General features: G+C 44.1%; 35 protein-coding genes across 35 annotated transcripts; 17 read left to right on the top strand and 18 right to left on the bottom strand.

Annotated features, from left to right (window-relative positions):
- Positions 1 to 2576: 2576 nt before the first annotated feature.
- On the bottom strand, positions 2577 to 4799 carry K441DRAFT_597726 (uncharacterized protein; the record flags this gene model as incomplete). The annotated part of the gene is made up of 1 exon (XM_067645079.1): positions 2577 to 4799. One exon carries the CDS (start codon positions 4797 to 4799, stop codon positions 2577 to 2579), a length of 2223 nt encoding a protein of 740 aa, XP_067496284.1.
- A 31810-nt stretch (positions 4800 to 36609) lies between these two features.
- On the top strand, positions 36610 to 37840 carry K441DRAFT_709701 (uncharacterized protein; the record flags this gene model as incomplete). Its single annotated transcript, XM_067653867.1, has 6 exons — positions 36610 to 36683; positions 36738 to 36916; positions 37030 to 37107; positions 37246 to 37332; positions 37376 to 37490; positions 37528 to 37840. The coding sequence occupies 6 exons, from the start codon at positions 36610 to 36612 to the stop codon at positions 37748 to 37750; spliced, it is 756 nt and encodes a 251-aa protein (XP_067496285.1). The 3' UTR covers positions 37751 to 37840.
- A 1521-nt stretch (positions 37841 to 39361) lies between these two features.
- Positions 39362 to 41226, top strand: K441DRAFT_701693 (non-specific lipid-transfer protein). Its single transcript, XM_067653359.1, has 2 exons — positions 39362 to 40062; positions 40148 to 41226. The coding sequence occupies exons 1-2, from the start codon at positions 39566 to 39568 to the stop codon at positions 41028 to 41030; spliced, it is 1380 nt and encodes a 459-aa protein (XP_067496286.1). The 5' UTR covers positions 39362 to 39565; the 3' UTR covers positions 41031 to 41226.
- A 145-nt stretch (positions 41227 to 41371) lies between these two features.
- K441DRAFT_649659 (ABC1-domain-containing protein) lies at positions 41372 to 43307 on the top strand (the record flags this gene model as incomplete). Its single annotated transcript, XM_067646952.1, has 3 exons — positions 41372 to 41746; positions 41802 to 42979; positions 43063 to 43307. Coding segments are annotated over exons 1-3 (1713 nt in total), but the record flags the coding sequence as incomplete, so codon positions are not given.
- A 1016-nt stretch (positions 43308 to 44323) lies between these two features.
- Positions 44324 to 47262, top strand: K441DRAFT_597745 (HECT-domain-containing protein; the record flags this gene model as incomplete). Its single annotated transcript, XM_067645080.1, has 10 exons — positions 44324 to 44360; positions 44422 to 44460; positions 44514 to 44619; positions 44679 to 44812; positions 44866 to 46060; positions 46108 to 46404; positions 46457 to 46594; positions 46649 to 46874; positions 46929 to 47098; positions 47163 to 47262. 10 exons carry the CDS (start codon positions 44324 to 44326, stop codon positions 47260 to 47262), a joined length of 2442 nt encoding a protein of 813 aa, XP_067496288.1.
- Positions 47263 to 48091: 829 nt separating this feature from the next.
- Positions 48092 to 49308, top strand: K441DRAFT_701696 (uncharacterized protein; the record flags this gene model as incomplete). The annotated part of the gene is made up of 4 exons (XM_067653360.1): positions 48092 to 48694; positions 48745 to 48843; positions 48926 to 49006; positions 49068 to 49308. Exons 1-4 carry the CDS (start codon positions 48573 to 48575, stop codon positions 49306 to 49308), a joined length of 543 nt encoding a protein of 180 aa, XP_067496289.1. The 5' UTR covers positions 48092 to 48572.
- Positions 49309 to 50592: 1284 nt separating this feature from the next.
- On the bottom strand, positions 50593 to 52522 carry K441DRAFT_683089 (uncharacterized protein; the record flags this gene model as incomplete). Its single annotated transcript, XM_067651654.1, has 4 exons — positions 50593 to 50775; positions 50831 to 51764; positions 51820 to 52096; positions 52144 to 52522. 4 exons carry the CDS (start codon positions 52520 to 52522, stop codon positions 50593 to 50595), a joined length of 1773 nt encoding a protein of 590 aa, XP_067496290.1.
- A 5135-nt stretch (positions 52523 to 57657) lies between these two features.
- On the top strand, positions 57658 to 61071 carry K441DRAFT_701698 (MFS general substrate transporter). The gene is made up of 3 exons (XM_067653361.1): positions 57658 to 58176; positions 58244 to 58375; positions 58425 to 61071. The coding sequence occupies exons 1-3, from the start codon at positions 58012 to 58014 to the stop codon at positions 60630 to 60632; spliced, it is 2505 nt and encodes an 834-aa protein (XP_067496291.1). The 5' UTR covers positions 57658 to 58011; the 3' UTR covers positions 60633 to 61071.
- Positions 61072 to 61492: 421 nt separating this feature from the next.
- K441DRAFT_649664 (glutaredoxin) lies at positions 61493 to 62358 on the top strand (the record flags this gene model as incomplete). The annotated part of the gene is made up of 3 exons (XM_067646953.1): positions 61493 to 61519; positions 61575 to 61848; positions 61997 to 62358. The coding sequence occupies 3 exons, from the start codon at positions 61493 to 61495 to the stop codon at positions 62158 to 62160; spliced, it is 465 nt and encodes a 154-aa protein (XP_067496292.1). The 3' UTR covers positions 62161 to 62358.
- Positions 62359 to 63451: 1093 nt separating this feature from the next.
- Positions 63452 to 64083, top strand: K441DRAFT_32169 (uncharacterized protein). The gene has a single exon (XM_067641168.1). The coding sequence runs from the start codon at positions 63625 to 63627 to the stop codon at positions 64021 to 64023; it is 399 nt and encodes a 132-aa protein (XP_067496293.1). The 5' UTR covers positions 63452 to 63624; the 3' UTR covers positions 64024 to 64083.
- Positions 64084 to 64898: 815 nt separating this feature from the next.
- On the top strand, positions 64899 to 65097 carry K441DRAFT_671857 (uncharacterized protein). The gene has a single exon (XM_067650476.1). It carries the CDS (start codon positions 64904 to 64906, stop codon positions 65066 to 65068), a length of 165 nt encoding a protein of 54 aa, XP_067496294.1. The 5' UTR covers positions 64899 to 64903; the 3' UTR covers positions 65069 to 65097.
- Positions 65073 to 67055, bottom strand: K441DRAFT_624153 (cytochrome c peroxidase). Its single transcript, XM_067646069.1, has 3 exons — positions 66224 to 67055; positions 66043 to 66164; positions 65073 to 65962 (listed from the first exon to the last, which is right to left on the bottom strand). The coding sequence occupies exons 1-3, from the start codon at positions 66628 to 66630 to the stop codon at positions 65367 to 65369; spliced, it is 1125 nt and encodes a 374-aa protein (XP_067496295.1). The 5' UTR covers positions 66631 to 67055; the 3' UTR covers positions 65073 to 65366.
- Positions 67056 to 70518: 3463 nt separating this feature from the next.
- On the bottom strand, positions 70519 to 71834 carry K441DRAFT_597601 (uncharacterized protein; the record flags this gene model as incomplete). Its single annotated transcript, XM_067645072.1, has 2 exons — positions 70519 to 71091; positions 71157 to 71834. 2 exons carry the CDS (start codon positions 71832 to 71834, stop codon positions 70519 to 70521), a joined length of 1251 nt encoding a protein of 416 aa, XP_067496296.1.
- Positions 71835 to 72445: 611 nt separating this feature from the next.
- On the top strand, positions 72446 to 74761 carry K441DRAFT_671861 (MFS general substrate transporter). The gene is made up of 6 exons (XM_067650477.1): positions 72446 to 72783; positions 72837 to 73035; positions 73105 to 73265; positions 73320 to 73400; positions 73454 to 73495; positions 73555 to 74761. The coding sequence occupies exons 1-6, from the start codon at positions 72765 to 72767 to the stop codon at positions 74559 to 74561; spliced, it is 1509 nt and encodes a 502-aa protein (XP_067496297.1). The 5' UTR covers positions 72446 to 72764; the 3' UTR covers positions 74562 to 74761.
- A 330-nt stretch (positions 74762 to 75091) lies between these two features.
- On the bottom strand, positions 75092 to 75853 carry K441DRAFT_484798 (uncharacterized protein; the record flags this gene model as incomplete). The annotated part of the gene is made up of 1 exon (XM_067641919.1): positions 75092 to 75853. A coding segment is annotated over one exon (762 nt), but the record flags the coding sequence as incomplete, so codon positions are not given.
- A 362-nt stretch (positions 75854 to 76215) lies between these two features.
- On the top strand, positions 76216 to 76772 carry K441DRAFT_709711 (ribosomal protein S12/S23; the record flags this gene model as incomplete). The annotated part of the gene is made up of 2 exons (XM_067653868.1): positions 76216 to 76474; positions 76594 to 76772. 2 exons carry the CDS (start codon positions 76216 to 76218, stop codon positions 76770 to 76772), a joined length of 438 nt encoding a protein of 145 aa, XP_067496299.1.
- A 402-nt stretch (positions 76773 to 77174) lies between these two features.
- On the bottom strand, positions 77175 to 79121 carry K441DRAFT_691512 (uncharacterized protein; the record flags this gene model as incomplete). The annotated part of the gene is made up of 3 exons (XM_067652488.1): positions 77175 to 78059; positions 78108 to 78947; positions 78996 to 79121. The coding sequence occupies 3 exons, from the start codon at positions 79119 to 79121 to the stop codon at positions 77175 to 77177; spliced, it is 1851 nt and encodes a 616-aa protein (XP_067496300.1).
- Positions 79122 to 79245: 124 nt separating this feature from the next.
- On the top strand, positions 79246 to 80938 carry K441DRAFT_671863 (uncharacterized protein). The gene is made up of 2 exons (XM_067650478.1): positions 79246 to 79869; positions 79963 to 80938. Exons 1-2 carry the CDS (start codon positions 79453 to 79455, stop codon positions 80584 to 80586), a joined length of 1041 nt encoding a protein of 346 aa, XP_067496301.1. The 5' UTR covers positions 79246 to 79452; the 3' UTR covers positions 80587 to 80938.
- K441DRAFT_32377 (oligosaccharide biosynthesis protein Alg14 like protein) lies at positions 80699 to 81860 on the bottom strand. The gene has a single exon (XM_067641186.1). The coding sequence runs from the start codon at positions 81669 to 81671 to the stop codon at positions 80811 to 80813; it is 861 nt and encodes a 286-aa protein (XP_067496302.1). The 5' UTR covers positions 81672 to 81860; the 3' UTR covers positions 80699 to 80810.
- A 599-nt stretch (positions 81861 to 82459) lies between these two features.
- Positions 82460 to 85760, bottom strand: K441DRAFT_624172 (uncharacterized protein; the record flags this gene model as incomplete). The annotated part of the gene is made up of 7 exons (XM_067646070.1): positions 85572 to 85760; positions 85228 to 85513; positions 84941 to 85157; positions 84647 to 84886; positions 84381 to 84596; positions 82901 to 84321; positions 82460 to 82843 (listed from the first exon to the last, which is right to left on the bottom strand). Exons 1-7 carry the CDS (start codon positions 85601 to 85603, stop codon positions 82460 to 82462), a joined length of 2796 nt encoding a protein of 931 aa, XP_067496303.1. The 5' UTR covers positions 85604 to 85760.
- Positions 85761 to 85841: 81 nt separating this feature from the next.
- Positions 85842 to 87999, bottom strand: K441DRAFT_671865 (uncharacterized protein). The gene is made up of 3 exons (XM_067650479.1): positions 86632 to 87999; positions 86350 to 86578; positions 85842 to 86292 (listed from the first exon to the last, which is right to left on the bottom strand). Exons 1-3 carry the CDS (start codon positions 87847 to 87849, stop codon positions 86147 to 86149), a joined length of 1593 nt encoding a protein of 530 aa, XP_067496304.1. The 5' UTR covers positions 87850 to 87999; the 3' UTR covers positions 85842 to 86146.
- Positions 88000 to 88491: 492 nt separating this feature from the next.
- K441DRAFT_683101 (nagb/rpia/CoA transferase-like protein) lies at positions 88492 to 90054 on the top strand (the record flags this gene model as incomplete). Its single annotated transcript, XM_067651655.1, has 3 exons — positions 88492 to 88589; positions 88646 to 89923; positions 89982 to 90054. The coding sequence occupies 3 exons, from the start codon at positions 88492 to 88494 to the stop codon at positions 90052 to 90054; spliced, it is 1449 nt and encodes a 482-aa protein (XP_067496305.1).
- Positions 90055 to 90396: 342 nt separating this feature from the next.
- On the bottom strand, positions 90397 to 93108 carry K441DRAFT_671867 (polysaccharide deacetylase family protein-like protein). Its single transcript, XM_067650480.1, has 6 exons — positions 92821 to 93108; positions 92617 to 92763; positions 92153 to 92556; positions 91908 to 92068; positions 91334 to 91856; positions 90397 to 91243 (listed from the first exon to the last, which is right to left on the bottom strand). Exons 2-6 carry the CDS (start codon positions 92702 to 92704, stop codon positions 90599 to 90601), a joined length of 1821 nt encoding a protein of 606 aa, XP_067496306.1. The 5' UTR covers positions 92705 to 92763; positions 92821 to 93108; the 3' UTR covers positions 90397 to 90598.
- Positions 93109 to 95023: 1915 nt separating this feature from the next.
- Positions 95024 to 95738, bottom strand: K441DRAFT_32507 (uncharacterized protein). The gene has a single exon (XM_067641195.1). It carries the CDS (start codon positions 95547 to 95549, stop codon positions 95067 to 95069), a length of 483 nt encoding a protein of 160 aa, XP_067496307.1. The 5' UTR covers positions 95550 to 95738; the 3' UTR covers positions 95024 to 95066.
- A 692-nt stretch (positions 95739 to 96430) lies between these two features.
- On the top strand, positions 96431 to 96736 carry K441DRAFT_597695 (uncharacterized protein; the record flags this gene model as incomplete). The annotated part of the gene is made up of 1 exon (XM_067645077.1): positions 96431 to 96736. A coding segment is annotated over one exon (306 nt), but the record flags the coding sequence as incomplete, so codon positions are not given.
- A 567-nt stretch (positions 96737 to 97303) lies between these two features.
- Positions 97304 to 97835, top strand: K441DRAFT_709719 (uncharacterized protein; the record flags this gene model as incomplete). The annotated part of the gene is made up of 3 exons (XM_067653869.1): positions 97304 to 97396; positions 97643 to 97687; positions 97749 to 97835. The coding sequence occupies 3 exons, from the start codon at positions 97304 to 97306 to the stop codon at positions 97833 to 97835; spliced, it is 225 nt and encodes a 74-aa protein (XP_067496309.1).
- A 1199-nt stretch (positions 97836 to 99034) lies between these two features.
- On the top strand, positions 99035 to 100494 carry K441DRAFT_32517 (uncharacterized protein). The gene is made up of 2 exons (XM_067641196.1): positions 99035 to 99206; positions 99297 to 100494. Exons 1-2 carry the CDS (start codon positions 99179 to 99181, stop codon positions 100409 to 100411), a joined length of 1143 nt encoding a protein of 380 aa, XP_067496310.1. The 5' UTR covers positions 99035 to 99178; the 3' UTR covers positions 100412 to 100494.
- A 1551-nt stretch (positions 100495 to 102045) lies between these two features.
- On the bottom strand, positions 102046 to 102604 carry K441DRAFT_649705 (uncharacterized protein; the record flags this gene model as incomplete). Its single annotated transcript, XM_067646954.1, has 2 exons — positions 102540 to 102604; positions 102046 to 102484 (listed from the first exon to the last, which is right to left on the bottom strand). Coding segments are annotated over exons 1-2 (495 nt in total), but the record flags the coding sequence as incomplete, so codon positions are not given.
- A 1480-nt stretch (positions 102605 to 104084) lies between these two features.
- On the bottom strand, positions 104085 to 104563 carry K441DRAFT_701713 (uncharacterized protein; the record flags this gene model as incomplete). Its single annotated transcript, XM_067653362.1, has 2 exons — positions 104085 to 104463; positions 104523 to 104563. 2 exons carry the CDS (start codon positions 104561 to 104563, stop codon positions 104085 to 104087), a joined length of 420 nt encoding a protein of 139 aa, XP_067496312.1.
- A 210-nt stretch (positions 104564 to 104773) lies between these two features.
- K441DRAFT_709721 (uncharacterized protein) lies at positions 104774 to 105866 on the bottom strand. The gene is made up of 2 exons (XM_067653870.1): positions 105754 to 105866; positions 104774 to 105694 (listed from the first exon to the last, which is right to left on the bottom strand). Exons 1-2 carry the CDS (start codon positions 105858 to 105860, stop codon positions 105013 to 105015), a joined length of 789 nt encoding a protein of 262 aa, XP_067496313.1. The 5' UTR covers positions 105861 to 105866; the 3' UTR covers positions 104774 to 105012.
- Positions 105867 to 106703: 837 nt separating this feature from the next.
- Positions 106704 to 107724, bottom strand: K441DRAFT_32584 (uncharacterized protein). The gene is made up of 2 exons (XM_067641200.1): positions 107381 to 107724; positions 106704 to 107320 (listed from the first exon to the last, which is right to left on the bottom strand). The coding sequence occupies exons 1-2, from the start codon at positions 107422 to 107424 to the stop codon at positions 106747 to 106749; spliced, it is 618 nt and encodes a 205-aa protein (XP_067496314.1). The 5' UTR covers positions 107425 to 107724; the 3' UTR covers positions 106704 to 106746.
- Positions 107725 to 108024: 300 nt separating this feature from the next.
- On the bottom strand, positions 108025 to 108467 carry K441DRAFT_597759 (vacuolar transporter chaperone 1; the record flags this gene model as incomplete). Its single annotated transcript, XM_067645082.1, has 2 exons — positions 108025 to 108377; positions 108434 to 108467. The coding sequence occupies 2 exons, from the start codon at positions 108465 to 108467 to the stop codon at positions 108025 to 108027; spliced, it is 387 nt and encodes a 128-aa protein (XP_067496315.1).
- A 343-nt stretch (positions 108468 to 108810) lies between these two features.
- On the top strand, positions 108811 to 110406 carry K441DRAFT_701716 (uncharacterized protein; the record flags this gene model as incomplete). Its single annotated transcript, XM_067653363.1, has 5 exons — positions 108811 to 108873; positions 108926 to 108964; positions 109022 to 109096; positions 109198 to 109451; positions 109806 to 110406. The coding sequence occupies exons 1-5, from the start codon at positions 108865 to 108867 to the stop codon at positions 110404 to 110406; spliced, it is 978 nt and encodes a 325-aa protein (XP_067496316.1). The 5' UTR covers positions 108811 to 108864.
- Positions 110407 to 111071: 665 nt separating this feature from the next.
- K441DRAFT_701717 (uncharacterized protein) lies at positions 111072 to 112067 on the bottom strand (the record flags this gene model as incomplete). The annotated part of the gene is made up of 3 exons (XM_067653364.1): positions 111897 to 112067; positions 111260 to 111808; positions 111072 to 111128 (listed from the first exon to the last, which is right to left on the bottom strand). Exons 1-3 carry the CDS (start codon positions 112026 to 112028, stop codon positions 111072 to 111074), a joined length of 738 nt encoding a protein of 245 aa, XP_067496317.1. The 5' UTR covers positions 112029 to 112067.
- Positions 112068 to 112761: 694 nt separating this feature from the next.
- On the bottom strand, positions 112762 to 114023 carry K441DRAFT_624198 (uncharacterized protein; the record flags this gene model as incomplete). Its single annotated transcript, XM_067646071.1, has 2 exons — positions 112762 to 113387; positions 113771 to 114023. The coding sequence occupies 2 exons, from the start codon at positions 114021 to 114023 to the stop codon at positions 112762 to 112764; spliced, it is 879 nt and encodes a 292-aa protein (XP_067496318.1).
- Positions 114024 to 135762: the final 21739 nt, after the last annotated feature.

Consider the following 135762-nt stretch of genomic DNA (forward strand, 5'->3'; position numbering starts at 1 on the left):
ATGTAAATATTTGTATATAGAGAGGTGCTGCCAAAAATCCAAAATGAAACACCATAAAGTCTATACAAATTTCCTAATTGGGACGGCTAGCTGACAGCTTGACAGCCAGCGTACGTTATCCAACAGTCAGCGGACAGCGAGCGATCCAATTGACGCAGTCAGTCAGCTATTTTGCTCAAGCTCGCAGCTAGGCTGACTGTTGGATACACTGATTGTGTAGATTAATGCCGCACGGAAGGTTTAGTGAGCCATAGTCGTCCAATTGTCAACGTAGAGAGGCTTGAATTTAGGCAACGGCTAAGGCTTTGGGGAGGTATTCTCGCTGTTTTATTCTCGAAAACGTTATACCGAGTCCTCTGAAAAAGATCTGCATCAATTCTAGTACGATTACGAGGCATGGTAGTAGTATAATCAATAATATATTATATATAGAGCACGCGTGGTTATGGTTCTGGTGTTCGCGCACGGGTCACTCACCAACGGACCCGCAGGTGCTAAGGGATAAACATCTCACTTGTACTAAGGACTAGAGGGTTTTCAGGATTGTGATGTCGAGTAGACGCTTACGCCTAGCAATAAGAGATTTTCTCTTCAGAGCCATTGTTTTAGTGTAGAGTTTGTCTTGGCCTTAGTATGACCTTAACTAGCCTCCTTCATCAAGCTATCATCCCAGAACCCACTTCTCATCACCACCATCACACGCCACCATCCTCACGCCCTCCCTCCACTTCTACGATACTGCCTTGACTATTCGAACCTAATTGAGGTCTCCTAACCAATCCTTACATAAGCAACCAGCTACCCGAGCCATGACGTTCTGACCTTGCATCAGCATCAACAATCAGCAACAGGATCAGCCTTACGATCTACACTTGAACAAGCATTAACCACAAGCCACATAGCGTCCAAGTCTCGCAGCTTAATCTTGTGATTTCGGTGCTGGTGCTTTCGGCTGCGGCTGAGCCGCAATACTTACGGATACGAACGTGCCGCATGAGGGGATATGCCGATATCGCCTTATCACTGCAGCTCGAAGCATGCAGGCACGAAAGCGGTAAGCTTTTTCGTATAGTTACCCTTTTGGCGGAGGATATACTCACCCCCTATTCCCAATTATAGATTTCTTCCTCCATCACAAGTCTCGTTGGATCATCCCCTATAACCAAAATCGCCACTGTAAGTAATAAGCACTATTGGCATGCACCTTACAGCTCGGCTTTTACGGGAGTGTTCCCTAGTTGTTGCCGGCTAGATTTCCTGCCCTTTCTGGTCATGCGCTCGTGAAAGGCTTCAAGCAGTGTCGCAAAAGTCATGTCGGATAATAATAGATCATTGAGTGCGTAAAATCTTCCTTAAGAAGATTATACGAGCCATCCCGCATATGAAGTCAAGTACTTCAGCAGCTTACAAAACGCATATTGTGGCGTCTATTAGACTAACCGCGCCTCGGCTACTGTAAGCGATTAGCCTGAATGTCACAATTCGGCTCAAAGTAAAGAGTCTATTGTATACACTGGGTTTCATAATCTATTTGCTCGACTACATAGTATCGTACAGTCTTTCGTGCTCCACTGCTACTTGAACAAGGGAAAGACCAGTATTCGTGGTACAGTTGGATACTAAAAAGGCATGCATAAGAAAACTGAGGGCCAAGACAAAGTAGCGTACGTTGAGTTATTACACAGCATAGGAAGAAAGGGCCAAGAATAGGTGGTGTATACAATTTCTAAGAAAGAAAAGTCCAAAACATGAATTTTCAATTTCCTATGATTTCATCATAGCTCTTTTCAATAACAAAATCCCGAGTGTTATACATAGCACAGAAATACACATTTGGTATAAGCAAAATCCAATTCCCAATTCCCAAAAGGAAAAAGCCATGACCAGCCTTGATACATAAACCATGCTCTTGAATACGTGACATTAATAAAAGCTTCAGGTATTTAAATATAGACATCAAGAGAATAAAGAAAATGGCCGAGCATTATCCGCTCGCGCGGTCTATCTAATTTCGTCCTCATTCAAGTTGTCGTTCCTTTTCATGCGGTCATTCCAAATCTCTTCGTGATTATGGTTTCATCTCATCTCATCCCCACGACACTACTCGAACGCTCGGAAAGTGAAACAAATGCAAGATCTGATAAAAATAGAAAAGAAACTCTTTGACACTAGGAAAAGGAAGTAGACCAAATCTGGAAACACCAAGCATCGACTCCTGAAGGACAGTAAAGCATCACGAACGCCGGATCCAGAATCCGTCCGACCAGCGAACGCAATGCAGGTGCGGAACGCCACACGCAGAACGATTCGGGCGAACAAGGCAAACCAAGGAATGACAAGACGACTAGTAGGGGACGAGGGAAAAGGCGTTGAACACCTGGCTAATATGCACCCGGTCGGTGTTCCCGGCCGACTTGCGGCGCGGCATGCGGCGAGAATCGCTTTGCGACGACTAGTCCGCACCCGGAAGACTTGGCAGAAGGATCATGATCCTGAACATCGCAACAGCGCTTGCCGGCAGCGCACGACCGATCTCGAACGAATTACTCAGGTACCAGGTACCGGCCTCATCGCACTCAATCGTGATTACCTCCGCGCTTGCGATGCTTACCGGGGAAATCTACCTCCGGGTGGACGACTCGCATATGCCTCGTCAGCGCATCGTTGCGGCTGAATGTCTTCTCCTCTACGCAAAGCGCGCAGCGGACTTTCTGCTTGCGTGCGTTATGGATTGTATCTTCGTGTCGGGTGAGGTCGTAAGGCCGGGAGAAGACGGTGTTGCAGGGCTTGCCGGTGGTGGGGTTAATGCGCTCACATTTGTGCGGACCCGCTTGCGAGCTCCGCTCCAAGAGCGCCGCTGATGTCATGCCGCTGCCCACACTCGCAGGGTTTACAGCATTAGGATTCTGGCGATGGCCTTCCCGCTTATGCTTCTGGAGTTTCTGCGGGGTCTCGAAGCGCAATGTGCAGCCATGGTAAGTGCAGGTGTAAGTGCCAGTGTCGGCGGTTGAAGACGCCGGCTTCTGTGGATGGTCGCTGGATGCGCTACCAATATCGGGCCCGCCAGCCTCGCTTGCGCTCGATTCCATCGATGTGAGATGCGCCGGGAATTCCGGAGTTTGCTCGGGCGCCGACGGCAGGTTACTCGCTGAACGATATTGTTGAGAAACGTACGGAAGACCGTGCATATTTCCACCGATGGCCGGCGGGACGAAAGTGAAGTTACTTTGCGATGAAGGTCCAGAGGTAGTGGAGAAATTTGGTGAAAATCGTGCTGTCGCCCAACTATCTCTCCGATAACCTTGTTCCGATGAGTTGTCGTAGTGAGATTGGGCAGTGGCGTTTCTATATTGGTCGCCGCCAGTGTATTGGTGCTCGTACTCGCTTGCACCACCATCCGGGAACAGAGGTACTTTCGAGTCCTCATCAGGTTCGTGGTAGTCGAGCAATGCATCCTTTGGTGAGATGGTTTTTGGCTGCGTGTCCTCAGCCTGTGGCAAATGATGCTTGAGCGCGAATGCATCCGATTCCGCCTTCTGCGCTTCACGTGCATGAGCAGCAGTGCCAACTCTCATGTGAGGAGAGTTGAAACTATTGTTCGAAGCAGCGTAAGGCGAGCCTTGACGGAAAGGCGATACACCTCCAGACACCGAGCTTGCTGGCGACTGTGATCGTGCATTGTGTGCGGCTTGTAACCTTTCAGTGACGACGTTGCGGTAAGGAGACAGCAGCGATGACTTGGCATTCGATTGTGGTGCCGAATGCGGGATCTGGGCGGCCATCGTTGGATTGTACAGCTCGTCCAAAGCCATGTCAAACTTTGGAAGGTTATGTCTTAGATCTGAATCGTCATCGAAAAGTAAGTAATCATCGAACCAGGACTCGACTTTGTCAGGAATCGTCTCACCAGTTGAAGGGACCTTAAACTTGTCCTCGAAATCATCTCCATGAGCCGTGAGAGGAGTCGCCGGAGAGTCCTGTCCATAACTTGACACCGAATGCCTTGCTGAATGACCGAAACTTGGAAGTTCGTCCTCAGGCGCATGTTGATCTAAGAGCGCTTGCTTCATGGACAGATGAGCCGCCATATTGGGGTCCATGTTGGAGTGTGCGTTGTAGTTGTTGAAATTCGTGTTCAAGAAGGTATCTTGAGTTGGGGTGTGCGAAGGGGTAGGAAGGTGATTCGAGAAGACTCTCGACGCTTCGTCAGCAGTATATGATGAGTCAATGTTGGATGTTGACGACGCCGAAGGCGAATTCTCGGAATTGGCGACGTATGGGTAGCTAGTCGTGTGACCTGCAGTGTGGTATTGCGACCCGTTGGACCCTATCGACGACGACGAGGTTGCGCGCTGATGCGTATGGCTTGTCCGATGTACAGGCGTGTGCAACGACTGGGTTGTGTCCATCTGCTCATTGTTCTCATAGGAATTCCAGTTCTGGAGGCCGTTGCTGTTGGATGTGGCTAGCATTGGCGACTGCGAATAGCCCGAGGGCAATTGAGGGATGGGAGTCGATTGCTGTATCCTGATCGCAGGGCTCTGGAACTCGAAAGTGCCCGTCATGTACTGATCTGGGTCGGTTTGATCGTTGTCGATGGTAGATTGCGTCGCGAACTGGACAGACTCGAGGTAAGAGCGGAGAAATTTCTCGTTGAACTCAGCTTGCGACGGCGAGAAAGAGGTCTGCGATAGAGCGTCGAAAAGGGAGGATTGAGATGGTGGTGGAGAGGGAAGGGTCGATGGGTAAGAGTGCTGAAGATGTTGAAGATGTTGACGTCTGGGATTTAGGGCTAGCATTGTGGAGATAGAAGATAGAATCAGGGACGGGTGGCAAAAGACTTATATGAGAAGGTAGCGAATGACTCGGGTAGGTGTGACCGATACGTAAGGGCAAAAAAAATCAGGATGGGGTGATGATGTGAACAAGCGCTGCTAGTAGGCCCAGTGGAATGCCGTGGAATCCGACCGTAGCCGTTTGTCGGGGTTACGAGTGGAACGGATGAAAGGCGAGGCCGGCCCGACGATGATTAAGAATTGCTTCAACGAGTGGTAGTCGGGGCGGTTGGGAGTGCAAGATGCGGACAAAGAAAATGTCAAATGCTTATAAGGACAAGGTGGTTGCGTCATAACGAGGGTGGGCGCGCGGGCGTCGGAGGACAGCACTGGCGCCGATCCTTTTTTTCCAGAAAATCATGCTGCATGCCGCTAGCGACGCAGGGCGCTGGCCCAGACGTGCATTGGGGCGGTGCACGCGGGAGCTCGCCAACCCCATCATGACCCGTCTACGCACCATCTCGTCGGTTGCCAGTCTCCAAGAGATGGCTCTACCCTATCATCGGAATGATCTACCACTACAGAAATAACCAGCAATTGCTTGCCAGCAGCAAAATATGCATAAATAAGCCTCTAGCACTTTAGCATCCCCAGGTACACGCAACCGACGCCTGCGCCCCCTATCTTCGGCGCTCGCACGGCAATCGCGATGTCGAATGTTCATGGCCACTTGGACTCGCGTTCGCTATACCGTGATTTGATCCTCAGTCTCGTTATCGATTAGCTGCTTTGGTGGCGCGTGATGTGATGCTGCTGAAAAGGAGCTCGACTCTGTCTATTCAGCTCGCGAGGTATTTTGACGCGCAACAATGCAAATGATAGGGGCACATAGGCACGTGTAGTCACTAGTGGGAATGAATGTAGCTGAAAATGGGGGCTATTCGAATTAACCATCATGAGAGCACTGTAAACTTTCAGGAAACCCCAAGGTTTTTACAGAGCTGGATTACGACAACAAGCCTTCTGGCTGCTCAAATCCACCAATGTGTCGATGGAGATCTCCTCTTCCTCCAACGAGATTCATATCAACCTCACCGACAGTTCGAGTGTTACCAACGGCTTGGGCAAATATCCAATCGAACGTCGCTACAGACACCACTCGGCTTTCCGTGTCGTCGAGTCCAGCCCAAAATGCTACGAACCTAAACACTACGACTCGCGGAGTGCCCGTAGAGTAAGTGACCCGCAGGCTAGCATCGTGAGAAATGGACGGGAAGGTAATGGCAGCTGTGCACTCTCCATCTGCAAGCCACAGATCACACAGCAGTCAGAAAACGTGGTTGTGTGGGGAGTCAGCCGTCAATTAAGCTCCTTGAGCCGGCAATAGTGGCCGTATCCAGATTATTGGATTGTGGATGGTGTGCAGCGCCGAGATAGGCAAGGCCATCCAGAACGATCTGCTCCGTCTTCGGGAACTGGCTTGCGGGAAAGGCAAGCAGAACACTAAACACTGAGGCAGTGCACCAGCGATCGCTTGCATCGTTTTTGATAGGGCTGGCACTGGATTTCCATTCCGAATCTAGATCGGCCTGTCTATGCCCAAGCGCGGCAATCCCGGCCTGGCGCCAAGCAACGCCCTGCATCGAGACCTCGTGGCAAAAATTCTGCAAAAAGTCTGCAGGCCGCCCAGTGTTCTGGCCTCTGGCGTCGTAGTGGGGACAAGCCACAGATGAGGGTCCTTAGTGATGTCAGCCACAGATTACTTGGCCGTTCAATTACTTAGCCACTGCCAACTCATCTCCGGAAGGGAATTATTTCGATCGCAAATACTACAATACTAATCGCACGGCGCCGGACGATGGTGCTTCGTGGTTTCGTTTCATTGTTCGCTGGACAAAGCAAAGCAAACGATCTCCCGATGACGTTGAGGATCTGGAAACTGCCCACTGACGCAAGCAGCCGATTTCAATAAATTCTATTTTTGCTACGTGGTTATTCTGCCACAATTATTCCCTGTTTTTTCGTTCGCTGTTATTCCCAAACCTGTGGAGGTGGCGACCCCCTGCGCTATTGCGGGTCATGATCAACACGGTCGGGTTGGGGAGGGGGTGGGGAGCGGCCTCTGCTTGATCTCTGAACGGGCGCTATTTCTCCGGCGCCTTCTTTGGCGAAACGTAGCGCGGCTGTTATTGTAGAAATGGCATTATTTCCATGGACTAGTATCTTAATTCATCCATATGACCCTGACGACAGTGATTTTTCCAACTGCCGATCAGGGTGTCACGGCAAGCTATCGATAGCTGGTTTCAAACTCGCATAAGTCCGACAAAATAGGGGGTGGCAAGGATATCTCAAGCTCCAACTACCGTAAATCCCAATGCTATTTGTCCGTGTTACTATTTTTGTTTCGCTTTTGCAGTTCTATGCGTTCGTGAATTTTGTTGAATTGCTGATGCCAATTATTGCCGAGCAGTAATTTGATTCCTGGATGATCTGACAGTAAGAGTCGGCCGAGCAGCGAAATGCCAAGTTGCTACACTGCGAGACCGGGAATAATTTTGGCCTCCGCATGTAATCAACCCGCGAGCTACCTTGACGGCTACGACGGTTTAATGTTACTCATCATCCCAAGCATTTTAGAGTGGTATCAAAACGCGAAACAATCCCAGTATTAGATAATTTCTCTTTCCGGTAACGTGGTCTGCGGGCAAGTGGACCATGCGGGCAAGTGGACCATGCGGGCAAGTGGGCCACATCAAAACTCACCAAAAATTAGAGAATTCACACCTTAATATCTCAACAGCAACCTAATAATAAATTCTCAAAATGTAGATTTGGACTTTTATATATACTCTGCAGCTTCTATTAAAGTTACATAGTAAATAGTTAAGTAGCTTTTAAGATATTAAAATTTGGGGGCCGAAACGACGCCAAATTACTATATCTTAAAAACCACATAACTATTTACTATGCAACTTTAATACAAGCTGTAGAGTATATATAAAAGTCTAAACCCAAATTTTTAGAATTTATTATTACGTGGTTGTTGAGATATTAAGATATAAATTCTTGTAAGTTTTGGTAGGTTTTGCTGAGATAATATTTCTGCTGAATAACCCAATTTCTAATCAACTATTTATCGTCACATTACTCTTCAGTTCCTTCGAAAAAGTCAATGTCCACGGAGCTACGGCATTTAAAAATCCGAAATCCTAACTAGGTAATTATTTGGTGATACTGAGATCAGTGAGATATATTAAAGATATTTGACATCTTATGTACATTTTCAAGTACAAATCTGTCGATCCAGGTCGGGTTTTGAAACGGGTTTCCTTACCACCGTCTTACTACTGTCTCGGTCAGCGACTCGGTCGACGACTCGGTCACCGACGTAGTCTACTGCCCCTTCTTCCTTATGTATATATAGAGGCTATAGAGCCACATTCAATAGACAGTTCTCATTCTTTTCTTACAATCGGTGCACGGACTACCGATCGACAAAATTAAATATCATGTCGCTGTAAATATTTCCGAACTCGGCCTGCGTAAAACATGCAGCTTGTTGTTTGGTGATGAATAGTGCTTTGAGAGTCAATTGAGGCCATTCACATAGTAATATTTGGGCTGAAGAGGTTCACCAATAATCAAGGCCCAGGAATGAAGCGAGACAGCTTCTCTCTGTCAAACATACAAAATTGTTCCTGTGCCTCGCCGATGGAGCGACGAGCCGTCTCCGTGTCTTTGGGTGTGGTAGTAGCAGTATCAACGGCCGCCTCGTTAAGCCACGGTCGAAGTATTAAAGCGCCTTCAAAAGCCGGATAGCGCGAATATACCGGCTGTCATACGAATAACGTATAAAGTTAAAGGGCAGTCTTCCTCGATTCACCGATGGATCGGTCCCTAGACGACCACGAATGACGAAGGGGTTGACACTTATTCCGTCGTAACCTCCGTCGAGACGTCCGTTGAAGCCTCCGCCTTTCCCTAATAGCGTCGCAAATTTGTCGAAAATTCTCGAAAATTTGATGTGCATAGTAAGCACGCTTGAAATGTTCTAGGATATACCCGAATCGTTAGAGGTGTTGTTGAACGGACGATTAGGAATGAGAACTCTGTTTTATTAAAGAGGGCTCTAGAAGCTCTCTTATATACATTAGGTAGGTCCCAAATACAATAACGATGACGTCGTTATGTAGTAGGTCATAGTTAAGAGAAATAGGTAATGAGATATTTAATAAGACATACAAGCTTAAGATACAAGACAACTGAGATATAGTTCGTATAGACGATCTAGGTCGTCAGACAGTATTACAATAGTAGTAAGGAACTTTAATTTAGGTTAATATACCCCCCTAGCTGCATAGAGCCTTTTAGGCTGCTATAGAAATACTAAAAAGTTATAATAGCAATTTGATGTTAAGTTAAAGGAAATCCTCCATATATTTACCTTACCTAAATATTATTTAAATTAAATTAAATTAGATCCTTAATATTAACGAGGTTTAATTGCTAAATAAACGTCTTATACTTTTAATAAGGCAGAGCCTTTATTAGGCCGTCTGCTGTTATATCCGTAGTAGGCACCTATTTAATATTAATACTTCCTTTACAAACTTCCTAGTGGAGCTAGTAGTGATAGATATTAACGTATTAAAGCTTAGTATTAAGCTTTGTGTTGCTTTTAGTAAGTAGTTAAATTATTTACAGGTTATTACAATATATTATTTACTTCTTATTAGGTTAAATCTAATTTCTTTAAAGAATCGCTGCCACTAAATTAACTTGGTAGCTGTATGCGATAGGGCTAAGAGCTCTACTTCTGTACTTAATTTTGTTACTAACTTCTACTTTATAGATTGCTAGTTAATTAGCCCTCTAAATAAGGTAAATAGATAACCTTTTATGCTCTTTCTACTTACTAGGTTGTCGCTAAATAATATATTACTAGCCCTTATAAAGATCTGGTTTATTATATTCTCCTTTAAGTACTTAATTATAAGAGTCTTAGTTTAATTAAGGTAGGTAATTACCCTTATAGCAGCTACGTTGTGAATTAGTAACGGATTTTATAAGAATTCTAATAGCTTACTTACTATTCTTGCTATATCTAAATAAGTAATATTAGCTATATAGAGTATAGATCCGACTTTCCTCTAATAGGCGTAGGTATCCTACTTAGAGGCTTACTCTAGATTAGGCTTAAGTTTCTTAATACCTATTAGTGTATATATCTTGCGATAATCTTTAACTTTAAAGCTTATTATAATTTTGTTAATATAGGAATCCTAACTAAGCTAGAGCTTCCTATTCTTTCTATTATAGATAATTTAAATTCCTAAGAACTAGGTAAGGTTACCTAGGTCCTTTATCTTGTACTTTCTTATAAGGTGCTCCTTAAAGGTTTAAAGCTTAAGTAGATCTTTCTTCCTAAATATAGCTGTAATATCATCGACGTAGAAGAAGACTATTAGCTAATCGTTGTGATATAGGTAAGGCTCCTCCGCCACTAGCTTTAAGCCTTCCTTTTTTAGTATTATTATTAAGTTACCGTGCTATAGTAGAGGTAATCGCCTCAATCTATAGAGGGCTCTTTAGAGAAGTAGGTACTTGCCCTTAATTAGAAATCTATCTAGATACTTAACGTATATAACCTTGTTAATTACGCTATTTGCGAATATATTAATAGCGTCGCCTTACTAGCAGTCTAGGTTAAATATTGCGATAATAGCTATTAAGGCTCTAAACGATCTTATTGCTAAAGTTGCGGTATAGGTGTTCTTATAAACTAACTCTTATAGATTACCTTATATGTAAAGACAAGCTTTAAATCTCATTAGATATCCGTTAATATTAGTCTTATATATAAATACCTAAATAATAGGTACAGTTTTAATGTGGATTGTCTTATTAACAACTTAAAACATTCCTTAATTTTAAAGGTCTGTATACTCCTTCTAAGTAGTAGCCGCGAACTCTTCCTTATATTAATATCTTTAAAGCTTCTTCCAATTCCTAGGCGGCGGTGGGAGCTAATTACAGTGTAGCTTTTTGTAAAATGTGAGCCCTATATTAAAGGCTAATCTTTAAGCTAGAAGGCTCTAGTCGGTAACGTTAGTAAGAAAGCCTACGTAAATCTTTAATCGTCCTTTAAGTCTCTTTCCTTTAACTATATTTTGCTCTTCTATATCGCTATTAATCTTCTTCTTTAGCTTAGCTTTATTAGTTAGAACTATAATTGTTAGTTATATAAGGGGATATTACGTAGCTACGGTTTGTAGATAGTATAATAATTGTTCTGTATATCCTCTAAAAAGGGGTAAGGAAGGGCGAGAAGCTTAAGGCTCCTCGCTACGCTAGTGCCGTAGCGATACGTAACGGCAACTTACCATATATAACGGCAATATGCCTTATATAGTGACTACTTGCCTTTATTCCTAATACTGGCAACTCTTCTTTTATAGTTACTATCTATATATATATACCGCTTAACTAGCGGAATAAATATCACTCTTTTTTACTTACTACTGCCATTGTAATATAAGTCTCGCTATTCTAAAATTTGCCTCTTAGCATATGGTGCTTCCTTACTTAGGAGTCGCAGGTAGGTATCTTGTTTAAAGGGCCGCCAAGGCGCTAGTAGTAAGCAAGCTAATCGCGATTTTCTATCCTGGGGATGGGAAATCCTAATTAGCTAGGTTAAGTCAGGGTCTGTAGAATCTAACTAACTAGATAACTTTAACCGCCGGTCGAAGTTCCTGGATATCTTAAGACCTTATATAACTAAGAAATTTCTAAAGACTCCCTTTTAACCTAACCTTTAACTTATATATATAGAGTATTTATATTAATAAACGTCTCTAGTGCCTTATTTAGGTTCGCCTTTATTATCGCATCTGCTGGGTTATCTTAGCTATTAATCTATTAAATCTTAAAGAGTTCTTAACGCTTATAGGATTGCTAAAGTGCCATAATATTAATTATAAGGCACTTCTCCTTTATAGTACCAAGCTTAATTAAATACTCGTAGAGGGAATATAAGTTAGTGTATACGATTATAGGGATAACGGGAAGTTTAAGTTAATCTATAATTATCTTTAGGGTAGTTCTAATTGCGATTGCTATATTAACTCCGCTAACTATTCTATATATCTCTAATGCTAAAATGCTTTAAGTAACGCGCTTATTTTTAGTTAAGCTCTAATAGATAAGATTGCTATAGATTATAAAGTCATTCTCTCTAGTAAATTTATTCGCGATAATAATCTTATATCCTAGCTAGGAGCTAAAATCTTTATTATTTATAAACGATTTATTAATAAATATAAAGAGCTTGGCGGTAGGAAGGTTAATAGGTACGTAGAGTAGTCCCTAATTAAGATGGTTTATTTACTAAAAAAGACGCTTATTTAGGGTAAGAATATTATCCTTAGTTAGTTCCTAGTGTTAAGCTATAATAAAGAGATCGAATAAAGCCTTAGGTTAACAGATAGAAGTAATATAAGCTCTATAAGTACGTTACTCCACGTATCCTTACTTTAGAGAATTAACGTTAATAACGTTAATCTTCTTACCTTAACCCTTTTGGCGTAAAGTAATGGAATCCTTATTTAGGGAGAGGATGTATCTATTAAAGAGTAATAGTATTATTAAGTTAAGCTTTTCCTTTAGCTTTGCTATAAGATTTGCCTTTACTAGCTTATCCTCTTTAAGAGCTAAGAATTGGTCGTCTCCTAAGATAATTATATTATTAGTTTATATACCGATAATTCTAAATAGGGTTCCTGTGGTTATAATAAGGAAGTAGGGATCGAATATAGAAGTAGTTATTAAAAGCTTCTCTTTATGGTGTTTACTATAGGTAGCCCACCAGTAAGTTCCTGCCTTAGTGATTCTATATAATGGCTTAAGCATAACTATAATCGTATTTTTAGGATACTGGTGGCGAATTTGCTTTAGAAGGTATACCAATATTAAGCGCTAAAGGTGCGTCTCTAATTGGGTATAGGCTTAAGTAATATCTTATAAATAAACCGCTATTCTATTCTTTATTAAGGAGGGAGCTAATATAATAATGACTTGCTAACTAGCTCGTTAAATTATAGAAGATTGTGTAAGAATTATCTCTTTACTATTATCGTTATAACCTTAGATAATAAGCCTTAATTTCTTAAATAGGGCGTTAGTAGCTTTGCCCTTAATCTTATTAACCATTTTTAACTTAAAGATGCGAACTCTATCGAACTTAATAGGGTTATATTTCTTAAATTTAAAGACTCCTCTTATAATAAGACTATCGATCTCCTGCTTGTTAGATGCTTAGAAAGGAGCTCCTAAGGTTATAATACAACCTTCCTTTTAGAGCTATTTTACGAGCTTAAAGTCAGCCTTCTCTTTAGCTGTTATAAAGGCCATTAATAACTTAACTTTATTCTTAATGGTAGCAACAAATTATTCTTTAAAATTAATAAGGTGTTGGCGATTTTGTAATCCCTTTAGGCGACCTCTACCGTATTATAATTGTGGTGTATTTACTATAATTATATCGGGATTATAGTTACCTTCTAGAGTATATTAATTGTAGTTTTTTTAAGGGTATCTTCTAGGGCATCCTATAAAGGCTTAGAATTATTATCTTTATAGTAAGGCTTAATAATAGTTAAATGGAATTAAGTGGGTTTATAAGGCATCTAAATAGTATAAGTTTGGCTATTAATTATAATAAGTTAGTATAGGCCTAACCATCCTCCCTTTTTATGCTATACGCGTACCTTAGACTAGAGTAGCAGATTAAGCGTAGTTAAGGTGTTTGGGCTATTTCTTATTCCTAGTGCGTTGTTAACCTAGCGTATGGCGTAGAGATATTATACCTCCTTTGTTACCTTATAAATAGCCTTGGCTCGTTATATAACGGAGGGAGATAGTAGAGAATTATTAGTTATTTAAGGGTAGGCGCTAAAGACTAGCAACGTAGGTATAAGTCTATTTAGGCCAGCGGAATTATTAATAGCTTTAACAGCTATTTATAAGGTAAGTTCTTTACTAGCGTCCTTTAGTTCTAAAGAGATAATCTTATATACGCGGCGTAATAGCGCGTAATATTATTTTACTTTTTTAATACTATTATATGCCTTAACGGGGACTTCCTTAACCTTAATTGCTATTGCCTTTATCTGTTATTAGAACTCTATAAATAAGAAGTTCTTTTTTATGTTATAGATAATTTAATTAGGGGGTCCTAAATAGATATTAATCTAGTATAACTAAAGGGTATCCTATGCGTTTCTGGCTAATATATCTTTTAAGAAACGCGCGGTTTAAAAGGAAGTTAAGAAGTTAATAACTTAGAGCACTAGCTTACCACTAAGATATATAACGTTAATAATAATATAGAAGTTAAAGTTGTAGTTATCTTTAAGGGTAAACTTAAATCGGCTAGGGGACTTCTGGTTTATTTAGTANTAATAGCAGTACTTTATAAGATGCTTAATTGCCTTAACCTTAACTTTATAGCCTATTCGCTAAAGAACCCTAAGCAATTAATAAATAGATAGGTAGCCAAAACAATGGTATAGTTGGCGTAATTTTAACTTAGTTAAGTGGCTTTAAGTAACACTCTTTTCTAGTTAATAAAGGAGTAACTAGGGGTGACCCTATTTACGTATAACGGGCACCTAATTATTTCCCTAAATAAGTATATTTTTAAGGTTATTAAGCTTAACGCCTAATTTATCTATATCTCTAATGTAAAATAGAAATAGGGTGTTTATAAAAATAACGTGAAAAGTGATATACTCTAAGGGGGTTTAAACCCTAATTGTGCTAAGAGAGATTATAGTACCCTTACTAAAATAAATCGTGTGTTAGCCTACCGTTAAATAGTTAATCTAAACAGAGCTATTAAGCTGCTAAAGGGCTTAAACTTAAGGTTTTCCTGCTATAGATACTCCTGCGGCTCTAGTATCCGGTATAATACTATAGAAGACGTTCGCCGAGTATCTGTCGTTAAAGGAAAACGCGGAGCTCTCCTTTGGCTTATTAAAGATATCTAACTTTATAATAAAATGGAGCGTAGATTAGTTATTAAGAACAGCAACGGTTTATATACTATTTACCTTACCATACTTAGTAAAGTATTGGTTAGGTAAGTAGTCCTTAATTTCCATATCTATAAGGAGCTGTTTAGTCTTATTAACCTTACCCTTAAGATCTTCTACGCCTTTATATTAAACTAGGAAGCTTTAAAAGTAGGCCGCAGTAACCTTATAATTTTTAATGTTTTTTATACTCTAACGGAACTTATTATATGCCTCTTTTCGCTTATTAAGGGAGTGTCTAGTTAACTAGTAATTTGGCTTCTTATAAATATAGTACTTTTTCTAGCGATTACCTCGAAATGAACCTCTATGAGGACCTCTATAATTACCTTATATTTAACGTTAATTATACCCTTTTCCGTATTCCCTACCACGGCTACTATATATTTGATTAGTTTAGTTATAATTATATTAGTTGGGAGTACTTAGTTAGGTAAGGTTTTCGGTATAGAGCTATTAAGATTCTTATGTTTGCATTATAGTACCTATAGTAGAGCGTAGCTTAGTATATACTTCTTTAAACGTGTCTATAGGTTTATATAGCGCTAAGTTGCACTTAGGAACGCTATGGCATACTAAGATAACCTAGTCCCTTAGGCTGTTCTCGTTTTAGTAAGTTTTAGTAAGGCTATATTAGATTTTTAGAGTTTATTAAAGAGTAGTTAAAGGCACTCTAAATAAGTCTTTATTGGGTTAGAAGCAATAACTCTCTAAAATATAGTCTCCCGCTATTTAGATATATAAAGTTAGCGATTCTTATTAGTTTTAAAGTGGGCTTTAGTAAGCTAAAGCATTATATTAAAGTTATAGTTTTTACCCGTAATATGGTTATAATAGAATATTGCCGCCCGTCCCTTTAATATAATAGAGAAAGCGTAATAGTACTAGTGGCGTTAAATTCCGACCTTATTGTAATAGTTATAAAAGACCTGTAGTTTTGCTCTAAGCATATTGTATAGTTCTCCTCTAAACTTCTTCTCTTCGTCCGAATATACCTTTATTAGATTTATAACTTCTTATAGTAAAGGCTTACCGGTTAGCTGGAGTAGAGAAGCTAGAGGCGGCGGAGGTAGAGAAAGAGTACCCCTTAGTGGGAGGGCACCTCTAGGTAGGAGAGTACCTCTAGGTAGGAGAGTAGTGTTCTAGGGTTTTTGTTTTAAATTAAAGTTGCCTTTTAAAGAATATAGGTTAGTTCTAGGTTTCCGTAGTTAATATATAATTTTAGCCTTTGTCCATACTAGTTCTTCTATATTAGTAATAACGGCCTAAATATTACTAGTAATTGGGTTACCGTTTTTAGTAACGTATACCCCGTTCCTATAAAGGAAGTCTTAAAAATCCTAAATAATATTAACATTGCTAAGTGCCTAGGTATTAGCGGTCCATCCTATAAAATCCTCCCTAAAATATTCCCATAGCTGTATATTGGCGTAGTGTCTACTTTAGTAGAATATAATATAGTATAGGAGAAAGCTATTAACTTGTTTTATAGTACAAGTTATTATATTAAAGGTAAATTCATCCCAATTTTTATTAATAAGTTTCGCGTATAAAGCTACCCCTAGTAGTAAGGAGTCTTCCCAGTTATTTAAAGTAGGCGTAGCTATATTTTTAGAGGGAGGGAAGTGTTATTAGCGTAGGGATTGTCGTTTAGTACGCATTTGTGATATATATTTGTCGTTTAGTACGCGTTTATTGTTTAGTACGCGTTTAGATGTGTATTTGCGATTATAGGGCTTAGGACTAGTTCTAGCCTTAAATCGCAAAGACTTATAAAGCGTGTTATTCTGCGTAATAAATGTAAGAATCCGTAATTTTAGAAAGGCTTAGGACCAGTTCTAGCCTTTAGATTCTTAGATTTATAAAAGAGTTTTATTTAAGGTTTAGGACCAGTTCTAACCTTAAAAGATAGCTTCCTTTAGTATAAGTAGCACTAGTACAGTAGCTTGTCTCTTCTTAGTAGAAACCTTACTGTTCTATAGTATAATAGTAAAGTTAACTACTAATTAGTGTTGGTTACATAAGGGGATATCACATAGCTATGGTTCGTAGATAGTATAATAATTATTCTATATATCCTCCAAAAAGGGGTAAAAAAGGGCGAGGAGCTTAAGGCTCCCCGCTACGCTAGTGCCGCAGTGACACGTAACGGCAACTTGCCGCACGTAACGGCAACTTGCTATACGTGACGGCAATATACCTTATATAGTGACTACTTGCCTTTATTCCCAACAATAATATAGTATAGCTTCTTTACTAAGGTGTTTAAGGATAGTAGTAGAGGCTCCGGTAAGTTAGGTTTTAGTATTTTATTTAGGGTAAAAAGCCCTAAAGCTAAGTCGTCTTTAGAGCTTAAATCTTATTACTTACTACTCTTAATATTAGGCTCTTTCTTATTTCCACTAGATTCCACCTATTATCTCCCTTTAGTATTAACTTAAATCTCGTCTTAAGTCTCTTCGCTTTTATTAGATAACAATTCTAATTCGTCTTAAAAATCCTATATTTAATAGACATTAATAATTTCTAATATTTAGTTAGTTCTAACTCGGAGTACATTTGCTAGATCTGGCTGTAAGTTATTATAAAGTAACCGCTTATTAAACTTTATATCTCTTATTCTAATGACCTTTTTCTAACTAGGAATGTAGATTCGGAATATATTTATTAAATTATACCCTACTAGATATCCTATATAGGCCCTTAGCGTAAGCTTATTTAGGCATAAAATATTATATTTAAGAGGGTAGGCCCTATAGCCGTAGGCTTATAGGTGGCCTATATTTAGTTTTAGTGGTAATATACCTATAGCTAACTAGATTTTTTTAAAAGGCGTTTACCACCTAAGTCTTTTACTAGGCGTTTAATTAAGTAGATAGGTAGCTACTTTATAAACTTTAGAATATAGCTCCTTTAATAGATAGGCCTTAATTCTTATACACCGAGCCTTCTATATAATTACCCCCCTAAATCGTTTTGCTAGACCGTTCTATAATTAAGTATTAGGTGCTAATCTTTTAAGACTAATTCCTTATTTAGCTGCCTATTGCTTAAATTCGCCTATAAGAGACGTCTCCCTATTTATATGGATAATAGCTACCTTAAAGCCATATCGTCGTTTAATAATATTACAATATTTAATAATAATTTAGGTAAGGGACGACTTCTTAGCCATTATCTCTACCTTATTTATTCGTGTTGCGTTATTAAGGAAGTATACCGCGTACTTATTGCTATTAAATATAACTATTCCGGGTATTAAATTAAGGTAGATTTTATAGAAAGGAACTAGCGACTAAGTTAGAGGTTTTCTAAATACTACCTTATAAGCTTTACTTACTCTATATAATTTATATTCTACCGTCATTAGGCCTTTTATAATCGCGCCCGTTACTAACTAAGGTAGTTACTTAATCGCGTCTTTTCCTACATAGCCTATTCGCTAGTGCTATATATAGCCTTCTGCCTAATTTAGCAAAGGCTTTAATAAATGCTTTATTAGCTTTAATTAAGTCGCAAATAAAGCCTTAGGTAAGTTACTTTTTGGCTTATTATATTTAATGGTGTTTTAACCATAGTGGCGGCTATAGTAGGCATACGTCTCGTTGTTGCTATAGAAGAAAGTGTTCTCTTTATTGTTCTAGTAGACTCCCTTATTATTAAGCTTATTAAGATATACTAAGTTGGTATAGAAGCCTAGTATAAAGGCTGCTCCTAAGAGCTATATCTATCTCTTCCCTTTTAGGTTATTAATTGTAACTGCAGCTATACTATAGCCTACGATTTCTTCTATATGCGAGCCTGTGTAGACGCGTTCTAATATAGGCTTAATATCGCTGATAAACCTAGCTCTATTATTAAAGATATGTTCCTAAGTTAAGAATTACACTATCGCGAAGCTTATAATTAGAAGTTATGTTATTAGATCCTATATAATAAACTATAAAGTTTCTAGTAGGCCCTTATAAGCTCTAATTGCTACCTTCCTTTAGCTTTTTATTGGCTTAATTATCCTTCTTATTAGCTTAATCGTCCTTTTTAATTTGCTTAATACGAGCCTTAATTTCGGGCGTTATATTAGTAATCTTCTTATCCACCTTCTTTTAAATTTTGTTACTTGGTTTAAACCACAATAGGCGAGGAATTAACTCTACGATATACTAGTATTTGTTAAAGTAGTGACGCTTTCCGCATAGGCACTCTAGCGGCGGTTGCCTTTCCTTCTTTTACTTATCTGCTAATAATTAAGGCTTTAATTTAGGCTTTAAATTTAGTGACTTATCTTTAAAGGTAACTCCAAAGGATCCTCCTTATAGGGTTTTGCCCTTCTAGGCAAGGTCCGTATAATAGTAGTTTCAGTATATTTTAACCAGTTTAAAGAAGGTAGGAAGCGTCTTTTTCTCCTACTTACGCTTATTAAGCTCATTCTTCCAATATTCTAACTAGCTTGGTGTAATTAATTTAACTATATATATAAAGTCTTTTACTAAACAATTACTATCTACCTTAGGTAGAGCTTATTCCTTATACTTAGTATATACCTTCTCCTACTCTTATAACTAGACCTTAAAGTTCTAGTTCTAAGGTGCCTTCTTCAGCCTTATATATTAAGTGGCTATTTAAAGCTTTTAGGCGTGGTTAGTTGGAGTAATTCTCTTCTTAAGAGATACTAAGACGTTATAGGTGGTGGTGCATTTAAATATATAGATAAGGTAGGTACGTAAGATGGAGCTTAGGATATAGCTGCGTAACGTATTAAGAGCTAACAGCTGTTTTTTATATAGCTTTATATTGTCCCTATAGTCGGCTTTAAGCGTACGGAGCTCCTCCTTCTTCTCCTTATCTAGGTCCGCGAGCTTTATCTTCCCCCAGCTATTAGCATCCTTAGGTAAGGCATAAATAGGTTCTTTAAGCTGTGGCAGATCGGTCTTAGGTATTAATAGGTTAATATACTTCTAGAGACAATTATTATTTGCTTTTAACTTAATAACCTTAATCTATTTGTCCTAATTATTTAGGCTTATAAGGATAACGGATGATATAATAACGGGAGGGGTTTCTTGTTGAGAAGTTATTGTGGGTAGTTGTCTATAATTAAGATAATAATTGAAATTAATGGGAATAAAGGCTTTGGAATTAAAGATAATGCAGTAGACGGCCTAGGCTTATAACTGTTGAACGGACGATTAGGAATAAGAACTCTATTTTATTAAAGAGGGCTCTAGAAGCTCTCTTATATATATTAGGTAGGTCCCAAATACAATAACAACGACGTTGTCATGTAGTAGGTCATAGTTAAGAGAAACAGGTAATGAGATGTTCGATGAGACATACGAGCTTAAGATACGAGACAACTGAGACATAGTTCGTATAGACGATCTAGGTCGTCAGACAGTATTACGATGGTAGTAAGGAACTTCGATTCAGGTCGACAGGTGTTAATGCTCAATCTTTTTCACTCGTTTCGAACAAGGCTTTTCGACCTAGGTAAAGATTCTATGAGATATTACGATACTACAGAGCACTTAGCGCTTGAAATGTACGAACGGATCTGAGGGCCTTCAGCAAAATTCATCTGACTTTTGAGATGCTCTTTACCCTCAGCGCTACTGCGAAGTTTCTGAAAGACTTCGGAGACACGCAGCTCTCCATTGGGGTCTCCAATTGGGGTCTTCTGTGATGACCTTGGCTGGAGAGGATAAATTTCGGGAAACAGATTCGACTTAATGCTGTGGGTTGCGATATTAGAGGCCGTGGGCGGTGATGTGCGTTGACGTCGAAGTAGACAGTGAACGGATATGGATGACTTCTCAGATCTCGAGATGCTTGGCGAGAGACTAACTTCTTGCGTGAGAGTAGTTATCTCTAAAATACTACGAGCTAAAAGCTCTTTATCTTCTCTATCGCCTCCACGTTGTGGTGATATCATAGCTCTATTCTACAAGAAGTTGGACATGGGCAGTCGGTCGATTTTGGTCCAAAATCTACGAAGATGCATTTCAAAATCCTAGCTTACGTCCCACGACGATGTATCTCGCCGCTTAATATCCTAGATATATGATTATAGTATATTTATGAAGATATAATTACCTAAAGAATCTATTATATCAAACATATATATTATGACTACCGTGGTTGGGACGTAGCTCATAGAAAAAGGCAAAAACCGATTTTTAAAACATTCAGTTATCACCAGAGCTGCGACTATAAGCTCTCAGACGCTTCGCAGAAGATTTTGGGGGGTATAGGGAGCCGTTGCACGTGCTTCCCCTGCGTTGTTTCGCAGCAACACTGACGTCTGAGCAAAAAAATAATGGACCCGACAACGATATTGCGCAAAAGTTACCAGCGTACAGGCACTATGGTGTCTCACGCGCAGACGTTGGGCACAATAGGCAAGCGGCAGTATCAACCTCGGTGGACACCCACAGTCCCACCAGTGTGGTCAGTAATAAATCTTATCATGATAAGATCAATCAATAATCGTTATCGAAGATTATCGCTTATTACTTACTTATTTCAATAATTACTAATAATTTCTTGGCGCACCCCACCATAGAGCAAAATATTAAATCTTCTGGTTTCTCTAGGTATTATATATAATTATAGCTTTAGAAGCTAATTCCTCTCTTCTTATAGGTACTCTTAATTTAATTAATGCCTCTAGTATATAATAAGAGAGGAGTTTAAGGTCCCTAATTTATTAATACTCCTGCCTACTAAACAATAATAAGCTAAAGCTTAATAGAAAAGGCCGTAAGATTATTTACTACTTTAAGTGCTTATATAGCGCATTAGCAACTACCAACCTCTAGAATTACTTAAAGTTAAAGTATTAAATTATTCTAGTAGTTAGCAATAGTAGTACCAAAGTTATAGTATATAAGAAATTAAAGCAACTCTATAATAAAGCTTCCGCCTAAAATAATATAACTAAGTTTAATTCCTAAGTGCTTAAGAAGATTTTTAATAAGGACGTTATTAAACAGGCTCTTCTTAACTTAATTATTATATAAAACCTTTGTATAATTACAGCACCTATTATACCAACCGCGTACTTACGCGCTCGGTACGCCGAGTACGCGTTTACGCGTTTGGTGCACCAACCACCCGCTTATATATCTGGTGCACTTCTAAAGCACTGACTAATTAGAGGGGAGGCGCATCAGTATATAGACTACGTAGTCTGCTTCATATAATCGACAGTCACCACCGTCTAAATGAGCATATGATACTATACGTATTTCGTGCCCCTAGACACGACTTATTTGTACCATTAAATTGGTACAAACACTGATTAGTGAGCGCGTACAGATCAGCAATCACTTAACACCTCCCCCTGAGCGATACTCGACAGCGACCACCTGTTTATATCCTAGTACGACCTGCTAGAAGGTCGGAAGTTGGGGATTACGGACCTATTACCAACTCTGTATACTTATTTAAGTCTTAGTATAGTTTACTGGAAGTATAATAGACGTAAATACAGACCTGTATAGGAACCCCCTACCCTTGAACCTCAAACCCCTATTCTTACTATACCTCCCCTAGACCCCTTATGGAGACCCCTTACCCTTCTATAAACCGCTACGGACCCGTTAATTACCTTTATAGACCGTTATAAGCCCTTACAGAAACCTTTTACCCTCCTGTAAACCCTTACGGACCTATTATCCGCCTTTATGGACTACTATAAGACCCTTCTACCCGCTACGTATAATACTATATAGTATGGCAGATATTAGCAAGCAAGTCAGCGAAGGTTAAAAGAAGTGGAGTTAAGGAGTTGACCTTACGTCTATGAACGACGTTAATAACTATATTTAATTTAAACTCCTTAAATACGGATACTTTAAGCCTACGAACGATGATATGTGGGAGTAATATAAGGAAGACTTTGCGGACTTTACGGAAGCTACTTTTAAGGCCTACAGCCTTATGACCATCTGTAACCTATAAACCCTCCTCCGTAACTACGGCGTATGGGTTGAAAAAGACAAACATGTCACTGTTGTACGGTCTTTATATAATGTAATATATAAGGAGGACCAAATAGAATGGACTAAGGAAGAAATCCTAGACCAGTTTAATACTACTAAGGAACTCTTTGCTTCTTCTAAACTTAATGTAATTACTGGCCTTATACCTGACCTACTTAACCAAATTCGTCCTATAGACCTAAACGCCTTTAGAATTGATTTTATGGGCTAGAGTATACCTAGTACCCAAGTTACGGACCGTAATACCCCTATAAACTAAAATACGGACTAAAACACTTCCGCTGCTTAAGCCACAGATCCGTAAACTATATGTCCGCAAGCTATAGATCCGCAAGCTATATATCCGCAAGCTATAAATCCGTAAGCCATATATCCGCAAGCTATAGATCCGTAAGCTATAGACCCGCAACCTACCTAAGTAAAGACCTATGGTAAGGAACTAGCTAACCTGGCTAAGCTCTATACCGACGAATCTAAGTATAGCGGTAAAAACGACAACTTTGACTTTAAACTAACCATTTTTACAGACCTCTGTCAGAAGGCTAACATTCCTAAATAAGAGTTTAGCTAAGCCTACTCTATTATGCTGCGCGGCCTAGCACTTAACCACTACTACACCAACCTCAAGAGCAACCCCCTTAGTGTCCCCTTTGATAAGCTATGCGAAGCTACCCGTAACTACTTTAAAGGACCGGAATATAGGCGTAATATCCTTACCCAATAGAATGCGACCAAGCTATGGACCGTAATCGACAAGAACACCGAAAAATCGACTATAGAGTGTCTGCAAATCCTTATTAAAGACCTCCGGCACCTANAGNANNGCCTTAANGCCAAGCTTNNAANAGACGACTTCCTGCACAATAAACTTATTACGGCTTGCCAGGAAGTAGAGCCCTGTAAGTACGCCTATTATAAGCCTGCAGACACCTTAGCTGGCCTTATTAATGACCTACGCTCCTCTATTATAACGTACAAAGTCTTAAACCTACTAAGTAGCACTTAAGCCTTCGCTACGGATATTTAATATCCGTAAATAGACTCAGAAGCCTATTTTACGGACCGCCGCTACCGCTAGCAGTACCTATACCGACCAAACCCCACCCGTAACCCCCGCAGCAACCCCTATATAAAAGTATATCCACGTAGACGAACTAGCCAGAAGTGCTTTATGTGCGGTAAGGAAGGATATTAGTCTATAAGGCATACCCAGGAAGAACGTAATAAGTCTAGGAAGAGACTTAATAACCGGATTAACTAGTTTATTTTGGAATATGAAGAAAAGGAAGTAGAGGAGCCCCCTAACGAGTTAATAGAAGCCCTTATAATTGACTTTAACTTAGACGCTTAGGAATAGGAGACCTTAGAGACATTCCTAACTACTTTTAGACCTTTTACGGATAGTTAAGCCTTTAATACTATGACCGTATTAGCCGATCGCTCCTTTATACACTTAATTATACCCGAAAACTGGCCCGTAAGTATACCCGTTAGACCCGTTATAGACGTTACGGACCGTGAACAGGACTTATTTACATATATTACTATAGAACGCTATACCCCTAAAGAATTCTATGGCGTTATGATTAATATAGGTGCCTCTAAGAAGTCTACTGTAGGTTATAGACAATACCTTACATATAAGACTACCGTAAATAATAATATAAATATTAATACTATGCAAGCTGGGGCCGTAAACGTCTAATTTGGTATTGGTTTAACCGCATTAATTAGATTAGTTGTAGTTAAGACCCTAATTGGCCTAGTTAACTTCCATATAGTAAAAGCGGACACCCCTTTCTTACTTTGCCTTGCGGACATGGATAGGTTATAGGTTTACTACAATAATATTACGGACACCTTAATTGGCCCCGCAACTGCCCTAGGAAGTAAGTATATTACCCTACCAATTACACAACGATTTGGACACCCGTTCCTTATATAGGGAGAGACTTTACGGACCTACATTTAGGAATCTTTTGACTATAACCCGTGCTACCTTACCAGTACGGAGATCCACCGTCTGCACCGCCGTTTCGGCTACCCGTTAGCCGAAAAGCTATATAGAGTCCTTGAACGCTTTGGACACGACGACGTTGATAGGAAGGCAGTTAATTACCTGACCAAATACTGCTCCTTTTGCTAGAAATACGGACGTTCCCCAGGCCGATTCAAGTTCACCCTTTGTAAGGACCTTAACTTCAACCACTTAGTGTACGTAGACATTATGTACATTAACGGCAGCCTAGTATTATATATAATTGACGAGGTAACCCGCTACTAAGCCGCCCGTTGGTTGCAAAATATATCCGCAAAATATATTTGGGACATTTTACAGACCTGCTGGATTGACATATACCTTAGACCCCCTAAGTATATCACCCACGACGCTGGTAGAAACTTCATCAGTAAGGAATTCCAACAGTACGCTATAGCCATGGCTATTTCAACAAAAGCCGTTCTAGTTGAGGCGTACTGGTCCGTTGGACTTGTTAAGTGAGCTTACTTAGCTTTACGGAGAGCTTACCAGATTATTACGGACGAGTATAAGAATATCTAAAAAGAACTGGCTTTATAGATGGCCGTAAAAGCCGTTAATAATACCGCTGGCCCTGATAGACTGGTACCTACCCTTTTAGTCTACGGAGCCTACCCAAGGATAAGCAAACTGGACCCTCCTGCCCCGTCCGTTACGGATTAAGCAGCTATAATACGGAAGGCAATAGCCGAAATAGTCAAATTATGGGCTAAATAAACTATTAATAACGCTCTGCACTACCGCAACGGACCTAATATAACCCTAGTATACAACCTCCCGCTTAACTCTGAAGTCCTCGTGTGGCGGGAAAGTAGTAATTGGACTGGACCTTACCGTCTACTGGCCGTAGAAGATGAGACCTGCTGTGTATAGCTCCCTAGCGGACCGACAAGCTTTAGAAGCACGTCCGTAAAACCCTATTTTCGGTCCGAAAACACCTATAACGTTAAGCTAGACGAACTAGAAGCAACCGCTAAACTAGATAAACTAGAAATGACTGCCGAATTAGACAAACTGGAGGCACCCTTGCCTACCCTAGAGGTCCCCTAGAAACCTACTGAACCTACTAAACCTGCTGTAAAGCGTGGCTGAGGACGCCCCTATAAGAATCCCGTAACGGAGAACTACCTAACCTCCGTAGGCACATCCGTAAAGTAATCTCTGCCTGTGGATATATTAGTTCTAGTATAGGAAACCCCTTTTACGGACTTATAGCGTAAAGAGATTAACGGACTACTTAAAAAGGGTGTCTTTGTAATTGTAACGGAGAGAGACGTTCCGTAAGGCGTTTGTATATTTAACTTACGCTTTATTAACGAGATTAAGTACCCTGGTACTAATAAAGCCTTTAAGAAATTAAGGCTTGTTGTATAAGCTTATAACGACTAGGGAAAGGACCTAGTCCTTACGCAATCGCCTACAATTTAACGGGTCAGTTAATGGATTATACTCGTACTTACGCCTGGACTATAGTAAACTAAATCCGTAGCCCTTTACTTACGGGATATCTTACAAGCCTATGTGCAGTCTAATACCTACCTAAGTAGGGATATCTTTATACGACTACCCTATGAGCTTAACCTATAACTAGGAACAATTTTATGGGTTATAAAACCTCTTTACGGAGTACCAGAAGCCGGAAACTATTGGTTTAAGACATACCACTAGCACCACGTTAGTAAACTTAAAATGGAACAGTCGACCTACGACCCCTACCTCCTATATAGCCCATTAAACGGCCTTAGTATTGTTGGACTCCAAACAGATAATACCCTCTTCTTAGCAGACCGGACATTTGCGGACGCTAAAGAGACTAAATTGTAAGAAGCTAAGTTCCTGGCAAAGCCGTGAGAGTAGTTAACTAAGTAGACTCTAATTAAGTTTAATAGAGGCTTAATTATATAAAAGGGTAACTTAATCTAGCTAACTTAGGAACGCTAAGCTTAAAACCTAAAGCTTGTTATAGCAAAGCCTACGGACCTTACTAGTTCCTGTGGAGAGACCCGTAAGACCGTAAATATAAAGGACTAATACGCTGCACAGCGTGCAAGAGGCGCCTATATTGCCATAGTCTGCCAACCCGAATCTGCCTACGACTTGTCCTTTGCGGCCCAGGTAGTAGATCCACAAGAAGAAAATATTAAGTAGCTTAATAAGCGCATTTAGTGGCAAATTGATAATATAGTAAGGGGACTTACTTTTGTACCACTAGACCTAAGTTCCCTTAGCTTACTGGCATTTATGGATGCCTCCTTTGCTAATAATAAAGACCTGTTATCATAAATCGGCTTTATAATTGTACTTACGGACCGTAATTAGGACGCAAATATACTGCACTGGTCTTTAATTAAGTGTAAATGAGTAACCCGTAGTATACTAGCTTCTGAACTATATGCACTAGCTTATGAATTTGATATAGCAGCCGCAATTAAATTAATAGTCTAGAAGATTCTATAATTGGAGCAGTTACCCCTGGTTTTATGTACCGATTTAAAGTCCCTTTACGACTGCCTAGTTAAACTAGGTATAATATAAGAGAAGAGGCTCATGGTCGACCTAATGTGCTTACGTTAGGCCTATGAATAACGTGAGATTACGGAGGTTAAATGGATTAGTAGCGGAGATAACCTAGCAGACGCCATGACTAAGGTAAAGCCGTGTTAAGCTCTTAAAACCCTAATTAATACGAATAAGCTTAACCTAAAGGTTATAGAATGGGTAGAGCGAGACTAACGGAGCATTTACGGTTTAGCCACGGCCCGTCAGAAGGCCGTACGGTGCATTCACGGCCCGTTAAAAGGCCGTACAGTTTATTTTACGGACCGTAAGCAGGACTTACGGCCAGCTTGGAGCACCATTTAGAAGGCAACCCAGAAGGCACCTTAGGAGGGATTTCCTATGTATTTTCTTATGTGTTTTATGGTTCTATTAAGACAATTACGGAGGCTATATATAAGTGGTTTCATTTTCCAAGTACCGCTAGTGTATAATTACAGCACCTGTCGTACCAACTGCGTGCTTACGCGCTCGGTACGCCGAGTACGCATTTACGCGTTTGGTGCACCAACCACCCGCTTACGCGTCTGGTGCACTTCTGAAGCACTAACTAATTAGGGGGGAGGCGCATCAGTATATAGACTACGTAGTCTGCTTTATACAATCGACAGTCACCACCGTCTAAATGAGTATACGATACTATACGTATTTCGTGCCCCTAGACACGACTCACTTGTACCATTAAATTGGTACAAACAACCTTCCTTTTCGGGCTATTAAATGGCTAGAACTCTATATACTCTACTAGGCTCTAAATCTAGAATTAAGAAGCTATATCCTAGTATCTTATATAACTATTACTAAAATAGTTAATAATTTATTCTAATTATAAATGGATATTATACGGAAAAAGCTTTAGTTTACGTTAATAAATATTTATCTTGCTGTTAATATCTAGACCTAAGTTAATCTATCTTAAACTAACTATTTTACTAGCCTCTATAATTAACTAATAGAGGAGCTCTTACTGCACCCGGCCTAAAAAGATCAAAAACAACTAAAAGAACCCTAAAAAACACCCAGAGAATCCCCCTAAGATGCATGTATCGCAGGGGAGGCATATATTAAACGACGGTGGTTCGCACTCACGCGCGCCCACCAGAACTACGCCTAGTAATAGCCCTCTATAATAAGAACGGGCGAATACTATACCACAAAACGGAAAGACCTCTATTAAGAAGGCATCTAATAAAATATAAAGCCTATTAGACGCGTCTAGTATCTGTAGTTATAGGGGAGCAACTATTAGCTATAATAAACTAATACAGCTAGCAGAATGGCTCCGCCAATCTAGTGTGCCTTAGGCGCCCCTTTAGCAAACCCTTAACTAAATCCTCTAATAGCTAAGCAAAATTAAAAATAAATAAAACCCCTCCCTACCGGCGAACCGCACCTAGGCTACTATAGCTGCGCCTCTATAGTATAGGGAGCCTACCCCCCTAAAGACAATATCTGGATATATAATTATAATATAACTAAATATAGAGAAAGTAAAGGGGCTTAGGGGATAATTAGAAACAGAAGTCCTTATAGAAATTCGCAAAGAGGTCCACGACGCTATTATAGTCCAACACCTTAGGAGTAGAGATATTAGAGTTACCCTAAAGGACTAATAGGCAAAGGAATAAGCTATAAGGGTAAAGGACAGACTAGGAGAACGTATTGGCATAAAAGTGCTCCGTAAAGATTACCTAGTTAAAGTCTTAGCGGTTCCCCTAAGCCTTAGGGTAGAAAAGGGACGCTAGGCGGATAATACGGCAACTATATATAAGATAGTAAAACAAACGGAACGCCTTATACTAGGACTCGAGATTACCTAAATTTAATAGCTTTAATAGGAAAATATAAACTAAGTATATAATAAAACAATAAAAGAATATAAGGGCCGCTAGAGACTCGCTAGGGAGACGCTAGTCGAACGTATAGCTCCCTTATTGTCAGTATATATATACTAGGAATGCAAAAACTCCTTATCTAAAAAGGTATTATTATAAATGGCCTTATATACGACGTAAGGCTCTATAACTATAAACTCCGCCTAAAATAATGCTACTACTACGTATAATGGGGATACACCTAATCCATATACGCAGCACAGGTGTGCTACGGCCACTGTGCAGGCCCCTACAATATAAGAAATTACTTAAATTAAGACTAAATAAAATGCGCAAACTGCCACCAAAGCACATATAAGGTGTAGGAGAGAGGAGACTATATTAAATATAGGAGATGGAAGGTAAGGGCTTAACAGCTACGGGAATAACTACATACTAGGTTATATAAATAGAAACAATAGGCAATAAGCTAGGGGGGCGCAGGTACCTTTCTAGTATTTCCTACCTTTAATACCAGGGGGCTAGGCCAGCTATCCTAAGCCTTAACGGGCTAGAAGCGTCGCCGCGCGATATTACTAGACCGTATAGGGATATAAGGATTACAGGGGACATAAGGGAGAGGACGCCCTATAGGAAGATTATTATGGACAGCTACAGCAAGCTTAAAACTAGGATAATTAAGAATTAGACTTAACGCGGCAAATATAACATTTATAGCTAACTCTTAAAGGGTATATAGCTAACTAGTAAGAATAGGGGAGGAACCGGAGATAATAACAGATTTAGATATAGAAGCGCTACTAGAAATATAAGACATGAAAATAGAAAGCTCTATATAAAATAAGTAGTAACTAGGATGTAGATATAAAAGATAAAAGCCCTAAATATTTTAGAGAAAGTAGAAATAGAGGAAGCGAGGAATAAAGGAGAGGCGAAGGACCCCCGCTAGGGGTCCGCCACCTATCCATTATATAGTACAACTATAGTAATATAAACCACCGTCTTGCAAGGCCCTTGCTAGATAGCTTAGACCTAGAGAAATACTATATCCTTACTATATAAGAACCGTATTATAATGCCTATATATAATTAATATACTACCCCTAAGGATTCTAGCTCCTATATAAACCAAAAGTAGCTATACGCGTGTACTTTATAATTAGTAAGGCTATTAGCCTATCCTTATAGTTATAGCAGGCAGTTAACCTAGATATTGTAGTTATAACAATTTAGACATATAGGGGACCGGTTTAGATTATTAATGTATATAACCCTAGGGTTAAAGGGGTCCTATAAATAGAGAATATTATATTGGTAATAAGCTTACTAGAAACCGAAGATATAAAGTCTATTCTATTAGAAAACATAAACCTCTACTACCCGCGGTAGGGGGGTATCTACGTTACTGTTAAATAATAGGCAGAGTGCCTACTAAAAGCTATAGATACCTGGGGCCTTAAGCTAGCCACCCCCCTAGGAGTAATTATATAGCAATAAGGCACCGCTAAAAGTATAATTGACCTTATATTTATAGACGAAGGCCTATACTAGAGACTTAAAAGGTATAACCCCAAAGAAGAATAGGTACTTGCTTTAGACTATATCCCCATCCAAATATAGCTAGATCTGGATATTAAGGCATAATTAAATAGTAAAAGATACGTAATAAGAAAGCTTAAGACAGACAGCTTCCTTAACATAGTTAAACAACAACTTTAAGACCTAGAAGAAATCCACCCGATACTAAATAAGTAAGGCTTAGTGGCTACCCCTAAGGAAATTAACTAAAGACTAGAAAGGATTTAGGTAGTAATTAAAAATAGGTTAGAAGAGCACTGCCTAGTTTTAAAAGTGGGCCCCTATACGCGATACGTATGGTCCGTATAATGCGCGGTTCTTATTACCAGCTAATAACGAGCAAGAAGAAAATATATAAGTAGCTACAATCCTAAAGACGAGAGATATTATAAAGATATAAGAAACCAGCTAAAGAATACCCTAAAAAAAGAAGTAAGGAATAGCTGGAGATAGTTTATAAATAAGCATACTACTAACCTAAGCCTCCCCTATAATAAAGGTCTTTAGAAGATAGCAAAATAGGTAAAGAGAAAGGTAGGACGTTTAGTAGAAGACCTATACCTTCCGCCCCTACGAAGACTAGGTAAATTACTAGCTATAAGCAACAATAATAAGAAGGCAAAAATCCTTATAGAAAGATTTTCCCCCTAACTAGCCTTAGTAGACCTTAGTAATATTATAGGCGAAGCACNNGTAACTCGCCTAAGGGTTAANAGTNATATAANAACTAAAGAAATGGCCAGAACTATTAGCCGCCTTTTAAATAATATAGCACTAGGACCAAATAGGATCCTAAATAAAGCCCTAAAGACCTATGGACTACTAATAGCACCTTAGCTTATAGATATAGCTAGAGTATACTTTATAATAGGCTACTACCTAAGACTTAGAAGAGCTATAATAACGTTTATCCTATATAAAGAAGGTAAAGCAAACTACTTATTTCTAGGGAGCTACCGCCCTATTGCCTTAAAGAATACCCTTAGTAAGATCTTAGAAAGGGTAATAGCGGACCATATAGCAAATATAGTAGAGAAATACGCCCTACTACTATAAAGCTAAATAAGGGCAAGAAAGAACCGCTTAATACTATTAGCACTTACGCTACTCGCTACTACTATTAAATTAGTATAGGTAATGCGAAGGGACTTTATAGTATTAATGCTTAGCCTAGATATTAGTGGCGCCTACAATAATATACCCTATAAGCGTCTCCTATATATCCTTAGAGTAAAAGGCTTCCTAGAATAGATTATATAATTTATTTAAGGGTTTATAGGCCAAAAAGAAACATTACTAGTCTTTAGCGGATACTAAAGCCCCCCTATTATAGTTGTAATAGGAATACTATAAGGATTACCCCTCTTACCTATACTTTTCCTTTTCTTTATAAGCAACCTACTTAACTCCTTTAAGGAAGGGGCGACCTAGGGAATAGGCTTTATTAATAACACAAACCTAATTATATATGGGCCAATAGCCGCAAAGAATTGCAGAACACTAGAAAAAGCTTATAATACCTATATAAAATAGGCAAGACAATATAGAGTCTAATTCTTACTAGAGAAGTACTAGCTAATCCATTTTATAAGAAAACGCAACTAATCTATAGATCTTTAGCATATAATTCACATTTAAGGCTTTAGGGGTTAACTAGTTTAGGGCCTAAGAGTATTAGGAGTATAGGTAGATAATAAGCTCCGGTAGAGCGTATATGCGGCCTAAGCGGCCTATAAGGGCTAAGTATAGTACATTATATTATCTAGGATCGTTAATTCTATATAGGGCCTATGCTTCTAAAGGTTACGCCTACTATATATAGCAGTTATCCGGCTAACCATAACGTATAGGTCTAGTATTTAGGCCATTAGAGAATCTAAAAAAGGCCCCCCTAAATTGCTCCTTAAACTACTCTAAAAGGTCTAAATAGCCTACCTTTAGAGTATAATAGGTGGATATAAGCGAACGGCTATAGCACTGCTTAAGAAGGAAGCTAATATTCCCCCCTATAACTATATATTAAAGCCGCTATAATATAAAAGGCGTAAAAGGAACGCAACTCTAATATTATAAAGTATATTAAGATACGCCTAAATAAACTATAGAGGGACCCTAGGGCGCCTTATAGGAGAATAAACTAATAACCCTAAAGTAGGGAAGATATATTAGAGAAATAGGTAAAGAAAGCAGAAGAAGAATAGTGCTGCTTTAGGGCCTAGGCCTATATAGAGGAGAAAGGGAGACGTATAAGAGGCCAGTAAGGATAATAGTAAGAAAGAGAAAAGAGCTAAAGTAAAGTATAAAAGAACGCTAGGAAACTAACTACTGTAATATAATACTGGCTAGACTAACGCTAGAGAGGTATATAGGAGTTAAAGGTATAGAGGTTAACTAAAGCAAGAAGAACCTAAGCCGTAGTATAGTTAACGCTATAGGGGGTAAATACTCTAGGGCTCCAAAAAGGCCTAATAAAGGTAGAAAATATAATAGCAACACTTTTAAGAATAGGAGTAATAGGACTAAAAGACTGGCTCTACTAGGTAGGTGTCCTAGTAGGTAGCCTAAGATATAAATATAGCTAGCTAAGACAGACACTAAAGTATATAATACTGCTATGCCCCTTATATACTAACTAAGAAGTAATACTCTTAGTAGCTGGCATAGAGAACTATAAGACACTACTCTTAATATAAAAAGGCCTTAAGGCGGTTACCTAGTGGCTTATTAGCTAAAATATACTAAACCAGTTCTGGGTTATAAAGAAAATAGTAATAAAAAGTAGGGGGGTAAGTAACGGGTACCCCCTAATAACTCTATAGCAGTAAAGTAAAGTTTACAATACTAGCGCGTCCATAGGCTTATTACAGCAGCAGTAGTTCCTAAGAAGGTTAAAAAGTAAAGTAGTAGGAGCACTATAGGTAACTTATAGGCGCCTTACAGGCGCCTTATAGGCGAGTCCTAAAAGGCAAGGAGATAGATTATAGGGTTTTCTTAAATAGAGTTTTCTCCCTATATATATATAAGGAGTAGTCCGCGTGGGCCTAATAGGGATCCAAATCGGACGTTAAGTAATGAATTATTATAATATCTAGACCTTACTAAATAACTACCTTCTTCTTATAATCTATGCTTACTTTATTAACAACTAGGAGGTACTAATAAAGGCTCTTTTTACTCTTTATATGGTAGCTAATTATAGTAGGGAGGACTAATAAAATGCTTTACTTCTAGTTCTAAAGAACTTTGGAATCGTATAAAAGCTTAGAGCTATTATTGCTAATAACTCCAGTATAAATAATACTCTCTACTATATAATTAGTTAGTATCTTCTTAAGAATAAAAATATTAAATGGGATCTTATATAATAGTAGATCCATTACCAGGGCTATATTATTAATCTTACTATTCTAGTATTCTTATTTTAAGATGTTATTAATATTAAGCAAATTAAGCTATATAAAGAGGATAAGGAGAGTAAAAAGAAACTTAGTAAAAAGGAAAAGAAGGAGAAGCAAGACTTATTTTCGCGTATAGGTATATTTAGCAAGCTTTATAATATTATTATCCATATACACTCCTCAGCTATATATACAAAACTATTTAAGAGTTATATAGGGAGAAGGATTCCACTTAATAATCGTATATAATAGAATAGCTAGTTTTATATATTTACTATAGCACTTAAGTATAGGAGTGCGGTTAACAAGTATATAAAGAAAAACTTATTAACGCTCCTAAAGGATAGTCTTACTCTATAAGACTAGTAACTACTTTGCATAATATTAGAGTTCCTTATACCCTTTAAGAAAGCAATATAGAAATTATAAGGTAATAATGCAACACTTAACTAAGTACTTCCTACTATAGATATTTTAATTAAGCATATAGATAGGGCTCTTATACGTCTATTCTTATTTCTTATTTATAAAAACTAACGCTATAATAAAAACTACATTATGGTAATAAAGTCTTTATTTCTAGAATTATATATTACTAAATAAAGTTTAATAAGTACTATACAGAAACTAATAAGTCGCCTCTTTATATAGCTGCTCTTATTCTTTACCTAAAGCGTTATATAAATTATATTAAGAGATATTAGCTAAAGAAGTGGCAGAAGAATACCCTATTAAGGGTTAAGAAGCTTTAGAAGAAGCACCAAAATAAATATCCAGTTTCTATATTATATAAGAAGGAACCTAAATCTAAGGTACAGAAAGAATAGCTTAACTTATTTAATTGTATTAAGCGGGATATTAATAATAAGTATACTCGTCTAGCAAGTTAGGATAAGTACAAGGATTACTATTCTAGAGAGCCGTACAACCCTAAGGTTTCTATAATTTAGTAGTAGGCGCAGGAGCAGCAATAAAAGCGTTAGCTACGGCTTTTAGCATTTACATTTAAAGTTCTATTAATTTCTGCAATAAGTAATAAGCTAGAGAGAGTTTTTTCTAGTAAGCGTTATATAATATTATAAGAAAGAATACAGCTTAGAGTAGAGACGGTTAAAAAACTAAGTACTTAAAGAGCTAGTATCTAAAGTAAAGCTTATAGAATACTATCTGGGCGTGTCTTCTGCTATATTCTGCTATATTAACCACATTCTGCCATTTTCTGCCTATAATAGTACTAGGGCAGGTTACCTCTCACATATTGCCGCATTATGCCGCATTATGCTGTATTTTACTATATTTCTGCCATATTCTGCCATATTTCTGCTATATTCTACCATATTCTGCCATATTCTGCTATATTCTACCACCCTACTATTAGCTTACTTACCACTTATTACGGCATAGGCAGAAAACGGCAGTTATAGTAGAACTTAGTAGATAGTTATAATGGAACTTAGTAAACAGTTATAGTAGAACTTAGTAGACAGTTGCGGTGGAACTTAGTGGACAGTTATAGTAGAACTTAGTAGATAGTTGCGGTGGAACTAGGTGGATAGTTGTGGTGGAACTAGGTAGACAGTTACGGTGGAACTTAGTAGATAGTTACGGTGGAACTTAGTAGATAGTTACGGTGGAACTTAGTAGACAGTTGCGGTAGAACTTAGTAGATAGTTATAATGGAACCTAGTAGACAAGTTATAGTAGAACTTGGTAATATACTATTAATGTACGTTATACGGCTTAGCGATTTTTACTGATATTTTTAGAATAACTATAGGACCGGTAGAATATGGTAGAATACGGTAATACGGTAATATAGTAGGTAATATACCCTAGCACTATTATATAGAGGCCTAAGTAACGCAATAAGATTAGAAATATAGATATTATTATAATTAAATTAATCAATAATGATCAATAATGATCAATAATGATAATTGTATCATTAATTATTGTATTATTACTGACCACACTGAGTCCCACACTACTTATCTCATGGGTCTCCGCTTTCCAATGTCCTTCTGTCCTCAACTTTCATCCTTCACGTAGCATAGAGGTCTGCTTCAAAACCGTTCATCGATATGGGGTTCCTTTAACGAATAAGGGGGCAGGAAACCCTCGACTGCATCGTCAACAAATGCGGATATTGAGAAACGGCCTGTTATGACCAGAATGGGGATTGCGGCAAGGTTTAGACCGCGAATCTTGGTTATGGATGTGCTGGTTTCTATGGGTAGTTTCATTTTTGGATATGATACTGGTTCATGTTTGCTCGCTGATTCTAGAGCTTCCCAAACCAAAGTTTCCGACAGGTCAGATATCTGGGTTTTTAGAGATGCCGGATTTCCTTGCGCGCTTTGCTGATGCTACCAATCCAAAGACCGGTGCTCTAGCTTTCTCGAATGGCAGGTCAGGGACCATAGTAGCGCTGGTAAGCCCTCGTTGGGATTATCGTCATGGCAGTATTGACAGAGCTCGAGGCATCATTGCTCGTAGTTATGGTACCTCTGAGGGCCATTCTAATGTGCAGCGCGAATTACGCGAAATCAAGGAAAAGTTGGATGTCGAGAGAGCAGGAGGTGGCAAGCATCCCTGGTATGGGATCTTCACTGGACTCAGGACGGCCTACCGCACCCTGCTCGGTATCACGCTCTAGGCTTACAACGGCTTACTGATGCCAACTTCTTTTACTACCGGACTTCCACTTTTGCGTCCGTCGGACTCCTAAACAGCTACGTGACAAGTATGATCCTAGGACGCGTAAATTTCGGTACTGCTTTCCCCAGTCTTTACACTGTTGAAAGGTTTGGTCGCCGTCCCTTTTTAATTACTAGTGCTCTCTAGATGTTCATGTGCTTTATGGTAAGGCTTTTCGTGGCATAATCATTGTGGAGTTATTAATCGAATCACCAGGCCTTCACTTTGCTCGGCCATTTCGCTCTTGATCAGAATGCCAGCTCTAATACTCCAGCCATCGGCTATGTTATGATCGTTTTCGCCTGTCTCTTCATTGCTGGCTTCGCTATGACTTGGAGACCCATCGTATGGGCTCTCGTTAGTGAGATATATCCCTCGTTACCGCGCCAAATGCATGGCGCTAGCCACAACATTCAACTGGGTATGGAACTTCCTCATCAGTTTCTTCACTCCATATATTACCAGCACTATCGACTACCGATACGGATACATATTCGCAGCTTGTTGCTCTATGGGTGCGTTAGTGGTTTATTTCTTCGTGCGAGAGCCAGAACAGGACACTGGAAGAGATTGATACAATGTACATCTTGGGCGTTAATCCGATTAAGAGCAAGCATTGGCAGCCGCCGGAGGGTGAGGACTTGCCGAGCCTGGATAACACGTACCTCACGCTTGGTGCTAGAGGTATTAAGAAGAATGAAGCCGGCGTGCCTACAGAAGAGAGACGCGAGAGTACGGGGCCGCGGAGTGGCGATATTTTCCAAGCTCCCGGGGCGTGACAGTAGAGTTGTTATCGAACTGCTCGGCGCGACGACTTTCACTGTGCATGCAAAAGTAGCGGGATCCGTTGCTTTTTTGGCGTATATAGGGGTAATGTCATTACCGGTTATTCCGTGTACATGTCTGTCAGCCGGCGAGTTTTCCTTGGGACATTAGATCAGGGCAGGGTCATAGAGTGTCTGAGAAAATATCCCGAATTAACCCTCCACTGATCAAGAAAATGCAGTGTAATTGTAGGTAAGCCCCAAAGCCCCAAAGCCCTGCGCTCTCTGGCTAAGAAGGATAACTAAGTACAAATGAAACAACGCTTGTCTTCTTTCAAGGTAGTCATCAATATCCGTGAGTTGGATTGAGGCGGAAAGCAAGGAGCCATAGGGAGACAGCCCGTGGGTAGGACATGTTTCGAATAATTTTAACAAAATGATAGCGGTAGAATGATACGTCCGCAACAAGTCTGCAGCAATCAAAGTCTCTGCAGAGCTGGAAACGGGTCGGTTCGGGTATAAAATAGCCCCGCAACCGGGTATATCAGACCTTAACCGGTGAAAGCCGGTTTTTAAAGAACAAATAGAGCAAAGTGACAGTAACTAACGCCCGTACATGTTATAAAAATGCCTTCCTGGGTAGTAAGTTCCAGCGATGGAGCCGAATCGAAGCGGGAGACATCGTTGATGCGAAAGGGGTGGGGGTGTTGTGTGCACGTGGTTTCATATTTTGCTCTGATAAGCCCCCTGCATGCTTATAATTCTGATTTAGGATGTGCTTGCAAAGATTATTGCCATTTTGCAGTGCTATTCATGAGGTTTGCTATATGGTATTATCTGAAAAGCCTTACGGTAAGGCTTTTTGTGATGAAGAAATGCTCTCCGGTCACGATATTCGGTATCTTACATAGTATGGATATCACTTCCTTCGTCGAGGTAGTGTTGATAAGAAGCCTTAGAATTTCTGTACGCGTAATGCGAAAAGTTGGCCTTGCGGTCCTCACTTTCAGGTGGTCTACGCACAGGGCAGAGGAAGGTCCAAATACTACTTAAATAATTTAAAGCAGAAATGCCTGAGGGAAAAGCTAAGCGGTTCTTGATCTTTGATCAGAAGAAACTACGCGTTGTACTGTAAACAGTCTTCCTGATTTATTTTAGCGTTCTGGAGATACTGCACATGTCGCTGCGCATGTCATCTTCATAGAAGCGTAGGAAGGTCAGGATGTGATGGACAAGACAGTTAGTAGATTAGTATTGATAGTGATGAATTTCTAGACACGTGTGGTGCTCATGTAGTTCGGCTATGATTTACCGGGACTGACCTCGCGCCAGGCATACTGAAATAAGTCGTGGGACACTTTCTAACGAAGCAATTTATTCACAGCACTGCAACGCAACCAATATTAAAAAAAGAATATTAAAAATAAGTGTTTAAATTAAATAATGCTAGAAGAGTTTTATATAAAATTTATAAAAAATTTACTAAACGTTGCGGCTGTTAAAACCACCAACTTTTAAATAGATTAATTAAAAAGTGTCCCACGACATATTTTAGTATGCCTGGCGCTCCATTCAATGGCGGGGGAGGCAAGCTCCATATGCTAGGTCTGCCCTAAACGAGTCAACCTCGGTTCCGACCCTTCCTGGGGTACTCCCGAATTCAATCTCGCATAATACTTCTATATCAACCCCAACTGTCAGGCTAATTTGCTTGCTCTGCCACTTGCTCCAGCTTACCCGCCGCTTGTTGTCAAAGCCTTCTACCCAAGCTTCCCCCGTTTCTTTACGTACTTCTCTAACTAAGGCCATTACATTCACAGTATTACTAAGATGGTTAACAAGAAAGGAAATACGCCGGTATACGTACTAGGTGTTGGGATGACCAAATTCATCAAGCCCCGAGGAAAGGTTGACTACACAGAACTGGGTTTTGAATCCGGTGTGAAGGCTATGCTGGATGCACACATCAACTACGACGATGTCGACCAAGGTGTAGCATGTTTCTGCTACGGCGACAGTACTTCCGGCCAGCGTGTTTTCTATCAATTTGGCATGACAGGAATCCCCATCTACAATGTGAACAACAACTGCTCAACTGGGTCAACCGGCCTATACATGGGCAGGAATATGATCGCGCACGGTGCTGTAGACTGCGTGTTAGTTGTCGGGTTCGAGAAGATGTTCCCGGGGAGCTTGCAAACCTTCTTTCGGGACCGCGCAAACCCTACCGGAACTACTAGCTTAATGATGAAGGAAATCAGAGGCATTACCAAAGCACCCGGTGCTGCTCAGATGTTCGGTAATGCCGGAAGGGAGCACATGGAGAAGTAAGTTCTCGTTCTAACCCCTTAGTTGAAGACGGGGGATCATGGTATACAATCACTGTCTGCTTTAAATGCTAACCTCATGAAGATATGGCTCAAAACTCGAAGATTTCGCCGAGATTGGCCGCATCAACCATCTCCATTCCAAAAACAACCCCTATTCTCAGTTCCAGGACCAATATACCCTTGAGCAAATCATGAAATCTCCGATGATCCATGAACCCCTTACCAAGCTTCAATGCTGTCCTACGTCAGACGGTAGTGCTGCCGCTGTCCTTGTGTCTCAAGCATTCCTCGACGCTCGACCAGAATTAAAGGATCAAGCTATTCTCATTGCTGGCCAATGCCTTGCTACAGATAGCCCGGATCTCTTTAACCGCAGCGCTATCGAATTAATTGGGTACTCTATGTCGGAAAATGCAGCGAAAGCCGCCCTCGTTGAGGCCAACGTCGCACCGGATGAAATCAAAGTTTGCGAGCTCCATGACTGCTTTTCGGCTAACGAAATGGTCACCATCGAGGCATTGGGTCTCGCACCTAAAGGTAAGGCTCACGAGTTGGTCCGGAAAGGAGGAATCACTTATGGCGGGAAGGTTGTGATCAATCCTTCCGGTGGTTTAATCAGCAAGGGACATCCCCTTGGCGCAACAGGCCTTGCTCAGTGCGCGGAATTAGTTTGGCATATGCGAGGCTGGGCTAACAACCGACAAGTTGAGGGTACCACAGCGGCACTGCAGCACAATCTTGGCCTTGGTGGTGCCGCTGTGTGCACAGTATACAAGAGGGCAGACGGAAAGGCAGCTCAGACTGTTTCCAGCGACGTTGTCGCAAAGAAAACTGGTCTTGGATACAACCCAGCTGTCGAGGCGAAGGGATTCACCAAGGCACAGGTAGACTCAGTTCGGTCGAAGAAGGCAAGGAGTGATTGGGCTCTACAGGATATTGAGCAGAAGGTTGAGGCGAGATTCTGATCAGGGATGAGACTGGCATTCGGGCGTTTGAGGGGTTGTAAATGAAGGAAGGCTGTAAATTAGTACTTACCGCTCCTTAAATATTTGTGTACTTGTGATGGTCAGAATGGAAAATACTTGTACTCTGCATACCATAACTTTAAGAAATATATCACTTACTTTAGCATATGCTTAAGTGCATATGATAAAGCTGCCCGCCGCATATTGAATTCATGGTTCGACAGCCCTTGTGAAGGCGAGGTGGACATGTGTTAAGCTGAGCTCTACATTGCAGGTAGAAAATCGCCGCCAACCTATGACGCTAATCGAGAAAATTTCGGGTTGAGTTCATCTCACCTCCACAAAAGTAGACGGAATCATTGCAGCCATTCTATACCTCTTTTTATATAACTCCGAGACTATTAGCATTGATACCAAAATGCGTTTATGATGTCCTCCGTGCTGCCTCTCCCTCTTCTATTCCGAAGAACCATTCCTTGGACATGTCGGGCATGTCTCCGTAGGCAAACTACACCTTTACAACGACCAAACTTTGCGACGAAAGCCGGCTCCAAAGCCCATCCACAATCGAAACGGAGAAAGCGAATACTTTTAGCATCCACAGGTGGGGTCGTCGCAGCATCAGCAGTTGCTTTTAATGACGATGCAAAGCATGCGGTGACGGCTGTTCAGAGGACTGGAAGGGTGGTCTCAACACTAGCTGTCTGCATCAATGAGTTTGTCACCCATTGAATTTGAAGGGCCATGAGCTTACAAGCCCCTGAACTGCAGTTATCGGATGACCCTCAAACATGATCATGACAATGCGGACGATTACGATGCACTCCTTCGAGCCTGCCACAAACGCTGCGCCGAAAGGACACTAGTTACACTAGAAAAAAATGGTTCAATATTTATAAAGTTAGGCCAGCATCTAAGCAGTCTAAATTATCTACTTCCTGGAGAATGGTGTGATACATTCATACCATTACAGGACAAATGCCCTGTATCCTCGTTTGAATCAATAGAAGAGATGGTGTTGAAGGACACAGGGCACCCGCTCTCCGAATACTTTTTAGAGTTTGAAAGGGCACCAATTGGAGCTGCATCTTTGGCTCAGGTACATAGAGCGATATTTAGGAATACCGGTCAGCGGGTGGCGGTGAAGGTCCAGCATCCAGCTTTGGACGAATGGGCACATCTAGATCTAGTCCTAACTAGATTCACATTTGCAACGTTGAAGAGATTCTTTCCAGAATACGACTTGACCTGGTTAGCTGAGGAATTGGAGGTATCTCTGCCACAAGAGCTGGACTTTTATCGGGAGGGCCAGAATGCCATACGTGCAAGGAACTACTTTGAAAATATCCGGGAAATGCCTCTCATTATTCCAGAGGTTCTATGGGCGAGACGCCGCATCTTGGTAATGGAGTACGTGAGCGGTCATCGGCCAGATGATCTAGAGTATCTAGACTCGCACAATATTGACCGAGACGAAGTTTCTGCTGCGCTGGCTCGAATATTTAATGAAATGATTTTTGGGACCAATGCACCTCTTCACTGCGACCCGCATGGCGGCAACATTGCTATTAGGCATAATCCGTCACGACCAGGGAAAGGCAATTTCGATGTTATTCTGTACGATCATGGACTCTACCGGGATATTCCAATGTCATTGCGACGCGCATACGCAAAGCTTTGGCTGGCTGTGCTCGATGCGGATGAACCGCGAATGAGGAAGTATGCATATGAGGTTGCTGGCATTGGGGAAGAGCATTTCCCCTTATTTGCAAGCGCGATTACGGGGAGAGACTACAGCGTCGTCAAGCAGAACGTTGCTATGCCTCGAAGCAAAAAGGAAAAGGATACAATATCGGAGGCGCTGGGGGATGGAATGCTGGCACAGTTAGTACAGCTGCTGGGCCAGGTACCAAGAGTCATTCTGCTTATTCTCAAAACGAATGATTTGAGTACGTCCCTTTGCTGCAAGTTTTCTATGAAGCTTTCCCAAACCGCTGCTTAACATGGTTGACTAACTGGACGGCGATTGTAGCTCGGTCGCTCGATGAAAACCTCCATACCCGCCAAGGACCTGCCCGCACTTTCCTCATCTTAGCGCATTACGCGTCTCGGACCGTTTACGAAGAACAAAAAGAAGCCCTGAGTGGAAGTCTATTTTGGCCCCCGAATCTCGTCGCTTTCCTCCAGGCGTGGTCTACGCATATGAGAGTGGAGTTGAAACTCGGTTTCTACGAGCACTGGCTACAATTGAGGGCTCTTTTGGGAATGGGCCCGATGGTCTGACTGAACTAGGTTCTGTTTCCCAAATCGTTTGAAGCTTTTTTGACGGTGTTTGTACAACATGACAGGAATTTGTATATATCTTGCGATAATAGCATTCACTGGTGGCGCACATAGACGAATAAATGTACGATTAGAATTCCACTTCTCTGGTAAGCAGTGGCGGTCCATTTGGAGGCTCATAGGTCTTGGTGTGGCATTTGTGGGGTTCTTTTTTCAAGCTTTTAGATTATATGACATACATGGAAAGCCTGGACAGATTTGGACCAACGGAAATTTCCTTTGCTGTGGAAAAGCCGGAGGGGTAAGGTCCCCAAAGAGCATTCCTATTTGTCCTATCATGCGGTTCAATGAGTCGCTAGTCCTATTAGAATCCTGTGCTTCAGACACCAAAAAATTGTAGAGATCAGAACGTTGCAGTAACCCAGACAATGGAGTGTAATTGACATCGCTGTTGGATGGGCCCGGAGTGTGAAAGGATTAGAACGTCTATCTATCCAGTAGCCACGAAAAAGGGTGTCATTCAGCTCTATCTTCGACGCGCAAGGTGTTTTGGCAGGCTCCTTCTGGCACACGTCGGAAGCTCCTAGCAAGTGCGTGAACAGGCAGGTTCACTGCGACAGAGAAGAGCTGCGGGGCACCTCTCCATTAAAGATAGAAGCGAGAGGCGGCAATCTGCCTCACCACCACTCAGCCCGGCCATAATATTGTATTTGCTGCCATTCCATCACGACCTGCCCGACCGCGCCTCAAAAGCGTCGCATTTGTATTCGTGGACGCCTCTTTCCCTCGAATTCGGCGAGCCGCCTTTGTCGTGAACCCGCGGGCCATCTCTTGGCCCGGCCTGTTCCTTCCGCCTGCACAGCCCTCTTCACCCTAGGCACTCGTTGACGGACTGCCTCGCTGTTGCGCACGCCTCCTAACATACGAGCAGGACAAGAATAAGGGTCTCGAAGGCTTCCATAGCCTCGAGTTTGACGTCTATCGTCATTGTTTGACCTCAACACAACAAGATGGACGGAGCGGGTCAGCCCAACCTGAGGGTCACAAGTGCGTCTTACCTTTGCCTTCCTGCTGTTGAGCTCGAACAAGAGTGCTAACCTGGTCGAAGTTATCGCTGCCGATGGTCTTTATAAACGGGATGTCTTCAGTAGGAGTCCCAAGGCTCCATTAAGCGGTAATTTGCTAACAAGGTTGATATAGGATTTCCGGACCCGTTTGCTGTTGCAACGGTGAATGGTGAGCAGACTCGGACGACAAGCGTAATTAAGAAAACCCTGAACCCCTACTGGAATGAGAACTTCGATATGTACGCACTGCCCGCACGAGCTTCGATCAAGCTAAATAATGACGCTGATGTCCGTGTAGGAGGGTGACCGAGGACAGCGTGCTAGCCGTTCAAATATTCGACCAGAAGAAGTTCAAGAAGAAGGACCAAGGCTTCCTTGGTGTAATAAATGTTCGAGTAGGAAGCGTGATTGATCTGGACGCTGGTGGTGACGGTAAGGCAATCACACGTCTTCTTGCCCCCGCATTCATGCTAACCCCACGTCAGAGATGCTCACGCGTGATCTTAAGAAGTCTAACGATAACATGGTCGTTCATGGAAAGCTCATCCTTAACCTGTCCACAAATCTTTCTCAGCCGCTAAGTCAACCGGGGCAAGCCCAGCCAACTCGACCATCTGTATCTGCACACTCCTCTATGAATGGTCTCGCAAGCCATGCACCAGTAACACCCGTCGGGCACCAATCTACGCAATCTCTTCACCCGGAAATTTATCCAGGAAATAGACCTATCCCCACCAACCCCGTTCCTCAACGTTTAAGTCAGCCTACTCCCGTAGCGCCCGCAAACGCCATGCCGCCAGCTACCCAAAACGGTACCCAAGGGAGGAATACAGGATATAGCGCTTTTGAAGATGCTCAAGGACGTCTTCCGGGGGGTTGGGAGCGCCGAGAAGACCACTTAGGGCGTACATACTATGTCGATCATAACACTAGGCAAACAACTTGGGTAAGGCCAGGTGCTGGGTTCAATGAGGCAGATCAGAGGACTGCCCTTGCGGCACAAACTCAGGTTGAGCGTACTCGACATCAGAACCGTATGTTGCCAGAAGACCGAACGGGGGCAAACTCTCCCACTCTCTCCGACCGTCAACCATCCCCGCCAGCCCCGTCTTCCAATGCTGTATCGATGATGGCCACCGGAGCTACAACCGCAGGGACAGGCGAGCTACCATCGGGTTGGGAACAACGCCACACACCAGAAGGTCGTGCGTATTTCGTAGATCATAACACACGAACCACTACATGGGTAGATCCGCGGCGCCAGCAATACATTCGGATGTATGGTGGGCAGAATGCCAACAACAGCACCATCCAACAGCAACCGGTGTCCCAACTAGGACCATTGCCGAGTGGGTGGGAAATGCGGCTCACAAACACGGCGAGAGTTTACTTTGTTGACCACAACACAAAGACAACTACCTGGGACGATCCTAGACTGCCATCTTCGCTGGATCAGAATGTTCCTCAGTATAAACGTGATTTCAGGCGCAAGCTGATATACTTCCGATCGCAGCCAGCGCTTCGCATTGTGTCTGGCCAGTGCCATGTCAAGGTCCGGAGAACGCATATCTTCGAGGACTCATACCATGAGATTATGCGGCAAAGTGCTGCCGATCTCAAGAAACGACTGATGATCAAATTTGATGGCGAAGATGGTCTAGATTATGGTGGTCTCTCTCGGTAAGTATGTCAATCTAGTAGTGTAACACAGAAGACTGATATTTGAGCAGAGAGTTTTTCTTCCTTCTTTCTCACGAAATGTTCAATCCTTTTTACTGCTTGTTCGAATACTCAGCGCATGACAACTATACACTTCAGATCAACCCTCATTCTGGCATCAATCCAGAACATCTTAACTACTTCAAATTCATTGGGCGGGTGGTTGGTTTGGCAATCTTCCACAGGAGATTTTTAGATGCTTTCTTCATTGGAGCTTTCTACAAAATGATTCTGCGTAAAAAGGTGGCGCTTCAGGATATGGAGGGTGTTGACGCAGATTTCCACCGTAACCTTGAATGGATGTTGTAAGTGAAGACGGGAGTGCCTTTGAATGCTTTAACTGATATACTTGGCCAGGAACAACGATATTACAGATGCTTTAGAACTAACCTTTTCAACGGAAGACGAACGATTCGGTGAGACGGTCAGTATTGATTTGAAGCCAAACGGTGAGAATATTGAAGTTACGAATGAGAACAAAAAAGAATATGTTGAGTAAGTAATTCACCATCATACATTCAAGAGGTCCTGAATGACTAATGTTTACAGCCTTATCACGGAATGGCGTATTCAGAAGCGAGTGGAGGAACAATTCCAGGCGTTCGTTTCAGGCTTCAACGAGTTGATCCCTCCTGATCTCGTCAACGTTTTCGATGAGCGTGAATTGGAGCTCCTCATTGGAGGTATTGCCGATATTGACGTTGATGACTGGAAGAAGCACACAGACTACCGGGGCTACACCGAGAGCGACGAGGTTATCGCGAACTTCTGGAAGGTCAGAACCCTGAAATCATATTAAAGCTATATCATGAGGCTGATGTGTCAATAGTGTATCCGGAGCTGGGATGCAGAGCAGAAGTCACGGTTGTTACAATTTGCAACTGGTACTTCGCGTATCCCTGTCAACGGCTTCAAGGATTTGCAGGGAAGCGATGGGCCTAGAAGATTTACGATCGAAAAAGCAGGAGAACCCAATCAGTTACCGAAGTCACATACTTGGTATGTCGTCCTCTACCATGTCCTTTTTCATGATAGGGATCACTCGCTAATAACTCAAAAACAGTTTCAACCGGCTTGACCTGCCACCATATAAGACTTTCGAGGCCCTGAACCAGAAGCTGACAATTGCTGTTGAGGAAACAGTTGGGTTTGGACAAGAGTAGACACAGGGTGGGGACTTTCTGCTTCTTATTCTTCTTCTAGCTTTTGGACGGTGGTACATAGTCGGCATCAATCTCCCGTGTACAAAAGTGTGGAAAAGAGTCGCGGGAAAGCGGGTTGGGCTTTGCGTCACTGTTTTATGTTTTCGTGATGCAAGCACGTTTTGATACAAGGGATGGACGTGGTTAGTGCCGAAACCCCGCCAGGATGCAATGAGGCGTTCGGGTTTCTCTTCGAAGCAAGCCATGTGCGGAGTGAGCATAAGCCGTAGACTATCAACCTGCCAGCAGTGAAGGTGCGCTGAAAGCCTGTGGTTGCTGATGCAGGCTGTGGGGGGAAGGAAGGGTTTGATAGGAAGGGCGGCAGGTTGTTTTGTTTCGGGACAGGCTGGATCGCTGGATCGCTGGATCGACGAGTGTTTGAATGACAAGTAATGGCTGAAGAGTGTAGGAGTGGTGTCTACGTATATATTTCGTATTCAAAAGTGCACAAGTTGGCATCCCCGCAGCCAGGCTCCATGGCTCCATCACCATAGGCTCATCCCGTCTCGCAGCTCTTCGCACGGCACCCACAACAGCCATGAATTCTACTGGCGAAGCTCATCTCGTCTCCACGTCCAATTATCCCTGTATGGGAGTTCGGCATTGAGAAGAGGACGCCCCTGGGTGCCGATCACTCCATGTCCGCCAATCAAGGGAAGACGGCCAAGGCTGGATGTTTAGCGGCTTAAAGAAGCGAGCTCGGGGACCCCCAAACTTTCATTCTCCGTCTAGTCCTTGCTGCCGCTGCTGCTGCTACTGCTGCTCCCTTTCACACTCCTAACTTAGCCTCGAGTCCTCTGCGAAAACCTGAGCCATTCGATTACTCTCGATGAGCATCTTCAGGGTTCGCTATGGCGGGGAGAACTAAGAATAGCCGTCTCAACGCATACCACACCTTTGACGGCCCCTTCTGGGTTGGTGTCGATATCGATTGGCATGTTCTGCGACCTCTCGCCATTCATCATTCTAAGGGTGTGGCAGAAGCACGGTCCAATTGGGCCCCATCTGAACGCGAGATTAATCATGGGCTTGGAGCAGTTAAAACTCCGAGACCCCCCGTCTGGGCTTCGGTCTGCCCTTTTGTTCACACGTCCCGATTGCTTCTATCCCAATTGACTTTGCCCATCACTCGTTCTGGGTTACCTTCTCAATAACAAAACCTTTGGGCTTTATCATTTAACCTCTCGCTCACCATTCTTCCTCCCTGTACATTCCTACTACCCCTCGCCTCCACCAACACCACAATAACAACCAGCTCCACACAATTCAAAATGCGCTTCACCACTGCTCTCGTCGTCCTTGCTTCCGCTAGCTTTGCCGCGGCTCAATCCACTGCCACTTCTGTTGCTACCGCTGCACAGCCGACTTCCTCATCGACCTGCCAGGCACAAAAGTAGGCATGCCCCTGACTACCATTTAGAAACTATACTGACATAGACACAGCATTGTCGAAGCCTGCATTGCCACCATCCAGCCTCAGATCGATGCCTGCGCTGGCACTGATTGGATCTGCCTCTGTCAGCAGTACCAGAACCTGTTGACGTACGTGTTTGCCCATCCCAACAACGCTTGGGGAACTTTACCAAGACAGCTACAGCACGAACTAACACTTTCTTCTCCACAGCTGCTACAACAACTGCCCTAACCTCCCCGAGATGGCCTCCGTCCAGAACCAGGTCACCGCCTACTGTACCGCCGCTGCTCCGTAAGGCGTCCTCTCCTCCCCTCAAAGCACAGCACGGGGGTTCGGCTAACACGCACTCCAGTCTCCTGTCCTCCAGCGCCGCAGCTGCTGCCACCATGCCCCGTGCCTCCACGACCGCTGCCACCGCCTCGGGTGCCTCCGGTGCGAACACCGTGGTCACCGCCACTACCGGCGGTGTGGCGGCCACTGCCTCGGGCAGCCAGTCTGCCGCCTCGGCTTCCTCAAGCGCTGCCGCTGGCTTCGTCGCTGCTCCCGTCAGCGGCGCTGTTGCTATCTTCCTTGGCCTTGCTGGTCTGTTGTAAGTAGATACAGGATGGATAATGGATAGGAGAAGAGGAGGTTTGGTGTATGTGGGAATGAGAGTTTTTCAGGGGAGTAAAAGGGGTGATATGGCTATATGTAATTCTTAATCCGAAGAGGGATGGCGTGTTTGGGTAAGAATGTAAGACTGCTTGGAGAAGGACTTGGGTAGTCTATCGAATCAATTGCTTCTTCCCACTTTTCGCGTTGCATTTGGACTATTGATATCTCAGGCTGTGTACAACCGATAATCGAGATGGATGTTGCAGAACTCCAGCTAGTGTCACTATTCTACAGTAGCCCATGTATTTTCAGCGTAAGGATCTTCTCAGCTATATCGCGAGGGGAAATGAGTGAGTGGACCCCGGACATCCCTCAACCGGCTAAAATTTGTCCACGCATTATCGATAAGAATCAGCCAATTGGATCAATGCAATCGACTGTACGCGTTGTTTGGATTTAGTATTCTGCACGGACCACCCACTCCGTGGACGCCAGCGGGTTAAGATATGGAAGACCACAACCATTCACTGCACAAGGAATTGATGTGCGGAATGCTAGCGTCTAGGCAGATTTGTATGGGCAAAGTGAAGGTTCTCATACATTCTATGCCAAAAGGCTAGCAATCCGCACATGTACCCCTTTGTGCATAATTTTAAACTTTACTTTATGCAATGTTTTTTTGTTAAACTTATACGGGTCTGAGCTTCACAATCACGTGACCCGTTTTAATTAGCTTCTCCTTAGTGCAACTGCAGGCGTCTTCTCTAGGAAATCCCGAGCTCCTCCTCATTATCAGTTACAGGCAAAACTCCTTAGTACGATATGGGTTTTGGCGCCAAATGTATCGTAATACCAATGGTATTATATCAAAAGTCACGTGTAGGGTGAATAAGCAGTAAAACTTTAATAAAGGTGGATCTTAAAGCCTAAAGGGTATAAATTTCCCTCCTTATGGGCCAGATATACCCCTTCCCATACAACTAGTTATACCGATATTGGTAGTAGAGCTTAACGGTATCGTCAAAAGTCAGATTATCGTTAGGTACACCAAAAAAGGCTTGATTAGGACGTGTAGATCGTAATACCAAATGTATCGTTATACCCGATATCGTATTAAGGAGTTTTTGCCTGTAGTCATTATTCCAAGGTCAGGGGAGAGACAAGTCTCAGCCCTAAACTAGGTTTCGGGTTCGTCCGTGGGGCCTTCCCCAAACAAGAGATCACTCTCGAAGCGTCGCTGCTCATCTCATTAGACTGAGTGGCCCAGCTCAGGGATCACCGCTTTAGTCATCTGAGCGTTTTGCTAGCTCCGTCACCACCAATGACGCTACGTTTTTACCGGCCCACGCACTGAGTTCTACAGAGCTGCCAATTGCTTCGATGCTGAGAGGACTCCAGAACCTGTCGTCGAGGACCATTGGCGGAAAAGCCGATCGTGGGCTCAGATTTGGATATGCAGTCTTTATCTATACGCATCGTCAGCTTGCGTAAATTACAGATTTCCTCACTAACGGCACAAACCTCATGACGGCCAACCCAGCTCGGACTCATGCCACCAAGAATGGCTGGTAAGTGTTCGTCCTCGAGACGAACCTCCGAGAGTACCCTGTAGGCATGTTGGCTACCTGGCCCCTCGCTATTTCGCTGGGCTATTGCTCCCATATCCAGGACTTCTATGAGGCCCTGGCCAGTGCTCGAATGAGGCCAGGAGTCAGGTATTTTCATAATCGCCCTATCCGGGAATGGCTTCGCCACGTTTACGCCCAGTGCGTCTCGATCAGGCTGCACCGGCGATGCAAACCAAGTAACGTGCCGAGTCTTATAATCAATGATCTGTGGAGGCGTTTGAAACGTCGTGTCCCGGTATTCAAACTCATCAGGGAAAAACGGAGCAGCGAATATTACCCCGTCAAACATGTCGATGGTTCCTTCGCCTGAGGTCCCTGGTTGTCGAGACACAACGAGCCATTTGGTTGCATTCAGTTTCCGGAAGCCATACACCTCGGTGGATAACCGCAGGTCTACATCACTACTATCGAGTATTGCTTCGAGGGTAGACGTCATGCTTCCGCCTTGCAGAGACCTCCCCTCGTCGGCATTGTATGCTCCAATGCCAAGGGCGAGGTTGTTCAATGCTTCCATGTTTTGGCCATATTGAATGGCAATCTCTCCCCTCAAGACATCTTCTACGTAATCGCGAGATACCCCATGGCCTTCGAGCGCTTGTAACCCTCCGTTGGCAAGAACATAGCCGAGCCCATGTCGCCGAACGAGCTCTTGTGTGGAGTTGATAGGCGCGGTTTCGCGGTATATTTGAAGAAACTGGTTCTTGGCCGTGTTGCCCACTGCTTTGGCGTTTTTGGACGAGAAGCCAAAGCACCAGAGCTCCCACAGCCAGGAGCTTAATGAGGCCTTAGAAGATGGGCGTGTTAATTCGGAGGAGCCTTTGATGTTGCTGAATATGTCAGCATATGAAAGTGTGAATGAGTGTGGAGCGTAGATAATCATACTAAAATATCTTCTCGCTATGATCGTGAGGACGAAAAGGGATACCATGCTCTCTGGCGGCTTCCAATATGGCTCCATTGGAGAGCGAGAGAGCGCTAGCTGATTCCGGTAGAAGCGGCTGCTGCAGAGCATCGTCGAAAGGATACAGAGGCAAGTCTGGTACTAAACGACCCCCCACGGCGCTCTTTCGTTCGAATACAGTTATACTGAGAGGCTTATCCAATTTTCCCGCTAGCCTACGGAGCTGCCTTGCTGAAAAAGCGCCAGCTGGGCCAGCACCTACTACCGGTTACATTCCACTTGTTTTTGAGGACTCTATGACCTACCAATGACCGCGACGTGATACGGTATGGGCTTGGGCTTGGGCTTGGGCTTGAATATGGTTGAGAGATCATTTGAAAACACCGAGAGCAGGATGAGGGTAACGAAGAGACCTATTGAAGGAAAGAGGACAAGAGGCCACACTGGGGAACATTGGCGGGAACGTCGGCGTTGCCCTTTCCCGGTGGCTTGTTCGTAAGTGGGAAGGAGCGGATCACTTTCCGTATACATCTTCACTTCGTTGGGAGAGGATTGTTCATGAAAGAACTCCAAAAGTGTCGCAGCGTCAAATGTTGTTATTGTACGGTTAGCACACCCCACGATGGCTACCTGGCGGCCTGCAGCTGAATTTACCGGGTGGGCAGATCCCGAAAAAGTAAACATGATACATGACGGAACAACTGTGAAAGCTTCGAAGTTTTGAGATCATGATTGTAGACTTCAGTCTTCAGTCCTAGTCTTCTGCCTTCTGTCTTCTATATTCTATCTAGTTGATAGTATTGACTGTTAACAGCCGTTCATATCAACTATCCCTTCCCCTGGGTTCTACGGTTATCGATAAGAGCCAGCCAATAGAATCAATAGGATCAAGGTTTCGTGATCATACGCGTACTTGTGAGACTGGTAATGCGGCAGAATGACTTACCGCCCGTGCATGCACCTCATAATTTATTGGACGCAGTTATCGGTGCAAGCGATAGAAAGAATACGCACCAAATCATCTCCAGAATAGATACAAGAAGCTATAAGTTCCATTATCCGTGACGTAAACCATCGTAAAGGCCTATGTCAACATATATCAAAATACACTTCCCAGAACTTCGAAAGCCACTTCCAACCTTCAGTTTGTACTCATAGAAGAGCTTCAAAATCTTGGAGATAGAATTACAAAAGATGATGTATGTGCTTTCCTTCCTTTCCGATACATTATGTAACTATGTGTCAGTTCTAAAACCATCGGATCGGAACTTGGTCGATCACTTGCCTCATCCCTAGCGTCAACCCTCTAACTCAAATACCACATTCACATAAAATTTATTATATGTACAAAAGTCCTCGACTTAACGGAAGAGATTCATCCACACACAGTATCAATACGCCAATAATAATTCCAAAGTAATGTACTGTCAAAGATGCAATGCCTTTCTGCTATACCTTAGCCGGGCGTGACAAAGTCCCATTCATAATGCAAGCGTAGATGTTATGTTTGGGCTCTTGGCCGCTTCGCACCTCTCGTATCTGTTTCTGTTTCGTTCGTTCCTCCCTCTAACCGGACGACTCGACAATCCTGTATAATATGAATAATAGTATCCCCAATCCTCTTAGCATGGGAGGTAGAATTGCGTTTAGCACCTGGGTATATTGGACGATATCGGAGCCCATGGGAGGTAGAATTGCGTTTAGCACCTGGGTATATTGGACGATATCGGAGCCGTAGAAAATAAAGTTGTTAGCGAAGCCTTGAATTCTTGCTAACTCTCGAACAATTAGGGAATTTCCACGGACTTTATTTCTGTTAGTAATCCCCTAAGTTCTCTCGCGTATCTTCAGAGGCAGACTTACTTGGATGTTGGTAATGCAATTTTTGATAATCCAATGAGCTGTTGGCCGCCGAGTATTATAATTAAAACAGGCGTAAAACATGTTCTGAACCTTATCGCAGCCCAGCCTTCATTCTTTCTAGCTGTATTCTCTTTTCCATGTTCTCTAGCTCCTTTGCTTCTAGTTCCAGCTCCATCTTACGGATTTCAAGCCTTTGGCGCTGTTCCTCAAGATCCTGGTTGATGCTTAGGGCCTGTCGTTTTAGTGGACGAGATCTTCCACCACTATTACGCCTCGAACAGGTTAGTAATAAGTTCAAAATACTATACTATGATGTTAAAGTCTTACGAATTATCAGATGCAACAGAAGAGAGCCTCGAAGGGGACACTGATCGAGATCTTGGTGTTCTTGAACCTCGAGGAGATCTAGAGCGTGTTCTTACTACACCTGATGATGATGCTTGAAATAAAATATCGTTATCATCGTCATCAGTGTCATTTCGCTGTAACTCGTCTTGGATTTCTTTACGTTTACGTTCTAAACATGTTAGGTAGTAAATACGAAGGAGTTTTTTATACGTACTCTCCCTAGTCATATGATCCGCATACCGGCTTAACATTGATATACCTCTTTGTGTATGGGATATTCCGTATTGATTTCCAGCAAAATACTGATCAACATCTCGTCGATCGATCTTTCGGGCGCTAAATAAAATATAAGCATGTTATAAACATGTTACAAAGGCGTCAATACCCTAAAATTGCAGGAAGAAGATACTGCCGTACACTAAATGCGTAAGATTTATTTGCCGTTTGCTCTACCGCATTAGTATGATGTCGTAGGCTATCAAATAGCTTGTGGTTGACTAAAGAACAGTGCTTATTTAATCCTGAAGCAATAACAGGGTGCCTTTTGTGAATTGCCCAATTGGCAATTGGTTGCGATTCATTGGCTGTGTTATTAACATCATTTAAACGCGTTAGAAATGGATTTAGAATAGCTTACCAATAAGTAAATCACAAAGTTCTTCGTACTCTGGCTGACTTTTACATGTAAGAAGAGACTTCATTCGTTCTTGTACAAAAAAGGCTTCGTTGTGGTTGCCGGCAGCCCTCGAAATACTCTGTAGAAAGTGAATACCGCGGAAGACAAGAGTCTTTTTAAGGTGCCACGTCCACTCGCGATTTTGGGGGTCAATATGCTGTAGATATCCTCCAAAGCCTTTACAAACACGTTAGCAATATGTTCTGATTGGCTCCTAGATATCTTACCAGCCATTTGCTTGCCATCCATATCAGATACAACGGCTTCAAAGCCTTCCTCTCCACCATGAATATGCTTCCAGCGAATCCTCTTCCGAAGATGTTCAGAAAGTAAATGAAAGACTCGCTCAAAACACAACTCATAAGTACGTCTTGTTGAGGTATTGGTAATAACACGTGCAAGAGTAAAAACTATACAAATTGGTTAGTAACCTATTTATAACATACATATATTCTATAATAATACTTTTACCGTGCTCTTCAAGCCAAACTGTGAATACAATCTCATTCATATTCATTTCAAGGATACGTTTAAAGGACATATCAACTTCAAACGTCCTTTGAGCTAAAAAGATCTTAGCCTGCTCTTGTAAGAAGCAGATTATCATAATCCCATTTCGATCGCTGTAGATATGTTGAATATAGGCCTATGACATGTTAGCAATATCATTCAGACATGGTCAGAATACGTTTATATACTGTTTCGGGATTTCGATGCCTTTGATCAAACTCAAATTCGACTCTTGCTAGTCCTTTTCCCTCAGGATATAAAGTAAGCTTTTCTTTCTGAATCAATCGGCTGATACGATCCATGGTAGCAAAGCTTGCATGAATCTGTGCTAAGGATGCCTTCTTATACTGCTTACAAAACTGTTCAAGAACAGGATTTCGAAGAAACCGCCCTATAAATATGTTAGAAATATATGAGGAACGCGTTCCAAACCCGTTTGTATCATCTTACCCAGTGTTAGATCTGGGTTGCTTATCCGACGCACCAACTCGAGTACCTCATTTAGTATCTGCATAGGTGGCTTATTTGGAGGAGGTGGCGCATGGCTATGTGTGCCATGCGAGGTAAAATGAATATAAGGTGTCTCTTCCAAGTCGTTTGGTACAAAAACGTGGAAAGTAACCTCACAGTCCATATGTACAAGTTTCCCTGGTCCCTGAGGGTGGTCGATTCCTAGAGGTCCGTTAAAAACATAATGCGAATGCCATACAAACACGTTTTCTTACCACAGTCAATCCTCCTGCATAGATTTGATTCAATAACCCCGCATTGCTCAGTTGACTCGGGTTCTATAACCCCTAGGTCAATAAGAGAGGTTAAATAGATAATATCGTACTTGTCATTTGCTGGCAACGGCTTTCGAAAGTGCCCTAAATATGTTTCATTTGTAGCCTGTGTACAAGTAAGAAAAGAGTGCTGAACATCTGCGATATCCTATATAAACCCGTTGTTAACCATATAAAAACACGTTCAAAATATATTTTAAATGGTTATTAACTTACAGAGTATTTTTGTTGCTTAATAGCAAGCGCACAGTTCTCTCCTTGAGAGCTACAGGCATTACCATTCCGAAATCGCTTCTGAGCAGCTAGAAATAGACTGTGATATATTAACTTAGATTAGAAATATATTCAGAGCCTGTTCTATACCTATTTGCATTACGTCTGCGGATATCTGGGTCGCTTTTATCAAGAGGTGCCCGCTCTTTCTGTATCAAATTCCATGTCTCTTCAGAGACCTTGTTGTGCTCTAAAGAACGCAACGTATTACGAAGGTATTGGCAATGCTTTATTCCTGAACAACGCATTTTGTGCTTTTTACCTCTTGCGTTAAGAAGAACTGATGTTACATTCTTTGGAGGATGAACTTGTCTTGTTCCGTATTGGATCTAAAAGCGTTAGTAATACAATACAAACATGATTAGAATATGTCTTGTAGTTTATTAACTTACTTGCATTGCTTGTTCCGCGTTTGTACCTCTTACATTAACACGGTAAGTATATCCTTCGTTCAGTGTCTGTGGATATTCTGGAAGACTTAAACAATCCTCAATTACAAGCGTTGTAAGAGGGTTTGTAGCTGCCTTTGTAAGGAATGAAATATTGAGGTTTTCCGGCTAATATATTATTAACTAGATGAGAACGTGTTCAAATCATGTTACAATCTATTTACCTCAACTTGATCCTGAGGCAGTGTTCTGCTCTCTTCGAGAAAATTATCCTCTAAGCCAAGGATACTATCCTCTATATCAGTATCAAAGATATTCTCATCATCACTAGAAAAATCTAGGGGTTGATAATCATTGGAGAGATCTAGTAATATTAGAACACGATCGAAACACGTTACGAGCATGTTGTTGCCTGCTTACCCATTGCTGTCACTTTTCTTGGTCACTGTAAGGTAGATGTAAGGTAGAACGAGCGTTACGGGGTCGGTTGACCACGTAGTCTTATATTTTGAGCTGAGATTACCCAGTGCAGGGGTTGTGCATTAGTGCTTATGGTGGGCGGACTTTTTAGCGTGGTTTGACCGACCTGCCGTCCTCCTGAAAAGAAATTTGGGCTTTCTTGGCGCTCTTGTGGATTAAAACGCCGATACGCTCGCCATTGGCGGATTGCCAAGCGAAGGTGTGGGATGTGCAAGATCTGCGCTGCGATAGAGGGCCTGGGGCACCACGCGGAGCGATGGTTCCGTTGCAGACTTCTCTCCAAGCTGACCTTCAATCTGGCCTCGTGTTGTCGCATGTTGCAGTATCCTTTGCGCCTCGCTTCTGCACTGTTGAAAGTTCGCCCGGGGTACGTGTGGGCAGTCTTCCTAGTGATCCTAGTGACGTGGAGGCTGGGTTCTCTCCGCACTTTGCAAACGAACACGACCCAATTACGACTGTTGGAGGGCTGACTGACTGTTAACGGCAAGCCGCTCACGACTCATTCCCCAACACTAGACATGCAGGCCGTCAGAGATTTGTGCCGTCCCAAGTGCCGTGTCAAAAGCAAACTCTGGGGTTTGCCTGACCCAATCCGCGCACAACGGCCCTTGATTGCCCTCAACTATTCTCCCAACCGTATTGTCATCCAGGTCGTTGCCTCGACCGCCTCGCTGGCGTATACCAATCCCCCGGGTCGCTGAACGTCTTTGAAATTATTCTCTTGCTTCTTCAGTGTGTGAGGCCATGTTGGGCTGTACAGTGACTCCCTCGATACCTCGAAGAACCGCCTGTTCGCGCTCAAACTCCCTTTGATATCATGGTCCGCTGTGGACCTAGGCGACAAGTACCATGGCGAGTGAAAGCTACGGATACTCGTCGAGGAGCCCTATAGTGTTAGCTGTCACCGCAGCTATGCTCGTGTGCTCGACCGTCTTTGTGGTATTAAGATTGATTTCGAGGATTGGCATAGTTCGTAGACTCGGCTGGGACGACCATTTCATGATACTGGCTTGGGTGAGTAGTAACACTAGAACACGGTTGTATAGTCTGAATGGAAGGCTTATCCGAGAACGTCGTGTAGTGCCTCGCGTTCGGAACCTCATTTGCAATATGCTATGGCACCTCTGTTGGGCTTGGTCGACATGAGGTCGATGTCCCTGCACAATGGGATGCGGCGTTGAGGAAATCAGAATATGCTTTCTCGGTCCTATATGTTAGTACCCGTCCGTAGATACATATTAGCAGGCATTGAGACTCCTTAGAATCCTGCCTTGATGGCTACCAAAACGTCAATCCTGATATTCTACCTAACGTTGTCGAAGACCCAAAAGATCTTCCGTTGGGCGGCCATCGTGACGCTGGCTGTCGTCAATATTGGAGGTCTAGCATTGACCTTCCTCATTATCTTTCAATGTCGCCCGGTTACTGCGGCCTTCAAAAATCCAGTTCCAGACTCGGCAACTTGCACGAATATCGTGATTTTATATCTCTCTTCAGCGCCGCTAAATATTATCACTGATCTTGCCATCCTTTTTCTTCCTATGCCAATTCTGACGAGCATGCGGTTGCCGAAGAAGCAGAAGACTATCCTTATCATCACTTTTGGATTTGGTGTCTTCGTCGCCGTCGTCGATGTCGTTAGAATCGCGTACCTCCAGCAAGCCGCAAAAAATCACCTCCAAGATATCCAGAATCACAGTTTGCCATCGGGGGGCAACTCCAGGAACTTGGAGGCTGATGATTTCTCCTGGTATGCATCGCTCTCTTTTATGTGGTCAGCAATCGAGATCAACGTCGGCATAATGTGCGCTTGTGTGCCAGCGTTGAAACCCCTAGTATCGCGTTTTCTGCCTCATATACTACGCGATACTAGTCAAACGGAGAAATCTGTGACGAACAGTGGAAGTATGCTGAATCGTGATATGGGAGATCATCAGCCACTTCCATCTGTTCCAGACTCCCCACTGAAGAAGCCACCCCCGGTTGCTTCTGCAAATCCGGAGACAACTCTAGGTATGATGGATTTCTTGACTACTCCTGACATGAATGAAATGCCTCGGGCTTGCCAAAGGGCGGATACGTATACCACAGCGACAACAAACGCAACTATGCGTACTAGGCGTCCCACTGCTACATTCTTCGACTTTGTTAACATTAAGAAGAAGAAAAGCATGGTCCATATGTCCAACAGGGAGTCAGTCTTTCCAGTCTTAATGGTCACGATACTCTTCTTCATCTGGGGTTTCGCTTATGGGCTATTGGACACTTTGAACGCACAATTCCAGGCCGTTGCAAATATGTCAGCGGGACAATCTGTGGGCCTCCACAGTGCTTATTTCGGAGGCTACTTTGTTGCCCCACTTACGTTTGGTCGACTGGTCTTTAAGCAATGGGGTTTCAAGGCTTGCTATACCGTTGGACTGGTGATCTATGCTTGCGGCACCCTCGTTTTCTGGCCGTCTGCCGTTCTCACCTCCTTCCTAGCTTTTCTGATCTCGAATTTTATTGTCGGTCTTGGACTATCGACTTTGGAAATATCTGCCAACCCCTTTATTGCACTCTGTGGGCCTCCTGAATACTCCGAGGTGCGTCTAAACCTCTCCCAAGGCATTCAGGCGATCGGCAGTATTGTTTCGCCTCTGCTCGCGAAGAAAGTGCTCTTCAAAGTTCAAGCCAGTTCACTTATAGATGTTCAATGGACCTACCTCGGCATCTCCTTTTTTACTTTCATTCTCGCTATTGTATACTACTACGTTCCTCTCCCTGAAGCTACCGACGACGAGCTAGAAGAAGCGTCTAATCGCATCCCTGCACCTTCCACAACATCGGTCTTAAATGTCAAAGTAATTTGGATAACTCTCTGTCTTGGCGTCTTCTCTGAATTCTGCTACGCCGGTGGTCAAGAAACAGTATCTACTACTTTCCCTGAGTACCTCGCCATGGTACGTCCAGGGCTAAACTACGTCGGCCACCAAGCAATCGGCCACACCGCCTTCGCTGTGTCACGCTTTATAGCTGCAATCGCAGGTTTACTTATCAAACCCCGTTACATCCTCCTCTTCTGCTATGCTGGCGCCATCGCGTTTGCAGTTGCGGCAATGAACGGCCATGGCGCTGCTCCTGCTTCAGTCGTTATTATGGTATACTTCTTCGAAGGACCCATTTTTTCTCTGAATTTTGCGCAGGTTCTCCGCGGAATGGGCCGAAATACAAAAGATGCTAGTATATTGCTAACCGCAGCAATAAGTGGTGGTGCGGTATTCCCGCCCATTGCGTACGGTGTGCTGAAGGCGAAAAATGTACAATATGCGTACTGCGTTGTTGTAGCCGTTTTCGCATTTGGGGCGCTGCTGCCGCTTTGGTTGAATGGGTCTCCTGCTGTAAAGGCGATAGTGGATCCGAGAAAGGCGGAGACAGGTGTCGGGGATGGACTGCCGGAGCAGACGGCTGCTGTAGAGGAGAGGAGATAGATTTTCGGGTCTGGGACATGGAGTTAAGAGGAAAGGGCATAAAGATAACGAAGAACTCCCGACGGTCGAGTATAGAGAAAGGAAGTCGTGGCCGCCCCGGTGAGCCATAAAGTTCTTGCTTTTATATATTTTCTGAAGATGTCTTCTTTTTGGTTTATTCTTTTTTGGCATCTCAAGAGATGAGGATGGCATTCGGCGCTTAAAAGGAAGGTCGAGGGATAGTGGTTTTGCGGATCGGCGATCTGGTGAGCATTTTGGACTTCCGGGTTTTGTATTTCAACATGTTGATATTTCATGATTTCACTTACGGCCTTTTCTTGTCTTTTCCGCATGTAAAATATTGTCGATATACTCTGTATGTAAGAGGAGATGTCTATAGCGAGCTTCTGATACTAGCACTGTAGTATATAAACACGACCTGCGTCTTATATAATTCGTGAAACCGCTTTCACTTGGGTTGATAATATCCTGAGGTGATGGAGCTCGTTCAACAAAAAATCTCAATCAATCGCTTATTGAACATGCTATTCGGCCCAGGGTTTTGAGTCAGCTTTCCAGCAATTTATTCTATCTGCTGTGATAATTCTCCGATGGATGGGTAGGGTGTATAGGTTTCTAGAGCCATCAACTAAATATAAGGGCATGCTGAGAAACGGAAACCCAAAATATAAGTCTTACACCATTTGATATAGATACTCATATTATTGAAGGTTGCAGTGTGAAAAGACACGATTTTGTAATCAGATCATTTCTTGGCGCAAACTGACCTTGTTCTGCGGCGAACTTTCGGAGGTCCTCCAACATCACTCCACAGCTCCATTCTTACCTCTAGCTGTACGCACATAGCCGCAACTGTGACAATGTTCTCGCGAACAACATTCTCATCCGTACGACTATCCTTCTCCTCCAGCAAACCTCAATTCTCAAGCTAATACACTGTAGGCCATCCGTGCGAGTGCCCGCCCTCTCACCGCATTTCAACCTCTCGCACTCTCCCGGTTCTCGCCGCTGCAAATCCGGCTATTGTCGCAGGAAACAAGAGTGGCGATTGATAAGGCGGTGGCGTCGGCGCCCGTTGTGCTGTTCATGAAGGGAACACCCGAAACACCGCAATGTGGGTTTTCGAGAGCGAGCATACAGGTTCTGGGTATGCAGGGGGTCGATCCAAGCAAGTTTACGGCCTTCAATGTGTTAGAGGACGAGGAGTTGAGGCAAGGTGGGTTGATATTTTTCCTTAGTTTGCCAGTTTAGCTGGGTGGAACGGACGGGATCATGGGTGGTGGCAAGAGTCTGTGCCGGATTACAGTTGTGGATTGAGGTGGTAATTGGGATTAATGGAGCGTGGCTGATGAGTTCCCATACAGGCATCAAAGAGTATTCAGAATGGCCAACAATACCGCAGCTCTACGTGGATAAGGAGTTTGTGGGTGGTTGTGATATCCTGATGAGCATGCACCAAGACGGGTCATTGGCGAAGATGCTAGAGGAAAAGAATGTACTTGCGGCACCAGCAGAAGAATCAAAATAGATATGATGGACTACTCATGTTTAAGTGTCTGAGATAAGCTGTCTTAGGAATGATAAAAAGTGTGGGGCAACGGGATATGAAATGTAAAGAATACCGGGAACGACCTCAGCATATGACTGTAAGATCATTTCTGTATATAATTTTTATTAGACGAAGTTGGGCTTCAATTCGATATCTACTTATATCGTCTGGCCGTCGAAAACGGATTCTGCACCTGTACGTGGTGACGGCTACGAACCTAGGTCTTCGAAGTTCAGACCCAGAGCCAACGCAGAGACGTTGTACAGCGCGTGCAAGTAGGACCTGGTGGTTGTGTGCGTCGTGGGGCGTAGTAAAAAGTTTTCACATGGGATGGTAAGATCTCAAAAACCACTACTAACGGTACCCCTTCACAATATAGCCACTAGTTCTCCTACCAAGCACCTGTGTAATCCAACGTGGATAAATAGCTTTTAAAAGCATCCCCTAGCCCCCAATGGAAAGCATTAACGACCTTACATCGACGGACGAACAAGCGTACGAGCGAACGAACGAACGAGCAAATATACGGCCCCTCCTAACCCCCAGGGCAGTCGCCCGCGGAGCATGCGGTTACTTACCATTTTCAACTACTAAATACTACCTAGCAGCTTGGATTGCGACCCACGGTTTTCCCTATCTCCTTTTAACGGAGTAGTAACCCTTAGAGAGGGCCTAGCTGGGGCCTAGGCATAAAAGATACCTAAATACACACAATATCCCGCTCGCTTATCAGTATTACGGTAGTTAGAATAGATAAATCCCCCTTACGCCTTTGATGGCTCTAGGGGGGGGGAGGTAAGGCGTATATGGCAGTGGTCTATATAAGAGATAGTATATAGGGGATGGGCAAGATATGGGACATAAAGAGACAATAAGACACAGCAATTGATTAGCAAGGCCTAGCTGGGACGTAGTAAACCCTAGCTTTGATAAGCTAGAGAAGGAAGCAGTAGTTCCTAAGGAGTTCAAAACATCTAAGGAGGAGGACGTGCAGTAGGCCCGCAGGGCCGCTGCTACGTGCAAACATGGCAAATTGGGGTTTTTTATCCTACTAAGGCTGCTCATAGGGTTTTTCCTCCCCTAACTGCAGGGTTTTCTTCATGTAAATTACAAGTTTTCCCCCCTGTAACGGAGTAGTCTGCGTGGGCCAAGATAGGATCCGTATCAGACGTTAATTAAAGAACTACTACTTATATCGTCTTGAAGGAACAAATTAGACTGTGGTGGCCTTACCTACTATTTTCTACTTTAATCAAGTCTATAACTGCTCGCACATGTCGGGGTCTTTTAAACTAAATATGATATAGACATTCCTTCTATTTGTACCTTTTAGACGTATTTTTACCCGTTTGTAGTTTGTTGAAACTGAGGTGTTGCGTGATCCTGTCCTCTACCTCTTCTCTATTCTCTGCTCAACTTCTCCGCTCATCCTCAATAACCGGAATGGCGAATCGGCGTGCTGCACTAGAGCCAGGACTGCGCCCTCCACATCCTAATGAACCCGTCATGGGGAAGAAGCCAAAAGCCATCATTTCAACTTCAGCAATGTTCAAACGTCCCCATCCCCCGACAAGAAAAGCTCCCAGCACAGGACACGCCCTCAAATCCGCCACCAACGTAGCTAAAGCCCCAAACAGAAGCCGTGGCATTGGCAAAGCATCGCACAAACCCCAGGTCTCATCGATCCTCAAGAAACCAGGAGAAGTCCGACTGAGCGAGCAGCACCCCCTCACCGTAGCATTCAAGGGTATGGCTCTCCCACTCCCCTCTCATCCCAACCCCCCCAGTCCCCTCATTCCCCCCACTTCGACCCCCTCTTCGCCCGCAAGCCCACCTAACTGACTCCAGAAACTACAACCACCTACCGCAGCACCCTCCACAGCAACGCCACCACCTCGCTGCACGCCGCGTGCTCATCCCTCCTCGCCAACCTTCACGCCACCGCCTCCGTCGAACTCCCCTCAGGCGAGCGCACCCTCTTCCAAGCCGCGTGCGCGGCAGCGGAGGACGATCTCGCGTCTGCGCTCGGCGACGTCGAGCTCGAGGTGTGGAACACGGACGCTGAGGGCCACCGCTTCCTGTCGCGCACGACGGTGGCGGCGCGGATGGAGGCGTTTGCGCGCATGGTGCGGGAAGAGGAGCAGGAGATCGAGAGGCTGCGGGGGGAGTACGAGAGCGTGGTTGGGGAGCTGTATTGGGTTGCGGCTGCAGCGATGGGGGAGGAGAGGGCGCGGGAGGTGCTTGGGATTGGGAATGAGGGGGGCGAGGACGATGGGGACGAAGAGGGGATGGTGGATAGTGACGGGGATACGGATGGGCTGTTTGTTGAGGTCGTTTGGGAGAAGGGAGGGAGGCGCGAGGGGAGGAGCGCAATGGCGCCCTCGCCGTCTCAATACGGTCCGCTGGATCCGATGCCTTCTATTCCTCCGAAGCAGATCGCAGCGCTGAAGCAACAGGTTCAAGATGTTGGTATGAAGGCGATGGAGGATCTTTGTGAAGAGGAAAGTGAGAGGGCGAAGCAGTGGAAGGAGAAGCAGAAGAAGATTGTGGAGCTTTTGCAGGTGGATTGAGCTGCCTGTTGGTCTTGAGAGGGTAGTAGTGGGAACAACGGCTAGAGGTGATTGCTCTGTTGTCTTGTTGTTTCGGTTTATTCCGTGCATTTTCTATCAGATCAGTTAGTTGTAAGTTCGATGTTACAAGTCTCTGATTATCGGGGTACTATATGAGGAAGGATCTGGAAGAGTCACAGACTCCCTTTGTTCTTTTTTTGATTTGTTTCCGTGGCAATCACTTATTGATTGCTACACCATATAGGCCTATATTCGTCGTAGTTAGAACTTCAACCATTCCGTTCATCACTACATTCAGCGAACTTTATTCTGTTTAGCTTTCAATGTTAGAATACCAGTATTAGCCCAATGTTGTCAGCGATTGGATGGCAAAATACGAAATGCAGACGATAAGGAATTCTTGTTGAAAGTGGTCTAGGTATGTTACAAGAAAGCAAACCATTAAGAGGCCGGAAACAGCTTGCTCTGACTGTAACAGACTTCAACCAATCTCCTACACCATAGCTACAGTAAGTTTTCAAATGCTCTCTAGCCTCTAGTCGGTTCTAGGATGCCTCAGGCTCCAAAGCAAGAACTATCTCAAAAATACATCAGCGCACTAACCCTTCAAGCCACTCACGCCTCGTCGAAGCTGCTCTTGAACGTCCATCTCGCATCCTCGCCGGTTGTGAACGGCACACCCAGCTCGAAGAGTCTTGTTACCACATCCGCGAAGTCCTTGAAGAAAGCATCATTGTCCTTGGCATACTTCTCTACGTACTGCCTGAAGCTCTTGTCTTTGATGAGCACCATATCTGTCGGCAGCATCATGAGAGACTTGGTCGTCACGTCCTCAAACTGCTTGGGGCCGCTCCACTTCTTCCATGCCCACTTCTCCTCGATCAGGAGCTTGTAGTAGTCGTTGGTGAGGGTGGTTGGCGAGAAGGTCCATGGGCCGTCATAGCCACTTCGGTCAGTGTGGCAACGCCCGAGAGCGTGGGCACCTGATAGTGCAACAATTTCTTGGTCGTTGAAACCCATGCGGCCGAAGATAGTGCGCAGATGCTTCTGCTCCTGGGAGGCATCCGGGAGACGACCGTCAGGAGTACAGAAGGAAACGTCGCGGTCTGTACGACCTGGACGGAAGGGAATGTGTGGGCCTTGCATTTCTTGGATGGCGCAGATGCCAGAAAGAATCCAGAGGTCAGAGTAGCTTATCCAAGGAAATTTTTCTAGAGATTGTCAATAGGGGGGTTAATTTGGGATATAGGGAGGCCAAGAGAAGATCGGAATTGCCGATGTGTAGACGTACCCTTGATAGGATCTAGGAAGTCGCGAGCAGCCTTCAGGCCAGCATTTGCACCGTGGTCACCCTCCGGGGTGAATCTCATGGTGGCACCATTGGAGCCGCCAGTGCCAGTTTCCTTGTCATAGCTATCTTATGTTAGCCATCAAATTTCACCTTCTCTCTCGATTGATCCTATTTTACTTACGTTCCACTGGCGTGCCATGCCAATCTTAGCAGGACGGGGCCATAGCTGCCGTCGTCGTACTCATCATGTTCCTCCAGTGCCTTTGCCACAGTATTGTAAACCTGCTGGTAGTCCTCGAACTTGGGAGTGAAAGGACCCTTTGGCTTAACTTCCTTCCCTGAGAAGAGGTCTGGGTTCTGGCTGTAGTAGTAGAACCCTCCGCCACCAAGGGCGGCAAGACCAATGCCCCACAGGAGGCCGCTGCTGCCAGACTTCGGTGCTGCATTATCGGCATATCCTCGACGAGATTGTCGGGGGAATGTCTGTCGTGGAACTGCGAAGCGTGCGTTGCGTGTGGCGGTCGCCCTGAAGTTTGCCGGGGCTAATCGCAGCGCGCCGCGGGTGAAGGGCCTAGCTGCGGAGGCCATAGCGGGAGCTATCTGTGATTGTCGATGAAGTTTAGAGATGATGATAATAGGCAATGAGGCAATTAAAGCAGTAAAAGCAGGCGCAGATAGCAGGGCTTCAATTTAGATGAGGTGAAGGAAAGGGAGAGAATGTGGGAAGATGTTTCAAGAGTGCCAGTGCCTTCCTGATAAACATACCCGTCGGACCACGGTAACTCCCTATGTGGGCCCCAAGGCAGCCAATCACCGCTGGTATAGGCCCCCCTTGTGCCTAGAACTCTGATGCTGAAGTAATCCATCACCTTGGGAACGAGAGCTCAAATTTTCAGCACTATTTTCATCATGGCAAAACAAAAAATTTGACGTTTCAGGCCCAGCAACAGAGCCTCCTTTTCCCCTCGTCACTGAAACAGGGATAATTCTCCGGTTCGCGTGGCGTCTCAGCCGGATCGACGGGGCTCTGAGTTGGAAGAGGGGAAAGAGGGGGCCGTATGCATGTACCCTATACTCTATAAATATGAGTAATGGCCCCTTTCGATCCAGTCCTGGGTACTTTCAGCTCTCCTGAAGTTTTCTTGGGGAGGAGGCTGAAGCGCATGGGGAGGGACCAATCACAAGCCTTGTATTAGTGGACAATGCTCTAAAAACCTGGGGAAACTCGGAGGATCTTCTACCAGGTCAGAGTTACACCAGTTTAGACTTAGAACAAGAAGTTCAAGGGAACTTAAGATTTCACGAGTATAGCTATGATTTTTATGTCCCAGGTAAGGTCAATAACAGTAGGTCTTAGTATCAACAACGGAAGTCTGTTCCGACTGATACCGGTACTCGCGATATTCCGGAACATTTCTGCCTCATTCCAGAACGAGTCATCCTTGTTCGTGTATCGCTTTGATCGGCTTGATTCCGGATTAATTTCTAATATTCGCGACAGAGTATCCCTTAACCCGCCGACGTCCACCGAGTATATGGTCCGTGCGGAACACCAGAATGAGAAGTACGCGTATAGCCTAAGTAGATTTAATCAATACAATACTATCAAATATGCCTTCTAATCGTACTTCCAATGATATAGACCTTGTTCAGCCGACTAAATATAACGTTCAACCAAATCGTGTCGCTAAAAGCCCATCACCAGAGCCGTGGCCGCTGCCCAGTTTCGCAACGGCTTCATATTTCTAATCACGACAGTTTGATTGCATTGATCTTATTGGTTGGTTCTTATCGATACCGAGTGGACGAATTTCGGCGGGTTAAGGGATAAAAAAGCTTTACTACGTACGTTAATAACGTATCTAGCCTCCTTATAACGATTAGGATTTCTACGTACGTCAAAATTGAGGTTAATTGTGGCTAAAATTTAATTGATCGCTAAGCTAAGCCAAATTAGGGTAATTAGAGAGAGCCAAGTCGCCTCACTATCCCTTCGCACGTTGGAGTCCTACACTTGGCGCCAAGCCTAGGAACATCGTACACACGGGCGCCCAACGGGCGCCTCTTATTGGCCAGGCCCTTATCGATACCGTAGGACGCAAACCAACGTGCGAAGGGATATAAAAGCCCTTATAATTATAGAGCTATAGTAAAGTAATACTAGAGACAATTTTCAGTTTAACTTGACCGCGGTAACCTACTTATATTGCTTTTAGAGCACTACCTTATTCCAGAATGAGTCGATTAATCCGGAATGAAGCCGATTAAAGCGATACACGGCTCATTCTGGAACAAGGACGACTCGTTCCGGAATGAGGCGGAAATGTTCCGGAATATCGTGTGTACCGGTATTAGTCGGAACAAGTCTCAATTCTCTTAGCCAGGTGTCATCTTACTTTTGAGGTAGGGCTTCTCGAAATCCCCCCGGAAGTAGACGGAAACTTTTAGAATACATACTTAATCTACCTTTCATGTAATCTATCTTCTAGCAAAAGACACGAGATGACTCTCAATAACCGCCAAGTCATATGAGAGGCTTAGATAAACAGCCTGCTGACACGATGATATTCCGAGTTCTGGAGATCTACAGAGTATTAGAGACTTGAGTGTTATAAAAGGCCAGGGGCTGGCCTGGTTACACTAGGAAGCCGTTACACGACACAGATGCAGAGTACCATGCATGCTGGGCTAGATTAATGAACCAATGTGAGTTTATTTAGACTCTTTGAGATTCTCTATCAGTAATCACAGTTCGCATCTGGGGACTCAAACATCCGTCGTGGCACGCCTTCAAAAAGTTATCTCAAATACTGGAAGTTCTTTTAAGTACGTTGCCATTCACACAATCAGGCTTCTTAGTAAAGAAATACTTTTTGGGGAATACGCAACGGCTTTCCCGACCGGCTTTCCCTACATAAAGCGCCGCTTGAAAGAACGCCTGGTGTGCCGTATGCTCAAGGACCTCCAGGGGCAGCAAGAAGTCAAAGAGCTAGCGATATATGACTCAGCATTGTCAGACATGTTGATTGGAGTGATCAGGGCGCGAAATAAGGCCGCCTTGGACGACCTGAAGCTGCTATTCCCCTGCTCATGATTTTATATCTACGAAGATTCGGCCAGGTTAATGATTGGAGAAGAGGGCTTTTTTTAGGGGGTGTTCGGTTGCAACTCCATATTGTAACCGAAATGGAGCTCAAAACTGAATATGAGGTGGTTGTTCGGTAAATCTGACGACTTTTGAATCTGAAGCTCCTCCATATCGGTAAGCGCGTTAAATTTGTAAGCTATACTGCATACAGTAGTTGAAATGAGGTTCTTGGCACCGTTTTAATATGTAGCTTCGAGCTCCCATTCCATATTCCATATCAATCTGGAGCTCCCATATATGCGCCAAAGTGACAACTTCTCGTAATATGGCGACTCCACACGCCTCAACCGCGATACTGCTGTCGCATTTACAAGCCTTAATTATATGATATTATTATCTTAACCTTCGTGATCGCGGGCGTTGCTGTAATTCTACTACGGCTCGTACGGGAGGTGGGCAAAGATGTAGGAAACGTCAATCGTAGAGAGGGCGTTCGCCGAGGAGGAGGTTCCATTATTACACCAAAGTAGGGAGTCGCGATAGAGGCCTGGTGGCAGAGAGGGGCTCATTCGAATTGCTCACCGACGTCAATCGTGCATTATGCGAAGTCAAATATGGAGCCTTATCTGGAGCCTTACCGAACAGTCGACTCAATTACAGATTCAAATGAGCCACGGTAGTAGCCGCCATTAATTACAAAACGGGCGACACTAAAGGCGCACGGATTGAACAGATTATGATATGGAGGCGATTTGCAACCGAACGGCCTCTTAGATGTAAGACAAGACAGCCTAATTGATTACTAGAAGTATTTAAAAATGAGTAGTACCATTTTCTCACAGTGACGGTAGGAGACCTAAGTGGTAAGTAAACAGGGTTCTGCATCGTCATGCCAGACTAATCAACAGAATCATGTTGCAATTACGAGTGTATTAATTCCAGTTCTTGGGTGTACCAGGCGAGCTTATCTTCATGCCACCTTATCCCTTAGCCCGTTGGAATTCGTCCAATGATTATCAGCCAATTAAAGTATCTGGATTAGCAAAAGACGCCCAATGAAATCTAGTCGTGAACTTAAGCGACCTCAGCGTAGGACTCCAGCGGGTTAAGGGATAGGCGCCTTCTCGTGGCGTTTGCTAATTTGAAGTAATACACGCAGTCCGATGCCATTTCCATAGCTACTACAACACCTGAGCCAGACCCAGCAGGTTGATGCCCTGCCAGGGCTATTTGAACTCTGTTTATATCCTGATAGCCTAGAAGAGTTTTATAAGGCAGTGCAGTAACTGTCTTGACATCAAGCGTATGCTCGTTATTATCATGAATCTGTTCTTTTGACCCGGTGACTATACAATGGACTGCCAAGTGGAGCCATAACAACTAGTAGCTCAAAACCCTTTCGAGGGCTGCTTTGTCCTTTTCCGCACTATCTCTTCAGCTCCTGCTCTCTCATGCTCCAATTTCGGCTTTAAATAGCCCCAAGCTACCATGTTTGGTCTTTTTGGAATCCGAATTGCTCGTTGGTAGGCCTTACAAAGCTCCAAAACCGGTTTGAGGAGAGGTGGTGTCATTGCTGAGGCGTGTGCGGTGAAAAACACCTCCCGATCCCCCTTTTTATCCCTATAGCTGGTTTGTTTTGCTCCTCTGTTACTCTTCTCCCAGTTTTCTAGCTGCTCGGAGAATTTTAGATGCTCTTTACTCTCTTTCTCTTTATCGTTAAACCACTCGCTAATATGGTCTTTTGACCAAGGCTCACCGTTCTTACCGAACACACTATGGAGTTCTGCAAGGATGGCGCAGACATCGGATCGCAGATAAACGGTACGGTGAAACTGAAGATCAGCCTCTCCAGCTTTGACGTAATTGCCCCAGGAATCTACTGTTGCGGATGGAATGCAGCGGAGTAGTTCGGATAAGTCGTTTCCAACCGAGTCTTGGAGCATGGTAATAGCATCCATCTCCTACACATCGAGGACAGATTTAGTTATCCAAAGTATGAAGGAATTTGAAGATCAATACTACGCACCCCAACAATTCTAGAATGCAAACAGGCTTTGCACCATCGTCTAAGGAAAGCCCAATACGTCTTTCGAGTCCTCTCTTTCTTACAGCTCATGCAACCTTGTCCATGGCGGAGATCCGCATACTGCCATTCTTCTAGTCCAGGGATAGGCGGCGGAATCTCATCTCCATAATTATACACTCTGCTTTCTTTCCACACTGATTTCTTTCCCAGAATCTCGCGAAACAGCGGGGCAACGTCTTTCATATACAGAAGAACTGATGATTCGCTGTACTGGAAAATAATCGGCCACAGATCTGCGCACAACGCTGTTTTCACAGGCCTACCCGCACGAAGTTTCGTCGGTCCACCAGCATGTGGCCGGGTTTTGGGTATCGCCGTCTTCTTTGTCGATATGGAAGCGCGTGTTTTGGACGTATTTACCAAGATATCCTTGGAGGGCTTTGACTCTTTAACGCTCTGGCGTAGCTCAGTTGCTGCATCAGCCTTTCCCTTTAAAGTCTGATAGTCGGCTGAGTTGGCAGGGCTATTAGACGTCGCTCCAGGGCCCTGGCTACGTGGAAGATGACGGATTGCTCTGAAATCAAGTACATCGGTGGAAGTGCTGAATTTCTTGTTGGCGATAGAGGGAGCTTGAGGTGTAACTCGAAAAGCGACATTGGGACGAGAAGATTGTGGCATTTTGATTCATTCAAATGACTATGTAATACCAAATGGCAAAGGACAGTCGGCTGGGGAAGAACAGGAAGACGTGGAAAGGCGAGGAGACCAGAAGGTTCATTAACCAACCACCCATAACGGGCAAGCTCCGATTGGCCGAAGCATATCGATCTTAGGACAAAGTTAGCAATGGCTGAGGCGTGCAGGCGTCGGGGAGCAATCCGCACCCCCGCCACGGGCTGGACAATGGATAGGCTGTCGTATGATGCAATTATGGTGTTGGGATCTGCTGGATGCTAAGACAAGGCAAAAGCCCCGTCCCCGCGACTCTAGCCCTAAGCCACAAGAACTATTAGCTTGGGGTATCAGCCGCCGCCTTGCATGCCCAAGTCTCTCTTCTGAAAAGCCACAATGCTTATTACCCATTCGGTTTGTCGGCACCTCTGCACCTCTGACCTCGGCTCCTCTGTTCTGACCGAGACACCTTAATAATATCATTTGTATTTGCTACTGTAAAGACCCCTTCTCACGTCAGCACAAGGTTGGGTGGAGCCACCGTTTTTGCGCGTTTTCGAGTCTCGTTATTTAGTGGATAATCCGCACTTCATTTTAACTCGCAAGACAGTTCCAAACGCGCAACGTCCAGGCACCCGGTGCCATCAGTCCCCAAAAAATTAAGTGGCGCGCTTTGGCCGGCTTAGTGGCTTACAACAGCATTAATTTACAGGGAGGTGCGGGGCAAAACACAGGAAATGTTCCCCAAAAGCTCGGATCGGGGCGATGGCGCGCGAGGGTGTTGAGGTACAGTAGTGTCGAGAATTACTAAAATCGGCCCAAGATCGACGCGCCAGGGATGATCCTTTATGAATAATTTTCTCTTAAAATCCAGCTACCGCCGGCCGGGCTTCCAAGCTTGTTGTGTCCTCGGCCTTACCTGCCCGTCCGTTCAATATGCATTTCCGCAGTGAAAGTAAGTCACCTTGTCCTGCTTCCATCGAACCCTCGCTGATACAGTCATGCCAGAGAAAGGAAAGGCGCAGGAAGGCGCGGAGGACCCTGTTCCGGAGTACAACCATACGCAAGATGAGACGGGCCTCGAATATGATGATGGGACGCCTATTCCCTGTCCGCCGCATACCACGGAGCGCAAATTGGTAGCTAAGATCGATTTGCATGTCATTCCATTCCTTTGTATTATGTACTTGTTGGCATTTCTGGATCGGTAAGACATCCTTGGTCGGAACCCCAACTCCGTAATTGGGCTTTTATCAATTAACAAATGGGCGCGCAGAGTAAATATCTCAAATGCAAACATCTTCGGTCTCTCTACCGACCTTCATATCGCTACTGGGAATAAATACAACACTGCACTTGTTATATTTTTCGTCCCGTACGTCCTCTTCGAGATTCCATCTAACGTTCTCCTGAAAAAATTGAAGCCGCACATCTGGTGTAAGTAATGAATAACAATAAATTTTAATATTATATGGGCTGAAGAAAATCTAGTATCATCATGCATGTTCTGCTTTGGCTTCGTCACCATATGTCAAGGACTGGTCCATAGTTACAGCGGCTTGCTAGCCACCCGTATGTCTTATGCACCAGTTAAGCATAATTCCAGCCTCTTACTTTTCAACCAGGTTTCTTCCTCGGCTTGTGTGAAACGGGCATGTTTCCAGGATGTAAGCTCCTACAATATTACCGAAATTACCGCCATTGCCGTCCATTGACAACCTTACAGGCTTCTACTTGATCGGGATGTGGTATCGCCGTCATGAAGCACAACGCCGTTATAGCTTCTTTTTTGGCAGCGCGACGCTTGCTGGCGCATTTGGTGGCCTTCTCGCATCTGCAATTGGAAAGATGGATGGGATGCGAGGCTATCGCGGCTGGAGGTGGATCTTCATCCTTGAAGGCACGCTAACCTGCGTTGTCTCGCTATTCTTCTTCTTCCTGCTTCCCAGCTTCCCCGAAGAAGCCAAATGGCTGCAGCCCTCGGAGCGCGCGTTCATCCGGTCTCGACTTCGTGAAGACCAGGGCCGTTCGGCCGCCGAGCGACGAATCACGCTTAGGGATATCGGTAACGTTTTTAAGGATCCTAAGATCTTCGTAGGCGGCTTTATGTACTTTGGCTTGATCGTACCCGCGTATGGCTACGCCTATTTTTCTCCCGGAATTATAAAGTCGTATGGATATTCGGCCATCGAGACACAGCTGTATAGCGTACCACCATGGGCTGCCGCCTTTGCTTTCGCCATGGTCATCGCATACGCCAGTGACAGAACACGACATCGTTTCTTCTTTGCGCTACTTCCTATCTGCGTCTGCATCACAGGTTTTGCCATCCTTATCGCCGTCCACAACCGCAAGCATCTGCAATATGGAGCTCTCTTCCTCGTCGCCATGGGTGCATTCTCCGCTATGCCAGTCATTATATGCTGGTTTAGTATGAATCTTGGTGGGCATCACCGGCGCGCTGTGGGAACCGCGTGGCAGATTGGGTTCGGCAATGTTGGAGGTATTATTGCTGTGTACGCGTTCTTAGCGAAGGATGCACCCAAGTATATCACGGGATATAGCATATGCATTGCGTTTGTGTGTGTCGGTGGCGTTAGCTGCGTGATCTATTTTGCCATGTGCTACTGGCAAAATCGGAGGAGGGAAAAGTCACCGACGAATTTAGGGCTAACGGAGTACGAGAAGACAGAGATGGGAGATTTGAGCCCAGATTATCGGTATTTGCTGTGATTGTTTTGGTTTGGGGATGGAAAGAGAAGAGGATAAAAATGAGAGGAGAGATAGAGGTAATTTGGATAGAATGACATTGAGACTAGCCTAAGGAGATGCTGGGATGCTAATATCTTAATATAATTCTATTGCTTCATATCCTTGGTGTCATCCCTAAACTAAAGACTCTTTGATAGAGCCCAACACTATACATTTAGCTGGATATTGATTCTTATTGAGCGATGTCCCCAATTTTGTCCCTCCAATACCTTTGTGGTTGTGATAGTTCTGTGGTGACCCACTATCTAGCTGAAGTAACCATATCCATCCGCTGTGCTAGCTGCAAATCACTGATAGTATCTAAGTTCTATCATTGATAGTAGCAAAGTCTAGAGAGCCTAAGCACGTGGTAGGCGGGATTGCAGACGCTACGAGGCCCAATCGTCTAAGGCTTCCGCTCTCCATAAGCTCTTCCAGAGAATTAATCATATAGCCAATCCCCGTACATCTCCTCAAGCGACACTCGCAGTATCAATACTCTCCCCATCTCTCCAAATCTCCTTACTCTCCTGCTCCACTCCCTTCATAGCCTTAGCCACCTCCTCAAGCTTCGCCACCACCTCCAAAACCCCGGTATTCACACGCTGAAAGTACCGATCATTAGCCTCCCTCCTCTTCCGACTCAACTCAATATCCTTCTCCGTGTCCTCCTCCAGCTGCGTCCGCTCACTCGCCGGCTTCGCACCCCCAGCCGCCGGCGCCGCAGCGCCCACACCCGCCATCTTCTCCGCACGATCCGCCGCCAAAATATTCGTCGCGCCCAGCCCCAGCCCCAGCCCCGCCTCCTGCCCGCGCGCCGCCGCGGCCCTCTCCTCGTCAGCCTGGCCCTCCTCGTCGGCCTCGCTGCGCGCCCACGCCTTCGCGAGCGCAATCTGGGCCGCGCGCAGCTCGTCCAGCGCGCGCGAGTGCGCCGGCGCGAACATGTGCGTGCTGCTCGTCGCGCTTAGCTCTACTTCCTCCAGCGTGTTCTGCATCTCGGCCCAGATGGCATCCGTGCGCTCGTTGCTTTGCTGCTCCACGTGCTGCTGCTGCTGTTGCTGCTGCTGCCGCCGCGCGAAGGGCCCGGTGGCGGCGGGCCCCGCATCGGTGCGGTCGGCGGTGTCGCTGCGTTTTGGGTCGCTGAGGAGGGAGCGTTGGCGGACGAGAGGGGCGCGGGTGGAGGGCGATGTGGTGGGGGGTGGGAGGAGGGAGGTGTTGGAGGCATTGCGGGAAGGGGGGCCGACGAAGAGGGAGGGGGCCGGGAGGCGGTTCGACGTGGTCTTAGTTATGGGAGTGGTGGAGGTCATTGTGCTTCGGGCTCACTGTATATTTACATGTTTGGTGGAGGTATTTGGCTGGCGTTGGTTTGGCAAATGATTGGTGGAGGGGTAGCTGATTAGATAAGATGGGCTGCATCGGGAAAAGCCGTTCTCGCTTGCGACCTCTCACGAGCACACAAGTCCACTTGGGTATTTTCTGCATCGACGACTAAATCTCGAACGAAATCGACTCCATCACAACCCATACCGCGATCATCACATAAATCGGTACGCCTCCCCCTGCCACTCCCTACAGCCTCAATCTCCCCTTCAATCCCCGGTCTCCAACGCCTCGCTAACCTGCAACACCAGCAATCATGGGTAAAGGCAAGCCAAGAGGTCTCAACGCCGCCCGCAAGCTGCGCAACCATCGCCGCGAGGGCCGCTGGGCCGACCTGTCCTTCAAGAAGCGCCTGCTCGGCACGGCCTACAAGTCCTCTCCCTTCGGTGGTTCCTCACACGCAAAGGGCATTGTCCTTGAGAAGGTCGGTGTCGAGGCTAAGCAGCCAAACTCTGCTATTCGGAAGTGTGTCAGGGTGCAGTTGATCAAGAACGGAAAGAAGGTCACCGCTTTCGGTACGTCAATCTCGTCAATGTAGCATTGTGATATGGGTGGCGGGATTGGATGGGATTGTGTGGATATTGGGGAATAGAGGTTGTGCAATTGTTAGGACCGGATGCTAACAAATTTGTAGTGCCAAACGACGGTTGCTTGAACTTCGTAGACGAGAACGACGAAGTCCTCCTCGCTGGTTTTGGTCGTAAGGGCAAAGCCAAGGGTGATATTCCCGGTGTGCGGTTCAAGGTCGTCAAGGTGTCCGGTGTCGGTCTCTCAGCGCTGTGGAAGGAGAAGAAGGAAAAGCCTAGGTCGTAGGCGTGGTCTCGCTGTTATGAAGATGAATGGGAAATAGTCCGTGGCGTGGTTCAAACTTCTTTGGGATTTTCTCTCGGGATTGTATGCGATGCATGAAGCTTGATAGATGGTTAGTTAGAGAAATCTAACCTTTCAGGCGCCATTTTTGGAGTTACGGTGGTCGAAGATTGCTCGGACAAGCAGAGGAACACAAAACGAAGCCCCAATTGGAAAACCGCTCCCCTCAACGAAGACAATGAGAACTACATCTTGAGTGATATTCTACTCAGATATGTTCTACCTCTACTCAGGGTATTGTACTAACAAAAGAAAAACGCCATTCCATGCCATGCAAACCGACCCGCGATGCTTTCAAAACAGCAAATCCTCCCAACATATATATCACAAAACAAAAGACTTTTCTTAATACCATCCTTTCCATAGTACAACCGTGGCGCCGATAGCAATAGGCAGGCAACCAACCAGGATCATCTGCCCGAATGCCCATAGCCTACTCTCTTCTTTTACCTCACCTTGTCTCTTCGCCTGAATTTCTGTAGCCCTAACTTCGGCTGGGTCGTCTTTGATAGAGAAGACGGAGTCAAACATCGCTTCTAGTCCAGTATCTCTGGGTTCCTCTTTGAGCTGGAATTTAGCTTCCCCAAGCTGCATTTCCCTCTTTGATCGTCCGTTTGCTTTAGAACCGAAACTGGTTCCTTCGGATTGGGGCTCTCCTTGCGACACCATCATCTTCGAGAAAAAATCTTTCTGGGATGTGAGAGACGCCTTCTTAAACACAGGTTGCGGGAATGGATTGGAGATCTTGTGTGCAGGAGCTTTGGGAGCGGGTGGGAGGACACCGTAGAATGGAGAGGGTAAACCCTGACCTAGTTGCTGAGGTCGCTGAGGTTGCTGAGGTGATTGCCCGAGTTGAGCACCTGAACGGACTGCGCGGCGGGGTTGAAAAGGTGATACGCGAGTCGGTGTCCAGTCCATGGAGTTATCTTGATCATAGAGGTCTGTTGCCGTTGCCTCGGTTTCCGTGTCAGAGGTATTGCTTTCGGTAGCGGTGGTGGTTGGCGATGGTGGATATTGAATGGCCGTGGATGGAGCAGGTGCAAGACTTGATATAGGAAATGAGGAGCCGAAGGAACTAGCTATAGTGTCGAAGCTAGAGCCTGGGGGTCTCGGAGTGCCATTTCGAAGTTGGCCATTGGGCGCTTCAGGGAGAAGAGGTTCGATGGTTTGGTTGAAGGAGAAGTTGGGCGTATGGTCTATCTTGACGAGTCGGAATGAGATGAAAGTTGTCTATTTTTCCGTTAGCATCATCTACAGAAATTGGTGAAGGAGACTTACAATAATGGTAAAGATGATCATAAATAAGTGGGCGGCTCTGAAAACTTGCAACGCAAGCTTTATGGTCCCCACTTCTTGCAAACACCAGATGCCGGTAGCCCTGACTGCCAGAACAACCATTTGGAACTTCAGATGGGCACTCAATCCAACCATGCGCCCTCCAGAACCTTTTACTTTCTCGTTCAATCTATTGTTCCACCAAAACGAGAAAATTCCAAGCATAAGTCCATCCTTTGCCAAAGGTACCATAGAAGAGAAACAAGCCTGCTCAACCTCCTGATCCCTCACAGCTTGTGTAAGGCAAATTCTGGGCCCAGGAGTCTCTGCAGGTCTCATTCCGTATTCCGGAATTGGATTCAGAAATACTCCAAAGATGTGCCATATGAGACTAAGGATAATGCTTATTGCATATGCCTGCCCACCCAGGAATACCAGTACATTGCGCCAACCCCATCCTACTTTCCTAGATGGAACACTTCCATGTTTTGTACGCTGCATCATGCGGCGCAAATGATCTGTCTTCGCTGCGTAACCGGCAGCTCTGATCCGCTGTCGCACTCGGGGCGCGCAGTTGACGCATACTTGAGGGTAACGCTCTTCTAAGCTCCGCCGGTATTGTGAAATGGAGGTTTCATATTCGGCATATTTTGGATCGTTCTGAGGAGGGAGATACTCTGCTAGAGCTTGGGTGAGAAGGTATTGATTCTTCTGGCAGGCCTGGCAGAACAGTGTTTCATCCGGAGAGCCCAGCTCTGGGGAAGTCGCACGAGGTACGGTATGCGCATACTGAACTGGAGCTTTCGGTGTCTGGATGGCGGGAGGGTCTGTGATCTGGCCGTTCTAGATGGATGTTAGCAAGAGCAGATAGTTGAGGCCTTCCAGGCATACTTCATCCAGATAATTTACAGCTTCGCAGTTTTCGCATTGCCATTGCCGAATCTGGCCCGTCTGCTTCTTTGCAGAGCGGCGGCCGCAATAAAAACATGTCAGATTGCGTCGCAATAATGCAGGCATGCTGCTCGAAGATGTTTACAGAACGGAGCCGTTCCGCTGGCACAATTGTTGGTGAGGGCGGTCGCGGAAGCGGGAGTCTTGGAAGCGAGAGGATTTTGGGGAGCGCTCACCACTAAGAATTATACAGAGAGCGCAAGGAGAATTATTGGCCTTGGTGTTGAGCTCCATAACTAGCTTCTCTTATCGCAGTATCACTGTTTCACTCCACTTCTACATTTAATTATCTCCAATGTCTGAACACTACAATTCGCTCTATTAGGTCTCTCAGCACCGTCAAACAACAAAGATCTCCTTCAACCTTCCCCATACTTGAATATTCTCGTTCTCCGCAATGCAGAAGATAATCCAGCGCGCCAAAGCTGCCGATCGTCAGGCATTGCGCAGACAGGCCGCAAAAGCCACGCAAGAATGGAAGGTTGACCGTAAAGTCTTCCGCCAACAACTCGCAGAACAGAACCGCCAGAAAGCGGCCGGAATCAAGGAGGCGCGTCTAGCAAGGCGGCAGGATTGGGAGATGGGCCCTATAGCTCCTAATCGCGTATTTGGGAAAGACACAGATACATTCGGTGCTCTAGAACAAATGCAAATTGCGCCGATAGAGGTACCAGAAAAATTGCGTAGGAAGAGGTGGAACATTGCAGAAGGTGACCGAGTTGTTTTACTCTCTGGGAAGGACAGGGGTAAGATAGGAATGGTCATGACGACATGGAAGGAATCGGATAGAGTCGCCGTGGAAGGCTTGAACCGAGTAAGAATATCATTGCAGTAACACAGCTTTCTGCTAAGTCTTGCGAAACTTTATTTCTTCAAGAAATGCTAACTTGCGATTTCTCGTCCTAAGGCCTACATGAAAACCAACGAATGGCAGCGCAAACTTGACAGCAACCCATCGCCGCTTTCACCAACCGATGTCCCAGTCCTTTATGACCAGGTGCGCTTGGTATATACCATCCGTGACCCAAGGACCCGCGAGCTCCGCGATGTTATTATTGATGAGGTCGAGATCCGTAATTTTAAGAAAGACAGACATACTAGGGAAGAAACCTGGCAGCGGTTCATTCCCGGCACGAATATCGAAATCCCTTGGCCTGCTAAAGGAGAGCCCGAACATACGGACCATGAAGATGACACACTGCGTATCACAGTTGAAGAGCGAACATTTGTCCCAACGCTATTAATTCCACCGTTCCCTGAAACAGTGATTGATGAATTGCGGGGCAAATACTGCAAATTCCGGACCAGGCATGATGAGGACTACGTCGAAAGGAAGATGAAGGAAGATAAGGAGGCAGAGGCAAGGAAAAACCTGGCGGTCAAAATGCGGACGCCGTTGCAGGAATTCCATATCAAGCAAAAAGAGGAGAAAGAGAAGAGGGGCGAGCCTCAGCTCACAGAGGATATGTTGGCGAGAATCGGAGAAGTGATAGCGGCAAATAAGGCCGGGCAGCAAAATGCTACGGCATAGGAATTGATGATTGGGATATGTTTAGCATCCTGGGGATCTTGGTTTCTTGTAGAATATGTAGATATTGTATCATTGTACAACAGGCCATCCCAAGGCCATCCCAAGGCCATCCCATCCAAGGATTCATTTTCCCACTCATCTAGACGCCTACGCTCTAACGCTTACAATGATATAATACACGGTTCCTCAAGGTCAAAATCGGGAACATGAACCCGTTCTTCATATCAGACAAGAACTCCCAAAAACTCACCTCTTCCACCAACCCCCTGCAACCCCTCCCATTGCACCAAAAATCGATCCACAATCCTCACCAACAGCTTCCCGCTCAAACTCAGCCTCTTCACCCTCGCCCAGCTCTCCAGATACATTGTACGCATCTTGCCCCGCGAATTCGCTCCCTTAACATCAAAGAACCGAAGGATCAGCGATGCAAGGATGATGATAACAGCAGTTGCGGGGCCATTGGTGATGATAAGATCAGGATAGTTGTATAGCTCTGCTGCCGACCACTTAGGCAATGGAACAGTAGTGGTGATAGATGGAGCTCTGAGAATGTCAAAGCACGCCCACAAGCATCGCAGCGCTGAGAAAGGTGTTGACAGAAGAGATTGGTGAATGCGCCGTGCACGAGGTACAATAGCAATGTCGTAGCTTCCCGTACCAGCTGGCGCAGCATCCGCGACTCTTGTTGACGTCTGAAGAGTACTGCTGCATTTCTGCATCTGCCCATTTGTGTCTGCCCGCTGGTCAGGCTGCTTGGCCACACCCTTCAGTTCCAATTTCTTCTCAAACTCTACGGCCTTCTCCGCGCTGAATGCATCCCCGGAACTAATCACATATGTCCTGTGCGTGTATTTCCGTGGGTCTAGGTCGCGGAGTGCAGCTAGCATTTCGGCGGTATGACCGCCGCTACCTAGTACAACGAGCAGGCGTGTTGGAGTACCGATGCGCCGTTGTGGTGGTGGGAGCCGATGAGGTGGAAAGAGAGCGAGCAGACGAAGGGTAATTGCTAGCACGGCAACAAGAGCGGCAGCGAGGAGAAAAGAGTAGGAAGTGATGAGAGCAAGAGGAGTGTATGGCGCCATGAAGGTAAATTCTTTGGTAATTTCGAGATTGATATTTAGGGCACGTTCATGGCATTGGGCGTTGTGGTTGATTTCAGGGCGCCAGAATATTGTCCCTTGACATTAAAAGATCCCTGTAAGCCTTAAAAAATATTTAAACACACTAGCAACAGGAGCTAGAGCTTCAGTACTCGGGAGTTTGTTAGTTACACTGGCGACATGAAGTTCAAAACTAACTTCTAGCCAATCGCATATCGAGTGTTGCGATTTCTTGGCAATGTACAGTATCTTCAAGGGACGAGGGTTCAGTGTTTCAACAAGTTCACTATGATCCTGAGATAGATATTTACATTTCATAAATGACTTTTGGCTCATTTATACAGCCCCTGTGCAAAAGGCGCTGGATTTAAATGCGAATATAACTTCAATGCCCCATGGTATCAAAAGCCAAACCAAACTCGCTGTCACCAACTGTACAACATTCTCAGAGGAAAATGCTCCAGGATCCGGCGCTCTCTGACATACCAATCTCGCTTACCAGCGACAGACTTCTTCTGCTCGATTTTCTAGATAATAAGAAAAGGAAGGGAACCAAAATCGACGATGAAGATAGCGAAAAAGAAAATCTAAAGTACAAACAAATACAGACAGTCCATAAGTTATCAATGCCTTTTCCCAACTCCAAAACATCAGTAAAATATCTGGGAATACTCGGCAGAGCCAGTCGCAACATATGTAACCGTCGGGAACCGACCGTCTAATTCACAGCGTGCGCCTAAACACTATTGACACTAACGATTTAATAGGCATCAGTGAGAATTTGTCCAGGTGTATTGCATTTCCTCGGGTACGTCGGCACAATTGCTGGGGGTTATATCCCAAACAGGCCAGAACATAGCATCTGTCGCAGACTGAATGTTTCTCTTCCATATGAGAGATGGGTTGGCTCTGAGGTGAACGTTATGATCTCTACGCAGCTCATTGAGCGCTTCTACTAGCTGTTTCAGGCCAAGTATTACCCAGCTAAGCTCTCGGCCCTCAATACTCCGCGGCCAGATATTTTTCTTGGAACCCTCAACAAGAGGTACCAAGCGTGAGAGGTTTGGTGGTAGATGGTATCTCCAGGAAGCTTCAACCCATACGGTGACTGCAAGACGATCGATGAGAAATTGTGAAAGAACGGGAATCCATTCCTCGTGAGGCTGCTGATTCATCTCAGGTGTGATAGGATTTTGGAGAGGCTGTTGAACTGTAGAGAGATATTGCGCGGGTTTCCCTTCTTCATAGTTTAGTCGGGGAAGAGATAAACTACGGCTGAGATGAACTGGCCAGAAAAGTGATGCATATCGCAGCAATGGGAAAGAGAGCTCAAGGGTTCTCCTATTGGCATTTTCTACTAGACGCATTTCATCATCTTGGCTGGCTTGGCTGTTATATCCACTGTCCGCGGATGAATTTGATTGAAAGGTTCGAAGAGATACGCCCGAGCTTACGGTGGCTGCTGAGGCCCTACAAGTTGATTCAAATGGCTCAAGCTCTTCAAGTGGCTTCTTCGGAACATCATGCGCGAGATATGAAAGACAGCGAGCCGCAAGGTGCGCGTGGACAGCGCTTGCGTCGTAGAGAGAAAATCCAGGATTGCTGCATTCCTTCGATTCGAGATGGGCCTTCACAGAGAGATGTGAAAAGTTTACTCTCCCATCCTGGTCAGACTCCACCAAGCCACAGGTCATCACCGAAATCGAGTTCGGAAATTCCGGAATATACGGAGTATCAGATGTTGGTTGCCCAGGTACTATAGAAAGAGCCATATGGAGTGCTGCCGTGTTCAGCGGCGTAATAGCACATGACAACCATTTAAATATGTCAGCCGCAATTGCCCTTTCTCTTTCATGGCGCCGGCTGAGCATATTGAGAATCTCATTATACAGAGCATCAAGTCCTTCCGAGATTTTTGGTTTTGATAGAGCTGCATGTCTTTCATATGGTGTGAGAGTCGGGGAGTTCAAGTATTTTATAAATAACGAGGCCCATAGAAACATGCCATTTGCTCTCCGAGCAAGTTCTTCGAGGGCTGACTGTTGGATGACTTGGCTTCCGAATAGTCCTTCTCTGACCATATTATTGAGGTTCGTTCCTAGGAACGATCCGATATCCTCGACATTATGAGCCTCGTTGAGAGAAAATATCCAGGGTACGCTTTGCCTACAATCTCCATATTCCTGTGGAAGGTCGATATTGGGCCGGCTCAAAAGAGCAATTCTGCAATCTGTGGCCCTAACAATATCAGATATTGTAGTGAGCAGAAGCTGAATATCTGAACATTCATCAATACCATCAATGACAATAAAGGTCGGGTACTGTTGTAGTAGAAGACTTAGGACAGCGACTGTGTCATCGTACGAGGCCTGCTGGTCACTAAACCTATTTTCTGATAGCAAGGCCAAAGCATCCATGGTAACCCGTTGATTCCGATGAGCGTGAATCAATTGTGTTGCTATTGCATGGAGTGCATCCGTCGCGGCCTTACCACAAATTGGATCTGTGGAATTGAAATAAAAGAACGCAGTAGTCGGAGGGATTTCTTCCGGGCCAACGGGTCTGTCGGACTCCAAGCATAGATCGTCGATAATGGTTCCAGAAAGAAAGGTCTTCCCACATCCAGGCTTTGCTAGAATACTCTCAGCTCTTGTAGGATCCTAAAGAATTCTACAGACATATATTAACTACCTTGTACTAAGAGCATTCGTCGCAGCCAGTTATCCTGGAGAGTATTTGAATCATCTGTTCCATCCACGCTAAATTTTAGGTCCTTCCAATTGCGATACTCGGGTGTCGAGAGGAACCATGTACCTGTTTTGGGATGCCGTTGGTGGACAACCCGTTCGTACACACTTGGGCAAAAGGAACTAGATATCCATGTCTTAATACGATCTACCTGTTGACCTGTATATCCTATTAGTAACCATTCTTTTACTTATCAAGAAGCGCCTAACCTGCAACTTTCTCCTGTTTAACGAGCTCCTGGGCTTTTTGCTTTTCGTTCATCTGTTCCATGGCTCTTAGGTATTCAACAAAGTCTGCATAGTGGTGTGTAAGAATTGCTTGATCTTGGAGCCTCATTTCTTTGTCGAACCACCTTTGATGCTTCACTATACGTTGCTGGAGTTGGAAGAATCGCAAATTGAAGGGCTTCCATATGGTCTGGGTGTGGAAGTCTATTTGGTACTTTGAACCTACCAAAAATATAAGTGACAGACTGTTGCCGAGCGCTTAAAGCTTGCTCTCACCTCTGCTGCCACGTAAGAACATGCAAGACACATTTTGGCAGAACTGAATAACGTCCGCGTAGATAAAAGATATGAGATGAATAAGGCGGTCTTTGTTTTTCTCCATTGGCCTTCGCCTGTATGTATCGTAATGCTGTTGGTACCGAGGAAGAATGGACGAAATGCTCTCAAACATTCCTGCGATCTTTTCCAAAAAGGCGACATGATTGCTTCCTAGCTATAGACTTATTAGGCAAAGCAAAGTACAGTAAAATAATAGGTTTACCGTAGGGGAGATGGGTAACTACCTGAAAGACCAGCTTAATTGAGCCCCAGAAGCAAACCAACCACTCAGGCTTTATTCGAACGAAGAGAGCAACGATATCGAAATAAGGAGCAAAACTATTAGAAAAAGCCGCAAACTTGGCGCAGCAAGATAGAAGTCTGCGTTGATCTCTCTGGTTAGAAGAGCATAATGACTCCAGCTCTTCTAATAATATGCTCGGAGTTTCGATTCGATGGAAGCATTTCTGTTCCTCTTCCGAGATTGCGCTTCGTATTGACTGCACAGTCTCTTCAAACAGTGAAATAGAACTGGACCACCATTGGTTAAATGTCGCGTGACTAGGTTTGCATGCATAGGAACACTTACCTTGGACTCTGTAGCGACATGGCTAGCAGCATCACTTCTGTAGATCACTTGGCTATGCGAACTCTCATCAACCCATTGTGGCACATCCAATTCCCGCTTTCAGCAGTGTTTTCCATATATTGAAATGAAGTTGCCACGCAACGGCAGTCATTGCGAGCAGCAGGATATTAAAGCACCGAAGTAATAGAGGCTGAGTCTTGTCGATCAGGCGGCGGGATGGTTCCGGCTGAGGCTGCATATAAAACGCGGCAGGTAGCACGGGTTGCACGGGTTACATATAGATAAGCGGGATATACCTGCAGAGGAAAGTCATAACTTCAACAAAGCCAAGCGTAATAGCCTCGGTGGGGGCTTAAAGCCAAGACTAAAAACCCCACGAAGGGTGGAAGCTGCAGGGCTGCCAAGGCATCACATACCGAAAAGTGACAGAACCCGAGGTTCGGGACGCGGGATAAGAATGCTTGGGTATCTCTCTCCAACTTCCGGCCCCCCAACGTCGAGGCTTAGTCTATAGTACAATATGAACCAAAAAAAAGGTCTACAACATGCCACAGAGGCCCTCCGTGGCCTCCCACTCATTGCGATTGCGGTTCGCCTAACCGCAGCGCTAATAGGGCCCGTACATCAGTTACGTACTGGAGGCCTTCCAGCAGGGGAATGAGATGCAGTAAGTCATTATCTGTTGGGTCGCTTATCCAGCCTTCTATGGGAATGGCATTGTCTTCAAGATGACGTGATTAGTGGGTGTAGAGATCTGGGCTGATGCAAGAGAGCATACCTTCATGAAAAATGTAGCTCATGGGGCTATTGTCTACAATCATAACCTTGCTCAAGTCTGGCTCGACCTGAGCCAAGTCTTTGATGTATGCCCCATTCCGGAAGGTGCAATGCTGCCGATAATACCGCCCAGTAAAGTACTTGCGCTCTACTTCAAGCCAGTCGATGACCGGGTCGGCGTACTCTTGCACAGACGCCGTAAAAACAATCAGATTGTACCATTTACAGACCTGGTAAAGTGACTGTCAGCGGTTACAATCTGACGGATACAATGCCAGCAAACCTTTCGTAGAAACTCATCACAATGCGGCCGTTTGTGAACGTAGTATAAAATTGGAACCTGAGGTCCTATCATGGCCCCTCCAACTCCCACCGGCTGTTGCAGCTTTACTTCCACCATATGACCAGTAGTATACCTTCCACCTTTTGCCATGCTATGTATTAGAGTTTCGTCAAGATCTATTATGAGTGTTTTCTGATGCGGACCAACTGCTGAAGTTCCAGAAGTAGTGTATGATGGTTGCCGTCTGGGTACCAGGGGCCGTGGAGGCTGTGGAGCTCGTGGGAATTTTGTAATCTTCGAGGATGATGCAGGGCTTGTTGGTGACTTCAATGCAGCTGCGGCTTCTGTAGAGACGAGGTCCGTAGCGGTAGTCTTACTTATGCTTCCGCGAGACTGTACCTTTTTGGTTTTGCGCTGTCTGAGGGCTTCCTCATTGTGAAGCTTGATGCGAATCGATTTCTTAGCTGGTGCAATCTCTTCCATTGAAGTGGATGGCAATGACTTAGACCTCGTATGACGGGACGGGGTGTCATTTTCCTCTTCTCGAGTGGGTGGTCTCTCACTGTCGAGTTCTGAGTCGGATGTGATCGCAGTCGAAGTTGAAGCAATAGACGGCGAGCGTTTCACCGGCTTTTTTAGTCGTGGCTTGCTCATACTTCCCTGCCTGGCTTCCCGGTCTTGATTTTGTGTGGTCTCTGATGGGTCCATAACCTTCAATGTTTCTGCTGTTGGTCTCCTGCGTTTACGCGAAAATGGGCGTGCAATTTTGTATACTGGGGACAGAAAGGAGAAATAGCCCTCGTCATCATAAAAACAAGCAATCACATATCTTCCCGGCGCTACCACTGCAGAGAGTAAAGCTCTTATGGTCCCCATGACAGCGGCGGATACACGCTTAGGTATAAGCCAAGTTCTAGATGCTTTGGAATCTGCAAATGGCCCTTCTCGCGGCTGGCCGAGCAGAGGCATCTTTTCGTTGAATTCAGATGAGAATGCAATACCCCCATTGGGCGAGGGCGCCTCCTCTTTCTTGAAAACGACCATATTGCCCTCGTTCAAGGGATCTATGTCAGAAACACCCGCATCATCCCTGTTGTTTTCCCTAGACCTAGACCGAGGTTCTGCTTTGAGAATGTTGCTCTTGGAAGCTGCGCGTGACCGGGGTGGGCTTGGAGGGGGAGTTGAGCCGATAGTGGAAAGAATATTGAGGGAGTTCATGCTCTAAAGCAAGCCATGAATGAGTAAGTTATGAGCTCGGATGTCTTTAGTGGGGATAATAGAATGAGTGTATAAATGGAAGATGGCTCGGCCCTCCGCGCTTGTTGGGGTTATATGTCCAGCCAGGTGATATTTTGCGTCGAGGCGGAGTTTGGAAACTTCAAGGACTAGTTGGTAGACACTTAGAAGCCGTCGCACGCCCAAGTGCAAGTTAGCCGGGGCCCCTTGGAAGCCAGGAAGAGCGCGGACGCAAAGCGGCGTGGTTTGGGATAAGGAAGCTGGAGGTGCTGGGGAACGAAGGAGCGTCCCAAAAGCAATGACGACGGTTTCCCGAGGCACAGACTAGCAAAGCCGTGACTTTGCAAACCACCATAAATTTGACAATAACGGTTGACTCATGCAAGGCGGACAAAAGGATTCACTACCACTCCGCCGAGCTTCAATGCCACAAAATATGCCGACTTTACTACTCTCCACACATATTCGTCGTCTACCCAGACTTTGACTTTCACTCGGCGCAACGTCAATCTCTCTACGCCCCTCAACATATCCTTTACCAAAGTCTCAAACCAGTCCGGAAGATCCCAAGAAGACCCTAAGAAGTATAGGTTAAGATACAACGAAGGAGCCTTTTAAGGCGCCATGCCTCCAACTGCGGCCACGGTAACTCCTGGCCTGGCCTCTTTTCTGAAATCTCTGAAGACTGATTCTGTGGAATCGTCTATTGAGCACTTCGTTTCGTAAGATCTTGTGAAATACCTTACCCAGAACCACCCAGAGCATTAACGCTACTTAGTTTACTTAAAAGAAGACAAATTCGTAATTCGAGGCCATGCGCCATAGCTACCACACAACTTCTCTTCCGAGTAGTCGCCAATTTCAAGGGGAGAGATGTGGGAAAACTCTTACGCCGTATACGGGAAGTTGGTCAACGCCTGACAGCTGCACAACCCCGAGAAATGGTGGTTGGAAATATGGTACGACGAGTACTTGGCCTAGTAAGAGAAGTCGCAGAAGACGGCGGTGATGCAGACACGAACGCGATGAGTGATATCGGACAGAGCCCGCAACCACAGCATGACTCAATAGCCCGACTTTCGTTATCCTCAAGCATATCTACATTCGGTCCTCTCCGACATGGTGCCACTCAGCCCATGGACTCGAGCTTACACCAGGCAGAGAGTCTCGCTGACTCTGTCGACCTTTCACAACGACCACCCCTCCTAACTTCGCATACATCTTACGCTGCGCCATCCGCGCCAATGGTGACATCGCTTTTTGGCCTCTTCTCTCACCCGGAAACTCCATCTACCGCAAGCACACCCACAGGATACCTTACCCCAAATGGGAAGGCTACTACACTTACAGCGCAAAATCTCGAACGCCTGGGAGATTCTAGCTCGAAGACAGGAGACCTAAAAGCTGAGGTCCTCGAAGGCATCCGGGAGCTTCTTGACGAATTAGATCAGTCGGATGAGCTAATTGCTGCAAACGCACTAGATCATATCCACTCAAACGAAATAATTCTCACCCACACGGCCTCTACAAGCGTGCAAAAGTTTCTTTTGGCGGCGGCTAAAAAGAGGAAATTTACCGTTGTTCATGCTGAAGCACATCCGAATGACCACGATGCCACCCACGCGACTATTCTGACCGGCAAAAAGAAAGATGCTAGCGACGACAGTGATACTGAAGACCGTTGGAAGCCGCTAACAGCGGCTGGCATAACGGTCGTGCTAATTCCTGATTCCCACGTGTTTGCGATCATGTCACGAGTCAATAAAGTAATCTTGGCAACCCACACCGTCCTGGCTAACGGTGGACTAGTGGCTGCTGCGGGAGCACGCGTGATAGCCAAGGCGGCCAAAGTACACCAGACGCCTGTTGTTGTGGTTAGCGGTGTTTACAAGCTCAGTCCAGTCTACCCGTTCGATATAGAAGAATTGATCGAATACGGAGATGCAAGCAACGTGGTGCCATACGAGGACGGCGATTTCGTAGATAAGGTAGATGTTGATAATCCTCTCTATGATTATGTCCCGGCTGATTTGGTGGACCTTTATATCACAAATCTGTAAGTTTGCACATTCCTTTCCCTGAAAAAAAAGGGATAGTGCTGATCTAGTGCCCAGTGGAGGACATGCGCCATCGTATCTTTATCGAATTGTTGCGGATCATTACCGCGTTGAGGATATCAACCTATGAATGACTAGATCTGAGTGGGTATAAAATAAGATCATTAAAGGACGAAGGTGCCTTCTAGAATTGTCCTAAATATGAAGCGTAGGGTTTCGCAAGCCCAGCTTCCTTTGAGATGACCATGCTTTACAGGCAAAGGGGAGCTTAGCTTCGATTCGAAGCCACAATGCTCTCAAGTCTATTGAAGACAAGCTATAATGTTAAAGCGAAAATTGGACTATGAAAGCAGGCATAGAATCAATTGAAGTCACTCCTGATGTTACGATGTTGGTCCATCAAATCCCTGTTCATTTTCTGTGAATCACTTATCTCCGTATACTGTCTGTAGCGGAAGAGACCAAAATCGGTGCATAGGGCTAGTATTTCAATAGATGCTACAGTTTGCTTCAGCCAACCCTGCCAATGTATTCTAGCTTCTCGCAAGTGCGCCAAGGCCTTTCTCGATCATATAAAAGTTTCTAAGAAACGCTGTCTCGAGGATACGGAAATTTATCTGAAAGGCCCCTCCATGTTCAAATTATGCACTAAATTCTTCCTGCTACACATGCATTCACACCTTTTCCCTCTGCCCCTCTTTCCACCTCTCGGCAATCTCCTCAAATGTCAAAAACTCCACCAGCCCTCCCCACCCTTTCAACCATTTCAGTACCCTCTCAACCATCCTGATCACGTGCGCCATACCACTAGTATCCGGATGCAGAATCAGCGGAAACACCACCATCTCCCCATCTGCATCCTCCTCCATCTCGCTCCTCAGAAACTCAAACCGGTCCATCCACATGCGCTCAATAACCCTAGCATCCACATACCCCTGCGAGTTCGGTGTATGCGGCCAGTACTGCAACGGTGTCATATCCTCAACATACCAAGACCCCGGGATCTCGACGAGCGTCTTCGCAGTTGGCGGCGCGGGCCGGGGGAGCGGATGCATCCAGTCCTTGGCGCTGGCGGAGGGCGAGAACGTGGGCGGCGTTATCGGCGGGACGCGGGGTAGGTGGTACGGCTTGCTGTCATGGTGCGAGAGCGACGAGTCGTAGAGGAAGTTGTGCTCTTCGAGCAGGTTGATGGTGGACTCGCGCAGCTGGTAGAGAGGGGCGCGGTAGCCGCGTGGTTTTTTGCCGGACAGCGAGGTCGCGATGGAGATGCAGTTTTCGAGGACTTCGCGCTCTTGTGTGGGTGTTAGCTGGGGAGCGCCCTGGTGGGATTGTTAGAAGGTTGTTGTGGTTCCGTTTCCTAATTCATCTCTACTTCCCCCCTCCTTTGCGGATAGAAAAGAATATCTTACCTCGTGGCAGTATCCATGCAACCCTAACTCGCACCCAGAATCTAGGATTGCTTTGAACTGCTCTGGGAAGCTTTCTGCAGAGTGCATTGGCACGAACCATGTAATTTTATCAGCTATACCTAGTTTGATGAACAGCTTGAGTAGCCTCGGGACTCCGACATACGCAGAGAAATATCCAGAGCTGTAGTCTGAAAGGTTGTTTTCAGGGGAAGCTCCAGTACCTAGCCAGCCGGAGACAGCGTCGAAGTCGACTGATATGGCAATCTTTATTGAGGGCTTCGGTTTCATTGCTGGGGAGAGGGATTGAGGAATGGCCATTTTTGAGCGGGCTGTTGCTTCCGTGGCTCCTGAACTCGCTTTCTCTCCTTGGAGGATTTCTGATTCAGACCAGACGACCCGCCCTTCCATGCCACCATCGACAGAGATACATTCACCAGAGATATGACCGGCAGCGCTATGGGATGCAAGGAAAGCTATTGTTCGAGCTACGTCTGTGGGCTTTGCAATCTTCCGAAGTGGTACACTAGTCTCTTAAGCGTCATGCCGGAGGTAATGGGGGATTCATTATACTCACGTTGCCTGAGCTTCCCTATACATCTCCTTTGGATCATCAAGCCGGCCTTCAATAAGAGGCGTATCGACCCAGCCGGGAGCCACAGCATTGACTCTCGCTGCAGAATTTAATCTTACAATCTCATTCTTGATGCCCCTGATTAATCCGTATTGCAATCCTGCCTTTAACAATATTAGCAAAACTTTTGAACCTGAGATATTGCGATAATCCCAGCCACTTCAGTACCCCAACGAAATAGGCTCTACCTTCCCAGAAGCGTACTCTCCATGTCCTGCCTGCCCAAACTTGCCACATTCGCTCCCCGTAACCACAACAGCCAAGTTTGGCAGCTCTGCTCCTAACTCCTTCTGCGAAATCTCAGCCGATTTTAGGAAATGCTTGATCGTCAGAAATGTGCCGCGAACATTGACGGCGTACGTCTTGTCCCATAATTCTGTTGGCATTTGCCATATCGGATACTCATTAGACTCATCCGTGGTGCCCGCGTTGGCCGCGAGGATGTTGATAGGACCGAAGCACTCGCGAGCGCTCGTGATACACTTCTCGATGGACGCTTCATCAGATATGTCGCCTTGAATTGTATAGAGATCTGGGTTTGCTGCGAGCGAACTGGGCCGGAGGTCGTGAGCTGTTACCTTGCATCCTTGCGCTTTCGGTATGGATGATCACATCAGTGCAGTCCTTCTCTTGGGCTCTAGGAGCTAATTACCAAGGAACTCCGTCACGATGGCGGATCCAATGCCTCCTGCAGCCCCTGTCACAAATACGTGGAGGCCTTCCAGCTGCAGAAACGACATCCTGTTCACTGGAATTTGATGTTCCTTGAAATTCCATGTTTTGGAGGGGTATTGGGAGTCTGGTAAGGTCAGGATCGACGACTAACACAATGTCTAGAGCCATGAGTATTACGAACCGTTATGTCACCGGCCAGTCAAGAATTTCGGGCAAATATAGCAATTAGAAGTAATCTCCAAAGTTAACCAAATTGCGTATATACAGCGTTTCCAATTACTACTTCAATGTCAATGTGGTAAGTCATACTCTTTCATGATTTGCTAGTCCAATTCGCTTCGGGCGTAGGCGCAAAACCGCGAATCTCACCATTCAGATTCGTAAACCAGGCCATGTGATGGTTAAAGTGGTTAAAGTCAAGTCGCGGAGATGCTTCGAAGTTGTGAGTGGCGAAAGCTACTCCATGGCCGACGGGTTACTGGGATCCCCACGCGTGGGCTATTTGTGACAAATCGCGCGGGTCCCCAACCGGCTAATTGTTCTACTTTTTCCTCAATGACTAGAAGCTGAAGACAACGCAATGGCTTATACAATGCATCGATTCAAGCCAGCTGGACTTTGTTTCTAGTTTTTTCTAAGCGAGGAGAGCTGTCGCTTACCTGCAGTTTTCCACCAGACTCGGCGTCTTGCCACCGCTCAGAGGATGCAAACCTTAGTCTCATCGACGCGAATGGTAGACATTCTTTTACTTACACTAAACCATTCTGTTGGGAGTCGTAGCTGATCCACAGAAATTTATAGGCTGTTTCACCAAACTTCGTGCGTATTAGAAGACGTCCAAACAGATTTAAGCATAATTATAGAAGGCGAGACGCTCTCCAGGGTTTCCAGTTTCAGGCTCTGCACTAAACCCAACACCGATGTTAAACTAATAATTTTAAACTATCTATCAACGCGTAAGCAGATATACGAATAGATGCTTGCTTAAACCAATTCACACCGCTGCCACAGAATGACTTATGTCAATTGACAATGCATCCACTCCGAAAACTCAACGTGACAAGTAAGGCGTTGGGCTGGGCTAGAAAATTTGAACTTCCTACTCAGTTAGAGGCTGCTTCTGCGTATGCAAGACGCGTAGGCTTTCCTTTTGCTAAAGTAGACCAAGGAAAAGAGTGAGACACGGATAATGCAGTGTTTCTTGAATTTGGTTGGATATGCGCGATGGCCTTTACGCTAGCATCTAACACGCTTCGAAAATGGGTTGACCGAATGTAGAACATTGTTAATGCAGGATGTTTCTAGTACTCCCGATTGGACCTAAAAGGTTTGCGGCATAGATATGCCAGAATTCAAAGGATAGACGGAAAATCATGAAAAATGACAGATAGGTTCCAAAATATTGCAGTACCTTAACGCCGCCTTCTGTAGACAGTGAGCTGCCAGCCGATGTGACCTGCAAGCCGAGTCAGATGCCAGAAGGACAACGTAATACGTCTTGGTGCAGAGGCATCACTAATGATGCAAAAAACTGTCGGGTGGCAAATTAGCAGACTTTGAACGAATAGTCTTAAGATCTGGCGGGTCCATCGGGCCAAGAAGTGTTGAGCATGATTCTATAAACCCGCAGCGAGGCGTATGCAAGTTAAAATCTCTTTCTCATTAGGGCTTTGACAGGCAATTTAACGTGTTTTGACTGATAGGCCCGGCCTTGTGGATGTGGGGATGGAGAGGTATCGATAGTAGATAACCTTGATGATAGCCCGGTACCGCGCGGACCGGAAAGCTGCAGGAGAAGAACCAGTAAGAAAAATCAGTTAAGGCTGACGACCCACATATAATTTCCCACTGCAAGTTTGCCGTCATGGAGGGCAAGAATGAGTCTATGCAAGCACATGCAGAAGCCAAAAGAGGGGCGCATTGAAGAGTTTGAACAGTCGCCAAGAGGGGAGCTGCAGCGAACCACATCGCTGCAGCTTCCAGCCAATGAAAAATGCAAGTTGGCTCATGTCAAGGAAACAAAAAGTTGGACTGGCGCCACCGCACTGACGGTTCTCACACCACATGGTGATGCGCCTATGGAAGGACGCAAGTGCTGAGTCGAAGGACCACACATCTGGCACGGGAAATAATCTAGGACAAAGAGGCTGTTTGGCAGCGAAATTGACGGCTCGGACTTGCTTGGTGCTCCACGTGTCACTCCTGGCGCGAGGCGCAGCAGCCTTCCTTTTGCCTGTGTGCGGCCGGGCTGACAGAACTTGCGAGTCCAAGCAGCGAAAACGGGAATGCACCCCTGGGGCTAGCGGGCGGTTCCTGAAGATCCCCGCCAATCGTTCCTGACCACAGACTCGCAGCTGGCTGGGTTTGCTAAATCACTGCGGAGCTACCGGGGTTGTGCCCGCTTTTGTGAGCGTGAAACACTCGCTCTCAGCCGTGTCTCTTGCAGGGCGACGCAATCAGACGACGCCGTAAGACATGCTGACACTGCCAGGCGCAGAAATGCAGAGAGAAGCAAAATTGGAACCCGCACTTTGGATGAACGGACAGGGTTTGTGGCGCAACTTCGCATCTTCGCATGTCCGGAGTTTCTACGGATGGTAGAGAGTGGCAGAGAATGAAGATCTTTCTGGTAGACTGCAACCACGGCTCTCGAGTGCAGTGACAGTGCAGGCAGACGCCATCCTTGCTCCTCTTTCCGGGAAAACAACAAGGAAGCCCACGACACGGAGGTGGACCAGTCCAGCTGGGTGCGGGACGGGGGGTGGCTTGCGAATCAGCGCTGTGAAGACGCAGCTGTGGGATTGGGTGCCTGGCCCAAGCCATCCATCTCCGCCTAGGGACTTGTTCTTTTCTTCGCGGTTTGCCCTTCCTCAACCCTCTCTTCCACCACCACCTACAAAAGTCTCTCATTACCCACCCTCTCTCCTGTCCATTCCTTACAGGCCTGAGGTCTTCAACGTTTGTTCATTACCTTCTTTTCTCCAACCGTTCCTTCATCTTTTCCTGAGATCTAGAATCTCTTGACATTCATTCGGAGACTTTCGTGCGTCTATCATCGCAGCCAACAGCCACCGCAAACAAGTCATCGAGACACTTTGAGTAGTCGCAGCACCCAAAAAGAAAATCTTTCATTGCAACAATACCCTGAATTGCTAGTCAATTCTCTCAGTCGTTCCTCTGAACAAACGTAGCTCTCGAAGCACCCTCTCTCTCTACAGTGCATCAAGCACCTCCACTACCACACTAAACAAACCCGCTTTTCCGGCAATCAAAACCAACCTGTCAACATGAAGACCGCCAACGTCTTTGCCCTCTCTTCCTTCCTTCTCGCCTCATTGGTCGCGGCTGCGCCGTTAAAGAAGCGCGACTATATCATTGTCACCAAGACCAAGGAAATCATAGAAACCGTCGATGTCACAACCACCATTTGGGTTGACGCACCGACAGGTATTCCAAATGTCAACCCTACTTCTATTGGTGGCCTGTTCTATGAGCATCCTTCTGTAGCCAGCTCCGTGGCTGCTACATCCGCAATTGCGAGCTCCATTCCAGCCCACACCCCTGTAGCTGCTCCAGTTGCATCCTCAGCGCCTGCATACATCGCACCATCTTCAAGCAGCTCTGCATATGTTGCGCCGGCTTCCACATATACTCCCTCCTCTACACCTGCCTACACTCCTCCCGCACCTGCCACCACTGAAACACCAACACCCGCATACACACCACCAACATCAACATCGGTCATAGCTGCAGCCGCTACTAGTGCTAGCACTGCTCCAGCGACCCACTACTCTGGTGACATTACCTACTACAACCCTGCAGGAGGTTACGGAGCTTGCGGTTGGACCATCCAGGACAGTGACCCGACGGTCGCTCTTGCCCACGGTATGATGGGCGACCAATCCAACGGCAACCCATGGTGCGGCAAGAAGATCACCATCTTGCACAACGGCGTGACTCACAGTGCCACTGTTGGTGACAAGTGCATGGGATGCACAGGTCAATCCATCGATCTTACTGCAGGTCTCTGGGCCATCGTCGCTCCTGATGTTGATGGCCGCGCCCACAACGTTGAGTGGTGGGTCGAGGAGCAATAACTTCGGTCAAAGTGGCAGAGTGGCCTCCCATAGGCCTTTGCGCGGCGCAATGGCAACCAAACTATCGCTAGCGCAGGCAGGTCAGCGCTTTGCATGGATATTATGATTTTTCATTCAAGCGGAAAGGGGGTCCAGTTGAACAAAAGGAGAGTCATTTGGAGTTAGTGAGAAAAGCTGCCGGGTGCAGAGTCTATCCATCGAGAAATCCTCGGCATACCCTTTTCGCTGGCTTCTGTCTGTATTATAGGGTTTGGCATATTAGCTAGAGGGTGGACTAGAAAATTGAGGGACTTTTATCATATTCCATCGTCTATGATCTAACCTTGTGTTTGTGAAGTCGTGATAGACTAAGCATTTTGCCCGGGTGTTGAAGAATTAACGTTTACGTCACAGCGATATCATCGCATACATCGAACTCAAAGCCATTCGCCCTGAGCATAAGAATAACTTACAACTCTTAGGATTCCATCCCTAGGAAATTTGTCGCAGTTAATGAAACAGACTTTAGCACACTAGAACCCTGCCTGAAGGCTTTGACGCAATATTTCCACAAAGCATCAAGTCACAATGACTGATCAAGTCATGTCAAAAGATGGCGAGCCAATCCAAGAAGGCGACCATGTCCACACAAAGATTTGTGGTGGTGAGCATGAAGGTAATGTAATCTCATCGATTATTCTTCTAGTCTGAACTGTCCCTTAACCCGTCAAAACCGATCCTTACGGTATCGACAAGAGCCCACTAATCAAACCGGTCGAATCAAGCAGCCGTTCTCAGAAATACGTTCTGCACGGACCACTTACGCCAAAGGCCTTGACGGTTAAGGGATAAGAACCTGTCGCAGCCCCCTTAGAAATTTCCAAAGTTCCCTTCAAATTAGAAAATGCTGACAAGAAACGCGACAAGGTAGAGCAAGTCGTAACGACTCAAGGAGTGAAAAATCCTCCAAAGGTAGATGGTTCACACAGCCTTGCTGAGACCGTCGGGCCTCTGCACTAAATGCTTACCTAAGATACCGGTGCTCTTCACAGACCAGAAGGGGAAACCAGTCGCCCATAACCCAAGCACGCTAAACATTATCGAAGGAGGAGATAAGTAGAGGTGCCGAGAGTTTTCGGTGGAGCCGTGTTGGTTTTTTGGGCGAGTTGGATCAATTTGGCTGGCAGCTGGCTGCACTCTGCAATCGTAGTTGATAAGAGTTGCTTATTGAGCAGCTTAGCGGTCAGTCGTTGGCGAATACCAATTCTGCCACGCTACAGTGCTCAAGGTAGATGTGCGTCCTAAGGCACACTCGCTTGTGATTCTGCATGTCTCCGGTGGTATATCCTATGGGAAGAGAAGGAAAAGCTCCTGAGCAAGGAAAATTTGGCAAAAAAAGAAAAAAAAAGTTAAACGAGGTTCGTGCAGGAGAACACGCTGCACTAAGGCTTAAGTAGCCTAAAAGGATATTCTGGAAGCACTGGTTGTTCCTGCAGGAAGAAGACAGGAAGAAGTGCAAGATGATAGTCATCAGAAAGCAAAGGGCCAAGATCCTCCCGTTGTGTTGCAGGGTGCCCACTCCCCTCGTGTCCGGGCTAAATAAAGAGTGGCCAATCAATGAGCCAGACAAGTTTTACTCACAGGAGATTGATCCTCCGAAGAATCAATGTATTGACCAAGGATTGTTAATTAACGCCCATAAACCGAGAGATATTGTAGAACAACGTCAGAGAAGGGCAAAGGCATCGCGATTCTCAATTGTGACCCCTCATGACGAGATAGCAGTCGCGTCAGGGCGCATAAAAGGGCTAGGGGGCTGCACTTTGAACAGCCACCACAACACAGCTCGATACGGGTCTGGTTCTGGCGCATGCCTCCTCAGCTTCCGCATTTGGGTTACACTAGATAGAATTGGGCGCTAGAGGCCCTTATGTCACGAGCAATGGCCCCCATCGAATGGACAGGGTTCCTTGGCGTATGAGAAGCAGAAGAATTAAGGCCTTCGAAGTCCTTCTTTCGCGCCCCCCATGTCGTCCGTGTTCAAACAAATCTCAGCCTGCGACGCACACCGTCAAGAACGACGTCGCGAGCATTCGCTTTAGCACACCTTTAAGCTTGCCATTCCTAATTCTCAGTCGGCCATCCGTGCGTTCGCATTACCCACTGGGCGCATAGGGGAAAGATTTGCAGGTCGCTCTTCAAACCCTCTCCACCTCCAACTTCACCTTACCTCACAACTCCCTCCCAGCCTGTGAGGTCGTGAGCACCTATATCATCAGCAATCAGCCTGCCAGGCTTTCACGACTCTCCTTTACTTTTTACTCAATGCGATCTTGATACATTCCAGACCCTTGTTAGGTCGAGTTCTGGTCTGGTAGCTGCATTACCACGGTCAAACGCGACCGATCCAATCCAAGCCGAACACGCTCCTTTTTATAACTTCTTTGTTCTGTCTTATTCGACATGGCTGCGAGTAACAATGGAACCGCGAGTAAGCCAACTACTTCTTTAGACTCTTTAACGGCGTCCTCGACCGACCCCTTGGTATCATCGTCTTCCATTTTAACAATGACTTCTTCAGCGGTAGTGACATCTTCCTCACCACCACCAAGCTCCACGCCTGTCTCCCTCTCTTCCGACGTTTCGACTCCAGCACCGTCATCGAACCCCCCGCCATCATCAACGCCTCCACCGTCGTCCGCCAATGTGGTCATCTCTGTAGCCGCGTCCTCGGTTCCTCCATCTACACACATCATAACCTCTGTCATAACGGAGTCAGCATCTACTCCAGGAGGTACCCCTAATACCATCATCGTAACTATCACCACACCGCCCTCAGAGACGTCTGCTGTTGTTGTCGTTCCTTCATCAACACAATCTTCAAAATCTTCATCGACATCAGAACCCGCAACACTCCAATCTCAAAATTCCAAGTCCACGACTGGCGGAGGACTATCAGTAGGTGGTAGGACTGCGGTTGCCGTAGTCGTTCCTGTGGTTGTTGTCGCTTTGCTGGTGCTTGCTGGGATATTCTTGTGGAGAAGACGCAAACAAAGGAAGAATGCCGAAGAAGCAAGAAGGAAAGAGGTGGAAGAATACGGCTTCAACCCAAATAACGATCCTACGCTGCCTGCAGTTGGCGTTACCGGATCAGAGATGGCAGAAAATCAAAGCGGCTACCGAGGTTGGGGAAATACCACGAATCCATCCAACCGAAAGGCGTCCACAACTCTATCTGGCGGATTAACTGGTATATCGGATAGTAGCAGCAATCCAGGAGGACACCCAAGTCCAGGCTCTCCAACACAAGGCACGCACTCAGATGGACACTCGGTTGACCCGTTGATGACCGGTCGACGGGAAACAATGGACTCTGAAACCATTGGCGCTCTTGGAGCTGCTCCAGCTGCCGGCGCGAACCGATCAGACATCCACCGAGGACCATCGAATGCATCATCGTCATACTCTGCCGCCGGTCGGTCAGACAACTCTGGAGAAGTACAAATAAACTCGGGTAACCAACAGGATTACTACAACGATCCTGGCTACTACCAGCCCGGGCCTTATGGAGATAACCCGTACGGTGGAGGACAGCAGCCTGTCATTCGAGATGTGCAGGCGCGGCGTAACACCAGGATTGAGAATCCCTCAGTCTTTCCCCAGCAAGGAAATTCTGGCATTGCGCAGAACTTCTAAATTGTATTTTTCCTATGCTTGTACTCTGCGTTCTTGCATTTTCACTCTCGTCAATCTCTGAATATCACGGCGGCGTCCTGAAGTGTTTCCTCTATGCATGTTTAACCGGGCTGCGTGCACACAGCCCTGCCCTCCTCCACTGGAGCGGGCTAATACTACCTAATCTATGCTCCCAAAAGCAAGCTTCGCAGACGTCATGTCTCCGAGTCTCTCAGCTAACCTCCTTCTGCTCGCTCTCGTCGTCATTACCATCAAGCATCTCATGAATCTTCTTCGTGGCCGCTTCGCATTCACGCGCACACACGTCGCTCTAACCAGCCTCTTTGTAATATTGTCTACCTTCCAAATACGAAGCTCAACCATCTCTATCGATATCAATATCAATATCAATACCAATATCCTTTCATTATTCCTCTCTTCTTGACCGAAAAGACTCCCCGGGGGTTTTTTTTCGGACCTCTGTGCACAATCTCTCGCTCCATCGGGCTCTTTCGAAACTGTCGTTCGCGTACTGTATTGCTGTCTCCCTTTCTTGGGTTCTGGGAGGATTTCCTCGGTCGGGGGCTCGGACTGCTGAATACCTTTCTGGCTGGCCGGACGGCGCGTGCAGCACCCGCTTCAGCTGTTTTTTTTTTCTTACCGCCACGCCTATGCGCGGGTGTGGTGGCCCTTTTTTGGTCAAGTTTTGGTGATGGACTGGTGGTTGTAAGGTTTTGCAGGGGTGTGCGTCGTGCACAGGGAGTGTTTAGGAGGGGTTGAGGTGGTCGCCGGGCGATCTTTGGTGGTTCTTTCGGGTTTATGTGGTGGATTTATGGCTGAGGAATGGAATGATGGGACAGCTTCTATAGGCAGGGAATAGATACTCCTGTTTTACTTTTATCATGGATGGGGCTCCTCTTAGTGATATTCTCGCCTTGGAGTTGGGATTTTGCCGTCCTCTGTAAGTGCTAGCAATGGTTATGTTGAGTCGGATTATAATTAATTGTGTCTAGGAATCATCGTGGAGATTCGGGTCAAGTTGCTACCGGAAAGAAGTCACCCCGCGAACACGAGATCAGGAGGTTCCAAGTGAATTTGTTGTATGACTTTTGAAGAGTGTAGGAAGATGCTAAACTACTCCGATATTTAAAGCGTGAGTGAAGACTCGTTCAAAACCACCATGCCTCTCCTTCCATATAACCTGGAAAATTGAAGCCCGCCATACCGAACCTCCTACCAGAAGATGCCGAGCCAGAGATATCATGTCGGGAATATCCGATCAAGCCCACAATCGTCCTTAATGTATCGTATTTAGTGTCCTAAAGCATACTAATTAGATTGAATCTATTTATGTAATCCATAAGTCAATCCATTGGAGTTATGAAGAGCTTTAGGTCATCAAAACCCTATGGGTGCATCTAAGAATACCGCAATCCACGCTGGCGTTTTTTTTGACACTCTTTCTTCTCTTTTTCATTGGCGTGATCGTGGTAGTCACAGAGGTCGAAATCGGGAAAAACTTCCTCACTCCGGATTACATATCTGTATCTCGCCAGAACAGCATGAAAGATCTCGTGCGTCCAAAGCAATTCATCTTCGGGTGTCAAAACCGATCTGTTTTCGCAGTACTGGTGAACCAACAGCTTGGGTAACAACGACTTATCAGGAAGCGACTCGAATGCCATCTTAATAGTCTCAGCAGTGGGTATTTTTCCTGTATGCTTAAAATATGCGAACATCGTGTCGATAGTATCTCGTTGTAGGTCTGGGATATCATATCGATCTGCGAAGATGTGTATTTTAATAATTTCGTGTTGGTCCAGGAAGCTTCCGTGCTCTTCTCCGTCCTTATCTTCTGCATAGTGTGACTCCTTCTGTCCAGGAAGGTTCCGTTGGTAGAGCCAATCTACGAAAACATCGAACGTCTCCCCCGTCACATCTTCTAGATGGAGTTGTTTCTCCTCTGCCTCTTTAAAAGACCCAGTAAATACCGCACGGAAGTATCCAGAACAGTGCGCCAACAGATCTTCATGAATATAGTGGGCTTTTTTCTCCTGACCGACCTCAATGGTGACGATTGTATGTGTTGCAGACCTATATTACTTGTGAATATCCCTCAGAGAGCGCTATCTTTTTGGGCTGGGCTTACGAAGGCCGAGGAGGACGCTGCTTCAATAGGCTTGCGGATGAACTCGAAGGCGACATTGCGAGTTAAGATTGACCAGTAAAAATACTGGTTTGGGACGTGAAGAGACTGTTCTACGTTTGCTGGAGTGAGCGAGAGTTCGCCAGCTGGTAACCGCGGTGGCAATGAAAGAGGTGGTGAAGGTGGAGTGCACGAAATGAGTGAGAAGTGAATCACTGAGAAATGGATCAGTATTATGCGGTCAGGATCCGGAGAGTAACTCTTGGCAGTAACTTTACTGTCCGAATCTTCTGCCAAGCTAGCAGCCCAGCAGGCAGTAAGGGAGGCTAAGGCACTACTTAGAGCCTATTTTAGTCTCCCCACCCTCTTACTGATAGGTACGCGCTACTCCTATTTTTGCCCCTATCCCTGCTCCCTCTTATGCTCTACACGTCTCTCTCTCTACGTACTCCTATGCAAAAGAAGCACAGGCAGAGACACGGGCAGAGCTAAAGGAGAAGCAGGAGGTGGAGGAGAGGGAGAAGCAGTAGATAGCGGTGGCTTAGGTAGGAAGGTGGTGCTTAAGCTTGACATTTTCTTTTTTAACTACCCCTTTTCTATTGCTTCTCCTCCTCCCCCACCTCCTATTTCTCTCTTAACTCTGCCCGTCCTACTTGAGTCTCTACCTGAGTCCCTACCAGAGTCTCTGCCTGCATCTCTACTTATATCTTTGCTAGTATCTCTGCTCGTGTTTCTTTTATAAGAATACGTAGAGAGAGACGTGCAGAGCATAGGAAGAAGTAGAGGCTTATATAAAGATAGACTGTGCTTAATTAATCTATAACTACAAAAAATACGCCCTGAGTCATTAGTTTTGTACCAGTAGAATTAACTTGGCATATGATTCGGACAGTAAAGTTACCGTCCAGATCCTGAACGGATTTTATGGGTGCAAGTGCTTAATCATTGCAGCAAGTGGAATGTCAGGGAAAACCTTAGGAATACTCGGTGGACCTTGGCCATCCTAAGTGCCGTTGAGGCGTACACCCCTTGTGGCGGTTTAGTTACACCCTTCCGAAGCTCATAGGGTGCTCGTCCGAAACACGCATGGTACAAGAAGGACTGAATGGATAACGTGTCACGTTCACAACACATGAGACACTTTAGCAAAGCCAAGGATATGTAAAAGAAGCTAAGAAATGTCACAAGGAACCGAAATATCAAGGAGTTCTATCAGGCCATTTCGCTATAAGCTTTGCGTCCCTCTTTGCACTTCTCCCTCTCCGCTTTGCTCACGTGTTCGTGATAATCGCAGATGTCCAGACGACAGGTCGCCCTAATTTCCTTGTTCCTGAGTGGCTCCATTACGTCCGCGTATCGTAACATGATTTTAACTAAGAAATCAGTTGGCGTGAATCGAGTTCCGCTGCGCCCGCAATATCATCATCGGACTTCTTAAAAACCCGATAATGGCAATCAATCAGCAATTGGCGGACGGGCGATCTTTCAGGTAGCTTGGAAAAAGCGTTGATGGCTGTTTCATAGTGCGGGGGTGTTGTGTATTCCGAATTAGATGTGGAAACAGCACATCCATAACTTCTCTCCAAAGTTTTGGAATGTCGTGGCCATCAGAAAGTATACAGAATCAATAAGACCCTCAGTCTTGTTTCTAGTCTTGTCACTATACAGACGGGGCCAGTGCACTACTGCCTCATCTAGCGTCGAATATTTGCCCTGCCCGGGAAGTTTTTGTGTGTAAAGCCAGTCCACGAAAATGTCGAACGTGCGGGTGGAAACATTGCTGAGCGTCACGAGGTTCTCTTCGGCTTCTTTGAACGAGCCCCTCAAAGCTGCACGAAAGTACTCAGAGTAGTAGGCCAGGAAGTCTCGATGAATACGGTAGCTCTTTTCTTTAGCGTTGATAAGGGTAATTGTCTCAGCTACTGACCTAAAGTTTGATCTGTCAGCTCAATCATGACAAATGCTCTGGAAGTGTGTTGAACTTACGAGAAGCAAGGCCGTATTTTCGATGAATTTATTGCTGACATTGTGGAGCAAGGGTTGAGTTACAAAATCATGAGACATCATGAAATAGTTGATGGCAGGTATGAGCTAGGGAAGCGATTACTGAACGAGACCAGTGGTGAAGTTGACTTTGATAAAAAGGAAGAAAAGGTGAAGTCGTAGTGAGGCAAGTTCTCGACGCAAAGAAATATCATGAGCACGTGATATCTCTCTCCCATTCATTAATGATGAGGGATGCGATCGATAATTTTAGCATGCTGTTGGTTCTCTACTGGCTACAGGTTAAATGCGTGAGTTGAGTTCGACATGGCTCCTACTCCTAAGGACAAGTTCTATACGAAGCGAAGGCCTCCCAAAAACAGCGATACAAAATAAACCGAAGCTACTGTGCTACATCTGCTATACCGGGGACCTCCTGATAAAACAAGCCACTCTGACAAAAGAAAATTCGCTCAAAACGCTGTCATCAACCCTACTTCGGCTGCCGGTCGTTGGAGCATAGCTGCCTCTCTTCTTCCGTCTCATGCTCATGATAGTCGCACATGTGCAGTTTGTACGAACTGGTCATTTCTTTAGCCCGAAGTCGTCCCATAATTTTTGCATGTCGCAGCATGACCCCAAGTAGGAACTCGTGAGGCAGCTTTTCCCGTTGCTTTCGTTCCGACTCGTCATCATCCGACTCTCGAAATCGCTGACAGTAGACGTCAACGAAGAACCTGCACAGCGGCGTAGTTGTGGGAAGTTTGGCAAAAGCCAGGACCACGACAGCGTACTTAGGCAACACTGAGGCCGCAAAGATCCGATCCATAACCTGTCGGCGGAGTCCAGGAACGTCGTACATGTCGGCGAAGATGTAGAGCTCGGCGAACTCGAGTCCTGTGTAACTGGAAACTAGCTNGCGGCCGCCCAAGACTCCGGTCTCGTCGACTTCTTTCTTCGTTCGCGGCAGTCGTTCCGTGTAGAGCCAGTCCATGAACATGTAGAACGTTGACACCTTCACGTCTGGGATCGGGATGGCCCGCTCTTCAGCATTGAATGAGCTGTTGAATGCAGCTTTGAAGTAGGGTGAATAGTACATAAGAAGATCTCGATGCACGTGAAAGCACTGCTCATTGGGTCCAACGTTGAGCGTCACGATAGTCTGCGACATTGCACTGCGATTTACATTTTGAGCTTCACCAACCCCGAATAAGTTATATAGCGCAGTACTTACGAGAATGAAGGCCGGGGAAGTGTTTGTCTGAATGTGGCCGCAGCCGGTTGCTCTGGAACGACAGCCGCTAATGCGTTGTCAATCTCATAGATGAGTCTATCGTTCATTTCGGGAGGTGTATTGGGATGAGAGTCTGTTACGTCCTTATCTTTACCGTGAATAAAAGATGAAGGCGGCGAGACTGGCGTGCGGATGCGTTTCTTTTCTTTCTTGGGTCCTGCCATGGTGTTGTAGATGTGTTATGCCCTGCTACTGTTAGGTTTTGTGCAAGCCAATGGGACGGATGGACAACGCAAGTGAAGCGAATATGCAGGAGTGCCACTCTGTCAGCCTTGTGTGGTAAGAAATTCATAAAATGGGTCCTTACTTGCATAAAATAGTTGTTGGTACCTTAGATGACAGTGGATAGGTACAGCGCAACTGATTCGACGATAGAATTATGAGCGAAATAAATGGGTGAAAATTGTAAACAACTACAATGCTAGAGAAGTATGCTCCGTAATTAACCTATGCACTATTTAATGAATGCTTTAGAGTCCACTGCAATAGCCTCGAAGCTCTGCTAACACTGCGAAAGCAGTTTAGAGGGGCGCGGTTAGTAGACAGCATCATGTATGCGCCTCAATGGAGTATGGGGTTAGGCATGATGGGTGGGTTGTAAGGAAAATAGCTGGATCGTAAATCAAACAGCTAGGCACTGAAATGCATGGATTGTAAAGAAAACGAAACCCAAAGGCTAGAAGCTTGCCCCAGTCATGAAGTCCGTAGTGCCAAGTTTACAACATCTTCCTTTGACGATATTGCCCAAGTGAAATGTCTATCTTGCCCAATCGTGAAGGTCAGATCTCTCAAACTAAAACCTTTCAATACTGACAATCGTGGTCCCGCTACCGTCCTATGCACTTGACTCCGTCCTTGAGTTCATGACTTGCGTAATTCGCGCCTGACCCGCTCCTAGGTGTTGAAATGCTTATGGTAATCGCAGGGGTCCGGTTAACGGGGGTCACCATCGTCTACAGCATGTGATTTCAATTTGGGACTCTTGAGGAGGCAGTTAACAAGGAACTTGTGCGGCAGTTTAGATCGAAGCTGCTTCTCTTGACTATCGTCGTAATTTGGCCGAAAGCGCTCGCAGTAAATATCGACAAGGAATTTGCAAATGGGTGATGTCTCCGGGAAAAGTTCGAACGCTTCGATGACCGTTTCGTACGTTGGCAAACAGTCAGAATCAGTACACTTAACGAAGTAAGCGTTCATAGAGACCTTCTGGAGGCTGGGGATCTGATAGCGAGCGGCAAAGGCATATAGTGCAAATAGTTGGTCCCGATTCCTGTGTCTCTTTTGAGGATTGTCGAGGAGTTCGTGAGAGCAAAGCCAATGCATGAAGGCCTCAAATGTTCCTTTCGTGACATCAGTGAGTGTCACCTCACTATCTTGGCCTTTTTGGATCGGACCTTTCAAGGTATTCCGAAAATGCTTAGAACAGGCGGCCAACAGCTCTTGATGGATGGTATAACGATGCATATTGGCGCCAAGTTTGACCTTAACGATCGTGGGGCCTATGCGACTACAGGTTTGAGCTTGTGAGCTATCGGACTTTCCAAAGAGATGATATGGGGGCCTTTACGTAAACATGGAGTGACGTGACTTCATATTTCTTAGTGCCAACATCGTAGCTTATGCCACCTTCCGGTTGATGATGTGACGATAGTGCGTGAAAGTGAAGGCAGATGGTTGTCTTTGAGTTGATGTTGAAGCGCCGAAGACTGAAGGTGTACCTAAAGATTAGATAAAGAAGAGCAGTAATGGGGGTATGTGCTATTAGAGGAACGAGCGCTCGCAAAATGAGTGGGCTTTCTCTCAAGTGAGACAGGTGAATTGGTCACAACCCGTCTAGAAAGACAACAAGACAAGGTAAGGATTTGGACCTTTGTGCGATTAAGTGAGATTGTCAAAAAGGCACTTAAATGGGTGAGTGAGTACGACTACAGCTCATAGAGCCATATGAGGGGTTGTGAACCGAATAATAAAGCGAACATAATGAAAATATTTTACTCAACATGAACTTCGACTATAGAGACAGCATTAATCCAGAGCTGTCGCCAGGCTTTCCCAAACCCTTAAGAAGATAATACTCTGTACAGTTTTGAACAACTGAAATTCTTCAGGCCAACAATTCTGCTTTAACATCAGCACTCTTTCTACTCTCCAACACCCCTTCACCTCCCACCTCCCACCTCCAAACCCGCCACCACGATCACTCTTCAACCCTCACTTGTGGCTTCCCGCAGCTCCCGTAATCCTCAGTACGAAATTAACAACAACAGCGGCAAACAGCGCAACCGCGAGTACCGTCGGGCCCAACCTATCGTCAAACCCGCCCTGTCCCCTCATTCGTATGCTCTTCGCCCTCCAATGGAACGTAAACAGCGCGTACAGCATGGCAGCCATAGCGACGAGCGTGAACAGGCCTGCACTGATCTGACCGACTTTATCGCCGAAGTTGAGGAGGCCAACGGCGAGACCACCCAGGATGACGGTGAAGTTGAGCCATGATAGGAAGGTGCGCTCGTTAGCGAAAAAGACTTTCGGCTCGACTCGAGTTGGGAGCGCGATGCGCTTGCCTGGGAATTGTCAGATACGCCGTGGGGATTGGAATATGAGGGGTGGTTGGGGATACCTGGAGCTGTCTGGAGGAGAGGCTGGGTCGACATGATGCTCGATTGAAGCTTCTTCCGATAACCCCGCTAGCTTGGGAGATGGTGATGAAAGTTTAGTTGAGGAAGGCCAATTGGTCCTTCTAATAGCAATTAATAGATTAAAGAGTCTCCGGACAATTGAGTCGGAGAATTAGATGAAGTAGAGGGGTTGGTGGAGAGGAGTGTGAAAGAAGCAAAAGGCTTGTTCACCCTTCCCGCCGCACGTTCTTCGAGGGCAGAACGTGATCGGTCCAATGCGCAGGGCTTGCTCCCCGCACAACCCAGCGACCATCTCTAGGCCAAACAAGCCTCGAAAACAAATCACGAGAACTGCAGAAGCACCACCGTCGTTATCCACACTCCAGCGTCCCCTACAAAGAAGAGCCTCGTTTTCTCTAATAATATAGACATAATGGCTCCAGTAAGCCCCCAGCTATCCTTATTCAACCTTTCACCGCTAACATGCCATCCAGCCTGTCGCAGACACCCGACTGAAGCAAATCGCAACTGACGTACGCTTGCACTCTCCCACCGCATCCTCAAACCATCTCTAACGCTCCGTCACCCAGGCCTGCGACTCCGCGCTCAGCAATGCAGAAAGTTACAACCACACCCTCGTCGCCGACTGGAACTCCACGATAATCGTACGTGCACCCCACCACAACACCACTACCCCTTTTCCCCCTACCCAAGCAGCCTCTCCCGCACCCTCAATCCCATCCCCCCTACTAACAACCGGCCCCAGAACACGATCCTGAAATCGCTCATCAGCGAAACCAGCAGCGGCCCGACCTCGCAGCCCAGCTTCAAGTACGCCGTCAACAGCACCATCATCCAGCACTTGTCGCCCGTGCCGGGGAGCAGCGAGCCCGTGCCCGTCGGCCGCCGCGGCATGCACTCGGCCGTCGGCGCGTACTGGAACAACGAGAAGGACGGCATGTGGAGCTTCAAGTACGAGGGCGGCGACAAGAAGGGCATGGATATCGTTATTAGCGTCATGTGGGTGGCGATTTGATTCAAGTTTCCTGAAGGGAGCGAGGGAGAGAGGAGGAGGTAGATAAAGGGGAGAGGGGTTTCGGGGAGTTGGGCGGGACGATTGGGTAGGGCTAATATTTATCTTTATTGCATGAGCAGCGGGTGCTTTGGGAGTCTGTTCTTTCTTTCCTTTCCTTTCTCTTTCTTCTCTCATTTCGTGCGGCTTTGGGGAAGGGAGGTGAGAGAGTGTATTTGTGCGATGGAAAACGCCTAGGTATTCTTTCGACAGTCCCCAAAACTCCTGGTTCAACTATCTTCAACATCGTCCAGAATCAACGTGTCTGATGGGTGCTGCTGATGCTGCTAGAACGCCAAAAGAAACGCTAGGTCTGAGCGGGCAATACATGAAGCCGATTTTAACCTTTTCCCTCGAAACAATCAATTCTTTATTCCGCTCTCAGTTATCTTCCAGATTTCTTCTCAGTCATATGGCACTACTCTCCCGAACCTCTCAATTGGCCTGGCCAAGCTGTATTTCTCTATCTACACTATACAACTACCATCTAAAACTAGCCCACTCTCAACTAGCACAGTCTACCACCTCTCGCTCCCAGACACGCTGGCCGGATCACACCCCCTACAACCCCTCGCCCTCGCCCTCGCATACGGATGCCCCTCGGTACTCGGCACTAAATGGTCTCTCCAGCGTACTCACCAACCCGGGATGACGCTGCGCCAGATCCGTAACGCCAACCAGACGCATGGCGACCTCGAGCTCGTCGCGCATGACATCGATGAAGTGCTCGACGCCCTGCTGGCCGTAGTTCAGCGCGTACAGGAAGGGGCGGCCGATGCCAACGGCCGTGGCGCCCAGACAGGGCCTTCAGCACGTCGGTGCCGCGCCGGATGCCGCCGTCCGGGAAGACCTCGAGCGAGCCGAAGACGTGCGGGCACAGGCGGTGCAGTTCGAGGAGCGTGAGGAGCGCGGGTGGGGAGTTTGTGGAGGGGGGGTGTTAGTCAGCTGGGGTTTCTGCAGGCCTTTGCCTTCCTCCGCTTTCCTGCCCCCCCCATTTCCCTTTCTCTGCGAGCAAAAGAAGCGCAGGGTGAGGCGCAGCCCAGCGAGCCAGAGAAACGGGGCGCAAAAAAAAGACGAAAACTCACGTATCCAAACTCCTCCCCCCGTGATTACTAACCACGATCCCCTTGCACCCCATACTCGACCGCCAACCGCGCGTCCGCCGCGCCCATAATCCCCTTCAGCACAATCGGCAACTCGGTCAGGCTCCGCAACCACCAGATCCGCCCAGCTCAGCGTCGCGTCGATATACCCGGCCATAACCCTACCCAGACTGCCGCACTTGGCGTCGTTTGGCGCGCACCCCGCTCATGGGCGAGTGCAGCGTCTCGTCGGCGCGCTCGCGCTCGCCGGCCTCGCGCTTGCCGGGGACGGGCGCGTCGACGGTGACGAAGATGGCGCGGATGCCGAGGGAGGCGGCGGCGCGGTCTTTGTTGACGTAGAGCTGGAAGAAGAAAGGGTGCGTCGGGGGTGCGGCGGGCGTGATGGAGGCGAGGGGGACGGAGGCGCTGGTGGAGACCTTGCGGGGTGAATGCGCATCAGTTTAGTCTGCTCTTCTCTCCTTACGTCTATTGCGATGCTGCTTCTGCAGCAGCAGCAGCAGCAGCAGCAGTGGCAGCGGGGGACTGGGGACGGGATCAAGGGGTACAGAGATACCTCGTCTAGCGGGAGGGGAAGGAAAGCCAAGGAAAGGAGAGGAGAGGAGTAAGGAGGACGACAGAGAACCGAAAAAAAAGAGACAAAAAACCACACTTACACACTGAATAACCCCCTTCCTCCCACACGCCGCCGCAATCGCCCTCTCGCCCTCCGGATGCGCCAGCCGCGCCATGGCTGCCGGCGCGCAGAAAAACGGCACCGCGCTCTCGCACCCCAGGATGCGCGTGCGCGTGTTCACATCCCGCACGCTGCGCAGCACCCGCGGCTGCCACCACGCCCGGTCGAACACCGCTCTGTTCGCTTTCACCGTCACCAGGTCCGTCGCGGCCGACGAGAAGAACGCCCACGTCTTCTTGGAGAGGGTGCGCGCTGCTACGGCTTCGAAGTCGTGGCTGCTGATGAGCGTTTCTAGCGGCGGTTTGGTGGAGGCGGCGGCTGGGGAGGACGGGGAGGGCGCTGGAAGCGACTGCTGCTGGTGCTGCTGGGGCCAGGAGGGCGGGAGGGTGCTGGTGTCTAGCTTGCCGGTGCGTTTGGAGGGCGTAAGGTGGTCGTTCAGCAGAGAGGGCGGGTGGACTTCGTTGTAGGCGGCCGTGCCTGCGTGCTTGAGAATCACTTCAGTGCACCCATTAGCCGCCCAATCGATTGTCTAGCAGCCGCAACCGCAACCGCAATCTCAATTGCAAGTTGCAAGCCAGCTGGGGTATGTAAAATAGATGTCCGAGCATCTGTCTTACCGGCAGCGCCGCCCGGGTGCTCAGGCGCGAATTCGGCCACGTCCCACACCGCCCGTCGATCATGACCCAGCAGTTCTCCGCCTCACTATGCTGCTGCACCTGGTCGGCTGTCACGAGCTGTTCTTTCGCCATAATGAGGGGGATTGCGTGCGCAATTGCTCAAGAGGGGAACACAACTCTTTTTCTTTCACGGAATGGGGAAACGGACCCGCGCCGCAACGCTCTGTTTTGTAGTATGCTGTATACATGTGGCTTTTGTGGTTAGTGGACTCTGGGGAGTGGACGGGCGGTTTGCATGTTTTGCCCGAAGCAAGCGTGACAGCTTGAGGATTATTTTTATCACTTGTTAAAAGTAAAAGTATATATAGTGATTTTACCTTTAATAAAGCATTTCTTTGCGGATGCGGGGAGCGAAATGGGGCGGCGATCGCGGGAATAAGGCCGAGGGATCTGGCCGGGCCTGCCTTTGGACGTGTCGTATCTTATCGTGTGTTTTGACGAGGGCACTAGAACGGTCGTAGAAGGTCAAGAGGAAGGCTGAGCAAGGCTGCTGGACGGGTTTCCTTGATGGTCGAGTCCGTGAGTACCGTGCAGACGTACGACGAGTCGGGTTGTCTGCTCCCACTTGGAACAACATATTGTGGAGTGGTTTAAGAATCTTACTGCTGAAGTGGATATCAATACGTTCTAATTAGTACACTCTTAAGAGCATACATATGGGTAATCGTGTTTGCTAGGAGCTCATGTTCGATGACATGACGTGTATTATATAGAAAAGCACAAAAAACCACCCCCATGATAAATGCCGATCAGCGCTATAGCCGTTTAAACATGTGCAGGACAAAAGCAGTAGAGAAAACATAATTTAGGCCTTTGCCTTTTCGTTGTTGCTCGCGCTCGTTCCCACGCCGTCTGTACGTTCGCCGGTACTCCGAGCCTCCGAATTTTCCTTGGCGAACTTCTTGTACATCGCCGCGATGTCCGCCGAGCTCTCGTTCTTCTCTGTGATGAGGCTCTTCAGCCACTTGTTCTCCATCTCGAGCTGTGTGATCTTCGATTCGAGCACCGACACCTTCTCCGTCATCTCCTTGGCCGTCTTCTCGAGTGCTTGCTCGCGCTGCTTCTTCTTGACGCGGAATCGGGCGCTGGCCGCTGTGTTGCGCCGACGCTTGTCTTCCTCAGCGGCTATGCGTGAGGGTTCATCGGTGGCTTGTACGCTGTTAGGGTCGGTTATAGCATCTAGTTTTCGCTTCTCACCAGCGGATTTGTCGAATTGGGGAGATATCGGAGACGTCGAGCCCGCCGGAGAGTATGTGGGGATATGGTACCCGTTGATTTGAGTCGACTGGAGATTGGACATGGACGGGTCGGCGACGGTGTTTGGAAAGCTGGAAAAGTCGGGAAACTGGAAGTCGCCTGGAAAGACGGCGACGTTAGTCATAGTAATTGAGGGAACGTGGGAGAATGTTGCGATGTCGCGATGAAATGAAGCTGGCAGTTGTTGACCGTGATCACGGGCAATGGCGTGCTTCGGGCTTTCGCAGCCCTGCAGACACCTGCGCCATAATACAACCCGGCCGACAGCATGACTCAGGTATGCGACAAGATCTGTATCAAAAAGACCATGGGCGAATGATTGAAGAGCATGGGGAATGCGGTAGTGCAATAAATGCCATATTGGCGAGGTCCGCACATAAATGCCGAGCCACATGCGATGCCAAGATCGGAGTAATACGGACAATGACAATGGAAAGCTGAAGTACGAAATATGAAGCTGGTAATGCCAATTAAGAATGATGTGAACATACCGTTCATGAAATCCACAGATTTGCTATTATTATTGTTGGTGTTGGTGTTGTCACTGTTGAGGCGACGGTTGTACGCGGAAGCATTCTGGCGCCTCGCACGTTCTTCTATGGCCGGGTCGTAGTCTACAGGTTGAGTGAGATCGGGGACCTCGCCAAGATCAAAGTCAAAGAACTCGGTGTTGGTGAAGAGGGCGAGGTCATTCTCAATCTCCAGAGGGTCTTGGTTCCGTGAAGCCGTATCCTGGGCGGAAGGGATTGTGTTGAGATTGGCGACGTATTGGGACACGTTTGGCCCTCGTCGCCCGTTGTAGCCAGTCATGACGGTCAAGCCAGTCAACTGGGGAAGCCTCGTTGACTGCCTGGATGGAGTGTCGTATTTCAGAGGGCTTCAAGACGTCCGCGGATGGAATAAATGAGCGCAAAGCGGTTCGTCAAGATGACTAATTGAAGTGGCGGTCAATTCGAGTTTTGATCGCAAGCAGCAAGGATATTTGAAGCCGAATCCTTATCTGCCGTTTGCGGCTTTGTCAAATTGCCTTCAATATTTGTCGAGGAGGTAATCGATGGTGAGGTTGTTGGCGGTCGGGAAGTACAAAGTCACAAAAATTTGGTGGGGGTTTGGTGGTGAGAGACTTTCTCGATAACCCCGCGGGTGCTTTGGTATTACTCGGCGATGACTAGCACAAAGAAAAAGAAGTGGGCCGGGCCTCCCCGAGAATTCTAGTGCTTCCGGTGAGGGATAGCGGGACAATGAAGCTGAAGGAACAGAGTCTGTCGGGGGATATGCAAAGCCAGATGTCAGTAAAGTGGCTGCATCAACAGGCTGCACTGAGGTTGCTTTTTCTCTTTGACATCTCCCCCGCCCTTCGTAATCAAATCAGCGGTAGCGGACCCCACGTGCACCTCGGCATTGATTAGCAATCGCCTTATCGGGTTGGTCTGGTCGGATTACCTGCGGGCACCGGCATACTGCAAAGGGAAAGTCTATCCGACAATTTTCCGGAGGTAAGCCCGCCCTGCCTTGCAAGCCCCAATGCCCTTCCGCCAAGCCGCCTCTGCCGCGGAAATCACCACGCCTAAACGCCTAAACGCCTAAACACCTGAACACCTGCTTTGGCGTTTAACGACGCGTCTGTAGGGCCGCGAATGCCTGGTAGCACGTAGGAAGGCTCTGCGTAGGAAGGCTCTGTGTAGGAAGCTCTGCGTAGGAAGCTCTGTGTAGGGGGCTCTACATGAAGCTCTACACAAAGCTTCGCACGAAAGCTCCCTGAAGCCTTCACGGAGGCCTCTACAGATACAATTACATGGATTTCGCAATCCTTGTAAACTTCGTTAAGTCGCTCAATCTAGAAGTTGAAGCTGTCAATTGAGCCTTGATCAACACCAAGTGGCTTGACGCCGAAGAGTTTCGTGCAGAGTTTTAAATAGCAGCAAGGTTTAGGTTAAAATGCAGCAGCAGCCACCAGGCCGATTAAAAATTGTTTGCTGCGTTGGATTCGTCTTAATAAGATCTTGAACTTGACGTCGGCCGATTATTGATAAAAGCATTGGGTGGTGGTTGATTGAAAGAAGAAAATTTAGTATGGCGCGGGAGTTTGTATGAGGATTACATACAAATCGGTGCGCGATCCTAACAATCCGATTAGTGTAACGTGGTTAACGGGGGTTTGACCGCTCCCTGAGTTATGACCGATTTGAACTTTTATTTAGTTATTTACCACCAAATCAGCATTCCGGCTAATTTGAATTTCCAATCGGTCATAACCCCGTTAACCACGTTACTAGACAATTATTATCCAAGCTTATAAATCAATTATATAATCAGCTTGTGATAGGATCATCCCTTAACCCGCTAATTCGAGTCCTACGTTATTGATAAGAATCTGGCCAATAGGAAGCTCTTATTTAAGCCTTCGTAATAAGAACTGCAGTAACCTAAGGTTCTTTAAATATGTGATTTCTGTCTATATATCTATCTGTAGAGCTAGTCCTTAGTATTAAGCCTAGCTAGATATTCGCTCTAATAGAGCCCTCTTATATAGAGTGGAATTTTATATATAGAATAGCCTTAATAGGTTCTAACTAACCTTATACACCGCTTTTAGCCTATACTATCCTCTCTATACTTTCTTATAGTATTAACTAATAGGTCTATAAGAGGCTTCTGGGCGCCTATATATAGTATAGCTGTTATAAACGCTTTAAGTACAATATTACAACTACTAGGAGAAGAGTTAAAAGCAGCTAGTTAGTTAATCGAGGCATAGTCTAGAATGGAAGCGGTAGAACTATATAATGAGGAATAGTAACCAAGGTTATATAACGTGCTACGTATTAAATAAGAGGAATAAGAGGAACTTACGTACCTTATATATAAGACGTACCTTATATATAAGGAGGATTTCTTAGGAGTATGGTTATATATTTAAAGGACCACAGTCCCTACCCAAATAGTTCTTCTCTTTATAGTTCTTCTCAGAATATATTAGAGTTAATCTATTAAGCAACCACTCTACTAGTATATTTACGTTGTTAACTATTCTATACCTATATACCTAGCCCATTAATAAGTCTACTATAGTATTTCCTACAAGGCTTTGTTATATATTTATTACTAAGGTTATAGTAAAAAAAGTTAAATAATATACTACTAAAAGTAGCAGCTATAACAGCGTCTACAGCGGCGACTACCTTAGGATTAGGTAATAACACTAGTATAGCAGATACTAACTCGCAACTAGTTACTATTAGATAGCTATAGGAAATAGTTAATTAATTAATAAACAATAATAGAATACTTAAAGAAAGGATTAATAGAATTAGAGTAGTTAAGGTTAAGTTACCCTTAATTAAGCAATTCTTAGGGGAGAAGTTAAAGCTTAAGGGATTCCTTACGTAAATACACTTTAAGGTTATATAGGAAGGAGTTAAACTAGGAACGCCTATTGTTTGTATTAACTTAATAATACAAGTAAGTTATATCTAGGGGCACGAAATACGTATAGTATCGTATGCTCTTTTGGATAGTGGTGACTGTTAATTCTATTGAGGTAGACTACGTAGTCTATATACTGACGCGCTTTCCCCCCTAATTAGTTATAAGTAAGTGGTTAGTGCACTAAACGTGTAGATACGCGTTTAGTATACTAGGTGCTGTAATTATATACTAGCGGCACTTAAAGGTAGACCCACTTGTATATAGCCCCCGTAATTGCTTTAACAGAACTATAGAATACAAAAGGAATATATAGGAAATCCCTCCTAAGGTGCCTTCTAGGCTACCTTCTAAACAGTGCTCTAAGCTGGCTATAAGTCCTATTTACGGTCCGTAAAATGAACCGTATAGCCTTTTAACGGGCTATAAATAAACCGTAAGTGCTCTATTAGTCTTATTCTACCTATTCTATAACCTTTAAATTAAGCTTATTTGTGTTAATTAGGGGTTTAAGAGCTTGGCATAGCTTTACCTTAGTTATAGCGTCCGCTAGGTTGTCTCCGCTACTAATCTATTTAACCTCTATAATCTTACGCCGTTCGTAGGCCTAATATAAGCACATTAGGTCGACTATAAGCCTCTTCTTTTATATTATACCTAGTTTAACTATATAGTTATAAAGGGACTTTAAATCGGTGTATAGAACTAGGGGTAATTGCTCTAATTATAGGATCTTCTAGATTGTTAACTTAATTATAGCTCCTATATTAAAGCCGTAAGCTAGTGCGTATAGCTTAGAAGCTAGTATACTGCGGGTTACTTGTTTATATTTAATTAAAGACTAATATAGTATATTTGCGTTCTAATTATAGTCCGTAAATATAATTATAAAGCTAATTTATAATAATAGGTCTCTATTATTAGTAAAGGAGGCGTTTATAAATATTAGTATACTAAGGGAATTTAGGTCTAGTAGTACAAAAGTAAGTCCTCTTATTACATTGTTAATTTGCTACTAAATACGCTTATTAAGCTGCTTAATATTTTCCTTTTATAGATCTGTTGCCTAGGCCGTAAAGGATAAATTATAGGCAGATTTGGGTTAACAGATTATAGCAATATAGGCGCCTTTTACGCGCTATGCAACGTATTAGTCCTTTATATTTATAGTCTTATAGGTTTCTTTATAGGAACTAGTAAGGTCCGTAGGCTTTGCTATAATAAGCCTTAGGTTTTATGCTTAGCGTTTTTAAGTTAGCTTAATTAGGTTGCCCTTTTATATAATTAAGCCTCTATTAAATTTAATTAAAGTCTACTTAATTAACTACTCTCGTAGCTTTACTAGGAACTTAGCCTTTTATAATTTAGTCTCTTTAGCATCTATAAAAGTCCGGTCTGCTAAGAAGAGGGTATTATTTATTTGGAGTCTAATAATACTAAGGCCGTTTAATGGGGTATATAGGAGGTAGGGGTTATATATTAACTACTCCATCTTAAGTTTATAGACGTAATGCTAGTAATATATCTTAAACTAGTAGTTTTTAGCTTCTAGCACTCTGTAAAGGGGTTTTATAACCTATAAAATTATTTCTAGTTGCAAATTAAGCTTAAGGGGTGGTTGTATAAAGATATCTTTACTTAGGTAAGTATTAAACTATATATAGGCTTATAAGATATCCCGTAAGTAAAGGGCTACGGGTTTATTTTACTATAGTCTAAATATAAATATAAGTATAATTTATTAACTAACTTATTAAATTATAGGTAATTGCGTAAGGACTAAGTCCTTTTCCTAGTCGTTATAAGCTTATATAACGAGCCTTAATTTCTTAAAGGCTTTATTAGTACTAGGGTACTTAATTTTATTAATAAAGCGTAAGTTAAATATACGGACGCTATTAGCGACTCAGTCAATCGAGGTATAGGCACGGCAAAAGGGACGCGCAAGCCTATACGATTGGATTATCTATAAACGAGAATCTAAAGCTAGGGAAAGGAAAGGAGAAGAAGAGCAGCGCCGTTCGATGTTTTATAAGATCTTCACGTCACGTGACCGCAATATGCGGCAATCTGTGGCAACTTGCCGGTGCGTAGTTCTGCTAAGTTCTGCCAGTGCTGTAACATTACCCCCCCCTCCAAAAAAGCCTGCCCTTAGGCTTTGCCGCTAAAAGTCTTAGTAAGAGAATCTGACTAATTAGATAACTTTAACCGCCGGTTAAAGTTCCTAGATATCTTAACACCTTATATAACTAAGAAATTTCTAGGGCGTTTTTGTCCTTATGTTTTTCTAGTAGCTTATTATCTTTATTATACTAGCACTCTATTTACTTATCTAGGTACTTTAGCGGTCTGGGTTTATTAGGGTAATAGCTATAAAACTTCTAAAGCTTATAGGGGCTACCTATAAAGTTTTATATAGGGTACTAAGTAGGGTCTAGGTTATATCCTTTCTAACTAATATAATACTTTAATGTTCCCTTTATAAGTTTATAGGCCAGTATTTCTTTAATTTCCTATTTATTATCATCGTTAACTTAAATTAGTAGGGGAGGTTTATTCTTTTATCTAGGCAGTAGGTTATTTATAGCTTTCCGTAGCTTATCTGGTAAAAAGATAGGGTGAACTTTAATTAAGTCTAGGAGCTTAACCTTATATAAGTTGCCTACTTTATTAAGAATCTTATATAGTCCTACTATTTTATAGTCTAGCTTACGGCTAGGCCGTTTTAATTTTTAGTTCTTTATTATAACCTAGACTATATTACCTATAGTAAAGTTAGGCTCGCGCCTATACTTATTCGCCTACTATTCTATTAATTTTTAAGCCTTTTCTAGGTTTGTACAGGCTACTTTTTAAGCTTCTTTTAAGCGCTTAGCGTACTACTAGGCTTCCTTATAAGATAGTTTTTCGCGTATAGTCTAGGGCCCTTCTAGTCTTTCCCAGTTAAAGCTTATATAGAGTAGGTAACCCATTTCTAGTTAAATAGGGGTAAATCCGGTAGAGTTGTGGGGTAGGGTAGCTTAGGCGTAGTTTATTAAGGGTAATAGTTCGGCTTAGTTATCCTAAAAGTAGTTAATAAAAGGCCGGAGTCTCTAGTCCAAGTATTAATTTATAATCTCCGTTTAACCATCTATTTAGGGGTAATATACTATAAAAAGCTTTAGCTTAATGCCTAGGATTTAGGTAAACTTATTCCAAAAGGCTAATATAAACTACGGCCTGTAGTTAGATATAATAGTGTCTAGTAGTCCGTAAATTTAGTAGACGTAGTAAATATATAGTTAGGCTGCCTCTTTAGCATTAATATTCTTATAACAGGGAATTAAGAATAGGCGCTTACTAAAGCGGTTAACTAGGATTATAACTATATTATATCCATTATGGTTTAAAGGTAGCTTATAAAAGTTTATAGAGATATATTACTAGGGGCGGTTAGGTATTAAAAGGGGTTTTAATAGTCCTAGGGTCTTATCTTATAGAATTATAGACCTATAGCAGTTATTGCAGTTCTATATATAGCGGTCAATATCTATAATTATTCCGGGCTAGTAGTAGCGGTCGCTAATAATCCTACAGGTCTTATTTTTTTTAGGGTAGGCCGTAGAGACCTAGGCATATGCTTCGGTAATAAGCCAAGTCCGTAAGTTCTATTCCTCTACTACCACTAGCCGTTTACGGTGCTTAAGTAGTCCACTTTTAAGGGACTATAGGCTAGAAACGTTCTTTGCCTTTTTGTGGTACTCCTATAGAGAAGGGGCCGTACGGTTTACCTACAGTAGTTTATTAATAAGGTCTAGTTCTATAGAGTTAATAGGGCATATCTTAGCATCTAAAGAGTTTATATTTAGTTCTGCCCGTATCTAGGAGTTAAGGTGCTTTAGTTATAGTAGCATCTAGGTCCGTAATAAGATCTTCGCAGCCGTATAGTTACCTAGGTCTTGTTTACGCCTAGTAAGAGCATCCGCACGGTTTATAGCGCCTAGTCTGTATATAATTAAAAAGTTAAATTAAGATAGGATATCCGCCTAGCGTGCCTGCTAGGCCGTAAGGGCCTTAGTTATTATAAAGTATTCTAGGGCCTTATAATCTAATATTACCTTAATAGGTTTAGGGGTCCCCTCTAGCTATAGGGGTCCCCTCTAGCTATATACACTAGTACTAAAAGCTGGAGATAATAGCCAGCATTTCTTTATTATAGATGTGGTAGTTTAGTTTAGCATCTATTATAGTCTTTAAATAGTATATAATAGGGTACTATTCTCCGTCTAGTTACTTCTAGGAAAAAACACTAGCTATCGCGCTATTTAAGGCATTAGTTTCTAGCATTAAGGGCCGTTTTGGGTTAAAGTAGGCAAGTAAAGGGGCCGACACTAGCCGTTTTTTAAGCTTATTAAAGGCCTATATATATATAGCATTAAAGTAGAAGGGCTGGTCTTTTCTAGTAAGGCGGTTAAGAGGCTGGGCGATCCTACTATAGTTCTTAATAAAGCGTTAGTAGAAGTTATAGAAACCTAAAAATAATTACACCCCCTTTACGGTCCGTGGGGGCGTCCACTAGTTAATTACAGCTATTTTCTCTGGGTTAGCCTTAATTCCGTCTGTGCTAATAATAAAACCTAGGTACTTTATACGCTTAATACTAAATTCCAACTTCTTAATATTAGCCTAAAGGCCAGCTTCGTGGAGCCGTTATAGGACTTTATAGACGTGCTCCTTATATTCTAGTTTATTCTCTAAGTAGATTGTAATATTATCTAGATAGGCCGTATAGAAGTTATTAAGTGTAACGGAATTCCCTAGAAGGTATATATCAGATAAGATAGAAGGAGGTCTCATCTATGTTCTAGAAGGAGGTCTCATCTATGTTCCAGAAGGAGGTCTCATCTATGTTCCAGAAGGAGGTCTTATCTATATTCCATCTACGTCCCAGAAGACACGGTTAGATAGATAAGGGGTAAAGGGTTTTACTAGTGTCTTAGAAAGATTATATAGGGAGCTGGTTCTCCTCTAGAGAAGAACTAGCGATTAGTCTCTAAATAGAAGTGGTTAGAAGNATTTGTCCTTTAATACGTAAAACTTATTCTACCTTTAACTTACCTTCTATTTACCTTTAACTTACCTTCTACTTACCAGTAATACTGTTAATTAGATAATTATACATTCCGGTTAGGCTGGCTTCTTATAATTCTAATTGCTTATAATCCGTTAGGAATATACGGCTATTAATTAACGATAATAAACTATACTCCTATACCCTATAAAGCAACGCCCTTACTATAAGAGGCTTAAAGAGTCTCCCTAAAGGAGCGCATTCCCTCTTCCTATAAAGAAGCCACGGCTAGTCCGTCTAACCTTGCGAGACCCTTAAAAACAATTATTACTAGGGAGTTATTAGAGCGGTTGCTATACGAGACCCTATAAAAAATAAAGGAGTTAGAGATATAATTAAGATAAGTATATTAAGACTACTAAGAACAATTGTAAGGATAATTGGGGGAAGTATAGACACCCTAGACACGAAGTAGACTTAAAGGGGTAACGTTATACTATGCTATAACGTTAGAAAAACCTAAATTCTATATAAAGGAACCTAATGAGTATTATAGTGATAGTCTTCGGAACTATAATTGTTTTATCTAATAATGCGAAACCAAGTTTCGGCTAGATCTGAAACGTTACTCTAATAAGTATAATTAGACACTAATTGCTTCTACCTTCCTACGTGGCACTATTAAGAGTTCATAGATACGCTATAAGAAGAAACTTACTATATCCTTTAAATTTAGCGAACTTAGGACCTGGTTAGTTAATTAGGTCCAAAACCCTACTAATTAAGGGATGGACTATAACTAGCGATACCACAACGCCAAATAGCGGGATGGTTAGACTGTGGTCTAGTTTATAAACTACTTAGAAGAACTAGAAGATAATATACCCTACTTAGATCTATAGAATAACGCTATATAACTTTACTAGCTACTCGCTAAGCTATAGCCTAAGATTTAACAGGCTATATAAGAGAAGGGCGAAATTCCTACCTCTTAAGAAAAGCTTATTTCTAAAGCTACTCGGATTAAGAGTGCTAAAAGAGACCATCTAGGCAAGCGAAAGAAATAAGACGCTAACGATAAAGAGCGTAGGACTAGACCTAGCTTTAATAATAGGGGTAGATTCTAACCTAACCGCTCTACAAAAGGACAATATAAGCAGGCCTCGCAGCCCTAAAGTAACACTAGTTAACCCTAAAATAACAATAGACAGAGACCTAATCCGTAGGAGGGGAACTGGGAGATACGCACCTGTTATAACTATGGTAAGAAGAGCCATATAAGCCGCTTCTGCCAGTAAAAGAAGTAAGAGTCGGCCTAATTAGGAAAAGAGACAGCCTAGTAGATCTTTACTCCTTTACACTAGGCTAGTAAGAGAAGGAGGGAGTAAACTGCTATATGGTTATTCCTGTCTCTATTTAAGTTAATAATAAATAGGTAACGCGAGACTGCCTTATAGATAGTGGCGCGAGTATAGGGTTCATTTCTTAATTACTAGTAAAAGAATTAGATTTGGATCTTAGCGGCTTATAGGTGCGCACTATTTGAAGCATTAGAGGCCACCAGATTCCATACTATAGGGAATAGGCTTTTTCTGTGGCCAGCCAAGACCGCGATGGTCTATGGGATACGCAGGAAATGCGCTTCTATGCCGCAGAAATTAAGGGGTACGACCTTATTTTAGGATACCTATGGCTTTGCCAAGTTAATCCGGATATTAATTGGCCTTTAGCCTTGTATCGATATTAGAAGTCTTAACCGCGTATTATAGTTAAAGATTAGGAGACTTTCTTAAACTATATATAAGAAGAAGGGTGGGCATATACTATATATGCTACTCTTAACACTAAGAACGGGGACACAGGATATTTATTTTTGGATATCCGGCTATACGCAGTTAAGGAACTAGAGATTCCATAGGAATATATAGACTTAGAGGATGTTTCCAGTAAAGAGGCTGCACAAACCTTACCTAACCCTATATTGGTTAAGTATAAGATAGACATAAGGGATAAATAACCTCCTTTTGGACTACTGTATAACCTATTAGAAAATAAGCTAGCGGTACTACATTAATATATAGTGGACAATCTTTAAAGAGGATGGATTTAGCCCTTTATAAGCCCGGCAGGGGCACCAATTATATTTATACCTAAGAAGGACGGGACCCTTTACCTCTATATTGACTATTAGGCGCTAAACAAGATTACTATAAAGAATTGCTACCCGTTACCCTTAATAGGGGAGCTTATTAATAGGCTATTGGGCGCAAAGATATTTATAAAATTGGATCTAAAAGATATATACTATTAAATCCGGATTAAAGCCAGCGATAAGTAGAAAACAGCGTTCTAAATATAGTATGGCTACTTTAAGTACCTAGTAATGCTATTTAGGCTTACTAACGCACTAACGACATTTCAGGCCTATATTAATAAGGTATTGTTGGGCCTATTAGACACGATATATATAGTCTACCTTAATAATATTATAGTCTACTCTAATAATTACGAAGCATATACGTACCATATATAAATAGTACTAGAAAGACTGTGGGAATACAAGCTCTATATAAACCTAAAAAAGTACACATTCTATACTACTAGTATTAATTTTTTAGGCTTTATTGTTAGCGTCAACGGAGTGTTAATAGAGAAAAGTTGGGTGGACGCTATTAGGGAATAGCCTTACCCTATAATATTTAGAGAAGTATAGGTTTTCTTAGGCATAGCGAACTTCTACTAAACATTTATTGTTTACTACTTATAAGTAATACTCCTAATTACTAATCTACTAAAAGGATCTAAGAATAGTAAGAAGTTAGGACCTTTTATATTTAGGGAAGCTGCTAAGCAGGCTATAAACCGGTTAAAGGATTTGTTTATATTAGCGCCTATCCTAATACACTTCTGCTAGGAGCTATATATACACCTTAAAACGGATATATCCGGCTTTGCCCTAGGGGCAATTATATCTTAATTAAAAGACGGAAAATAGTATCCTATGGCGTTTTGGTCTAGAAAGATAACCCCTATAGAATAGCGTTATATAACGCACGACTAGGAGTTACTTGCGATAGTCACAGCAATAAAGCACTAGTAATATTATTATATAGGAAGCAATTACCCCATTAAAGTCCTTACAGACTATAATAACCTAGAATACTTTATAACTATAAAGGTATTAAGCGGTTAATAAGCTAGGTAGGCAGAGGCACTATTATAGTATAATTTTAAGATTACGTACTGCCCAAGAAAGACAAATCCTACTAATAGGTTATTAAAACGTCTAGATTATAAGATAGGGAGGATCTAGGACAGTATAGGGGAAATAATCCCTATATTGCAAAATTTGCTTAGGAAGAAAGAAGACTCTTTCCCTAGAACTATAGAATTTCGTGGTAGGGTAGAGGTCCTGGTAATACAGCTACAAAGTAATATAATTATAGAGCCGTAGGATATAGTTATAGACTAGGTTATAGACCAAGTAGATATTACAAAGTTAGCGTACCCTAGAATTAGCGAAAATTCTGCGGGATATACTAGAGGTGTTGCGGCACCTTTAACTTAACGGCGCATTAGCTACAAGTTTTTAAATCTAAGGGGGATAGGCGAGATACCTATCCATAGCATAGCACACTGCATAATGGTAGGAGAATCTGCTAGCACTAATGGTTTAAAACGTCTCATGCCACGCCTTAAGTCTGTAATAGTGGCAGGCGAAATAGAAGTAAGCAATCTATATAAAACCTTTTTAGATCTTCTTCTTTAAGCTTAATAAAGGGACGCCTTCGCCTCTAGGGAAAGGTAAAAAGATATAGTAGAGACTAACTTAGCCGGAGTTACTAAAAAGCTATAGCAGTAAGACTAAAGGGTCTATTACGCTTTAAGGGTGCTATATATATCCCAAAGAACTAAGTAATTTAAGACAAAATTTTAAAGGTCTTCTATAATAACCCTCTTAGGGGTCACTATAGTGCCAATAGAACCCTTAAGGCCGTTTAAAGGAAATACTTTTAGGACGGAATATTTAAAGAGGTTAAGGACTATATATTAAGGTGTAATACATACCAAAGGATATAGATATCCAGGCATCGCCTATACGGCGAGTTATTAGTACTTCCTATTCCATAGGGACCCATATTAGAATTAACAATGGATTTTATTATAGGCTTACCCCCTACTAAGATAAGAACTAGAAAGGTTGCTAACGCTATCCTAGTAATCGTTAACAGGTATATAAAGTTTTTAAAATACTTTACTATTATAATAATAATTACAGCAGTAGAACTGGCAGACCTATTTTTAAAACAGTAGCTCTTATTTAGTACGCTAAGGGGAATTATATCTAACAGAGGCACCGTATTTAACAGTATATTTTAGTCTTTATTCTGTCTCTTATTAAAAATATAGTAAAGGATAAGCACTGCCTTTTACCCGCAAATAGATAGGCAAATAGAGTGTCTAAATGCGTTATTGGAACACTACCTCCACTGCTATATTAATTATTAACAGGATAATTAGACATTATAGTTAGCTTTAGCGCAGCACATATATAATATAAGCATCCACAGCAGTATAAAAATGACCCCTTATAAAGCATTATTTGGGGTAAAAGCAGATAACCCCTAGAACGTTAAGGATATCATTCCTAAAAGAGAGGCACTAGTAGCGTCCAAAAGAATTAAGCAAATAAGAATTCGTAAAGAGAAACTTAAAAAGCACTTACTAGACGCCTAGGCCATGCAAAAAAGGTACTATAATAAAAAATATATGCTGAAAGAATTCAAGATAGGAGACGAAGTCTTACTATTTATAAAAAATATCCAAATAAAACGTATTAAGAAGAAGCTGGATTACTAGTAGCTTAGACCCTTTAAGATAGTTAAGAAAACTAAAGGAAACTAAGTCTACAAATTGGAATTACCGAAATCTTATTTAATATATCCTATATTTTATATTTCCTTACTAAAGCTATATTAGAGAAGAGATGGTATAGAACCGCCCCCACCTAGCAAAATTAATAGGGAACTAGAATGGAATATAGAAGATATTCTAGACTAAAGATAGCGCCAAAAGAAGCGCGAATTTTTAGTTTATTAGGAAGGATACTCCTAGGCGTATAACAGTTAGGAACCTAAGAAGTACCTTCGGCCGGGATATAATACCGTAATTAAAACCTTCCTAAGAACTAAAGGTAAAGACTTAGAAATGGTTCCGGATATGCTATAGGTAAAGTAATAGGGAAGACCCTGTAAATTAAAACTATAGGATTAAGTATAGGTATTAAAAACGGAAACGTTTTACTATTATAATAGGGATTCTAAAATCCTGTAAGAGGAAGCCTATAGGGATCTATAGGAGAACTACTAGGGATACTGTTTAAAGAAGACGCTATACGAGAAGGAGTAGTAGTACTATAAGAAGTGGCCTTAGGGATTTAGAAAGATCCTCTAGGGATAAAAGGAGAGTATCTAGCCTGGCACTAGAGATACGTAGTAAAGTTAATAGTACAAAGAGGAGTAAAAGGACAGCCTATAAAGAATTAGAAATTTTAAGAAATTATAAGGCACTTATAGAAACACCACCCATTTATTATATATAGGGATTATAGTAGTATACTGCGTTTATATAAATTGTTACTAAAGCTTAGAACAAAGGCATCCCTAAAGTATAAAGTTAATTCCTAATAATAGGGCATTCTAGAGGCACCCAAGAGGCACTATATAAAGCTATTCTATAAGAAGAAGGAAAGAGCTAAGTAATAACTTAAATACTAGCAGTAGTAACAGGAGCCTCCTCTTCTATCTTAACGTTATTATTAACAGTATTATCGGCTCCTCTATCCCTAGAAGCATTAGCACTTCTACTAATATTCTTCTTAGAATAACGGGTACTAGAAGGACCAGCATAGGCAGGAGACTAACGAGGAGAACGTTTATCTTAACGTTTATTACTATCCTTAGTATCCCTAGGTTCCAAATTAGCGTCTAAGCAGGGATTAGAGAGATGTTGGCTAAAGGAGTTAGTATAGTTCCTAAGCGAGTCACTAGAGAAACTTACCTGGCTAGAGTAGCCCGCGCAAGAATATAAATATTATTATTAATAAGGATAAGCTGTTCGCATATACGCTTCTGGATACTATATATCCGAGAACATTACGTCTCTATAGTAGTGGAAACCCTTATAGAATTAAAGAGTCTATAAGTAAGGGAAGACACCTTCTATTCCTACCTATTACTATTAAGATGTTAGCGGAAATCTTAGATAGCGCGTTAGAGCCTATAAGTCTTATACATATAAACAGCAGGAATTTAGCATAATTAGCGAAATCTAAAATAGAATAGAATGGGAAATACTAGGACGTAGGTCTTTCTCCTACTACAACAATAGGAGTATTTAGATTTGTTTTTACTGGAGTAAGGTATTTTATAAATATGGAAAGGATCCTACGTAAGAGCATAAACATAGCGACAATAGTATTTTAGGGAAACTGCTATAGGAGCAACAGACGCTGTCTGGGGCGTTACTAGGAGATTAATAATACTACCGCCGGTCTAGGGACCACGAGCTATTATAAGAAAATACTCTAAGAAGTTAGCATTGTTATAAGAAGATAAGGTAGGGATCCTATTGCTTATAAACGTGTTATAAGAAGAGAATAAAGCAGCTATAAAAGAATAGCTAGAGATATAGAAGCTAAAAGCGGAGATATAGAGGAAATAGTCTGCTAAAAGACGAGACGAATAGTATTGTTAATAAAAAGACGCGTAAGAGGTAACAGCTTATAAACTGGAAGAAAATTAAAATAAAGACGTTATTATTAGAATCCATTTTAGGTAAATAGGGATAGTAGCTTATAGACGCGTTATATAGAACAACCTCTAGATTAACTTATAACAAACTCTTATAATAAGAAAGGTAAATCCCATCCAATTTTTATTATTATTATTTTAGTTCCATTATAAAGGCATTATAAGGAACTATAGTAGGAAAAGAGCAGAGGAACTAAGGATAAAGTGAGGTTCTACGCTAGTAAAGAACTAGCTATAAGCCGTATTATAGAGTACCTTTCTACTAAGAATTTCCCTAGTAGTTTTAGCTGGAACTCTATAAAAGCTTAGTAGAGGCGAAGTCTTAAAGGACTAAGACCCTTAAAGGGGAGGCAATTATAACAGAATTCCCTAGAAGGTATATATTAGATAAGACAGAAGGAAGTCTTATCTATATTCTAGAAGGAGGTCTCATCTATATTCTAAAAGGAGGTCTTATCTATATTCTATCTACGTCCCAGAAGACACGGTTAGATAGATAAGGGGTAAAGGGTTTTACTAGCGTTTTAGAAAGATTATATAGGGAGCTAGTTCTCCTCTAGAGAAGAACTAGCAATTAGTCTCTAAATAGAAGTGGTTAGAAGCATTTGTCCTTTAATATATAAAACTCATTCTACCTTTAACTTACCTTCTATTTACCTTTGACTTACCTTCTACTTACTGGTGATACTGTTAATTAGATAATTATACATTCTGGTTAGGCTGGCCTCTTATATTAAGGTAGTTAAAGAGTATATTATTTATATACCGCTAGTATATAGCTAGTCCGTTAGTTAATCTAAAAGAAAGTACCTTATATTTATACGTTTTGTAATAGATCTAAAATATAGTAAAATCCTTAGACCCGGGGTCTATCCTAATTTAGTAAAAGGCTTAGCGGATATTAAGCTTTATAAAAACATTAGCTCTACTTATTTAGGTAAGAGTCTTATTAAGTAAGGGCAGTGGGTAGCGGTCCTTGGGGTTATATTATTTAGCTTATAGTAGTTAATATAGAAGCGCAGTTCTTTATTTAGCTTTTTAATAAAGAGAATAGGTAAGTTAAAAGGGGCTTAGCTAGGCTCGATAAAGCCCTTATTTAGGTTATTAATAAGGTACTACTTTATAGCCTATAATTCGGCAATAAACTGTAGGTAGAGAGGGCTAAAGCTAAGGGTACTTCCCTTATCTTGCTTAATCTCGATCTTATAGTTATATAGTTAGTAGGGTAGAAGCATATTAGACGCTGCCTTAGAGAATATATCCTTAAATTTCCGGTGTTAATTAGGTAGTATTTATTCCACTAGTTCTTTATCTATAAGCCCGCTTTCCTATTTACTAAGCTTACTTTTCTTTTCCTTAATTATTTAGTTAATTTTGTATAGGCTAGTCGTAAAGGTAACGGCATTAGGCTGAACTAGGTTCTAGTAAAATCCTATAGCGCTAATATAGTAGACATTAACTGGTGGGAGGTCTATAGGTTTCTTTAGCGTCTATTAGGCCGTAGTTTGCGGTATAGGGTTTATAGTCTTCCTTAGCTTACGTTTTATTTTCTATAAGTTATCCTTCCTATTTATTAGTTTAGTGTAGCGTCTAATGTCCCTAGCCTTCCTTTGTGGCTGTATAGGGCCTAGGTTTTTTATTAGGGACTTAGCTAGGCCACTACCAACTTCCTAAGTCTCTGGTGCGGGTAGTGTAATATAGGTAGTCTAGGGGTGGCGTAATATACAGATCTGTTGCGGATTAAGCTATATATCCTTCTTAAAAGCCTAGTCCCTACGCGTCGCATCGGCCTAGTAAACGGTGTCTATCTACGGCCGTATAAGGTTTTCTATTATAATACTAATCTCTTTTATAAAGGAAGGCGTTGGGGGTATATTTTTGGGCTAAATAAGCTGCCTGTTCCGTATATTAAGCTATAAGTCTAAATAGGCTAGCCATTTTCTCCCTAAGATTATATTATAGCTTCTAAGGTCTGCAATAAGGAAGGGGACGTTATACTGCCTTCGTCCGTTAACGCGGAGGTGGATTTATAAGATAGTTATAATAGGTGGCCTTATCCGTCCGTTATAACCGCGAATAGGGATTAGTTTAGGCAGTTCTTTAAGGGGTACATTTAAAAAGTTAGCTAGTTTTATAGCGCACTTTATGTTAATTAAGGTAAAGGTATTTACTCCTAAGTCAGCTAAAGTAGAGGTTAAAACTTAATATTTATTACAAAATAAAGTATAAGGGATAGTGTAGCTTCTTCTACTAACTAGCCGACCTAGATTAATATGTAATATATCGATCCCTTTTAACCCTAGAGAGGAGTCTTCCTTTACGGTTCCTTTTTTTCTAGCTTTATACTATCCTCCTAAATTAACAGGACCTTATTTATCTTTACCTTTGTTAAGCAGTTCCTTATAGGGTAGCCTATTTAACTATATAAGAAGTAAGCTCCTTAATCGCTAAGGGCTTATATATAGGGGTTACTATATATAGGCCGGGTGTACACCAGGCCTATAGTAGGGGTAGCTGCGCAGCTAGCTGCCGGGTTAACTATAGGGGTTGCCGATCGTGCTAGGGCACTATAGGCCGTACTCGCAGTACTTATAGCCTGGTTTGTAAGGTTTCTAGTTTTTAGCTGATTAGCGCGTGCCTTAATTTAATAGAGGCCTTAGTTAATAGCTAGGCAATAGTCCGTAAGTTCCTTTAACGTCTATACTATAGTATAAGTTAGTAATACGGCCTACTGTAGGTCCAGGGTAAGCTTATTAAAGAGGTCTAGTAGTAGGTCTTTCTAGGAGATCTAGGCCTATCTGGCTAGGTATAGAAAGCGGGTTTAGAAGGCTAAAAAGGTCTCCGTTATTTTTATGTTTAGGCTTTTATAGCTAAGGCGGGCGTTCTATACTTTAAAAGGGTCTTTATAAATAGAAGACAAGTATTTAATTATTTCTTCTTTAGCGATGAAGGGGTCTACTAAGTCTTTAGTGTATTACAGGCATAAATACGTCTAGGTGTCTCCGCTAGTACGGCTGAAAATATAGGCTATTCTGGCTTGGGCGTTAGGGAAGTAGTTTATATTAACTTTAAGCTTATCCCGTAATTAAAGCTTCTAATTATTAAATATAGGGTTAGTTCTATTTGTAAGTAGCGGGGAATCTACAACCTTTACTAACCGCTTTGGTGCTATATAGGCCTTAATAGGTCCACTAAGGCGCTAAGATAGGGCCTAAAGGACTATAGCAAGTCTTTAGTTGTTTAATAATGACTTATTATTAGATATAGGGGTATCTCTAGCTTTAAGCAGCTCTCACAGTCGTTTAATTTTGGTATTAGTAGCCGCAAGCTCCGCCTAAGGGGTTAAAACGTTAATTATTTCTTTGTCTAAAGTATTTAAGGGTCCTATAGCTGCTTTACCTGCTACTGTGGTTTATAGCATAGTAGTAGGGGTATTGGGTAATTCTAGGTAATTTCTTTAGGGGTTCTAGTCTGTGTGTGTTTTATAGGTCCCTTCCTTAGGGTTCTATTCTTTTCTTTTAGGTCCTATCCTTGGGGTTTTATTCTATGTTCTTATAGATATATTTAAGTTCCTTCTTAGGAAGAAAGAGTAGAGTAAGCTTTAGATAATATTAGCGACTTAGTTAATTGAGGCATAGGCACGGCAAAAGGGACGCGCAAGCCTATATAATTGGATTGTCTATAAACGAGAATCTAAAGCTAGGGAAAGGAAAGGAGAAGAAAAGTAGCGCCGTTTAATGTTTTATAAGATCTTCGCGTCACGTGACCGCAATATGCGGCAATCTGTGGCAACTTGCCGGTGCGTAGTTCTGCTAAGTTCTGCTAGTGTTGTAATAGACGCCTTACGGAATATCTTTCTCCGTTATAACCGCAAAGATACCCTTTTTAAGTAGTCTATTAATTTCTTTACGTCGTAAGTCCGTAAAAGGGGTTTCCTATACTAGAACTGATATATTTATAGATAGGGGTTATCTTATAGGTATGCCTATAGAGGTTAGGTAATTTTCTATTACGGGGTTCTTAGTTATAGGGTGCTTTTAGGGGCGTTCTTAGCTACGCTTTATAGTAGGTTTAGTAGGTTTAGTAAGTTTATAGGGGACTTTTAGAGTAGGTAGGGGTGCTTCTAGTTCGTCTAGTTTAATATTATAGGTGTTTTTAGACCAAAAATAGGGTTTTATAAACGTGCTTCTAAAGCTAATTAGTCTGTTAGAAAGTTATATATAGCATATTTCGTCTTTTATAGCTAGTAAATAATAAGGTCTAGTCTAATTGCCGCTCTTACGCCATATAAGGACTTTAGAATTAAGCGGGAGGTTATATACTAAGGTTATATTAGGTCCGTTATGGTAGTATAGAGCACTATTAACGGTTTATTTAGCCCGTAATTTAACTATTTTAGCTATTGCCTTCCGTATTATAGTTGCTTAATCTATAACGGATAGGGTAGAAGGGTCTAGTTTACCTATCCTTAGGTAGGCTCTATAAACTAAGAGGGTAGGTACTAGTCCATTAGGGCTAGCGGTGTTATTAATGGTTTTTATAGCTATCTATAAAGCTAGTTCCTTTTAGATATCCTTATACTTATTTATAATAATCTAGTAAGTTTTTTATTATATTTTTATATCTATTGTATTATACTACGTACAATACTGCGCATGCAGCCTTAGGCTATAGCGCTATAGTTCTATATATATAAATCCTTTCTAGGCAGTTTAATATATACTAGTAACTATATCCTAGTAGTTTATAAACCCCTAAATTAGGAGTTTATAGTTTCCTAGTAAAATACTAAGATACTACAACTATTAGGGAATGAGAAAATAGTAAGAAAAACTATAAAAAATCCTAACCCCTGTTACTGTCCTTTTGCAATTTATTTCTGTCCTTTTACTCTCTAATATCTTTTTAAGAGCCTAGTAGGAGTTGCCTCCTTCTAAAATCCTATCTATTTTATTCTTCTATAGAATCTTCTTTACGTACTAGTTTAGCAGCTTTAAGAGTCTTATAGTCTTTACTATTAGTAAAGTGTTTTTCTTTACAATTAATGCAAAGAGGGGTGGTATGCTAGTAAGGCTTGCCTGTTATTATATAGGTAGAACAGGAATGGTCTTTAAATAAATATACAGCTGCATAGTATCTGCAGGCCCTAGTAGAGCACCTATCTCCTAAATGGCCAAATTTTTGGCAGCTCGTACACTGCGTAGTAGGAAAGACTTCGAGGTATTTTACTACCTTAGTAGCTATACCTGCAATTAATATCTCTTTTTACTTAAGGATTTCTTGTCTTTTTTCTTCGTTCTCTATAGTAAAAACTATANAGCNAAATCTGGTCTNTANATTGTGTCTTTTTNTACTAGATNAGATCTATCTAGGTAGTCCTTGTATCNNTATAGGATTAAAGGTCTTAATTTCTTCTTTTAGAAGCTTAGAGCCTCCTTTTTCTAAAAAAGGTAGGGTAGGAACCCTATAGGCTATAATTTAAACCCATAGTTCTAATTTTTGTTCTCTTTAAAAGGTAAAGCAGTTATGCCAGATTTCCTTATATTTAACTAGGAAATCCGCATTATACTCTTTTATAGTCGTAAGGAGAATATTTTGTTTTCCTTTAGTTCTAGCTATAGATGCTAAAANAGGTTTTTNTACTTGCAGTTTTNATGCAAATAGTTNATTGACTTTNTTTCGTATAGAGAAGGTATCTAGAGGTTNGTCCTTTTNGTCTGTAATTAGGACTAGCTTTCTTTCTTATAGCTGCTTTTTCTTACTTCTAGTAGAAGTAGAAGGAGTAGGAAATAGTAGTGACGAGGAGGGTAGAAAGGACGAAGTAGGGAGGTCCTTCTTTAGCCTCTCTATATAGGTTTCTTTAGTAAGGGCTACCTCCTTACGGAGAGCTCTTACTTCTTCGACTAGTCCTTCTAGGACATCTTTTATCTTTTCTTTTCCTTTTATAAAGGGATTTTCTCCTACTAGGACACTACGTGTATAGTCCTTTAGCTATTTAACTTATTCCTTTTTATCTTCTTCTTCTTCTAGCCCTTTATAGGCCTAGGTTAGGCTATCTAGAGCCTTTTATAGATGTTATTCTAAAGAAAGGGGAGAGAAAGATATACTAGGTATACCAGCCGTAAAAGTCATTAGTTTAGTTGTCTTTTTTACAGGTTTTTAGTTTTCTTTTTCAGTAGAAGACTAAGGATGTCCTCTTTTTTCTCCTGTCCCAAATAGGCCAGGAGAAGAAGAAGGGCTAGAAAAAGTGAATGTAGATATAGACTTATTATCACTTATTTCTATAAGAGGTTTCTTTTTAGGCTTACCGGGCCTTGGCATTTTGTGTCTTATAGGGGGGTTTTCCTAGTTTTTACTATCCTTATACCCTTTTTCCTTACTAATCTTACTAGAAGATTTCTGGGGAGATTAGGCTAAGAGGTAGTAGAGAAACTAGCCCCTATTTTGTAGTTTTGGTATTAGTAGTAGTAGTAGTAGTTTTAGTGTTCCTGTCCATGCCTCGCTTATAAGCTAGGGCTACCCTTAAAGAAATTTTTCTATTGGGAAAAAGGGGGTAAAACGATAAATAAACCCACCTCTAGCTCGCTAGGCAGTAGGAATTAGGTCTTAAAAGTTAGAAAATCGATTGTTTTTAATAGTAAGATGGGTATGCGTAAGTTTTGGAGTGTAGCGCTACCTTTTAGTAAGGTTGTATGTGTAGTAAAGGTGTTTAATAAGCTCTCTATAGAGCTAGGTAAGCTTACTTAACAAGCCTAATAAACTAGTACGCCTTAACTAAAACGGCTTTTATTAAAATAGCTATAGCCATAAAGTACTATTAGAATTCCTTGCTAATAAAGTTCCTACTAGTGTTATAGGTAATATACTTAGGGGGTTTAACGTATGTATTAATCCAGCAGGTCCGTAAAATGTCCTAAGTATATTTTATAGATATATTTTGCAACTAATAGGCGGCTTAGTAGCGGCTTACCTTGTTAATTAATAATTCATTGCTTAACGTCCGATTCGGATCCCTATTGGGCCTACGCGGACTACTCCTTATTTATATATAGGGAGAAAACTCTATTTAAGAAAAATGAGAAAACCCCGTGATCCATCTCCCCGCCTTTTGGGACTCGCCTACTTAGCGCCTGCGAGTTGCCTATGGTGCTTTACTACCTTACTATTTGACCTTTTTAGGAACCACTGCTGCCGTAATAAGCCTACGGACGCGCTAGTATTATAAACTATTACTCTACTACTGTAGAGTTACTAGGGGGTA

Source organism: Cenococcum geophilum (assembly GCF_001692895.1).
Source record: "Cenococcum geophilum 1.58 unplaced genomic scaffold K441scaffold_110, whole genome shotgun sequence".
NCBI lineage: Eukaryota > Fungi > Ascomycota > Dothideomycetes > Gloniales > Gloniaceae > Cenococcum > Cenococcum geophilum.

Bases quoted from the DNA above. Each gene is read 5' to 3' on its own strand.
- K441DRAFT_701693 (XM_067653359.1), top strand. From the start codon at position 39,566: ATGGTTAACAAGAAAGGAAATACGCCGGTATACGTACTAGGTGTTGGG. The intron at 40,063-40,147 runs GTAAGTTCTCGT...AACCTCATGAAG, and splicing joins GGAAGGGAGCACATGGAGAA to ATATGGCTCAAAACTCGAAG.
- K441DRAFT_701698 (XM_067653361.1), top strand. From the start codon at position 58,012: ATGGCGAGTGAAAGCTACGGATACTCGTCGAGGAGCCCTATAGTGTTA. The intron at 58,177-58,243 runs GTGAGTAGTAAC...AACGTCGTGTAG, and splicing joins ATTTCATGATACTGGCTTGG to TGCCTCGCGTTCGGAACCTC. The intron at 58,376-58,424 runs GTTAGTACCCGT...GAGACTCCTTAG, and splicing joins ATGCTTTCTCGGTCCTATAT to AATCCTGCCTTGATGGCTAC.
- K441DRAFT_32169 (XM_067641168.1), top strand. From the start codon at position 63,625: ATGGCGAATCGGCGTGCTGCACTAGAGCCAGGACTGCGCCCTCCACAT.
- K441DRAFT_671857 (XM_067650476.1), top strand. From the start codon at position 64,904: ATGAGGAAGGATCTGGAAGAGTCACAGACTCCCTTTGTTCTTTTTTTG.
- K441DRAFT_624153 (XM_067646069.1), bottom strand. From the start codon at position 66,630: ATGGCCTCCGCAGCTAGGCCCTTCACCCGCGGCGCGCTGCGATTAGCC. The intron at 66,165-66,223 runs GTAAGTAAAATA...AACATAAGATAG, and splicing joins GCATGGCACGCCAGTGGAAC to CTATGACAAGGAAACTGGCA. The intron at 65,963-66,042 runs GTACGTCTACAC...GACAATCTCTAG, and splicing joins CTTCCTAGATCCTATCAAGG to AAAAATTTCCTTGGATAAGC.
- K441DRAFT_671861 (XM_067650477.1), top strand. The intron at 73,036-73,104 runs GTAAGACATCCT...ATGGGCGCGCAG, and splicing joins TTGTTGGCATTTCTGGATCG to AGTAAATATCTCAAATGCAA. The intron at 73,401-73,453 runs GTATGTCTTATG...CTTTTCAACCAG, and splicing joins CAGCGGCTTGCTAGCCACCC to GTTTCTTCCTCGGCTTGTGT.
- K441DRAFT_671863 (XM_067650478.1), top strand. From the start codon at position 79,453: ATGCAGAAGATAATCCAGCGCGCCAAAGCTGCCGATCGTCAGGCATTG. The intron at 79,870-79,962 runs GTAAGAATATCA...TCTCGTCCTAAG, and splicing joins CCGTGGAAGGCTTGAACCGA to GCCTACATGAAAACCAACGA.
- K441DRAFT_32377 (XM_067641186.1), bottom strand. From the start codon at position 81,671: ATGGCGCCATACACTCCTCTTGCTCTCATCACTTCCTACTCTTTTCTC.
- K441DRAFT_671865 (XM_067650479.1), bottom strand. From the start codon at position 87,849: ATGAACTCCCTCAATATTCTTTCCACTATCGGCTCAACTCCCCCTCCA. The intron at 86,579-86,631 runs GTTTGCTGGCAT...TCACTTTACCAG, and splicing joins GTGATGAGTTTCTACGAAAG to GTCTGTAAATGGTACAATCT. The intron at 86,293-86,349 runs GTATGCTCTCTT...GTCATCTTGAAG, and splicing joins GAGCTACATTTTTCATGAAG to ACAATGCCATTCCCATAGAA.
- K441DRAFT_671867 (XM_067650480.1), bottom strand. From the start codon at position 92,704: ATGTCGTTTCTGCAGCTGGAAGGCCTCCACGTATTTGTGACAGGGGCT. The intron at 92,557-92,616 runs GTAATTAGCTCC...CCATACCGAAAG, and splicing joins CATCGTGACGGAGTTCCTTG to CGCAAGGATGCAAGGTAACA. The intron at 91,857-91,907 runs GTGAGTATAATG...TTAAGAGACTAG, and splicing joins TATAGGGAAGCTCAGGCAAC to TGTACCACTTCGGAAGATTG.
- K441DRAFT_32507 (XM_067641195.1), bottom strand. From the start codon at position 95,549: ATGAGAGACTTTTGTAGGTGGTGGTGGAAGAGAGGGTTGAGGAAGGGC.
- K441DRAFT_32517 (XM_067641196.1), top strand. From the start codon at position 99,179: ATGGCTGCGAGTAACAATGGAACCGCGA. The intron at 99,207-99,296 runs GTAAGCCAACTA...TGACTTCTTCAG, and splicing joins GAGTAACAATGGAACCGCGA to CGGTAGTGACATCTTCCTCA.
- K441DRAFT_32584 (XM_067641200.1), bottom strand. From the start codon at position 107,424: ATGTTGGCACTAAGAAATATGAAGTCACGTCACTCCATGTTTAC. The intron at 107,321-107,380 runs GTAAAGGCCCCC...TCAAACCTGTAG, and splicing joins TCACGTCACTCCATGTTTAC to TCGCATAGGCCCCACGATCG.